This window comes from Triticum aestivum, chromosome 3A (assembly GCF_018294505.1).
Source record: "Triticum aestivum cultivar Chinese Spring chromosome 3A, IWGSC CS RefSeq v2.1, whole genome shotgun sequence".
Lineage (NCBI taxonomy): Eukaryota > Viridiplantae > Streptophyta > Magnoliopsida > Poales > Poaceae > Triticum > Triticum aestivum.
In genome coordinates, this window is record NC_057800.1 from 634,936,252 (window position 1) to 635,080,430 (window position 144,179).

Below are 144,179 nucleotides of genomic sequence, written 5' to 3' on the forward strand. Positions count from 1 at the left end.
CTTGTCCACCACATCATTCTCCTAATGATGTGATCTCGTTATCAATGACATCCAGTGTCCATAGTCAGGAAATCATGACTATCTGTTGATCAACGAGCTAGTCAACTAGAGGCTCACTAGGGACATGTTGATGTCTGTTATTCACACATGTATTACGATTTCCAGATAACACAATTATAGCATGAATAAAGACAATTATCATGAACAAGGAAATATAATAATAATGCTTTTATTATTGCCTCTAGGGCATATTTCCAACACATCACCCTAAAGCCAGAATCATTCAAAGGGTACCATCACCCACTCGACCAGAGACGTTCCACTCGGAAGAATCAATGTCACTCGACCGTCGCAGAATCCACTCGACGAGCAGAAGATCTAAAGTCACTCTGCATGAACAACGGTCGAGCATTTACCTATAGGCTTAATTATCATTTATAACACTTAATTACTAGTGTTACCAGTAACGCCCCGCCCTCTTAATGTACCTTAAACCCCTTGTAACGTGGGCTAGCTAGGGACCTGGCGCACTCTATATAAGCCAGCTCCCTCCACTGGCACAAGGGTTCGCATCTTTTGTAAACTCACACACACATACAATCCAGTCGGCCGCCTCAGGGCACTGAGGCGTAGGGTTGTTACTTCCTCCGAGAAGGGCCTGAACTCGTAAACTCGTGTGTACAACTCCTCCATAGCTAGGATCTTGCCTCCTCATACCTACCCCCATTCTACTGTCAGTCTTAGATCCACGATAGTAAGTGCACAAGGTGTGGTGGTCTGGTCATTTCGGTGAGTATTGTGATAACACAGTAGATCCAGTGTTCGGAGAGAGTTACGATGAAAGCTTCGATGAAAATGTTGGTCAGCAGCCGGTTGCCTCAACAGATGAGGAAAATGATGGTCAAGAGCCGGTTGCATCAGTTGAGGATTTTGACGAGGTTCAAATGATGATGGTCAACAGCCACATGATTTTGATGATGATCCAAAATATCCTCCAAATGATGATTCAAGTGAGGCTCTAAATGGTGATCCAAATGAGGCTCCAAATGGTGACCCAAGTGAGGCTCCAAATGGTGACCAATCTTCTGTTGTTGCAAGTTCTTCTAGGTATGTAAATCTTGCAAATACTACTGTACATTTATCACTTGACATGATCTCATTACCCTTTATGTTTTGCACAGCTCTGTGGTAGGTTTGAAGAAGACACGCAAGGTATCGACAACCAAGAGGAGAAGAGAAGAAGCAATGAGCACAAGGTGCACGAGGAGCAAAGTGATGGCAAGAAGCTCAAGGAACAAACAGAAGCCCCAACGCTATTTATGAAACATTATGAATAATGTTGTATTTCTGTTGAATGATGTTGGAACTATGTTAGAACTATGTTTGAATGATGTTGGACCTATGTTAGACCTTCAAATTTGACATGCTATATGGATGTTGTAATTCTTTCGAAACTTTAGTAAACTCACATTCATGAAAAATGTGCTAAAAAGAGCTTCAAAGGTAGGGTAAACGGCCTCATTTCTAAGGAAGAGTTTTTTTTGACCTTGTCTAAATGAGCCAAATAACTTTCCTACACATATATTGTATATACACAGACTATGTGCGCTGGTTTTTCCTTTTTTGATTTTTTTTAAAAAAAATTGCTCAATTGAATTCTGGTTAAACCTAACTTTGACCCAGATTTAAACAACTCTAAACCATCAAAATGAAAAACTAAGCCTGGATCCTTCTTAGTCACTCCAAAATGAAGCTGTGGTAAGGTTTTTGAAATTTTCATGAAAAATATGCTTAAAAAGAGGGGTCCAAAGGTACAGTAAACGGCCTTATTTCTAAGCAAGGTTTTTTTCCGACCTTGTCTAAATCAGCGAAATAACTTTCCTACACATCTATATCTATACCTACTAATAAATCAAGTTGCGTTTCTCCAATTTTTTCATCCGTTCATCACCGAAAAGATTTTTGTTCCATCCAAGGTGGTACTAAATTTTTGTGCATCTATCTATTAGAAAAGAAAAACAGTTTTTTCTCGAATTTTGTATGTGGTCCGCGCACATTGCGGCCCAACAAAGCAAGCCCATTGGTTTCCTGCCCGTGCATCCAAGAATCATTATTTACCACATGGGGCGACAAATAGTACATATTTTGCACATGGCGCCAAAGATTGGGCCGGCCCATTTTCGTTTTTCTCTATTCTCTTTCTATTTTTTTCCTTTTTGTATCCTTATTTTTTATTTTTTATTTCCAAGTTCAATTATATTTTTATTTGAATTCTCATTTTCAAGTTTATTTTCCAAATATAAAAATAAACATCATTATTTTTCGAATTTCATCATTTTTCAAAATCTCAAACAACTTTGGAAAACTTAAGCATTTTTCTAGAAATGCGCACATTTTTTTAGTTTTGAAAAAATGGAACGAGAAGATAAAATTTAAAGTTCAAACATATTTCAAAATGGGATTTTTTTTCTGAATTTCTGCTGATTTTATGAAAAATTAAACAAAAAATGGAATTCTGGAAAATTGAGGAATCAAATCTATGAAAAAATGATAAAATATAATAATTTCCAAGTTTAAAATTGGATGAACAAATTGGTTAATATAATCATGATGAACAAATTGGATGAAAAATTTAATAATGATGTTTATTTTGAAAAATGATGAAATTCGAAAAATAGTGGAATTTCCAAGTTTAAATTCCCAATTTATTTTAGAAAATGATGAAATTCGAAAAATAATCATGTTTATTGAAATGTTCACAAATTTTTATATCTATATCTATATTTACTACTAAAGTAAGGTGTGCTTCCTCAATTTTTTCATCCGTTCACCACTGAATTTTTTTTGTTCTATCCAAGGTGGTACTAAATTTTCCGAATTTTGTACGTGGTCCATGCACGCTGCGGCCCAGAAAAGCAAGCCCACTGGTTTCCTGCCCATGCATCTGAGAATTATCATTAACCGATGGGGCGAATAACTGTCAGAATTTCGCACATCGAGCTAATGGTTGGGCCGGACCGTTTTCATTTTTTCTATTCTAATTTTATTTCTGTTTTCCTTTTTTATACTTAATTTTGTCCATGTTTCGTAAATTTGATTTTTCAATTTTTTTCATAATTCTATTTTTGTTTAATTTTTCATAAAATCAGTAGAATTGTTTTAAAAAAATCCACTTAGAAATATGTTTTGACTTTAAATTTTTTCTTCTCGTTCCAATTTTTCTTCAAAATAAAAAAATGTTTACGTTTTTCAAAGTGTTTGAGATTTTCAAAATAATTTTATTGTAGGAAATAATACAAATTCGAAAAATATTCATGTTTATTCAAATGCTCGCAAATTTAAGGTATTGTTTTTGTTTAGAAAACACGTTTAAAAAATTGTTTTTAATGCTGAAAACATGTTTCCATTTTCAAAAATTGCTCATAAATTCTAGAAAAAAGTGTTTTCTTAAAAAGAGGTTCATGTTTTCAAAAAATGTTTGTGAATTTCAAAAAAAACATACCAAGTTTTGTTCATCTTTTTCCAAATTTAATGGAATTTGAAAACATGCTCGCATTTTTTAGAAAAAGAAACAAGATTTAAAAAATTGTTCACATTTCGAAGAATATTCAGAATTTCATAATTATTACTTTAGTTTTTGAAAGCTCAAAAAAGATCAGAAAAATGTTTCAAATGTTTCAAATGTTTCGCTACATTATGTTCTTAAACATTAGTGTTGGGCATTTTTTAGCAGGAGCTGTTTGTTTGAACGGCTAAGATATTGAGGTCATGAGTCTAATCCTTCAACCCAACGGTTGTTCTGGATTTTTATTCATGTCATACAAACACACGTCGTTTTGATAACTGCCAATGGCCTAACGCATACGCGAATTGTTGTGCATCCCACATGCCATTTGACAATAAAAGAGAATATGTTGGTTGGCTATAATTAAAAGAAATTATAGGCATATGCCAATAAAAGAGAATATGTTGGTTGGCTATAGTTAAAAGAAATTATTGGCACATGCCAATAAAAGAGGATATGCTGGTTTGGCTCTAATTAAACAAATGTAGGCAAGTAAGCGCTAAATTAATCAAAAAGAATAAACCCTGATAAAGCAAGGACTACCTGGTTATGTGCTGATTACGGCAATGAAATGGGGTTCACTGAATTAGTAATCCATCCGGTTACGCCATTGTAGGAGAGAGTGGTTGAAGCAACTATGCCCCGAAGATCACCGTGCAACCACAAAATGAGGAGGCAAGCATAATCTAGACATGGAGATGGACCCGGAGCAAAAAAAGGCACGAGTTGAGTGGTGGCCACCACACCAACCAACCCCACCACTATCAAAACCTCGCGGGCCAAAAATGACCCATGAGAACACCGCAACTCCTTCACTCTGTCGTCCCATCGCTGCGGAGACTGTTTTAATGGACACATCAATTTGCCTCTTCTGATGCTTCTCGCAAAAGAGAATCTCCCGTTGCAACGCACGGGCATATGTGCTAGTATATTCTATATATACAGACTATGTGCGCTGGTTTTTCTATTTTTTGATTTTTTTTTTAATTTCTTTTGCTCATTTGAATTCTGGTCAAACTTAACTTTGATCAAGATTTAAACAAGTCTAAAACATCAAAATAAAAAAATAAGCCTGGATCCTTCTTAGTCACTCCAAAATGAAGCTGTGGTGAATTTTTTGAAATTTTCATGTTCATTTCCCCAAAACATTTCTCTTCGCTTCATACAAGAGAGTTTGAGATATTTGAGATATCACATAAGACACATGAACTTTTTGTTTAAATGTATGTAAACATTGTTTATCAACTTAAATCGTTAGTATATGACATAAGAAGACTATGTGCGCATGTTTTTCATTTTTTTTGTTTTTTATTTAATTTATTATGCTCATTTGAAATCTGGTCAAACCTATCTTTGATTGCTCCAAATCCCTCCCAAACTTCGCTAACCCTAGCGCTGAACAAGGACCGTCCATCTAACCCTAGCGGCGATCAAAGACCGTCGATCTAACCCTTCTAGAAGGAATATGAGAGGAGGAGGGGGCCGATCCGCAAGATGCAATCTGATTGGCTGGACGATTTTTTTCTCAACAAGTACCGGGCGCGCTGGATGGACCGTTGGGCCGTCTCACTGTCCGGGCCTGAGAGCACAGTTAATTGCCCGTCTCAGCCTTTCCAGGCCTGCATGCATGGGAAGGGCGGCGACGTGGGAATGCATGCGCGGGAGGCGGACGTGCATGCATGCAAGCGAGGCGAGGGACGTGGCCATGCACGTATTGATTCAGAATTAGGCCATTGTTTCAGATTACGGCAGTGATTCAGATTAAGGCAGCGATTCAGATGCACGCGCCCGGTCAAAGAGCTTCCCTATGCAGTGATTCAGATGCACACATGCGCCCCATGCATCGTTTCCGTGCAAAAATTTAAGGGTCCAAAACTTAACGGATACACACACGCGTCCGGATTCACACACGCACCGTTCTCATCCCTTCTTTCTTCCTCTCCCACCCACAGGCCTATGAATGGGGCGCCTCTCTTCCTCTCCCACTCACCATCCAAAAGCCAGATCCATTCTCTCCAACTTCAAACACCCAAGCGACCGAGCCCTCCAAGCGACCAAGTGAAGATGTAGTACAACGGGCCGACCTTCCTTCGTCCGCGTGTCGTGCGGGAGCTGCGCTACCCACCGGGCGTGCTCGTGGAGAGGGAGCTCCGTGTGTGGGCGACTTCTAGGTGGAGGGGGGGTCCGTCGAGCTCACTTGCACCTTCCTCAGAGCCGGCTATGCCCACCTCCCATGGGGCTCGCCTAGGATGTACACCATCAATGAGGTTCGTGACCGCGCCGACATCCTCCTACTGCTCACGGTCACCTTCGCCAACCCATCTGACGCGCGCGAGCTCCTCAGCCAAGTGTTTTGGTGCGGCCGCGAGTCCATCTTCTTCACGGTGTACAACATCTTCACCAACTACAAGTGCATCTTCCCCACTGAGAACCAGATGCACTCTCTTCCCTACGACGAGGAGGAGTAAAGTTGAAGATGGTGTTGAAGGGGCGCGCAGTCAAGGTGGAAGAAAGGTCAAGATGAAGATGTTCAAGAAGGGGTGCAAGCTCGGAGTGAAGTTGTTCGTCAAGCTCGTCATGTTTTAGTTTTATCGTTTTTATTTGTTGCTTTTCTATGTCGTGTCGTGTCGTGTCCCTGAACTTGGTACCCATCTATGTAAGGGTACGGTGTGTTGCATCTTATCTGTCCAAATTATTATGTGTGTTCAAAAATGTTCGTGCCCAAACATATCATTTCTTTCCTAAACCAAGTCATGAACTAACATGCAAATTTATTCCCTTTAAATCCTAAACGAAGTGGCACTCTAACCAGAACCATGTGGCAGTGCAAACATACATTTCCAACCCTCCAAAAGTTCAGTGCAAAACAAAGGAAAACCACTCTGACGCATGTGCAAACATTTAGTACAAACATGCGTTTTTAAACCCTAAACCAAGTCACGGTCTCACTATGTATAGCTTCCTTCCCTAGCCATGTCAAAGCCTTTCCATTTGCCCTAGCGGTTACCAACGCGGCCCTAAACACCACAAACCCATGCGGTCCTGGGTTCGAGTCCCAGCCGCACCAATTTTTTGTGCATTTTCCACCCTTCATTTTTAGACAAATTATTTTTTCTCAATGTAATGCCCTTCAAAAATGTTCATTAATTTTGGCACCAGGTGTAAACCTCTATCAGAGCCGAGGCATATTTTCCATGATTTTTTGGTCTTTGATTTAAAACACGGTGTATTTAAATTGGAGTAATTAAATTGCTATTGAATATTTAACAGCTCCAAAAAAAATTCTAAACTTAATTGTTTGGCTCTGAAATAATTCAATTAGCTTTCACAAAAAGTTTCAGCATTAAATAAAATGATTTACTATCTAAATTAAATTAGAACAGAAAACATAAAAACACGCAAGAGATCTCATTTGCCCACCCCCGAATGGGCCTAATTGGATGCAGTTGGCCCATTAGTCTAGCCGACATTTGGCTCTCCGCTCTGAATTTGGCCCACAGATGAACCTTTTTTGACAGAAAGGCAGAGCAGAGAGCTGCATTTCATTGATCAAAGGATTCTGAACTTCTCATTTCTTCTCCCTTTTTTCAACATATTTAAACGTTGGTCATTTCTTCTCTTTTTTCAACATTTAAGCAACTTTGATCAAGATTTAAACAAGGTGAATTTCTCATACAATTTCAAGCTTACAAATTCCTCCATAATTCATGCATTTCCATACAATTTCAACATTACACCCAGTGCGGTTACCGTACCTAAAAATGTCCAAAAGTAATTGCAAATGGGTATTGGTATTTGTGCTTGATCTTCAAGCTTCCTAACCTTCTTCTTCAACATCCTAAGCTCAACAGCTAGCTCTCTGTTAGTGCGTGCTTCGCCCTCCATCTCTTCTTCCGGAGCTCCTGCTGCGGCCACTTCTGTTCGTGGCAGCATGCGCAACCATTCTTCATGCTCTTCTTGCAATTCATTTATCAGAGTCTTGGACAGAGCATCGACCCAAAGAAGGAAACATTTCACCTGCATGAACGCCAAACAGATCAACCCATTGCTCAAAGATCCCGACCACGAAAATAGTGCAATTGCCCCGATTCTTACTCCATTCTCGCTGCACACGTATAACTGACGATTCTGGTTCTTTGGTGTGTGAGAAACTCTCCGATCAACGCCCGCCCGGCACCGCGGACATACGAAGATAGACATCTCCACGCATGTCGGGCTCTACATCTGCGAGGTGGCGTGGGAGCTTGAAGAAGACATGGAGCTTGAAGCCAAAGGCGATCTCAACGCCGTCGCGCCCTCCACAGCTATCTTCCCACCGCCGCTCTCTCTGTCGCCGTGGTCACTGTCGTGCTCTCTGTCACCGTGGTCACCGCCGCTCTTTGTCACCCGCTTATATAGCACACCTGCAACGGCTCTCTGCTCAACGGCTCTTTGCTGGGTCCCACAAGCCACGCATGCAACGGTCTGATCTTCTAGCGTGTCTCTGCCGCCTGGTCCCACCTGTAAGGGTCGAGTCAAAAGGTTGACCTGACGGAGACGGCATTGTTCACGGAACGAGTAGCTGCGCATGGACTGGGGGTAAAACTGAGCACGTTTCGCATCTGAGGGCAAAACTGAGCACATGGACACCACTAAGGGCAAAAGGATAATTAACCCTTATTTCTTCCCTTTTCGGTGAACTGCGTGTATTTGTTGGGATTCGTTTTTCCTACTATACCCATGTAAATAAAATAGGAAACTTTATGATTGGAGCTCATAGATTATATTCTCAAGACACTAAAGAATTTGGAACCGACTTTTTTTGCTAGTGGTTATCAAGACTGCAAAGTATTGCTTGTTTGCCCACCATTGTCTAACTTTGTTGTTTGTGAGCACACTTTGCAGAATAAGATGCAAGCTAGAAGGCTCAAGAATTTCAAGAGCGTTTTGATTATAATGAATGTCCTAAAATGTTTGTGAGCTGTTTTGATGCAATGCACACTTTCTTGTTTTATATGTTGATGTAACCATGACTAATTTTTTATGGAATGAAAATTATACCCTTTGTCACTCACCTAAGAAACAAAGACTAAAACTTGATGGCAATTCAAAGGTTAAAGCCCTTGGCAATAGGGCATGTTTTATTCTTCACTGTTGTTTACCGGCAGAGCAAAGGACACCTACCCTTCTACTCCCTTCGTTCCAAAATTCTTGTCTTAGATTTGTCTAAATACGGATATATACATCCGTATTTAGAAAAATCTAAAACAAGAATTTTAGGACGGAGGGAGTACTATATAGTATAGGCAAAGCACTTGATGGACGCGACTAGGACTCTTATTTTATCAGACTCAATTAAGTTCCTGATTTTGCGCCAACCAAAACAAATCGTAAACAAAACAGGCCAGGGATTTTTTATCCAACCAATAAAGCTCGCCATGGTGGCTTTCCCAAAAAAAAACAGGGCAAGGATTTTACGTCTGGCCTTGGGTAACATTAAATAAAATACAAACTAAAAACCATTTAACCATTAAGTCCATATTGTTAATCGACCACAAGCAATCGTCATAACTCTATCCATTCATTGAATGGTGATTCAAATATGACAAAATTTAGGACATGTTCTGAAATCTGAACTGAACCTGACACTTAGTACAATCCATAACTAGGAATCCTTAAAGGGAGCAAATTTGGTAATAATATTTTTGAGAACAGGGAGGCATCATGCAGTTACACTGTCCAGAACATTCCATCGCCTCCACCTGATCTGCTGCCTGAAAGAGAAGAAAAATGAGCAAGATGGTTCAAGTCTTGGCTAAAAGGAACAGATCAACATAGGATGGTGCATCGCTTAGGTAAATAGGGAAGCAGTCATGCATCTAGAACACAAGATGCATGCAAATAAAATGTCTTACTCAAACAACATGAAGCTACTACATCAAATGGTGAACAAGAATGGTGGCAAGAAAGTAACGCTTCAACTTGGAAACATAGGTTTCAGGAACTGACCGTTTTTGTGGATTTTAGGAAGCAAGCTTGCCAATGAGCTCCTCTAAAAGATAGGGGCATGTTCTAATTATATCGTCGAAGACGTTAGTCGCCGTTATCTCCTTCAAATTAGAAGGTGTCTTGAGGAATTCAAGGCATACATCCTTCAATCCACCACAATTGTGCCTCTCGGCTAGAATGAAAATAGTCCTCACCGAGCTCACGTCTACGAGTTTGCATAACTTATCTTCACATAGTACCTTCAGCCTTTGGAGATTGTATCTATCTGCCGCTGCAATCAAGTGTTGCAGCCACAAGACTTCTTGGGCTTCTCTTTCCTCCACCATGTCCACCTCCATCTCGGGTAGCAAGTCGGTGTAAATAAAGCTAAGCAAGGCTCTAAACACTTTTGCTTCCATGTCTTCTATTTGTATGACACTAGCTATCATGTCTTCCTTTATGGGGCCAAAGAGCTTTGCCTTGAAGACCGAAGACCGGGCCACAAGCACGGACCGGTGTGCAACGAACGTCTCGCCGCCAACATTAAATGTCACGTCAGTGCCCTCCTTGGACATGAGGAGGTTGCTGAGACCTCTTCCAATGCAAAGGTGCTTAGATGAGGTGCTAAGTGCATTAAATATCTTAGCAACTCAACACCCCAATGCATAGGTGCTTAGCTTGTTGTTGCTAAGCACACATTATTTAATGAGTTAGCACCTAAAATCTTTCATGTATTGGTCAAATTGTTTCATTTAAATGGTTTGTCTAGGTTTTTGCGCTTAGCATTGGTTCTTTCTGAGGTCACCAAAGTACTCTCTCTCTTCCTTAAATGTAGTGCCATGTCATTTTTTCGCTTATGTGGCATGCTTAGCACCTGTCCACGGTGGAGCATTGGGAGGGGCCTGATAAGCTCTTGTATGGTAGGAGGCGGTACCACGGCAAGGTCGCATCGGATGGTGAAACAATCATCGTTTAGATGCTTTGATTTCTCAAGGGCATCTCTTTTCACGAAATTCTTGTGAACCCAGCATCGATTACCGCTAGAGAAGTTGCACGGCTCTTTTGCACGAATATACGCTGAATCCTGCTTCTCATGCTGATCGAGGAAACTAAATCCAACCTGCACCTTGAGATCCTCCGTAACATTTTTATTAACAATGGAAAGAATGAGCGATACAGAGTCCTCGGCGCAGCCCGACGGGGCGCCTTTCGGGCAGTAGAAGATGCGCCAACGATGTCCTCCTACCATGAAAGGGAGCGAGAGGATTACTGCGCCAGCAGCTGCAGTGGCTTTAGTGTGCGAGTAGCCATTGATCACAAGCAGGTGGGACCCGCTGGCCGCGTCGACGTTGATGGCGTGGCCGGTGGCCTGGCCCTGGCCGACTATAGACACGCCGGTAAATGACATGACAGATGATCTGGTATGGACTATGTGCCACGCACACTGGGCGATTGGAGTCGTATGGACTAGCCGCCTAATCTTTCAGTGAAACCGGTACTACCAGTACCAGATGCAACTGATTCAAGCGACGATCGGGCAACAAGAGCAACGATGCAAGCGGCAAACAACCAAAGATGACAGCAATTTCTTCGTACGCCAGCAGCAAGAGGAACTTACGGCAAGCAATCAGCGGACCGCACGAATAAATTCAGTGCTAAGTTTACCGGATGCGTGCGGATTCAGCTGGATGAGCGCCGTCGGCCTCGCGCGGCTACTAGAGTAGAGTCGATCGACTCGTCCAAGCCCAGCGCGTGGAAAACTGGAAACAGATCTATTCCACGAGTTCTCAACTAACGACGTGCAGAATGGCCGCCGCAACATCTTGGCGATTCTCCGTGTATATATAGTCAAAGAAATTGGTATGCCCTAATACATTTTTTTACAACCAAGGCAAAAGTTTTGCCTTCATCATTGATTAAAAAGACCCCGCAAAAAAAATTAAAAAGAAGATTTTTCTTCTTTCAAAAAGATTCAGAGCTATTATAAAACTTCATTAGAAGTATAAATCACCTCAAACTTAATAAAAAATACTTCAAGGTCTGTAGACCACCGAACGACCGCTATTGCTGCCAGACTGAGCTGTCGATGCGTCACTGTGGCTGCTCCCTTACCAAGTCGGTCTTCCGTCCACGAAACCGCCCCGGAAAAGTAGGATCGTTCCAGGCTATCAAGGGAGGCGAGAGGGTTCCCTTGTGCGCCGCCGGTGACGCCGCCGGTTCCCTCTCTCTTCGTTGGTCGCTCCCGCGGCGGGAGGGGGGGACCTCGGGTCTGTTCGCTAGGTGGGTGTGTGGTAGGGTTAGGGTTGAGGGAGACGCTGTCGAGGCCGTTGCGGTGGTGTCGCGTCGGAATAAGTTTCTCTGGGCTTCGTTCATGGTCAGGCAAGGCTTTTGCCTTCGTCTAGGAGCCAGCGGGGTTGGGGATCCCCGAATCTCGTCGAGGTCGCGGGCTATGGTAGTTGGAGGTCCATCGGCACTGGCCGTTTGGGTCCTCAGATGGGCGATGGATGCAGAGAGACGAAGACCTTCCTTCTTCCTTGTTGGTATGATTTGTTGCTGCTGTTCTTCTCCTTCCTTTATGCTGATGCTGGTGGGAGATCCTGCTTTGTCCGGGCAGATAGCCCGACCGCGGTGCTGGACCGGTCGGATGACTCGATTTCTCTTACTTTTCGAAGGGACACTTTTCGCGGTACTCAAAGCCAAAGATAGCGACGACTGTTGCAGGTGTGTTGGATTGATGTCCATCCCCTCTCAGCGCTGGTGTCAAGAAAGGAGGAAGCAGCATGACGACAATTGTACTGTGGTCGAAGATGATGACTTGTTTGCGACTCGTTGCAAATCTTTCTGTTGCAAGGGTCTTCTCTCAAGATTCACGGATGATGACACATGGCTCCGAAGATCTTCTTGTTTTATGGTTGTCTTAGGATACTCTAGGTGTTTATGGTCCTTTGTGTTTGCGTTTCACTATGCTTGTAAGGGTCAACTGCTTTGTACTGATTCGTGATATGAATGAAAAAATTCTCAAAAAAAGGTGCAGAATGGCCGCCGCAACATCTTGGCGATTCTCCGTGTATATAAAGTCAAAGAAATTGGTATGCCCTAATACATTTTTTTACAACCAAGGCAAAAGTTTTGCCTTCATCATTGATTAAAAAGACCCCGCAGAAAAATTAAAAAGAAGATTTTTCTTCTTTCAAAAAGATTCAGAACTATTATAAAACTTCATTAGAAGTATAAATCACCTCAAACTTAATAAAAAATACATCAAGGTCTCTAGACCACCGAACGACCGCTATTGCTGCCAGATTGAGTTGTCGATGCGCCACTGCGGTTGCTCCCTTACCGAGCTGGCATGACCTTGTCGATGAAAGCCGAATAGTCTTCGTATATGTGCCCCTAAGAATCAGCGCCCTGAAGCCGTAGCCGTCGTCGTTGAAGCTTGAATAGATCTGAAGCAACTAGCACTAAATCTCGTTGTCGCACGGGCACGATGAAAAACCCTAACATCGCCTCCCCAAGTAGTCGGCAAAAATCTACACTGAGCTCTGTCAACTACGTTCAGATGGACAACCGCGAGGAAGATAGGAGCCCGAAAGACAAACCGAAGAAGAAGCGCAGTCATCCGCCTGAGCATCACATCTATAAGGACTAAAAATCCTAACCTAAATTATTAGTTAGAGCAAAGGCACCAGGATTCCCCACCCCACCACCGGCCGACCGAGCGGCAGAAGAGGGAAGACGAATCCACGAGGTCGCGGGCATAGCCTGAAGGAGAGAGAGAGTCTGTTCTAGCCGCCTAGGAGAAAGGGAGAAAATGCTGAAAAAATGAAGATTTCTTGCCTAGTTAGTTGTGAAAAACTGAACAAGAAGAATACATCCAAGACCAAGCCTACTCTGTTCAACGACCCATCAAACTGAACAAAAACACACCAACCTTCTGAGCACAAACAAGCAGAAGATCCGCTCCACCAAAACTAGTCGGCCTTCCACCATTGCTGGAGAGAAGAAGTCGATGCTACTGGAGGAGCAGACCGAAACTCCCCCGCAAAGGTGAGAAAACAAGCATCCTCCAAGACCATGTGCCAAGTGCCTCACTTGACACTCTGGCGACCAACATCGATGGCAAACTCACCGCGCGCGTGACACAAGGCCAATGCCCTCAAAGTTGTAGAAGTCTCAAGGCCGCCACCCCAACATTTACCTTTCCGTTGCACCCTGTGCAATCCGCCGAAATGACGTTTTGGGGCCGTCACCCCGACGTACCACCACTCGCCTCTCTGAGTTGCAATTCCACACAACCCGGCCACCCGCAGGCCACAGCGCGAGTGTAGACCATGGTCGTCGCACCAACTTCGGCGTCACCACCCCGGCATAAATGGTGGATCTGTTTGAATCCAGTCTTCGTTCATCTTCATTTAGGTGTTTACAAGTTTGATTCTTTCAATCTACGACTTTTTTCATCGGCAATAGTTGTTGTTGTGGTGCGCTGGTCTTACGAGGCGTTAGCACAATGACTTTCTGACTGTCTACTACAACAAGGTTTGACCGGCTTCAGTCAAGGAGGGGCGATAACGGCGGCACACCTTCAGCTTGCTCCACTACTTGTAGTCGTCGCTAGGTGGTCCATAGACCTGGTTGTTCTTTGTACTGCCATTATTGAAGATGAATAGATTGAAAGTTTTTCACGCAAAATAAAAATGACCACGGGTAATCTTCCTAGAGCTTTGCCACACCTAAGTAAAAATTCTTACGTAACTAACATCCGTGATGAGCTGGCCTGATTTGATTTGAAGAAAAAAAAAGCCCAGGCCCACCCCATGAAATTCAAGCCGGGGCTGATTAGTTGAGGAAAGGAAATGTTCTTCTCAAAAAAAAGTTGAGGAAAGGAAATTATGTAGCTTTAAGTAACAAGGTTACGTACCCATTCATCGAATGGTGGTTCAAATTTGACAAAATTAAGGACATGTTCTGAAATCTGAACTAAAACAAACACTGGTACAAAGTCCGTAACTAGGAATCCTTCAAGGGAGCACGTTTGGTAATAATATCTTTGAGAACGGAGAGGCATCATGCCGTTACACTGTCCAGAACATCCCATCGCCTTCGCCTGATCTGCTGCTTGAAAGAGAGAGAAAAATGAACAAGATGGTTCAAGTCTTGGCTCAAAGGAACAGATCAACATAGGACGGTGCGTCGCTTAGGTAAATAGGGAAGCAGTCATCTAACACACGATGCATGCAAGTAAAATGCTTACTCAGACAACATGAGGCACTACATCGAATGTTGGCAAGAAAGTAAGGCTTCAACATAGAAACATAGATTTCAGGAACTAACCACTTTTGTCGATTTCACGAAGCAAACTTGGCAATGAGCTCCTTTAAAAGATAGGGACATGCTGTAACTATATTGTCGAAGACGTCAGTCGCCGTTATCTCTTTCAAATTAGGTGGTGTCTTGAGGAATTCAAGGCATACCTCCTTCAGCCCACCACAGTTGTGCCGCTCAGCTAGAATAAAAATAGTTTTGACCGAGCTCACGACTATGTGTTTGCATAACTTTTCTTTACATAGTACCTTCAGCCTTTGGAGATCGTATCTGTCTGCCACTGCAAGCAAGTGTTGCAGCCACAACAATTCTTGGGCTTCTCTTTCCTCCACGTTGTCGACCTCCATGTCGGGTAGCGAGTCGGTGTAAATAAAGCTAAGCAAGGCCCTAAACACTCTCGCCTCCATGTCTTCTATCTGTATGACGCTTGCTATGGTGCCTTCCATCATGGGGCCAAAGAGCTCCGCCTTGAAGTCGGAAGACCGGGCCGCGAGCACGCACCGGTGTGCGATGATCGTCTCGTCGCCGACGCTGAACATCACGTCAGTGCCCTCCTTGGACAAGAGGAGGTTCATGATATGCTGTTGTATGCTAGACGGCGGCACCGTGATGAAGCGATCAAACATGGAGGTGACGGCGAGGTCACATCGGATGGTGAAAGAGTTGCCCTTGAGATGACTTGATTTCTCGAGGTCGTCTCTTTTCCAAAAATACCGATGGGCCAATGTCGCATGGCAGCTGGAGAAATCGTGTGCCTCTTTTGCTCGAACACATGCGGGGCCTTGGTTTTCAAGCTCGTCGACGAAGCTAAAAGTGCATTGCGCCTTCACAGCCTCTGTGACATCTTTATCAACAAGGTGCAGATGGAGAGAGATGTATTGGTGGCTCTCCGAGGTGTCGCCGTTAGGGAAGTAGCGGATGCACCAGCGGCGGCCTCCTACCGTGAAAGGGAGAGACGCGATCGCCTTGCCAGTAGATGCATAGGCTTTCGTACGCGAGTAATCGGCGACCACAAGCAGGTGGTACCCGCTGCCCGTGGAGACGTCGACGGCGTGGCCGGCAGCGTCGCCAGTGTAGCGGGTGATAGACACGCCGGCAAACGACATGGCGTCGACGGCGTGGCCGGTGGCGTCACCGCCTTAGCGAGTCCTCGGAGTTGAAGAGCCGATTTGGTCCTCTGCAAAACTAGCCAGAGCTTTTCTCAATGGCTGATTCGCATCATGCCGTGTATTATATGGACGCAAAAACACAACAGCATAACGCACCCGGACTCTTAACTTGAAGCCGAGACGGACATGGAGACTAACCAGCAGCCCTCTCTCAACTAAGACACGGACGCAATTTGAAAGTACGAGTCACGGAGATTGGATATATATAGGAATACTTATGCCTAAACTGTTCAGTTGCCAAACTGTTGTAACCGAAATCAAATGGTGCTAGTGGCGCATCTTAAAAATTCCTCGTACACATTACCGCAGTTGATCTCTCTCTAGGGTAAAATACACCTTCTTGACAAAAACAAGTTCAGTTAGGAACTAACAACGGTAGAATGTTAGAATAAATCCGAGGCATACCGTTGATCATCCGAAGACCAAGCAATCACACTAGCACGACACCGAGATTTGTTAACGAGGTTCACCGATATGGCTACATCTCCGGAGCTTTACTACGGGCGCTCCTCCCCGTGACACCGTCACAATACCGCACACCGGCCACCTGGGCGCCGGCACACGCCGCCGGCTCCCCCTTGCGCGCCTGTGCTATTATGTTGGCATATGTTACATCGTGTGTCTACCCCTGCTATATATGAGAGGCCTAAGATACAACTGTCCTATGTAAACACAATACAACTCCTAGTCCAACTGTAACCTACCTTGTACACTATATTCGACACAACTCTAACAAACTCCACCTTGACGAATATTCTCCACCACTTTAAATTCGTCAATGCGTCAAATTTTCATGTACATTGGACCTGAGCTTATCCCATGAGTACCGCTGCTACTCCAAAGACTCCATATGACTCCACCTGCAACTTGTAGTCCCTTCTTTTCTTGACCACTGTCAGCACTCGAGCAAAATTAAGTTCCTTATTACTCTTGTTTGTGCTCCCAACTTCCAGAGTATCAGTCCAACGCCATCACATACTGATCACTGACCTGCGTGAAAGTGAACAACTCACATATTGGATGTCACACATAAAAGTTACCTGAACTCAACATCACCGCTCCTTTCTTGACCGCCTGTCTGAAACTTGAAGGAATTTCACCGTTGCTTGTAGTCATTCTGAGTCAAATTCGCAGTTGTCTCACCACATGTATGACCACCAGAGCCCTGGCCCGTCTCCATGTCCGTGCATACCGCACGCCTCGCCGCTATTACCGCGTTGAGTCTCCGCTGTCCCGGTCGAGTCTCAAGGTCCGCGAACCCACACCACTCAACCCCCACTGCAGAGTACCACCGATCATAACCGACCGATGACGAGTTTCACGCTTCCATCAGACCACTGGGCTCCAGTCCGAACTACGCGTCCCTCGCTTTTTCCCGCTGAATAGGCTTCGACTCTCTGAGCTCTTACGCCATAGCCCCTCAATCCAGCTCCACCTTCAACATGACTCCATGGTAGATGATCAGTCCACCCCTGCGCCTCATCGACTTCAAACTCCGTGTATACACCACCTTGAATCAACCCCGCGCCATAGTCTTGTCGAAGCCACACAAGCCCTCTGGGCCCGTGCCGCGTGTTTCCACGCCCAAAAGTCAGTCACCATCAGCATCACGCGCCTATGTCATCATCGCCGATCCCACCACCATCTTCTGTATCAACCGACTCACGTCGATCCGTCAGACTATCTAGTCCAACCAAGCCGAACTTCTCCGACTGCATGACACGCTCGAGGCTCCCAAATCGTCTTCCACGAATTTCCATCCATCACATAATAATTCCATCTTAGCTGGCTTGGCTTCCTGCAACGCCTTCAAGCATCCCTGTTGTGCCAACAAATCTTTCACCCTTATCTGCCATAACCCAAGGTTTTCAATTCCATGAACTTCTTCACCTCAAACCTAGTACCCATTGGCGCCATGATTCTTTGTATGACTGACTGTGAAAAATTATCCGAGCTATTAACGCGATGCCCAAGTACATGAACAGCCTCCGCGTACTAATAGCAATTCCAACCAAAACGCTTTTGATCTTCAACGTGTAGTAGCTCTAGCTCAACCTCCAATGCTATCTGTTGCTTTGCCTCAGCCTCCTGCTATTCCAATGGATGAATATCGCTTGACGGATTTTCCTTTCGCTCAAAATAATCTGCTGCCTTGCGTCGTATGTCACGTGAGGACTCGGTCCTCTTTTTATCCAAAACAAATCTCATGCATGTACCTTGTACACGGACCTGGCCTGATCGCTTTGCATACGGACACGTACACCTGAGCCCACCAGCTGCCGTTTAGCCCGTGAGTTGCCCGCCTGCTGCAGCCGTGCGGCTTCTCCACCTGGGCCGCAGCCCACGCACTTGCCTTGCACTTTCGCACCCAGCGCTCCGAACCGACGTGCTGTCTGCCAGTCGCGCGCGACACGCCGCCGTCGTCGATTGCATCTCCCCGAGTTCACGCCTGAATCACCAAGAACTCGTCTGATCACCGAATCGACCAAACAACTACAACTCGCCGCCGCCAAGACATCCAACCACGTTACTGCTTCTTCATCCTCTAGACCAACGATCCACAGCCTCCAAACGACCTAGCTCTGATACCACTTGTTAAAATAAATTCGAGGCATACCGTTGATCATTCGAGGACCAAGCAATCACACGAGCACGACATCGAGATTTGTTAACGAGGTTCACCGATATGGCTACATCCCCGGGGCCTTACTACGGACGCTCCTCCCCGTGACACCGTCACAATACCGCACACCGGCCACCCGGACGCCGGCACACGCCGCCGGCTCCCCCTTGCGCGCATGTGCTATTATGTTGGCATAGATTACATCGTGTGTCTATCCCCGCTATATATGAGAGGCCTAGGATACAAGTGTCCTATGTAAACACAATACAACTCCTAGTCCAACTATAACCTACCTTGTACACTATATTCGACACAACTCTAACAAACTCCACCTTGGCGAATATTCTCCACCACTTTGAATTCGTCAATGCGTCAAACTTCCATGTACATTGGACCTGAGCTTATCTCATGAGTACCGCTGCTACTCCAAAGACTCCATATGACTCCACCTGCAACTTGTAGTCCCTTCTTTTCTTGACCACTGTCAACACTCGAGCAAAATTAAGTTCCTTGTTACTCTTGTTTGTGCTCACTTCCAGAGTATCAGTCCAACGCCATCACATCCTGATCACTGACCTGCGTGAAAAGTGAACAACTCACATATTGAATGCCAACATAATAGCATAGGCGCGCAAGCGGGAGCCGGCGGCGTGTGCCGGCGCCCGGGTGGCCGGTGTGCGGTATTATGACGGTGTCACGGGGAGAAGCGTCCGTAGTAAGGCCCCGGGGATGTAGCCATATCGATGAACCTCGTTAACAAATCTCGGTGTCATGCTCGTGTGATTGCTTAGTCCTTGGATGATCAACGGTATGCCTCAAATTTATTCTAACATAGAAACCACTAATCATCGTTCAGCAAAAGTTTAGTGATGATATCTTCGACAACCGAAGGGCACCATCACGTAGCTTGACAGTCCAGGTCATCATCCATCGCCATGACTTTTTGCCACCAGAATCGGTGCCTGAAAAGAAAGAAAGAAAAGTTCATGTCGCAGAAATGATTAAGAAAATACACACTTAAGGCGAGATATGACAGTGCGTTGCTTCTCTGAATTGGAAAATAAAATCTTGGATTGATGGGCTGGGCACGATGTATCCAAATTATTTCTTGCCAAAGCAGACATAATGCAACCAATTAAAATGTTTTTCTGGCATAACATGAAGTCACACTAACTGACTGGTGACAAGAAAACAAAACTACAACCTAGAAACATAGATATCAAAACAGTATATTAAAAAATACAGAAAAAAACTAACCATTCTTATAGATTTTAGGAAGCAAACTCCTTTAGAAGAGAGGAACAGGTTCTAGTTATGCCCTCCAAGCCATCAGCCAGCGTTATCGCTTTCAAATTAGCAGGAGTCTTGATGAACTCAAAACAAACCTCCTTCAATCCAGAACAGTTGTGCTGCTCAGCCAGAGCAAGAATAGTCGTCACTGAGCCAACACCTATGTGTTCGCATAGCTCTTCTTCATATAGTGCTTTCAGCCTTTGGAGATCGTACCTTCCGCCGCTGCAAGCAAGTGCTGCAAAAACAATGCTTCTTGGGCTCTCCATTTCTCCCCCATGTCTATCTCCATATCAGGTAGCGTGTCGGTGTAAATAAATTCAAGCAAGGCGCTAAACATCTTTGCTTCCATGTCTTTTACTCCCTCTGTTTCTTTTTAGTTTGCATATAAGGTTTGGTCAAAGTCAAGCTTTGTATAGTTTGACTAACATTATATTAAAAAATATAAACATTGACAATATGAAATCAATATTATTAGATGCACCAAGAAATGTATTTTCATACTATATAGCTTTAATATTGTAGATGTTCATATTTTTTTATATAAATTTGGTTAAAATTTGTGTAGTTTAACTTTGACCAAATCTTATATACGAAGTAAAAAGAAACGGAGGGAGTACATCTATGACACTTGCTACTGGGCCCTCCTTCATGGGGCCAAACAGCTCTGCCCTGAAGACCGCAGACCGAGCTGCAAGCACGCATCGATGGGCCGCAAACTTCTCCAGACACCATGAACCTCACGTCTGTGCCCTCCTCGGACAGGAAAAGGTCACTGATATCTTGTTGTATGCCAGAAGGCGATACCTTGATGAAGAGATCCATGGTGGCGGCAATGGAGAGGTCACATCGGATGGCGAAACAGTCGTCCTTTAAGTGCTTTGATTTCTCAAGGTCATCTCTTTTGATGAAAATCTTGTAACCCCAAGATGGTTTACTGCTAGAGAAATTGTCGGCCTTTCCTGCACGAATAAATGCTGAACCTTGATACTGAAGCTCATCAATGAAACTAAATTCGTACTGCACCTTCAGAACCTCTGCAGCATTCTCATCAACACGGTGCAGAAAGAGAGATACTGAGTCGGCACTCTCTGAGCGGTCGCCATTAGGATAGAACCACATGCACCAACGATGGCCTCCTACCATGAAAGCGAGAGAGAGGATCTTCATACCGTTAGGTGTAGTGGCTTTGATACGCGAGTAGCCATTAACCACAAGCAGGTGGTACCCGCTGGCTGTGGCGACGTCAATGGAGTGGCCGATGGCAGCTTTGCCATCACTGATGAGAGATATGCCAGCAAATGATATTGCAGATAGGCCAATGAACACGAACTACCCCTCCGTCTAGGTGATTAAGTTATCTTTGGTTGTGCACCGTGACCAAGGAGAAGGGGAAAACGAGAGACCTTAATGTTTATTTACTACTCCCTCGTGTTTGGTAGTCTCAAGTCATTAAAAGCATGCACACCCCTCATCTTTTATTGGTTGATATGTCAAGAAATAAGAAACGAGGTAGAAGTTAATGCACCGTGCCTAAGTATTTTGGGATTATTTAATTTTCGTAATATGACTTATACACCTAGACAGAGGTAGTACAGAACCTATGCATGCGTTGGGTTTCAATGATTATCTACGCCAAGGAGATGGAATAAAACCTAAACACCGAAAATCAATTAGTACACCTCAGATTTCCACGCCGGGGAGATGAAGATAAATCAATATCCAGTAAGATTAGTCACAGTGGGAGTAACTTAACTAGTAACATCACACATTTCAATACAAGATTGCTTATGTGGCAGCTAATTAATGAGGAGAGAGGGGTTTGTGGTAACTTAGCTAGTTACTGTAACATCACACATTTCAAGACATAATGAGTCTATAGCCTAATAAATGAACTCCTTCATGATACCACTCATATGTTACTACTCACTATGAAGGTAGTAACATAGACTAGTAACATCGGTAAGTTACTACTCTATGTTACTCCCTACTGTGAGCAGTCTAAGGGGCCCAGCCACCGTCGAATGTGCCTGCTTGGTTCTCCTCAACAGTGCCGCCACCGCCGTTGTCATCAGCAAGAACCGAGGGGCGTCATCCGTCTCACAGTCTATCATCAGATTAAAGCGGGGGGAATGAGGCGGAGCGCGGTGCGTTGCCAGATGCAAGCAAGGAGGGTGGTGGAGCTGCGGCAAGGGAGGGAGGCGCAACGGCGGCGGTGGCGAATCGAGCGTGGTCGCGTCTCCGTGGTCGGACCTGTTTGCTTTTGGGGAACACGGGTTCGATCCTTAAAAATCGAGAGGGTTTCAGTTGGCCCTAATTTTTTGGAGTGCTTCCGTGCACCGTCCTAACAAAATTAGAACGATTTTTATGTCCATTCATCTAAAATAGAGATTAATTTACTCAATTATTGGGTAGTCAATTAAGGCATAAGCTGCGATTAAAATTGTGTGATGTCAAAATGCATCGGTGGAAAAGCTTTTCGTTAACAAAGGCAGATGTTTTCTCATAAGTCTTTCACTGGAGAGGTAGTAACTCTAACTGTCATTTATTTAGTTCGGCTAAAAAAACAGAGCCTAGGCATGTACAACCCCTGGATGGGTCACCATTTTTTTTTTTTGAAAGGATGTAGGAGAGCTAGGCATTCAATTAAGAGGAATGGCGGAAGACTGCTGTTTACAACCCCCCGTTGGGTCTCCGTTCTCCTCACCAGGTTTTCGCTCTTCTGCCATCTCCTCCCGTTGGTCGTTCATGCGTCTCTGCCCTCCATTCCCACATGTTAATGTCACGGACATGAAGAGCATTGGAGTGTTCTTCATGTCAAGACCTCCTTGAACATGTTGTATTATGGCTACCATCTGCTGCAGCTACCACCATCGTTAAGAGGACCATGATTCAATCCTCCTGTCCTTGTGGCTCAACCACATGAACTTATTTGCGCTATCCATCGTGACACAACATGTATGTGATGCGGGTATGAACTGCATGAATGTCTCAATCTCCTTGTCTCCCTAGAGCGACCCTACAATGCTCCTTGCGAACACCTTATCGAGCCCCCACACCCAAAACCCAGACTCGTCTACCACCCATAGCTAGCGAACTTGCACACTGGTGTAGACATCTTCTCGAGCGCAGAGCAACGGGTGAGCCGACTCCACGAACATCGTGGGTAACTAGTGTGTGGTGCGGTCGGAGGCTAGCACCACGTTGGCATGTCTACTGCTCCATGAGGCACCTCAAGTTGTTGTTCAACTCGGATATATGGGAGGTCAACTTTCATCGAGGTGCATGCCAAGAAAGTGTGAGTTAAGATCGCCAGCCTCTGATTAGAAAAAGTGAGGCCGAGAGACTACATAACCAACATAACACTAGTAGAAAACGGGCCTTTAGTCCCGGTTCACCCATCCTCTCACTACTCCAGCCTGAGCACGCTTAACTTTCGAGTTCTACCCCCCTCGTTTCCAAGTCTGCACTTGTTTTCCTGACAATAGTAAGATGTTAATCCTATTAACCCTTGGGAGTTGAACCTGAGCATGAAGTCACACGTTTCACTGTTTGAGTTTGAAACTATTATTCTAAAAACAATAATTATTTAGTAACACTAATATTTCTTGAATAAGTAGTTTGACCATAGTTTGACCAGATTTGACCAAAATCCAAAAATTGAAATAATAATTTAGTAACACTAATATTCTTTAATAATATTTAGTAACACTAATATTTCTTAAATAAGTAGTTTGACCAGATGTAAGCAAAATTCAAAAAAACTGAAATTTGAGCATAACTTTTTTTTCTTTTAGAATTTGAGGATTCTAAAAATTTGCAAAACAGCATGTGGCCATCAAACTCGGATGCGGATTTTCGTGCTCAACATTTTGATAATTATACATTTTTTTGACATCGTATGCAAAAGTTATAGCCGTTTTACTTTTTTATAACATTCTTTTGCAAAACATGTCCAAATTTAAATTTTTAAATTTTCCTAACTAGTAGATATAGTAATATAACTACATCTCGAAAGATTTTAATTTTTGAAGTTTTTACCATTTTTTTTGTTTTTCAAAAATGAAATGGCGATACGGGGGGGGGGGGGGGGGCAGAGTTTGAGACACGAACCCCTTTAGTCCCGGTTTGAGACACGAACCGGAATTAAAGGCCATCGCGCCCTTTAGTCTCGGTTCGTGTCTCAAACTGGGACTAAATGTCCCATTTAAACCGGGACTAATGCCTTCCCGATGCCCTAGCCACTCGAACCGGGACCAATGCTCACAGTAGTCCCGGTCCGTAATGAAACCGGGACTAATGTGTACATTGAGCTGTGACCAAAGCCATGTTTTCTACTAGTGTAAGAGATTGACATGTGTCTCCTGCAACGGATGGGCCACACCTAGCGATGTAACGAGTTAATGGTTGGGGGAGTTGAAAACATGCAATAACCTTGTAATTTTACATGGTTGAAGAATGGCATTCAATAACATGGTAACGAAGTTATTATAGTCTAATAATGTAAGTGACTATAATCTCACAATATGTGACATTAATCTGGCGTTACTAATGAAGAAAATATTGAAATACATCAACATGTGATATATTTTTGAAGATTTCGAAGCCAACTGTTGACAATCAGGTTAGCGATTCGAGAGATATAGTATTTTTTATATCATACTTGCATATTTTTGGTTTGTTGGTCACATGTATGCATTGCCACTCCTCCGCCATAGGAGGGCCGGTCGGTGAAGCCGTGCCGCGCCCCGGCATGGTGGTGGTAGGGCAGTTTTGTCTACCTCCCGTCGGAAACTACCCCACCCACCCCTAGATCCGATCTGGCGCACCACGGGCGGCTCCTCCTCCAACTGTTGCGTCCTTCCTTGCCGCTCCGGTGCGGAAGCGCGGCCACGGCCATGGGTGCTCCTCCCCCGCCTGCCTCTTGCCTCCCCCCATCGATGCAACTCTTCCTCTGTGAGCTATTGTTTGTAGGTGAGCATGAGGCCCTTGGGTGGAGGTGATCGGGCTAGTCAAGGCTGGTCCATGCCCCTGTGCAGGCTACTCTCCGTCTCCGATGACACCTACTTCGAGTTGTCGTGGTGACTTCTGCGGGTGTGTGGTCGTAGTGGTTTTTATTGGCAGGCGGTTGATGCTTTGTGGTGGATCCTTGTCAGCACCGTTCCAGTCCCGGCAGCCACGGACATGCGTTCTCCAGTGTCCATGGCTTTCCGACGTGGTTCGGCCCTGGCGCTCCGGTTGTTGCACCCCCTCCAGCTTCTTCAGCTCATCGGTGTTATGCCGGCTCCATCTCCGGTAGCTCGAAACTGCATTCCCTTTTGATTCCTGGCCTGCAGGTGGCATCGTCACCATCCCCCCTCTGCACTGGCTCTCTACCCCGCTACCTCTCCGACCCCATCCACCTACACGCCATGTCGGTTCCAAAGTTCAAATTTTTCGGCAACGGCAGGTGCAACCCCACTTACCCCCTCCTGAGGTGGTGACAAACTGATGGGCTGACTTCATCATCTTCGGATCCTGATCTGTCGGCTATGGGTTTGCTCGGACCTAGGCCAGGCGAAACCCTGGCTCGGCTTGCTGATGCTGGTAGCGACGACACTTGTTGGTGCCGTTTCCCTTCTTGGATGCGCTGCATGGCCCTACTCTGTGCCCCGCTTCGAGCTTCGGGGAAACCCTAGGTCTGCTTTCGGATCAGATGGCAGTGGCGTCACAACCTCACCCCCCTCCCCCTCTTGAAAGCTCTATCTTGCTCGCTCGCGGTGTCCTCAGTGGTCCAGCATGGCTATCTAGTTCTAGGCTTGGTGGGTTTAGTTGTGTCTTTCCCCTGTTCGGGTTGAGCATCCCTTGTATCTCTGCCCTGGGTTCAATGCTCATGTCTTCTTGCGTTCATGGCATGTGTTCTATTCTCTATTGTACTCATTCTTTTCTTCTATTAATGAAAGATATGCAAGCTTTGCCTATTCGCGAAAAAATGTGATTTAAAAAGTACGAACGCTTGGTTTGATCAAGTAGTTGAGTATTGGAAATTGTATGTGCTTGGTGTGAGGAATTGTCCGTATGGAATCCACTCTCTGTAGCGCTTAATCCCGTAAATTGTATCAAAGCACAAAACTGGTTTAAAAAACTACAAAGCACTTTGAATTTGAATAAGATCATGCTCTATTTTTTTATTTTATAAAATAGATTGTTTGGTTGTTGATCCATTAATTAAATAAATTAGGTTGTAAGATCGAATCAAGTTTTAGCTTATCCATTTCTTCTACTGCTGTTTTAGAACAGAGAGAGAGAGAGAATGAGAGGAGAAATGGAGTTGCTCCAAGAAAGACTACGTGGGGCATGTCCGCCACCTAGAGAGAGTGGATTCAGAAGTACTCCCACCATTGTCTTTCTTCTGCATCCAAGTTTATATGTTGTTTTCGCTGCCTGACGATCGCATCGCATGTGCCCGTGCAGAAACTCGATCGACACTCACATCCGAGTTCACGATCAGAAATCAGAACACGACGCACGTAGGCTAACTGAATCTAGTGCTCTGCTAGTGCAACCCAGCGGCTTGAAGCCGACACGACATGAACTGCTACAGTGCCACCAACACACGTACAAAAGAAACTTTAACATGCAAACTAACGCAGAAGGCCAGGGCATGGCAGTTAGGACACAAACAAGATTTCCAACAGCGTGATTTGGATTGACATAACAATACTGTAAATCAAGGGGCTTGGATAGGAATATTGAAACCGACGAGTACAAGCTGTTCATTTGCCAAACTGTTCTAACCGAAATCAAATGATACTACCGGTGCATCTTAAAATTCCACGCATTACTGGAGTTGGATCTCCCTAGGATTAACTTTAGATTCTTGAAGACAAGTTTCAGGTAAGAACTAACAAAAGTAGAAACCTTCACTTATCATCCTTCAGCGAAAGCTTGGCGGTGATATCCAGGACACCCATCTCCATGACTTTTGGCCACTTTTTTTTTAGAAAAGGAGGACAACCCCGGCCTCTGCATCTGGACGATGCATACGACCATTTTATTAATTATTGACACAAGACCGTACAGAGTCGTACAACAATAAGACTAAAGCCACCAAACTAAGCAACAACTGTTGCTATCCCTACCGAGTTGATGTAGGGGCGCTGAAAGTCTGGACCTAATATCAAACAGACCACGCAGCCAAACCTAAACATCTAAAGACCTGAGGTCCCACCCAGGACGTCTGCCGGGTATGGGCACCCACCAGTCCGGCGTGCTTCTCAACCAGGACCCCTGCCGGGTATGAGGCCGCCGCAGCCACCTTCCACGAATTCATCTTCAGAGTTGTACTGCTGCATTAACCTTGGCCGGTCCTGTTAGACTGTATTTACATATAGCTTCTGTATATGTCTTGTATATTGTATCGTACACCTTGGTGTACCCCTTATATATATGAGATAGCCACACCCTTAACGGGTGTCGTGCAGTTTTCCAAAACCCTAAGTCTTACATGGTATCAACCCTAACCGATCCTATGTCTTCCGCTGCTGCTGCCACCGCCGCCTCCGCCACCGCGATCGCGCCCAACTCCGTCGCCGCCGTCGCGCCGGCTTCTGTCACGGCGCCTGCGTCGCCGTTCCTCTCCTCGCGTCCCCTGGTTTCGGTCTACACCGGCCAATCTTCGATGGTAGGCGCCTCCTCGGATCAGCCACCGCCGTCGTCACCGGCCGCGCCTCCGCCGACCCTGGGGGATCCTTCGTACACCGGTCCGTGGATGGGATCGGCCACCTACGCCCCCCATGGGGCTGCTCCACTCCCGCTCGCAGGCCCTTACGGGGCGGTGCCCGTCCCCGCTGGATCGGCAGCCTACGGCCCCTACGGGGCCGCTACTTCATCAACGGGTCACTACGGGGCGCCGCCCTACGCGCCCGCCGCGGCTGCATCTCCTGCCGCTGTTGCAGCGGCGCACTACGCGCCCTACGCGCCTTCACCTGTCGCCGCGAACGCTGGGTCGGACAGGGCCTCGCCGCCGCCATTGCCCTACGGCGGCTACTATCCTCCGGCCATGGCTGCATCTGGTGGATCATCTCACATGACCTACTACACGGCGCCTCCTCCTGCTGATCATGCCGTGGCCAGCACGCCGTTCTACTTCGTGCATCTGATCCCAGTGAAGCTGACGACGGACAATTATCTGTCATGGCGTGCACAGGTGTTGCCACTTCTCCGCAGTCGCTATCTGGAGGGCTACGTCGACGGTTCCTTGCCGTGTCCTCCACCACATCACCCGGCATACCATGCGTGGGTGGCTCAGGATCAGGCCATACTTTCGGCGATCCAGTCGTCGCTCACCGAGGTGGTGTCCTCCTTGGTTCTCTTCACTGCCACATCCCAGGAGGCGTGGTCTGCCCTTCACACTAGCTTTGCATCTCAGCAGCAGGCTTGTGCTCACACTCTTCGTACGGAGCTGGGAGAGACCAAGCTTCTTGATCTCAGCATTACCGACTACTTTGGCAAGATGACGCGTCTCGCAGACACTCTAGCCTCCATTGGTCAACCGCTTCGCAAAGAGGACTTCACCACCTTCGTCATGAACAGTCTGGATGACGACTATGATAACCTTGCTGAGAACATCAATGGCCGTGATACTCCACTTGAACCCCGTGAGCTCTACGCCTGCCTCCTTGCCACGGAACAGCGCATCAAGTCCCGCCGTACCAATCCGAGTTTCATGGCTGCCAACGCTGCCACTCGTGGAAAAGGGAAGCCCTTCAAGTCAACTGCAGCGGGCAAAACAGCACCATTGACTTTGCAGGCTCCGCGGTCGCCTGCCGCAGCCCCTTTCCCCACGACCGGGGGTGGTCGTTCGTGTGCCTGCTGCCCTTCTTGTGGCGTTCAGCTCCCTTGTCAACTGTGCAACATCCCAGGTCATGTTGCTTCCCGCTGTCATCGCCGCTTCAACAGGACTTCCTCGGCGTCGGCAACAATGGCAAAGGCAACGAGAAACAAGCTGCCTTGGCCACTCATGAGCCTGCTCGTCAAGCAGGCCACACTACATCATATCCCATTGATCCAACATGGTATATGGACACGGGCGCTACGAATCATTTGATGGGTGAGATGGGCAAACTCTCTGTTCAGGAACCATACCGTGGTAATGATCAGGTTCACACCGCCAGTGGAGCAGGTATGCACATATCACATGTTGGTCAGGCCTCTCTTTTAACTCATAAACAGAAATCTCTCCATCTTCGTAATGTCCTTAGAGTTCCTTCTGCTACTCGTAGCCTATTGTCTGTTCCTCAGCTTACTCGTGATAACAATGTTTTCACTGAGTTTTATCCTTTTTATTTTTTTATCAAGGATCGGGCCACGAGGGACGTTCTGCTTAGAGGTCGCCTGCGCGATGGATTATATGCACTTGATCTGCCTTCTTCCCCTCGAGCACTCACTGGTGTCCGTGTGTCGCCTACTCATTGGCATGCACGGCTCGGCCATCCTGCCACTCCCATAGTTCGTAGTGTTCTTCATCGTCATAGTCTTCCCGTTGTGCCCAATAAAGATGTTGCCACAGTCTGTGATGCCTGTCAACAAGGCAAGAGTCATCAGCTTTCGTTTTCTGATTCGAGTCGTGTCGTCAAAACTCCACTTGAGCTTATTTATTCTGATGTATGGGGGCATGCCCAAACTTCTGTGAGCGGTCATAATTATTATGTCAGTTTTATTGATGCTTATAGTCGGTTCACTTGGCTTTATCTTATCAAACGTAAATCCGATGTGTTTGATGTGTTCCTGCAATTTCAAGCTCATGTTGAGCGTCTTCTTAAGCATAAGATTATTCATGTTCAGTCAGATTGGGGGGGTGAATATCACAACCTCAATTCCTTTTTTAATAAGCTTGGGATTTCGCATCGCGTGTCTTGTCCTCATACACATCAGCAGAATGGCACGGCTGAACGTAAGCATCGTCACATTGTCGAAACCGGTCTCACCTTACTTGCTCATGCATCAGCACCTTTTCATTTTTGGAGTGATGCTTTTTCTACTGCCTGTTTTCTCATAAATAGGCTTCCTACACGTCTCCTTGGGATGAAAACACCACTTGAACTATTGCTTAATGAGGTTCCAGATTATACTTTTGTCAAAGTTTTTGGTTGTGCATGCTGGCCTCATCTTTGTCCTTATAATAAGCACAAGCTCGAGTTTCGGTCCAAACTTTGTGTATTTCTTGGGTATAGCTCTCTTCACAAAGGGTACAAGTGTCTTCATATTCCATCCAACCGTGTCTACATCTCGCGTGATGTTGTGTTTGACGAGAGTGTATTCCCGTTCTCGTCTTTGTCCATAACTCCCACCCCTCCAGCCTCCTCCTTGCAATCCACCCCTCCACTGCCTGCTCAATTTGTTGATATTGCATATTCTCCTGCGTTGTTGCCTAATCATGCTGCAGGAACGGGTCGTGGAGTTCGCCTGGAGTTGCTGGAGGAGCCGGAGCCATCAACTGCACCCGACGTGGCGAATGGCCTTGTGCATGCGCCATGCATGCCTGGACTAGGCGCCTCAGCGTCGGCTCCGTCCGTGCCGGCCTCTTCTGAGGTTGGGTCGGTTCCGCCTGGGCCGGCCTTGCCCGGGCTGGTCTCCCCTGCACCGGCCTCCCCCGAGCCAGTGATTCCATCTGGGCCGGCCTCCTCCGAGCTGGTGCTCCCATCTGGGCCGGCCTCTCCTGAGCCGGTGAGCTCGCCTGGGCTGGGCTGCCGTGCCTCGGTTGGCCTTGAGCCGACTGACTCGCCCTTCCAGTCGCGTCTGTCACCAGGGTCGGCCTCGTCCTCGCCTGTCGCCGCTGCATCGTCACCGGCTGCGTCAGATACTTCTTCATCGCCGGGGCCGTTGCCACTGGTTGCACCACCTGCGGCCGTTCCTCTTCGACCACATACTCGCAGTCGGTCCGGTATTGTGTGTCCCAAGCAATGCAAAGATGGGACGGTCGCCTGGCTTGCGGCATGTATTGCTCATGTCAAGGAAGATCCTTCGGCTGAACCGCGTCACTTCCAGGTTGCTCTCGGGATTCCTCATTGGCGTCAAGCTATGGAGCAAGAGTATCAGGCATTGTTGACAAATGGTACTTGGCAGCTTGTTCCTCCGGTCTCTGGTGTCAATGTCATTGATTCCAAGTGGGTCTTCAAGGTTAAGAAGCATGCTGATGGTTCTATTGAACACTATAAGGCACGGTTAGTGGCGAAAGGGTTCAAGCAAAGGTATGGTCTTGACTATGAGGATACGTTCAGTCCGGTGATCAAACCAACAACTATTCGACTTCTGTTGTCCTTGGCTGTTACTCGGGGCTGGTTTCTTCGTCAGCTGGATGTTCAGAATGCCTTTCTTCATGGTGTTCTGGATGAGGAGGTTTACATGTGTCAGCCCCCTGGTTTTGTTGATCCTGCTCGTCCTCATCATCTGTGTCGCCTGGTCAAGGCGCTCTATGGGTTGAAGCAGGCTCCTCGTGCTTGGCATGCCAGATTGGGCTCTGTTCTTCGGTCACTTGGTTTTGTTCCCTCTACTGCTGACACCTCGCTCTTCCTTCTGCATCGACCTCAGGTGATGATGTATCTTCTGGTATATGTTGATGACATCATCCTCATTAGCTCCTCGGATGCTGCTGCTGACCGTCTGATATCTTCCTTAAGTGGAGATTTTGCGGTGAAGGATTTAGGAACGTTGCATTACTTCCTTGGGCTGGAAGTTTCACGTTCTTCTGCTGGCTTGACACTCACACAGCATAAGTATTCGATGGACCTGTTGCAACGGGCAGGTATGCTTAAATGCAAACATGTCATGACTCCTATGTCTGCTACTGATCGTCTGTCTGCGTTTGATGGAGATCCTCTCACCTCTGATGACGCCACTGAGTATCGTAGCGTTGTTGGTGGCCTGCAGTACTTAACTATCACTCGGCCAGATCTCTCATATGCAGTCAATCGTGTCTGCCAATTTCTTCATGCTCCTCGGACTTCTCATTGGACAGCGGTGAAGCGGATTCTTCGTTATGTTTGCTTTACTGCCTCATATGGTTTGCTCCTTCAGCCAGCACCGTCTCCTACGCTTTCTGCTTTTTCAGATGCTGACTGGGCTGGTAATCCAGATGACAGGCGATCCACGGGGGGACATGCTGTCTTCTTTGGTCCTAACTTGATCGCCCGGGCTGCTCGCAAACAAGCTACAGTGTCCAGGAGTAGCACTGAAGCAGAATATAAAGCTGTTGCAAATGCTACAGCTGAGATCATATGGGTACAGTCCTTATTGAGAGAGTTGGGAGTTCCTCAAACTCAGCCGCCTGTCCTTTGGTGTGATAACATTGGAGCTACATATCTCTCATCTAATCCAGTGTTTCATGCTCGGACAAAGCACATAGAAGTTGACTATCATTTTGTACGGGAACATGTTGCACAGAAGCTACTTCACATCAAGTTCATCTCCTCCAAAGATCAACTTGCTGACATTTTCACGAAGCCTCTTCCACAACCTCAGTTTGTAGGCTGCAGGCGCAATCTTAACATACTTTGTACTTCAGGGCATAGTTAAGATTGAGGGAGGGTGTTAGACTGTATTTACATATAGCTTCTGTATATGTCTTGTATATTGTATCGTACACCTTGGTGTACCCCTTATATATATGAGATAGCCACACCCTTAACGGGTGTCGTGCAGTTTCCCAAAACCCTAAGTCTTACAGGTCCAACTGCCGCCGACGCCACCATAACGCCAGGCAGTGTCACCCTCCTGCGCGAGTCCATCTCCGCTCATCAGGCGCCGAGTCTCCACTGCGCCGCGCCGCCGAGATCCGCCGTCATCAATGCAGCAGATGAAACACCGCTCCTCCTCTTGTCCCCTCCAACCAGCACTTGCTCCAAAACGATGCCCCCATGAGGGAGAACGATACCGATAGCACCATCATCGTCCGATCCGGTAGACCCGGATCTAGGGTTTCCCCCGGAACTTCCCGATCAGGTTGATGAGACCTGCAACGACGATGCCTCCAGAAGGAAACGACGTCTGAGACGCCGCCATCGTCCGCCAAGACCACAGTCTGGCGTGATTTTCATCGAAAACCACGTCTTCCCGACCTCGTGGCTGGCTGGAACCGAACGGAACCTCGCCACAAAGACGTATGTTGCCGTCGGTACTCCGGCGGAGATCCTGCATCTCCTCACCGGTCCCTCCACGCGCCGCCGGTCAGCGAAAGGCCTCCCCGCGACGCATCCAAACGAGGCGTTGGATCCGCAGTAGCCGTCGTCACCATCACGAGCAGGACAACCCACCTCGCCGGATGGGGCACTGCCACCGCCGCCGTCCATGCAGGGCCGCCGCTCCGCCGGCGATGGTGCTCGGGCCCCCGCCGCACAGCCCGGATACTCCATCCTAGCCGCCGCCGTTGGATCTCATGAGAAGGGCCGCCCCCGCCGCCTCAAATGGGATCCGCCGCCTCCCCCCGCCCAGGACCTTTGGCACCGGGCCCGCCGCCACCGCGACCCACGCCGGCGGCAGCGGCGACAGGAGGGGGTGGAGGGAGAGGTGCTGGCGGTGCTAGGGTTGGGGCCCCTGGCGTCGCCCGGGGGGAGGCGACGCGAGGGGTGCGAGGGATGTCCCTAACGTGTACAAACGTGTGTGCCGAGGTCGGCAAGGAGTTGGGGTTAGAGATGACAGCCACCGGCCGCAAGGGGCACCGGCGGTGGCTGGTCTTAAAAATGGGAGAGAATTTCACTTTCCGGCCTCTGCACCAACTAGGGATGCATACGGCCATTTTAGTATGAGTACCAAGATAAACATGGTCCTCAGAATTTTTTTAAATGAGTATCAAGATGTTTCTTGATGCGTGATTCCAACACACACCAAACTTGATCCTCAATAAACAAGTGACTTTTGGCCACCTGAGTTGCCGCCTGAAAGAAACAAAAGAAAGGTTTCATGTCACAACTTATATTAAGAAAAGAACAGTGCAACGGTACTTTAAGCTATATCTCCATATCGTATTGTTCAACAACGTGAGGCGTTCATTGCAACGGTACTTTAATCCAACCCCCTTAATATTCAGTTCAAAAGGACACTAGTTGACAATCATTGGGAAGAATGGCTACATCTAGTAAGTAGACTGATGGAGGTTCAGTTATCTCAACAGCCCGATAAACTACGCTGGAAGCTTACTAGGTCTGGAGAGTTTACAGTTAAATCAATGTATGTTGATGTTATCAATTCAAGCTCGATTCCTAGTTACAAATGTGTTTGGGTTGTCAAAATTCCTTTGAAAATCAAAGTGTTTATGTGGTTTGTCCATAAACAAGTTATATTAACCAAGGACAATTTGACAAAGCGTAATTGGACAGGACCTACTAGGTGTAGTTTCTATGATCGGGATGAAACTATCAAACACCTTTTTCTTGATTGCCCGTTAGACAAAGTTCTATGGCGGACAGTCCATATTGCATTTAATATTACTCCACTGAGTTCTGTCAACACGTTATTTGGAACGTGGCTTAACGGGATAGAGTCCGAAACAGCGAGACATATTCGCGTAGGAGTCTGTGCTTTATTGTGGGCAGTCTGGAACTGCGGAAATGATTTGGTTTTTAACAGAACAACAAATATTCATTTTTTGCAGGTTATTTTCCGAGCCACTGCGTTGATCCGTATGTGGTCGCTACTCACTCCGACGAAGGCCAGGGAGCGTTTGGTTACTGGATCTATCCACTGGGAGATGGTAGCACGGGATATCTTCAACCGGTTTGGGTGGCGGTCATGTAATAGGATAGACAATTAGTTTACCTATCTCTCTTATGCCAGCCGGTTGTGGCTTTTTATGGCTAGTTTGTCTTTTGGCCCTTTTAGCTCTTTGTGAGCTCTCTTTTATTTTCGTTTTGAGACTTTAAGACCTTGTTGAACCTTTTTATTTATTTAGTAAGTTGGCCGTATGCATCGTTCTGACGCAGAGGCCGGAAGTCTCCCTTTTTGAAAAAAAAAGAACAGTGCAACACATGACAGTGTGTTGCTTCTCTAAATTTGGGAACAAATGTTTTTGTGGCACAACATGAAGCCAAGGAGAATGCTGCAAAGAAAACAAAACTACAACCTAGAAACATGCATAACATATTTCAGAAATATACACAGAAAACTGACCGTTCTTTCAGATTTTAGGAAGCAAGCTTAGAAATGAGCTCCTTCAGAAGAGAAGGACAGGTTCTAGTTATGTCCTCCAAGCCGTCAGCCGCCGCTATCACCGTTATCTCCTTCAAATTGGCGGGAGTCTTGATGAATTCAAAGCAAACCTCCTTCAACCCGTGACAATTATGCTGCTCGGCTAGAGTAAGAATAGTCGTCACCGAGCTCACATCTATGTGTTCGCACAGCTTTTCTTCACATAGTCCATTGAGCCTTTGGAGATCATATTTATCCGCTGCTGCAAGCAAGTGTTGCAGCCACAATGCTTCCTGGGCTTCTCCTTGCTCATCACCCATGTCTATCTCCATCTCGGGAAGTGAGTCGGTGTAAATAAAGTCAAGCAAGGCCCTAAACACCTTTGCTTCCATGTCTTCTACATCTACGACACTTGCTACAGTGCCCTCCTTCATGGAGCCAAGCAGCTCCGCCTTGAAAACCACAGACCGAGCTGCAAGCACGCATCGATGGGCAGCGAACTTCTGACCGGACACCATGAATGTCACGTCCGTGCCCTCCTTGGAGAGGAAGAGGTCGCTGATATGCTGTTTTATGCTAGAAGGCAGCACCTTGATGAAGAGATCAACTGTCGTAGCAATGGCGACGTCGCATCGGATGGTGAAACAATCATCTCGTAGATGCTTTGATTTCTCAAGGGCGTCTCTTTTCATGAAATTCTTGTAACCCCAAGAGGGATGACAGTTGGAGAAATTGTCTGCCCTTTTTGCATGAATATATGTTGAATCTTGCTTCTCAAGCTCGTCGATGAAACTAAATCCGAACTGTACCTTTAGACCCTCCACGGCATTTTCATCAAGACGAAAATAAAGAGATACATAGTCCGCACACTCTGGGCGGTCCCCATTAGGATAGCAGCTGATGCGCCAACGATGGCCTCCTACCGTAAATGGGAGAGAGACGACCTTCGTGCCAATAGGTGTAGTGGCTTTGATGTGCGAGTAGCGGTTAACCACGAGCAGGTGGTACCCGCTGGCCGCGGAGACGTTGATGGCGTGGCCGACGGCCTCGCCGTCGCCGACGAGAGAGACGCCGGCAAATGACATGGCAGATGAGCAGAATATATATAACTGAAATATGAACTGGACTATGTGGGTGAACACGTCAGTACTGCCGCTCGAGTCTTCCTCGTGCGTCCAAGTCGTGGAAACTCGGCCGACGCTCGTACAAGTATTTCGTCAGAGTTCACGAACGAGACAGACGCACCCGGGACGAACAGGATTTGGTCCTCTGCCAAACTGTTTGCTTCTGTCAATGGTTGACTCACATCATGATTTCTGTGTATATATAGACGCCAACATATAACACCATAACACAATAGGATTCTAACTTGAAGCCGTGACGGGCATGAACTGCACTAACACACGCGTACACAAACAACTTTAACAAGGAAACTAGTAGTTCCCTAGTACTATTGACTAGCAGGCTCTCAATCAGGACACGGACAGGTTCTTTTTTTCTTTTTTTGATGGCACGCGGCGCTCCGGCAGCGGGCGGACACCAAAATTGACCTTGATCGTCCAGTTCAGAGTAACCGATCGGATTTGAAAGTGGCAAGTCAAGGAATGCTGAAACCGATGCAGTACAAGCTGTTGAGTTGCCGAACTGTTCTAACCGAATTCAAATTTTTTTTTTAGAAAAGGAGGATGACCCCCGGCCTCTGCATCTGGGAGATGCATGCGGCCATTTTATTGATTATTCTCGAGGACCTTACAAAGTAGTACAACAATATGTCTGAATCCGCCATCTTGGCAACCTATGCCGCTACTCCTATCCATATGATGAAGGGGTGCAAGCTGGGCCATATACCCAGTCCTCTCACCTAAGCCTAACATCTAAAGCTGGAAGCCCGACCGAGTCACATACCGGGTCTGGGGCACAATCCAGTCCGACGCACTCACATGTGTCGTCGCCACCATCTTCCACTTGTCCATCTTCAGAGCAGATTGAGGTACCAAGCTTGGCAGGTTCCTCCGCCATCGACGCCACCATAACGCCAAATGACGACCACCACCTATGCCAGTCCATCTCCAAGCCGAAGGAGCGCTACCACAAGATGAAGACCGGCGGTAGAATAGATGAAACATTGCACACATTGCCACCGCCAAACACCTCACACGCACCGCAAAGCGCCCACCGTGCTTCCGGGAACCCGAGGCGACGCCTTCAAGGAGCACGACAAGGGTACGACGCCGTCGCCCACAAGGAGAACTAGAGCTTTCGCCCAAAAGGAGAGCACAGTGAAAGATGGGAGAGGACCTCGACAAGGCCTCCAAGAAGGGAACCGACGCCCAGCAAAGGCGCCGCCATTGTCGTGGCCTCCGCCGACGGCCAAGGGTTTCCCCCGGTCCCGCCCCCATCCCATCCACTCGGCCAATGACCTGGCCAGAGGAGCGCACGCAGCCGAAGAAGGCGTTCGACTTCATCGAAGCAGGCACGCCGGGTGACGGGGCACCCCGACCCACTGTAGTAGACGTCCACCGAGACCTCGTCGCCCGCGCGGCCGAAGTCACGGACCACCAGCACCCACGGCCGTCGCCCGCAGAGGCAACACCATCCACACCACCCGAGGCCGCTGCCCCGACATCCACCCACCACACACATCCCGTTGAACCATGAAGAAAGACCCATACCGCCGCCACCAGGGAGCACCACACCGCGACCCAAGCCGGGAAGGACGAGGCAGGGCCACGCCGGCCAGATCCGGGCGGATCCGGCGAACCCCGTCTCACCAACCGCCGGATCAGAGGAGCGCCCCGATCCAGGGCCGAGCCGGCCTGATCTGATGGGCAGCGCCGAAGCCCCCGCACCGGATCGGGAGGGGGCGAACGCCGCAGAGAGACGGTAGGAAGCGGGCGGCGGCGTCTTCTGATGCGGGGAGGGGTGTCTCCAGAGGCCGAGGCGGGCGTGCGGGGAAGCCCCACCGCCGCCTACCGCCGCGCGGGCAAGCCCGACGACGACTGCCGACGGCGGCGGGGGAGGAGGAGGGGCGGCGGGGAACCGGCGGGCGACTAGAGTTGCGCCCCTGAGTCGCCCGAGAGCGGACGACGCGGGGGGAACGGGGATTACCCGGTGTCGCGGGATGATGCTCCCCTAACCAAAATCAAATGAGTTGATAGTAGTGGTGCATCCTGGAATTCCTTAGACATAACAGCAGTTGATCTTGGCCGCGTGCATCTTTCTGATGCAGAGGCCGAGGGATGACCTGTTGGGGAACGTTGCAGAAAACAAAAAATTTCCTACGGTTTCACCAAGATCCATCTATGAGTTCATCTAGCAACGAGTGATCGGATTGCATCTACATACCTTTGTAGATCACGAGCGGAAGCGTTCAAAGAACGGGGATGAGGAAGTCATACTCGAGTGATCCAAATCACCGGAGATCCTAGCGCCGAACGGACGGCACCTCCGCGTTCAACACATGTACGGTCAGCGTGACGTCTCCTCCTTCTTGATCCAGCAAGGGGGGAGGAGATGTTGATGAAGATCCAGCAGCACGACGGCGTGGTGGTGGATGCAGGAGTCACCGCAGCAAGGCTTCGCCGTTCTACTGCGAGAGGGAGAGGTGTAGCAGGGGAGAGGGAGGCGCCAAGAGTCAAGGGTGCGGCTGCCCCTCCCTCCCCCCCTTTATATAGGCTCCCCTAGGGGGGCGCCGGCCCTAGGAGATGGGATCTCCTAGGGGGGGGCAGCGGCCAAGGGGTGGAGTGCCCCCCAAGCCAGGTGGGGCGCCCCCCACCCTAGGGTTCCCAACCCTAGGCGCATGGGGTGGGCCAAAGGGGGCATACCAGACCACTATGGGCTGGTTCCCCTCCCCATTTCAGCCCATGGGGCCCTCCGGGATGGGTGACCCCACCCGGTGGACCCCCCGGGACCCTTCCGGTGGTCCCGGTACAATACCGGTGACCCCTGAAACTCTCCCGATGGCCGAAACTGCACTTCCTATATATAATTCTTCACCTCCGGACCATTCCGGAACTCCTCATGACGTCCGGGACCTCATCCGGGAGTCCGAACAACTTTGGGGTTACTGCATATTCATATCTCTACAACCCTAGCGTCATCGAACCTTAAGTGTGTAGACCCTACGGGTTCGGGAGACATGTAGACATGACCGAGACGGCTCTCCGGTCAATAACCAACAGCTGGATCTGGATACCCATGTTGGCTCCCACATGCTCCTCGAGAATCTCATCGGATGAACCACGATGTCGAGGATTCAAGCAACCCCGTATACAATTCCCTTTGTCAATCGGTACGTTACTTGCCCGAGATTCGATCGTCGGTATCCCAATACCTCGTTCAATCTCGTTACCGGCAAGTCACTTTACTCGTACCGTAATGCATGATCCCGTGACCAGACACTTGGTCACTTTGAGCTCATTATGATGATGCATTACCGAGTGGGCCTAGAGATGTTGGGGAACGTTGCAGAAAACAAAAAATTTCCTACGGTTTCACCAAGATCCATCTATGAGTTCATCTAGCAACGAGTGATCGGATGCATCTACATACCTTTGTAGATCGCGAGCTGAAGCGTTCAAAGAATGGGGATGAGGGAGTCGTACTCGACGTGATCCAAATCACCGGAGATCCTAGCACCGAACGGACGGCAACTCCGCGTTCAACACACGTACGGTCAGCGTGACGTCTCCTCCTTCTTGATCCAGCAAGGGGGAAGGAGAGGTTGATGAAGATCCAGCAGCACGACGGCGTGGTGGTGGACGCAGCAGTCACCGCAGCAGGGCTTCGCCGAGCTTCTACGAGAGGGAGAGGTGTAGCAGGAGAGAGGGAGGCGCCAAGGCTTAAGGGTGCGGCTGCCCCTCCCTCCCCTCCTTTATATAGGCCCCCTTGGGGGGGCGTCGGCCCTTGGAGATCAGATCTCCCAAGGGGGGTGGCGGCCAGGGGGGTTGGAGTACCCCCCAAGGCAAGTGGGGCGCCCCCCACCCTAGGGTTTCGAACCCTAGGCGCAGGGGGTGGGCCAAGGGGGGCGCACCAGCCCACTATGGGCTGGTTCCCCTCCCCACTTCAGCCCATGGGGCCCTCCGGGATGGGTGGCCCCACCCGTTGGACCCCCGAGACCCATCCGGTGGTCCCGGTACAATACCGGTGACCCCGAAACTCTCCCGATGGCCGAAACTGCACTTCCTATATATAATTCTTCACCTCTGGACCATTCCGGAACTCCTCATGACGTCCGGGATCTCATCCGGGACTCCGAACAACTTTTGGGTTACTGCATATTCATATCTCTACAACCCTAGCGTCACCGAACCTTAAGTGTGTAGACCCTACGGGTTCGGGAGACATGTAGACATGACCGAGACGGTTCTCCGGTCAATAACCAACAACGGGATCTGGATACCCATGTTGGCTCCCACATGCTCCTCGATGATCTCATCGGATGAACCACGATGTCGAGGATTCAGGCAATCCTGTATACAATTCCCTTTGTCAATTGGTACGTTACTTACCCGAGATTCGATCGTCGGTATCCCAATACCTCGTTCAATCTCGTTACCAACAAGTCACTTTACTCGTACCGTAATGCATGATCCCATGACCAGACACTTGGTCACTTTGAGCTCATTATGATGATGCATTACCGAGTGGGCCCAAAGATACCTCTCCGTCATACTGAGTGACAAATCCCAGTCTTGATCCGTGTCAACCCAACAGACACTTTCGGAGATACCCGTAGTATACCTTTATAGTCACCCAGTTACGTTGTGACGTTTGGTACACCCAAAGCACTCCTACGGTATCCGGGAGTTACACGATCTCATGGTCTAAGGAAAAGATACTTGACATTGGAAAAACTCTAGCAAACGAACTATACAATCTTGTGCTATGTTTAGGATTGGGTCTTGTCCATCACATCATTCTCCTAATGATGTGATCTCGTTATCAATGACATCCAATGTCCATAGCCAGGAAACCATGACTATCTGTTGATTAACGAGCTAGTCAACTAGAGGCTTACTAGGGACATGTTGGTGTCTATGTATTCACACATGTATTACGATTTCCGGATAACACAATTATAGCATGAATAAAAGACAATTATCATGAACAAGGAAATATAATAATAATCCTTTTATTATTGCCTCTAGGGCATATTTCCAACAAGAGATACCTCTCCGTCATACGGAGTGACAAATCCCAGTCTTGATCCGTGTCAACCCAACAGACACTTTCGGAGATACCCGTAGTATGCCTTTATAGTCACCCAGTTACGTTGTGATGTTTGGTACACCCAAAGCACTCCTACGGTATCCGGGAGTTACACGATCTCATGGTCTAAGAAAAGATACTTGACACTGGAAAAACTCTAGCAAACGAACTATACGATCTTGTGCTATGTTTAGGATTGGGTCTTGTCCATCACATCATTCTCCTAATGATGTGATCTCGTTATCAATGACATCCAATGTCCATAGTCAGGAAACCATGACTATCTATTGATCAACGAGCTAGTCAACTAGAGGCTTACTAGGAACATGTTTGTGTCTATGTATTCACACATGTATTACGATTTCCGGATAAAACAATTATAGCATGAATAAAAGACAGTTATCACGAACAAGGAAATATAATAATAATCCTTTTATTATTGCCTCTAGGGCATATTTCCAACAGTCTCCCACTTGCACTAGAGTCAATAATCTAGTTACATTGTGATGAATCGAACACCCATAGAGTTCTGGTGTTGATCATGTTTTGCCCTAGGGAGAGGTTTAGTCAACGGATCTGCGACATTCAGGTCCGTATGTACTTTACAAATATCTATGTCTCCATCTTGAACATTTTCATGAATGGAATTGAAGTGACGCTTGATGTGTCTGGTCTTCTTGTGAAACCTGGGCTCCTTGGCAAGTGCAATAGCTCCAGTGCTGTCACAGAAGAGTTTGATCGGCCCCGACGCATTGGGTATGACTCCTAGGTCGGTGATGAACTCCTTCACCCAAATTGCTTCATGCGCTGCCTCCGAGGCCGCCATGTACTCCGCTTCACATGTAGATCCCGCCACGACGATCTGCTTGCAGCTGCACCAGCTTACTGCTCCACCATTCAACATATACACGTATCCGGTTTGTGACTTAGAGTCATCCAGATCTGTGTCGAAGCTAGCATCGACGTAACCCTTTACGACAAGCTCTTCGTCACCTCCATAAACGAGAAACATGTTCTTAGTCCTTTTCAGGTACTTTAGGATATTCTTGACTGCTGTCCAGTGTTCCTTGCCGGGATTACTTTGGTACCTACCTACCAAACTTACGGCAAGGGTTACATCAGGTCTGGTACACAGCATGGCATACATAATAGACCCTATGGCTGAGGCATAGGGGATGACACTCATCTCTTCTATATCTTCTGCCGTGGTCGGACATTGAGCTAAGCTCAATTTCACACCTTGCAACACAGGCAAGAACCCCTTCTTAGACTGATCCATATTGAACTTCTTCAATATCTTATCAAGGTATGTGCTTTGTGAAAGACCTATGAGGCGTCTTGATCTATCTCTATAGATCTTGATGCCTAATATATAAGCAGCTTCTCCAAGGTCCTTCATTGAAAAACTCTTATTCAAGTAGGCCTTAATGTTGTCCAAAAGTTCTATATCATTTCCCATCAAAAGTATGTCATCTACATATAATACGAGAAATGCTACAGAGCTCCCACTCACTTTCTTGTAAACGCGGGCTTCTCCATAAGTCTGCATAAACCCAAACGCTTTGATCATCTCATCAAAGCGAATGTTCCAACTCTGAGATGCTTGCACCAGCCCATAAATCGAGCGTTGGAGCTTGCACACCTTGTCAGCATTCTTAGGATCGACAAAACCTTTCGGCTGCATCATATACAATTCTTCCTTAAGGAAACCATTAAGGAATGCCGTTTTGACGTCCATTTGCCATATCTCATAATCATAGAATGCGGCAATTGCTAACATGATTCGGACGGACTTCAGCTTCGCTACGGGTGAGAAAGTCTCATCGTAGTCAACCCCTTGAACTTGTCGATAATCCTTAGCGACAAGCCGAGCTTTATAGATGGTCACATTTCCATCCGCGTCTGTCTTCTTCTTAAAGATCCATTTATTTTCTATGGCTCGCCGCTCAACGGGCAAGTCAGTCAAAGTCCATACTTCGTTTTCATACATGGATCCTATCTCGGATTTCATGGCTTCCAGCCATTTGTCGGAATCCGGGCCCGCCATCACTTCATAGTTTGAAGGTTCACCGTTGTCTAACAACATGATTTCTAAGACAGGGTTGCCGTACCACTCTGGTGCGGAACGTGTCCTTGTGGACCTACGAAGTTCAGTAGAAACTTGATCTAAAGTTTCATGATCATCATCGTTAACTTCCTCTCTAGTCGGTGCAGGCACCTCAGGAACATTTTCTTGAGTTGTGCCATTTTCCAGTTCAAGAGGTAATACTTCATCAAGTTCTACTTTCCTCCCACTTACTTCTTTCGAGAGAAACTCCTTCTCTAGAAAGGATCCATTCTTGGCAACAAAGATCTTGCCTTCGGATCTGAGGTAGAAGGTATACCCAATAGTTTCTTTAGGGTATCCTATGAATACGCATTTTTCCGACTTGGGTTCGAGCTTTTCAGGTTGAAGTTTCTTGACATAAGCATCGCATCCCCAAACTTTTAGAAACGACAGCTTAGGTTTCTTCCCAAACCATAATTCATACAGTGTCGTCTCAACGGATTTCGACGGAGCCCTATTTAAAGTGAATGCGGCAGTCTCTAAAGCATAGCCCAAAATGATAGCGGTAAATCGGTAAGAGACATTATAGATCGCACCATATCTAATAGAGTGCGATTACGACGTTCGGACACACCATTACGCTGAGGTGTTCCAGGCGGCGTCAGTTGTGAAACTATTCCACATTTTCTTAAGTGTGTGCCAAACTCGTGACTCAAGTATTCTCCTCCACGATCTGATCGCAAGAACTTGATTTTCCTGTCACGTTGATTCTCAACCTAACTCTGAAATTCCTTGAACTTTTCAAAGGTCTCAGACTTGTGTTTCATTAAATAGACATACCCATATCTACTCAAGTCATTAGTGAGGGTGAGAACATAACGATAGCCACCGCGAGCCTCAACACTCATTGGACCGCACACATCAGTATGTATGATTTCCAATAAGTTGGTTGCTCGCTCCATTGTTCCTGAGAATGGAGTCTTGGTCATTTTACCCATGAGGCATGGTTCACATGTGTCAAATGATTCGTAATGAAGAGACTCTAAAAGTCCATCTGCATGGAGCTTCTTCATGCGTTTGACACCTATGTGACCAAGGTGGCAGTGCCACAAGTATGTGGGACTATCATTATCAACCTTATATCTTTTGGTATTCACACTATGAATATGTGTAGCATTACGCTCGAGATTCATTAAGAATAAACCATTCACCATCGGAGCATGACCATAAAACATATCTCTCATATAAATAGAACAACCATTATTCTCGGATTTAAATGAGTAGCCATCTCGAATTAAACGAGATCCTGATACAATGTTCATGCTCAAAGCTGGCACTAAATAACAATTATTGAGGTTTAAAACTAATCCCGTAGGTAAATGTAGAGGTAGCGTGCCGACGGCGATCACATCGACCTTGGAACCATTCCCGATGCGCATCGTCACCTCGTCCTTTACCAGTCTCTGCTTATTCCGCAGCTCCTGCTTTGAGTTACAAATGTGAGCAACCGCACCGGTATCAAATACCCAGGAGCTACTACGAGTACTGGTAAGGTACACATTAATTACATGTATATCACATATACCTTTCGTGATGCCGGCCTTCTTGTCCGCTAAGTATTTGGGGCAGTTCCGCTTCCAGTGACCACTTCCCTTGCAATAAAAACACTCAGTCTCGGGCTTGTGTCCATTCTTTGGCTTCTTCCCGGCAGCTTGCTTACCGGGCGCGGCAACTCCCTTGCCGTCCTTCTTGAAGTTCCTCTTACCCTTGCCCTTCTTGAACTTAGTGGTTTTATTCAGCATCAACACTTGATGTTCCTTTTTGACTTCTACCTCTGCTGATTTCAGCATTGCAAATACTTCAGGAATGGTCTTTTCCATCCCCTGCATATTGAAGTTCATCACAAAGCTCTTGTAACTCGGTGGAAGCGACTGAAGGATTCTGTCAATGACCGCGTCATCCGGGAGATTAACTCCCAGCTGAGTCAAGCGCTTATGTAACCCAGACATAGTGAGTATGTGCTCACTGACAGAACTGTTTTCCTCCATCTTATAGCTCAAGAACTTGTAGGAGACTTCATATCTCTCGACCCGGGCATGAGCTTGAAAAACCATTTTCAGCTCTTCGAACATCTCATATGCTCCGTGTCTCTCAAAACGCTTTTGGAGCCCCGGCTCTAAGCTGTAAAGCATGCCGCACTGAACGAGGGAGTAATCATCGGTACGTGTCTGCCAAGCGTTCATAACGTCTTGTTCTGCAGGGAGAGCAGGTGCTTCACCTAGCGGTGCTTGTAGGACATAATCTTTCTTGGCAGCTATGAGGATGATCCTCAGGTTCCGGACCTAGTCCGTATAGTTGTTGCCATCGTCTTTCAGCTTGGTTTTCTCTAGGAACGCGTTGAAGTTGAGGACAACGTTGGCCATTTGATCTACAATACATGTTGTAAAGATTTTAGACTAAGTTCATGATAATTAAGTTCATCTAATCAAATTATTCAATGAACTCCCACTTAGATAGACATCCCTCCAGTCATCTAAGTATAACATGATCTGAGTTAACTAGGCCGTGTCCGATCATCACGTGAGACGGACTAGTCAACATCGGTGAACATCTTCATGTTGATCGTATCTTCTATACGACTCATGCTCGACCTTTCGGTCTTCTGTGTTCCGAGGCCATGTCTGTACATGCTAGGCTCGTCAAGTCAACCTAAGTGTTTGCATGTGTAAATCTGTCTTACACCCGTTGTATGTGAACATTGGAATCTATCACACCCGATCATCACGTGGTGCTTCGAAACAACGAACTGTCGCAATGGTGCACAGTTAGGGGGAACACTTTCTTGAAATTATTATGAGGGATCATCTTATTTACTACCGTCGTTCTAAGTAAACAAGATGCAAAAACATGATAAACATCACATGCAATCAAATAATAATAGTGACATGATATGGCCAATATCACATAGCTCCGTTGATCTCCATCTTGGGGCTCCATGATCATCTTGTCACCGGCATGACACCATGATCTCCATTATCGTTTCTCCATGAAGTTGCTCGCCAACTGTTACTTCTACTACTATGGCTAACATGTTTAGCAATAAAGTAAAGTAATTTACATGGCGTTTCTCAATGACACGCAGGTCATACAAAAAATAAAGACAACTCCTATGGCTCCTTTCGGTTGTCATACTCATCGACATGCAAGTCGTATTCCTATTACAATAGCATGAACATCTCATACATCACATATATATCATTCATCATTCATCACAACTTTGGCCATATCACATCACAAAACACTTGCTGCAAAAACAAGTTAGACGTCCTCTAATTGTTGTTGCAAGTTTTACATGGCTGCAATAGGGTTCTAGCAAGAACGTTTTCTTACCTACGTGAAAGCCACAACGTGATTTGTCAACTTCTATTTACCCTTCATAAGGACCCTTTTCATCGAATCCGCTCCAACTAAAGTGGGAGAGACAGACACCCGCCAGCCACCTTATGCAACTGGTGCATGTCAGTCGGTGGAACCGGTCTCACGTAAGCGTACGTGTAAGGTTGGTCCGGGCCGCTTCATCCCACAATACCGTTGAAGCAAAATAAGACTAGTAGCGGCAAGAAAGTTGACAACATCTACGCCCACAACAAATTGTGTTCTACTCGTGCAAAAAGAACTACGCATAGACCTAGCTCATGATGCCACTGTTGGGGAACGTTGCAGAAAACAAAAATTTTCCTACGGTTTCACCAAGATCCATCTATGAGTTCATCTAGCAACGAGTGATCGGATTGCATCTACATACCTTTGTAGATCACGCGCGGAAGCGTTCAAATAATGGGGATGAGGAAGTCGTACTCGACGTGATCCAAATCACCGGAGATCCTAGCGCCGAACGGACGGCACCTCCGCGTTCAACACATGTACGGTCAGCGTGACGTCTCCTCCTTCTTGATCCAGCAAGGGGGAAGGAGAGGTTGATGAAGATCCAGCATCACGACGGCGTGGTGGTGGATGCAGGAGTCACCGCAGTAGGGCTTCGCCGTTCTACTGCGAGAGGGAGAGGTGTAGCAGGGGAGAGGGAGGCGCCAAGAGTCAAGGGTGCGGCTGCCCCTCCCTCCCCCCTTTATATAGGCTCCCCTAGGGGGGCGCCGGCCCTAGGAGATGGGATCTCCTAGGGGGGCGCCGGCCAAGGGGTGGAGTGCCCCCCAAGCCAGGTGGGGCGCCCCCCCACCCTAGGGTTCCCAACCCTAGGCGCATGGGGTGGGCCAAAGGGGGCGCACCAGCCCACTATGGGCTGGTTCCCCTCCCCACTTCAGCCCATGGGGCCTTCCGGGATGAGTGGCCCCACCCGGTGGACCCCCGGGACCCTTCCGGTGGTCTCGGTACAATACCGGTGACCCCCGAAACTCTCCCGATGGCCGAAACTGCACTTCCTATATATAGTTCTTCACCTCCGGACCATTCTGGAACTCCTCGTGACGTCCGGGATCTCATCCGGGACTCCGAACAACTTTCGGGTTACTGCATATTCATATCTCTACAACCCTAGCATCACCGAACCTTAAGTGTGTAGACCCTATGGGTTCGGGAGACATGTAGACATGACCGAGACGGCTCTCCAGTCAATAACCAACAGCGGGATCTGGATACCCATGTTGGCTCCCACATGCTCCTCGATGATCTCATCGGATGAACCACGATGTCGAGGATTCAAGCAACCCCGTATACAATTCCCTTTGTCAATCGGTACGTTACTTACCCGAGATTCGATCGTCGGTATCCCAATACCTCGTTCAATCTCGTTACCGGCAAGTCACTTTACTCGTACCGTAATGCATGATCCCGTGACCAGACACTTGGTCACTTTGAGATCATTATGATGATGCATTACCGAGTGGGCCCAGAGATACCTCTCCGTCATACGGAGTGACAAATCCCAGTCTTGATCCGTGTCAACCCAACAGACACTTTCGGAGATACCCGTAGTATGCCTTTATAGTCACCCAGTTACGTTGTGACGTTTGGTACACCCAAAGCACTCCTACGGTATCCGGAAGTTACACGATCTCATGGTCTAAGGAAAAGATACTTGACATTGGAAAAACTCTAGCAAACGAACTATACGATCTTGTGCTATGTTTAGGATTGGGTCTTGCCCATCACATCATTCTCCTAATGATGTGATCTCGTTATCAATGACATCCAATGTCCATAGTCAGGAAACCATGACTATCTATTGATCAACGAGCTAGTCAACTAGAGGCTTACTAGGGACATGTTGGTGTCTATGTATTCACACATGTATTACGATTTCCGGATAACACAATTATAGCATGAATAAAAGACAATTATCATGAACAAGGAAATATAATAATAATCCTTTTATTATTGCCTCTAGGGCATATTTCCAACATGACCTCCTTTCAAAAAAACAGTAGTTGATCTCCCTCTAGACCAAAATACACCTTCTTGAGCACATGTTATAGACAGGAACAAAGGAACAAACCCTAAACATCCTTTAGCGAAAGTTTGGTGCTGTTATCTTTGATAACTCGAGGGCATCATCATGAAGCTAGACTGTCTAGGTCTCCCGTCAACATGACTGTATGCGAACTGAGTTCGCGCCTGAAGGAAAGAAAAGAAGATTCATGTCACAATTGATTAAGAAAAGGCACATTACAACGCAAGACACTGCATTGTTTCTTTGAATTGGGAAACAAAAATCTCTGAATGATGTGCACGATAAATCCAGTTCTTTTTCTTTTTGGCCAAAGCGCACATGATGCATCCAGTTAAATTGTTCTTTCAGCCACAACATGAAGTCACACTGAATGGTGCCAAGGAAACAAAAGTGCAACATGTTGTTCTTTGAAGCGCACGAGAAGCTTGGCGCAGAAGTTAAACATACTCTAAGACAGTGATGAATTAAATCTTGAGTGGATGTCAAAACAGTAATTTTTTAAAATACAGTAAAAACTTACCGTTTTTATAGATTTTAGGAAGCGAACTTAGCAATGAGCTCCTTTAGAAGAGATGGGCAGGTTCTAGTTATTTCCTCCAAGCCGTCAGCAGTCGTTATCTCCTTCAAATTAGCCGGAGTCTTTATGAACTCAAAACAAACCTCCTTCAATCCACAACAGCTGTGCTGCTCAGCTAGAGTGAGAATAGTCGTCACCGAGCTCACGTTTATGTGAGTGCACAACTTTTCTTCACAAAGTGCTTTCAGCCTTTGGAGAGCATATCTATCGGCCGCTGCAAGCAAGTGTTGCAACCACAGGTGCTTCTTGGGCTTCTCCTTCATCCTCCGACATGTCTATCTCCATGTCAGGCAGTGAATCGGTGTAAATAAAGTTAAGCAAGGCACCAAACACTTTTGCCTCCACATCTTCTACATCTATGACGCTTCCTATTTTGCGCTCCTTCATGTATCCAAACAGCTCCACCTTGAAGACTGTAGATCGAGCTGCAAGCATGCATCGATGGGCAGCAAACTTCTCACCACACACCATGAATGTCACGTCTGTGCCCTTCTTGGACAGGAGGAGGTCGCTAATATGCTGTTTTATACTAGAAGGCGGTACCTTGATGAAGAGATCAACTGTCGTGGCAATGGCGACGTCACATCGGATGGTTAAACAATCATCCTTTAGATGCTTTGATTTCTCAAGGACGTCTCTTTTCATGAAATTCTTGTAAACCCAACATCTCTTACAGCTTGAGAAGATAGCTGCCTTGCTTGCACGTATATATGCTGAATCTTGCTTCTCATGGTCGTCGACAAAACTAAAAATGGACTGCATGTTTAAAGCCTCTGCAACATCTTCGTCAAGAAGACGTAGAAAGAGAGATATTGAGTCGGCGCTCCCTGAGCGGCCGCCATTAGGATAGTAGCTGATGCGCCAACGATGACTTCCTATCATGAAAGGGAGAGAGACGATCTTCGTGCCATTGGATACAGTGGCTTTGGTGTGCGAGTAGCGGTTAACCACAAGCAGGTGGTACCCACTGGCAGTGGGGATGTCGATGGCGTGGCCGACGGCCTTGCCGTCGCCGACGAGAGACACGCCGGCAAATGACATGGCAGATGGGCAGAACTTGGCAGAAATCTGATATGGAGTATGTGCGGAGGAGTGAATTGGCGTAGGAGATTAGCAATGGCATTCCAACCAGTCGCTATATATGGAAGAAATGGAGCGTAAAGAGGGTGAATTAGAAAGGAGTACCCCCTCGTCTTCCTGGTGCGTGCAAGTTATGGCAGCGTGATTTCAGAGCACGTTCACACGGCTGCATTAATGCAGTTGGGAAACGGAGCTGCAGCAGTTTGGTCTCCGTCTCTTCGAGAGCCGGAACTGGAGCAGTCAATCGCCTCCACTTCCCAGGGAGATGAATGTTGGAATTTTGCTAGTAGGCCTTTGGCCCAAAGCCGAACTAAAATTCTGAAATTCTCTTGGCCCATTCATGCACACATATGAGTGGAGTGAGTGAGGCTAAAGTTTAGTCCCACCCCGGAAGTTGAGAAAGAGTTGCACCTCTTTATAAGGTGAGCTCTTCTACCACTTGTATGAGCATGAGAAGAGGAGACCTACACGCGCGCTCCTCCTCCTCGCTCGCCGCGGCGCGGCGCGGCGCGGCGCGGCGCGGCGCGGCGCGGGTTGCGAGATTGAGCATGGGAAAATTAATGAGTCATTAATTAATAATTAACGGAAGCGTTAATTACTGAACCGTTTCCGATTCTTTTGGATCGTGACGACTCGGACGTGGGGTTTACTCCCATGACCTACCTGGCCCGCACTATATAGTCAGGCAGACGTCTGCCCTAGCCGCTGCCGCTTTGTATGGTTTCTCACCACCGTTCCAGATCATTGCGCCGCCAAGAAAGTCTTCTCCATCCCTCCTTCCGGCGTGCACCGCGAGAAGGGACAGCAGGCCTTCGGAACCCCACCTCTCGTGATCCTGTACGGAAGAGGGGCGATCAGGTTTTTGGGGAGCGCACTCGCGCGACTGCTTGCAGCGATGACTTCGCGAACGATGACTTCTTCCTCGACCTCGGCAACCTCGTCCTCGACGACATGGGCGACAACGTAAACACCGGAGGTGCTGCACCCGCTGCACCGTATGTGATTCTATCCTTCCTGTTCGAGATCGTGGTAGAATTCATGCTTCTAGTATGTGCCCTAGATGTGATATGTTCATCTGCTATGCTAGTTCGCATGATTAGTTTAATCTCTGCTGCTGTGGCCATGATTTATCTTCTGTTTATTCGGATTAAATCTCGTAGTAATTTGCTCATATTTCCAACAATCCAAAAACCTGATTATAGGCAATTTACTCCGAGTGGTTTTGCTGCGCATCTGAAGCCGCCTGCCTTTAAGGGGGCGCAATATAAAAGGTGGCGCACGAGAGCAGTCTACTGGTTTCAAACCATGTGCTGCTATGATGCCACCAAGGGCAAGCCTGAGGGCGATCTTAATCCAGCACAGCTGGAAGCTTTTGAGAAGATCGATACCCTCTTTAAAGGCGCTCTTCTGAGTGTTCTTGATGACTCCATTGTTGATTCGTATATGTCGTTTGACAACGGCAAGGACATGTGGGCTGCGCTCGAGGCCAAGTTTGGAGCCTCGGACGCCGGCAGCGAGTTGTACGTCATGGAGCAATTCTATGACTACAAGATGACTGATGAGCGCCCTGTTGTACAGCAAGCTCATGAGATACAGTCGCTCGCAAAAGAACTTGAGTACTTCAAGTGTGTGTTGCCGGACAAATTTGTTGCCGGAGGCATCATTGCCAAGCTTTCACCTTCGTGGAACAGTTTTGCTACTTCCCTGAAACACAAGAGACATGAGTTTTCCGTTGCGGATCTCATTGGTACTCTTGATGTTGAAGAGAAGGCAAGAGCAAAGGACACACGTGCTCGAGTTGCTGAGGGAGGTTCTAGTGCCCACATGGTACAGAAAGAACTCCCAGCCCAACAAGTTCAAAAACAATAAGAACAAAAACTCAGGGCAAAGGCAAGTTTGATACAAAGAACAAGCCATCACATTCTATCAACTTCAAGAAGAATTCTCATAAGAAGGGGAAGGGACTTTGCCATGTCTGCGGTGATCCTAATCACTGGGCTCCGAAGTGTCCTAACCGCTTTGAGGAGCGCGAACATGAGAAGAGCGGCAAGTCCGCTAATGTTGTCATCGGTGATACTGATATGAAGGAATCAGGGTACGGTATTTTTCCTACCATCCTTTCAGTATTTCAATCCCCTGATTGGTTAATTGACACCGGTGCCAATGTACATGTTTGTGCTGACGCCTCCATGTTTTCTTCTTACCAGGCAACAGGGACTTCACCCGTGCTGATGGGGAACGGGTCACATGCCATCGTTCAAGGTGTTGGTACGGTCGATCTGAAGTTTACTTCGGGGAAGACTGTGCGTCTGAAGAACGTTCATCATGTGCCATCCATCAATAAAAATCTCGTTAGCGGTTCCCGTTTATGTCGAGATGGTTTTAAGTTGGTTTTTGAATCCAATAAAGTTGTAATTTCTAAGTGTGGACAATTTGTTGGAAAAGGCTATGAGTGCGGAGGCTTGTTCCGCCTATCTTTGTCAGATATTTGCACTAAAGTTATTAATAATGTTTGCCACAATAATGAGTCTGATATTTGGCATTCACGACTCTGTCATATTAACTTTGGTTCATGACGCGGTTAGCCAATATGAATTTAATTCTGAAAATCTCTACTGTCAAAGGCTCCAAGTGCCAAGTATGTGTGCAAGTTAAGCAACCTCGCAAGTCCCATAAGACTGCAGAGGCAAGAGACTTGGCGCCACTTGAGTTTATACATTCTGATCTTTGTGAGATGAATGGCGTGTTGACAAAAGGTGGAAAGAGATACTTCATGACGTTGATTGATGACTCCACTAGATATTGTTATGTGTATCTTCTGAAATCAAAAGATGAGGCTTTGACTTTCTTTAAAAACTATAAAGCTGAGGCAGAGAACCAACTTGATCGAAAAATTAAAAGGCTTAGGTCCGATCGTGGTGGAGAGTACTTTTCCAATGAATTTGATTTGTTTTGTGCGGAACATGGTATAATCCATGAGAGGATGCCTCCCTACTCACCCCAGTCAAATGGGGTAGCCAAAAGAAAGAACCAAACTCTAACTGATATGGTTAACACCATGTTAGACACTTCGGGTCTATCCAAGGAATGGTGGGGGGAGGTGCTAATGACTGCGTGTCATGTCCTAAACCGAGTTCCCACAAAGCATAAGACCATGACTCCATTTGAGGAATGGGAAAGGAAAAGGTTGAAACTCTCTTACCTACGTACTTGGGGTTGTTTGGCGAAAGTCAATATACCAATTCCCAAGAAGCGCAAGTTTGGACCAAAAACCGTGGACTGTGTTCTTCTGGGCTATGCTTTTCATAGCATCGGCTATAGATTTTTGATAATAAAATCTGAGGTATCCGACATGCATGTTGGTATGATTATGGAATCAAATGATGCAACTTTCTTTGAGGATATATTTCCTATGAAGGATATGTCGAGTTCATCAAATCAGGAGATACCTACTCCATCTAGTGAGGAATTCACTGTAATTCCTGAACCCACCATTGCGATGGAACACGTTGAGAATCCTATTGAGGGTAACAATGGAACTCCTATGAGGAGTAAGAGACAGAGGACTGCAAAGTCTTTTGGTGATGATTTCATTGTGTACCTCGTGGATGACACACCCAGGACTATTTCAGAAGCCTATGCATCTCCTGATGCTGACTACTGGAAGGAAGTTGTACGTAGCGAGATGGATTCCATCTTAGCTAACGGTACCTGGGAGATCACTGACCGTCCTTATGGGTGCAAACCTGTAGGATGTAAGTGGGTGTTCAAGAAGAAGCTTAGACCTGATGGTACGATTGAAAAGTACAAGGCACGGCTTGTGGCCAAGGGTTATACCCAGAAAGAAGGTGAAGACTTCTTTGATACTTACTCACCCGTGGCTAGACTGACCACAGTTCGGGTGCTACTATCACTGGCTGCCTCACATGGTCTTCTCGTTCATCAAATGGACGTTAAGATGGCTTTCCTGAATGGAGAGTTGAAGGAGGAAATTTACATGGATCAGCCAGATGGTTTTGTAGTACGTGGTCAAGAAGGAAAGGTGTGTAAGTTATTAAAGTCTTTATATGGCCTTAAACAAGCTCCTAAGGAGTGGCATGAGAAGTTCGAAAGAACATTAACTGCTGCCGGCTTTGTAGTAAACGATGGTGACAAGTGCGTGTACTATCGCTATGGTGGGGGCGAAGGAATTATTCTTTGTCTGTATGTCGACGACATATTGATCTTTGGAACCAAACTTGATTTAATCAAGGAGGTTAAGGATTTCTTATCTCGCTGTTTTGAGATGAAGGATCTAGGAGTAGCTGATGTTATCTTAAACATCAAGCTGTTGAGAGATGAGAATGGTGGGATCACACTGCTTCAGTCTCATTATGTGGAAAAGGTCTTGAGTCATTTTGGGTATAGCGACTGCACGCCTTCTCCAACTCCATATGATGCTAGTGTGTTGTTTCGAAAGAATCGACGGATTGCTAGAGATCAACTGAGGTATTCTCAGATTATTGGCTCGCTTATGTATTTGGCGAGTGCCACGAGGCCTGACATCTCTTTTGTTGTGAGCAAGCTGAGTCGGTTTGTGTCAAAACTGTGAGATGATCATTGGCATGCGCTTGAGAGAGTTATGCGGTATTTGAAAGGCACCGTGAGCTATGGGATTCACTACACCGGGTATCCAAGGGTACTGGAGGGTTATAGTGACTCAAACTGGATATCTGATGCTGATGAGATTAAGGCCACAAGTGGTTATGTTTTTACACTTGGTGGTGGTGCTGTTTCCTGGAAGTCTTGCAAGCAGACCATCTTAACGAGGTCAACTATGGAAGCAGAACTCACAACATTAGACACTGCCACTGTTGAAGTAGAGTGGCTTTGTGAACTCTTGATGGACTTACCTATGGTTGAAAAACCGATACCCCCTATCCTGATGAACTGTGATAATCAAACTGTGATCGTCAAGATAAACAGTTCTAAGGACAATATGAAGTCCTCAAGGCATGTGAAGAGGAGACTAAAATCTGTCAGAAAATTGAGGAACTCCGGAGTTATTACGTTGGATTATATCCAAACGTCGAAAAACTTGGCAGATCCCTTCACAAAGGGTCTATCAGGTAATGTGATAGATAATGCATCGATGGAGATGGGTTTGAGACCCACCGCATGAGTTGTCCATAGTGGTAAACCACTCTATGTGATCGGAGATCTCGTGAAGTAGAAGTGGGAGACAAGCTGTTGGTCAGCTGGGAGGAGAGTATCCCTATATTAATTATCCCACTCCGTGAAGATGCAATACTCTCCTGATCTGCATGGCATGTTGATACTTATCTTAATGTGTTCCAAGTGGCTTATTCGGGTAAGCAGAGATGTTGTCCTGCAGAACATCTTCTGAGGAACACACCTATATGAATTTGACTGTTAACGTCGCATTCTGTGAGAATTGGGTGTTCTCTAATAAATTCATGAAAGGCCCTGGAGTATGACGTATACGCTCCACCCGCGGGGAAGCCTTGCGGCAGCCCAGTATCGGTCAAGAATTTGTGTGAAACTAGTTTCACAGAAAACTTGTAGTTCAAGGCATAGTCCACTATTCAAGTTGTGATCTAGTGTAGTATAAATTCCTAAGTGGAAGTTCAACTTCACAGTCTCCACTAAGCACCGATATATAAAACAATGTTTTGAAACTAAATGATGAGATGTGCCAATGAGACTTTGTGGGGGATTGTTGGAATTTTGCTAGTAGGCCTTTGGCCCAAAGCCCAACTAAAATTCTGAAATTCTCTTGGCCCATTCATGCACACATGTGAGTGGAATGAGTGAGGCTAAAGTTTAGTCCCACCCTCGAAGTTGAGAGAGAGTTGCACCTCTTTATAAGGTGAGCTCTTCTACCACTTGTATGAGCATGAGAAGAGGAGACCTACACGCGCGCTCCTCCTCCTCGCTCGCCTTGCGACGCATCGCCTCGCCGCGCCGCGCCGCGGGTTGCGGGATTGAGCCGAGCCGAGGACAGAGCTATGCACGTTGTCTATATTTTTTCTGCATGGGAAAATTAATGAGTCATTAATTAATAATTAACGGACGCGTCCGATTCTTTTGGATCGTGACGACTCGGACGTGGGGTTTACTCCCACGACCTACCCGGCCCGCACTATATAGTCAGGCAGACGTCTACCCTAGCCGCCGCCGCTTCGTATGGTTTCTCACCACCGTTCTAGATCATTGCGCCGCCAAGAAAGTCTTCTCCATCCCTCCTTCCAGCGTGCACCGCGAGAAGGGACAGCAGGCCTTCGGAACCCCGCCTCTCGTGATCCTGTACGGGAGAGGGGCGATCAGGTTTTTGGGGAGCGCACTCGCGCGACTGCTGGCAACGACGACTTCGCGAACGATGACTTCTTCCCCGACCTCGGCAACCTCGTCCTCGACGACATGGGCGACAATATCAACGCCGGCGGTGCTGCACCCGCTGCACCGTATGTGATTCTATCCTTCCTGTTCGAGATCGTGGTAGAATTCATGCTTCTAGTATGTGCCCTAGATGTGATATGTTCATCTGCTATGCTAGTTTGCATGATTACTTTAATCTCTGTTGTTGTGGTCATGATTTATCTTCTGTTTATTCGGATTAAATCTCGTAGTAATTTGCTCATATTTGCAACAATGAACAGATGGCCTAGCTCATTGCAGATGACATTGACATGGAAAATCATGGTAACGATATGCTGATCCACGCCGCATGAACATCAGCTGAACTAAAACCAAGAAAGTTTCATCCAAACACGGCAGTATGAAGCAACTGGCACTCCAAATTTTCCTCTCCGAAATGGCGCCGGACACACAATGTTGGATCTTCTAGGAGACAAATGGCTGGATGAAGCGAACACGCCAATTGGAGCTTCTACCGCAAGATGGTCGTATTTTATTTGTGGCGAAGCAAAACTGATCAACACTTCACCAGCGTTGACGAAAACAAAATAAATCCTGCATCGCCTCCACCTATATCGTGGCACCACAGCAAACATTTCCAGCAAAATAGTAGTCTACCATCTTGCCTACGGATTCACCTGATGCAGCAGATATACGCTAAAAGCATAGCCATAGGTCTACCATCTTGCGTACGGATTCACCAAGCCTGATTGATCCGCTGCCTTCATTATTCACTCAACATGGCAATTACATGACACACTGATCCACTAGGATCATTACAACAGGAAAACAACAGATTCACAACAGCCTCGCAAGACCTGTACAGATCTTTGCAACCATACACACATAAAGTTCCACTAGATGGTCTCAGACAAGAGCAGAGAACATAGTTTGCCCTTATTGGAACATCTACTAGTGCTTTGTGCAACATGTACTCCTCTACGCCTTATTATAACTAGGAAAAAGTCCAAAACAAACCTTGAATTTATAGGCAAAAAGCTAAATTAAACCCTGAACCCTCAATTCCTGAAATCAGCACACCGAACTCTATAATTCCGGTCTATTTTAAACCTTGAGAGGACTCGGCCGGTGTTTGCTGAATTGGGCCGGCCCAGTAGTGCAGTCGCTCGCGCGCGCACTAGTTTTTTTCTTTTACGTTTCTTTTCTTTTTACACATGTCTAATTTTTCTCATTACCCAGTGTACATTTTGAACGCATACATTAAGTATTTTTTGAATTTTTTTTTGATATTTTCAAATACATTATGGACATTTTGAAATTAAATGTTTTCAAAACTTTTCTGAATACATGGTAATATTTTTCGAAATACATGTTTTACATTTTCTTAATGACAATACACATTTTACAAAACTACACGAACACTCTTTTACATGGTTCAACATTTTTAAATTCGCATACACTTTCTTTCTATTACATGTCATGTATATTCTGTTAAGGTTATGACATATTTTTGTACAACACGCAGACATTTTCGGTACATTGTACATACATATTTTTGAAAATGCCACAAACACATTTTCTGAAACTCGTGAACATTCTTAAAATGTTACATTTTTTTAATGTACGAAACCATTTTATTTGAATCACATGAATATTTTATACATTGTATAAACATTTGTTTGAATTGGCCCGTACATTTTTTTAGAATTTGTTGTATTTTCTAGATGTCACAAACTCAGAAAATATTTATGTATCAAAAAGTGTTCGCACTTTAAAATTTTGTTCAGGTTTCAGAAATTTTTTGTGTTTCGACCATGCTAGGTTGCATGTTCGACTCCACGGCATGTTTTTTTTTTGTTTTGGAATTGTTACGTCGCGCGTTTAGAAAAAGAAAGAATGAATTTTTATGTCTTGTGTGAAGAGAAAAAAAACTCGCATCATGTCTGGTGGGCCGGCCCAATCGATTCCGCAGCCGACAATCGAAAACATTTTTTTAGAACATTATTTACGAAATAGTTTATGAAATTCGAAAAACATATTTTAAAACTGTGACACAATATGAAAATCTGAAGAAAAAACATAGCATCTGAAAAACTGTTGGTATTATGAACATTTTTGACAAATGTGTTTTTCTTTTTGAAATCAAACACAGTTTTTAAAAATGTGAATCGAATTTTAAAATGGCAAATAAAAATTAAAAACACAAAATGAATTGAATTTGTGCCAAAAATAGAAAGCATGAACATTTTTTAACTTCTGAACAATTTTAAAAATGTGTGAACAGTTTTGGAACTTCACGAATTCTTGTTGTGTTGTAGTGGGCCGGCCCAAATTCTTGTGTGTGAGAGTAGCTGGTTATCCCGGCCAGGATTGTACTATTCCCAGTTTGCCAAACAGGTCTAGGGTCCAAAATAGACCGGGATTGCAAGTTTAGAGTGCCAATTTTCGGGATTCAAAGTTCGGGGTTGGATGTAGCTTTCGTCTATAACTTCAAGGTTTATTGTGGACTTTTTCCTTATAACTAAGAAGAGGGGCAAAGTTGTTTCAGATGTGGCTGCAACACCACATGCATGCTGCTGCTTCATGATGCCACAAACGTTCCGCTAACGTTCCGCTGCTTCTGTTCACCAAAGATAAGCTCATCAGATTACGACCTAGACATACATTTAACAGGATCTACCGGTGGATGAGAAAGAAATGGTTGCAGCAGATGTTGTGGTGAGCCTTATCCAGATTTCATAAACAAAAATCAAATAAGAAAAATAAGCTCCGTAATTCAAAATCATGCGAGGAAAGAGTTTTCTGAAGGCATCCATGTGTGGGCACTCATATCATACATAAATATTTCTACAAGCAAATATATAGTTTATTGTTTTTTAAGGACCTGAATATCCAGTGAACCTCAGGTTTTTAGGCATGGAAAATCAAACGTTTTTCATGGAAAATTATGTTCGCCGAGGATGGCAGGTTTAGTTGGCGAGCATGGCAAATCCGCCTCATTTCATTTTTTGCCATGAAATTTCCGTGCTTGCAAACTAAATTTGACATCATCACACCAATATAAATTGCCATGAAAAATGTTCGATTTGCCATGCCAAAAAATCTGACGTCAGATTTTTAGCATTTCCCTTTTTTAATTCTTGGTTACCAAGTTGCCAAACTCGAATCATGTTTGTAAAGTGAAATTTTATATAGAACACAAAGATACACTCCTTTGAGTTCTGACTTTACAAAAGGGTGCAAACTACTAATACTCTATTAGAATATTTGAATCTACCAACATCTCAGGAAAACTTCACACCCATAGATGATAGCATTATCTAAAATGAAAGTAGGACATCTTTCAGAAAAGTAATGTTGATAAAGGAAAAGGTAATCAGAAATCACTAACCTTCAACTGGCAAATTATCCCTTACGGGTTGATTATTTAGCCAAAGGAAGCTCTGCACTTGCGAGACCAACATAAGCAATTCTTAGACCTCCGACACCCAGAATTATTTCCCAGCTGAACATTACCTTGGCTCTGACCATAATCATATGTAAGCTCTGTCATTGGAGGAATGTAGAATGCGATGTGTGGATATCCCTCATCACCATGATCATATAGAACTGGTTGCGAGAAAACATTAGGTGAGCAGCTGTGGTTCATAAAGCGAGCTATGTTGCCAGTCCGTTTTGCACTAATAACTATTGGCAGCTGCTTAGATGGTTCTTTTAAGTCGGAAGGACTAGATTCGCCCAGTAATTCTGGTGCATAGTTCCATCTTACGTTCTGCTCCGAGGGAGGGGTCTCAAAGATGTAATCGTCTTCTGCATCAACAGCATTCTTGTCAATAATTTCACCTGCATATTCACATATAAGGGTGTGTTTGGAAGCCAAAGTATTTTTGTGGTTTTTTAGGAATACTTTGGTTTCTGGAAAAACTTTGGTATTCAATACTTTGAGTCATTTGGATGAAAAAAATACTGCAGTTCAACAAACCGTGGTATCTCTAAAACTGTGGTATTTTTGTTGTATATAAAAAAGAGGCCCTGACCTCTTTTTTTAAAACCGAGAAAGCGCTTGCTGCTTGATCTCTTTTGTGTCCAACTTCTGGCCATCAACGCCTGTGATGCATAAATCGGTAGCTAGCCCATCGATACGTTCGGCTAGAGGCGGACGTACACGTACACACTGCAAACGTCGACCTTCAGTGCATGTGTTAACTACCTCGGTCTTTGACTGATTACAAGAGATAACTCTACTACAGATCTTAACATCTAGGAGGACATGCTCGTGCAAGGTTGAATGCATACGGTGGCTATTAGTACCAGCCACCGGTGGAAAAAGGGCCTTTGGTCGCGGTTCGCAACTGCCATTAGTCGCGGTTGCGCAACCGCGACCAAATAGGCGCGACTAAAGCCCCCCCCCCCCCTTTAGTCGCGGTTGCTTAAGAACCGCGACTAAAGGCCCGTCCACGTGGGCGCCAGGCGGCCGTCGGGGCGGAGGACCTTTAGTCGCGGTTCTTCTGGCCAACCGCGACTAAAGGCCGCCGCAGGTTTAGGGTTTTAGCCCCCCCCCCCCCCAAACCTGTTTTCTGTTTAATTTGTATTGTTTTATTTCTTTTGTGCTTTATTTTAATTTTGAAGGAGTTTCACATATTCTACGGTACTACATACATGCATATGAATGTACAATTTCAAACAAATTTGAAATTAGAACCAAAAAGAATTCAAGAGGAATATACAATATATATTCAATATCATCGGATGACCATATACAATTTTGAACAAGTTTCCATACATAATTTAATGCATATAAAGTTCTACGTCCTCGTAATGGTGTTCTCCTTTAGGATGGAGGACTTCCCTCCTGAACCATTCAGCTAGTTCCTCTTGAAGTGGTCGGAAGCGAGCTTCTGGACTAAGCATCATCCGGAGGTTATTCCTCTGAGCATTGGTATCACTCGGAACCCGCTCAGAGGTGTATCTCCGGATCATCTCACAGACATAGTATGCACATAGATTGGTCCCCGCTGGCTGAATATCCTCACCATTCTTAGCCTTTGACCTTTTGAATTCTAGCTCTTTTTTGAATTCACCGACCTTTGTATCTACGAACCGTCTCCAAACCCTACGAGGCAAAGAAAATTAATGAACAAGAGAGTTATTAGTTACTTGATATTAGGAAATGAACGAAATAGGTCGATCGATATAGAGCGCAAATGAATGAAAATAATTACTTCTGCAGCATTCTTCTCATGCCGCCCCAAAGCTTTGGATCCTTATTCAGAGAGTCGTGGACGAGACATTCTGAGGTGTCAACTTTAATTACTAGCAGAATCCAGTGGAACCTGCGGACACGATACATGCACAGTACGTCATGCATAACTCATCGATTAGCCGGCCACATACCATGCATGGAGTAAACAAAAGAGGATGTGCTGAAGACAGAAACACTCACCCAAAATGGTAAGGAAATAGAATATCACTTTTGAGTTCCTGCTTTGTAAGAAACTGCCACAGGTCTGCCTCCATGTCGGCGGGGTGATGCTCCAACACATATCCATTAACGATGTGTGGGTCAATGAACCCAACATCATGGATGTTCCTTACTCTGCATTCCTTAATCTTCATTCTGCATGTATAATAGCGGACACAACAATATAGTTAGGACATATATATAGTGCAGGCAATATGAACGAGATGGGGTAGAAATAAATCACTTACAGAACGTAGCAACTGATGATAGATTTGTCGAGCTCGCGCAGATTGAAAAGCTGGAACAATTCACTCAGATGAATTTGTACATAGTAATGTTTGAAGTGATGCTCATATCTAACTTCCGCATAAATATATTCTTTGGCGTTTTTATTTTTTATGTAACCCTTGTACCATTTCAGCAGACCTTTCATTTGTGGAGGTAGATCCTCTTCCTGCGCAGGCTCGACGAGAGGCCCATTCTTCACATATGTAATTACTACCTCCTTCACTGGCGCCTCATCAAGGCCTAACAGTTCACGAAGAGTAATACCTAAGTTGGCCGCTTGTTCTCTGGCACTCGTTACAGTCAATCCATGTGCTGCCGCAGCTGCTATGATATCGGGGTCATCCGGACCGGCGGCTTTCACTATAAGCGGGGCAATCGATTGTTTACTTTGTTCCCCGAGCTGGGCAACTCGTTTCCCGCTTTTTTTACTTTCTAATTCCGTTTTCTCGGCCTCCTCCAAGGCTTTGTTCTCCTGGTTCTCCGCCCGCTCTTTCTTCTCCTTCAACATGAGTGCCTGCCTACGAAGTTCACGTGCATAGTCGTCAGGCAGATTCTTCGCGGCTTGGGACGGTGTGCTCAAAAATGACTTAGCCCACTTCTTTTGCTCATCAGAAAATACTGGCTTGGGCTCGGGCTCTCTTTTCTTCTTGCAGTCCGCCTTCCATTTCTCATGATCAGCAGCCGCGGCCGCGGCAGTTTCCTCGGCACTACGTTCCCAAGGCCTTGTGGGGAGAGGCTTCAGTGATGGCTCCGGTACCTTTGTGGTCTTAGGTACATAAGGGTCCGGGTTAATAATCCAGGACTGCTTCTGCTTCTTTGCCGGAGGTGGATTGGGGGGCGGCGTCTGATCACCCGCCGGACGAGGACTGGGGGGCGGCGTCTGATCACCCGCCGGACGTTGTGGACTGGGGGGCGTCGGCTGACGTGACGGAGGTGTAGGTGAACCGCCACCACCGTAGGGGGGTGGACTTGTTGTCCTTGGCGCCTCGCCTGGAAACTTGATAAACTTCTTTTGCCATAGAATGAAATGGCGCTTGACATCTCCAAGTCTTTTCTCCCCTTCAGGTGTAGCAATGTCAATCTCCAGGTCCTCAAACCCTTGGACTATGTCCTCCACCGTGACACGAGCATAGCCATCTTGAATGGGGTTGTTGTGGTGGAGTGCTCCAGGTAAACATGGTAAAGCACTGCCGATGGCTACCTTCATGGACATGTTCCCGATAGGATAATACAGATGACATTCTTTCATCTCCTTTATATCGTCCACGGGGTAGCGAGGAGGCTCCGGTGCAGTAATTTCGACCACCAGAGGCTCCGGTGCAGTAATTTCGATCGTCGGTGCATCTGCACCAGCCGGTGGGGCCTCCGTGGAAGCCACACTGCTTCTCCGCTGCTGGCTTCTGAGATCCGCTGGATGATCTTCATGCTGCGCCCGAGCTGCATCTCTTTCGGCTACTAGTACACTCACGGTTTTCTTCATCACATCCATTTCCGATGCCAACCGCGCCACAACATCTGCTTCCCGATCCATCTTTCTCTTCCGGCTTCTGTAACCGTACGGGTCATCGTTCTGGGGGAACCCTATTTTCCACGGAATGTGCCCCATGCCTCGTACACGTCCTCCGTGTTCAGGATTCCCGAGGGCTTTTGTCAGCGCGTCGTTCTCTCTGTTGAACTTGATCTTCCCCTCTTGAGCATCCCTCATTGCGTCAATAAGGGCTTGGGTGGGTTTAATTATTTTGCCCCGGTAAACACACTCCCCTGTCTCCGGGTTCAGCGTTCCCCCATGCCCGTACCACCAGCTTTTGGCCCTTGGGTCCCATCCCTCCGTACCTGGACGGATTCCTCGCGCCCTCAGCTCGTTCTCCATCTTCTCCCACCTAGGCTCCCAAAGGCGATACCCTCCTGGCCCCATAATATGATTGTACTCCTTCTTAGCCGCATTTTCCTTATTTTTTTCGATATTTGAATGAACTGCTCCGATTTCTTTTGCTTCACAAATTCTGGCCAATCATGTTTCAGTTTCTCATATTGTCCTTTGAAATCCGGAGTCTTGTTCTGCTTGACAAAGTCATGGGCTAGATTTTGCTTGAATTTCCGGAATGCGTCGGCCATCTTATGAAGAGCGAACTGTTTGACTAGCCTCCTCCTCTCCTTGTTTTCCTCAATCTTGTTACCCTCCTCATCGAATTTGTTGTATTCCGGAGGTAGAACGAAATGTTCCATAAGCTTCTTGAAGCAATCTTTTTTTGTTCTCTTATCGACAAAAGTGAAACCAGCAATTCGTGCCTTCTTTGGCTTATTCCACTCCTGGACGGTGATCGAGACGTTGTCTCTAACAACGGCTCCGCATTGGTTGACAAACTTGGTGGCGTTCTTGCGGGGCTCCAGCGGCCTGCCGGTTGCACTGTCGACAACCTCGATGGTGCATGTTTCTCCTTGTTTCATCGTCTTGGTTGCGCCACGCTTTGACGACGTACTCGATTGTTTCGACGATCCGGCCGAGGGCTAAAATAAGAAAGAGAGTCGCGCGCGTTAGTACACACATATTTATTCAAATCAGTTAGTTTGTATCACCAGAGGCTCAATGTATATATATACCTCGGCGCCGGAGGTGGTTGCTACTTCCATTTGAAGATCGTCGTTTATCGACGTTTGTTCGGCATCATCTTGCTGACGGCGCCCTTCATCTTCACCGTCAAGGTTCAGATAAGAAGAGATATCATCTTCTTCTTGTCCGGTCGGCACATATAGAATATCGCCGTTTATGATGCCGAACATATGTGCTTCACCGTCCGGATCATAGTTGTCCATAATCGGGTCAGCTCTATCGTCCGCCATTATGTCAGTCCTGAAAACATGTAGTAAAAACAAATTAATTAAGTGAAGAAGGGGGGCGGTGGCGGTGGCGGTGGCGAAAGGGCGGTGGCAAAAGGAGGGGGCGAGGAAGGGGTGGGAGAGGGTGTCGCGGTAGAGCGCGAGACGGGGCGGCAGACGACGGCGTCACGGAGAGGGAGGCGAGGACAACACACATGTATAACCCTCGCCGCCCCCTCTCGATCCCAAAAAAAACACCGCGCGCATCGCCGCCCCCCTCGCCGCCCCCTCTCCGTATATGCGCGGGGTCGTGTACATTTTTTTAAAGCGGGATCGTTGTACATTGACGCGCGGGGTCGTTGTATATATTGATTATCAAGTTTTACTTTTTTTGTTGTTAATTATCAAGTTTTATATACGTTTTTTTTGTTAATTATCAAATTTTACGGTTTTTTTGTTAATTATCAAGTTTTAAGTTATTTTACCGTTTTTGTTAAACTAATTAACTAGTTAAAATTAAAAAGAACAAAAAAAAGAAAAAAAAAGAAAAAATTCCGGTGGCCCGCGGCGCCCCTCTCTCTCTCCACGATCTCGCTCTCTGTCTGAGACCGGTGGCCCGTGCGCGCGCGGCAGTACCGAGGCCGGCCGGCGGCGTTGAGGGCGGGCGAGCGAGGCGGCGCGCGCGCGGTGGGCGAGGGAGGCCGGTGACGGCCGGCGGCGCCGTTTCGTGTGGGCGAGAGGGGGCGGCGCGCGTGGGCCGGGGCGGGGCGCGGTGTGCAAACATACGGCGGGCGGCGTCGAGGGCGAGGGCGACGGTGGGCGGCGTCGAGGGCGACGGCGGGCGGCGTCGAGGGCGAGGGCGACGGCGGGCGGCGTCGAGGGCGAGGGCGACGGCGGCAGGCCTTCGGCGCGGTGTTGAATCGGAGAAGACGAGAAAGGGTTCGGGCCCTTGTATTTATAGCCCCCCCCCTTTAGTCGCGGTTGGGGAGGCGACCCGCGACTAAAGGGTAACCTTTAGTCGCGGATGGCCAGACCAACCGCGACTAAAGGGTTTTTTGGCGGGTTTTTGCGTTCCCGCGCGCAACGACCTTTAGTCGCGGTTGGCCAGGCCAACCGCGACTAAAGGTATTTTTCAAAATACTTTTTCTTTTTCAAAATCTTAAAAAACAAATAATATATCAAAAAATTCAGAAAAATAAAACTAATTCAATTCAATATGTTAAAAACACAAATATTATATCAAAAAATTCAGAAAAATAAAACTAATTCAATTCAAAATTCTAAAAATACAAATAATATATCAAAAAATTAAGAAAAATAAAACTAATTCAATTCAAAATGTTAAAAATACAAATAATATATCAAAAAATTCAGAAATATAAAACTAATTCAATTCAATATGTTAAAAACACAAATATTATATCAAAAAATTCAGAAAAATAAAACTAATTCAATTCAAAATGTTAAAAATACAAATAATATATCAAAAAATTCAGAAAAATAAAACTAATTCAATTCAATATGTTAAAAACACAAATATTATATCAAAATATTCAGAAAAATAAAACTAATTCAATTCAAAATTCTAAAAATACAAATAATATATCAAAAAATTAAGAAAAATAAAACTAATTCAATTCAAAATGTTAAAAATACAAATAATATATCAAAAAATTCAGAAAAATAAAACTAATTCAATTCAAAATTTTATACGCCTAGGCAGGAGTACGACAGCGACGACAGCAGCGACGACGACGGCGGCAACTTAGAAGGCGACGACTACCAGTACAACGGCGGCGGCTATGAAGACTACGAGTATGCATATTATACGCCTAGGCAGGAGTATGACTAAATCACTCCAAATTTCATGTATCGTCAGTGGTATCTCGAATCATTCGAAAATGGACACCAAACACATCATGGGTAATATAATTCACATGATCCATTCAACAAAGTTTGGTACAATAAATTATTACACATCATTTCTTCCCTTGTGTCCCTGCTTGCTTACGATTGTGCCGTATCCATGGAGCATCCTCATCATTTAACTTAATGCTTGGGTCGGTGTTCACTTTGAAGGGCGGAATTTCAGCAAACATATTATAATCTTCTGACATGTCTGTCTTGTCCTCCACTCCCACGATGTTTTTTTCCCTGAAAGAACAATGTGGCGCTTTAGATCATCGCATGATGTACTGATCGTTTTCTTATCTTTCCGTTTCCTCGGTTTGCTACTCATGTCCTTCACATAGAAAACATGAGCGACATCTTTCGCTAGGACAAATGGTTCGTCAAGGTAACCAAGATTGTTGAAATCCACCATTGTCATTCCGTATTGTTGGTCCACCTTTACCCCACCTCCTGTTAGCTTGAACCATTTGCACCGGAACAAAGGGACCTTAAAGGAGGGTCCATAGTCAAGTTCCCATATCTCCTCTATGTAACCATAATATGTGACCTTTTGCCCATTCTCGGTTGATGCATCAAAGCGGACACCACTATTTTGGTTGGTGCTCTTTTTATCTTGGGCGATCGTGTAAAATGTATTCCCATTTATCTCGTACCCTTGGAAAGTCGTTATAGTCGAAGATGGTGTCTTGGCCAACATGTACAGCTGATCTACAACATCATTGTCATTCATTAAATGTTTTCTCAACCAACTGCCGAAAGTCTCCATGTGGGCCTTCCTAATCCAGGATTCAGGCTTCCCCGGGTTGTCCGAGCGTAAAATATTCTTGTGTTTCTCAAAGTACGGAGCCACCAAGCTGGAATTGGTCAGTACAGTGTGGTGTGCTTCAGTCAGAGAATGGCCGTCCATACATATCGTTGATTTCCTTCCGATCGTGCCTTTTCCACTTAGTCTCCCCTCGTGCCGCGATCGAGGAAGACCAATCGGCTTAAGGTCAGGAACAAAGTCAACACAAAACTCAATTACCTCCTCATTTCCATAGCCCTTGGCGATGCTTCCTTCTGGCCTAGCACGGTTACGAACATATTTCTTTAATACTCCCATGAACCTCTCGAAGGGGAACATATTGTGTAGAAATACAGGACCGAGAATGAAAATCTCTTCGACTAGGTGAACCAAGAGGTGCGTCATAATATTGAAGAAGGATGGCGGGAACACCAACTCGAAACTGACAAGACATTGGATCACATCGTTCTGTAACCGTGGTAGAACTTCTGGATTGATTACCTTCTGAGAGATTGCATTGAGGAATGCACATAGCTTCACAATGGCTACTCGAACATTTTCCGGCAGGAGCCCCCTCAAAGCAATCGCAAGCAATTGCGTCATAATCACGTGGCAGTCGTGAGACTTCAGGTTTTGGAACTTTTTCTCCGCCATGTTTATTATTCCCTTTATATTGGACGAGAATCCAGACGGGACCTTCATACTGCTCAGGCATTCAAAAAAGATGACCTTCTCTTCTTTGGTCAGAGCGTAGCTGGCACGACCTTGAAACCATTCCGGATGCCGGTCATCAGGGTCTTTCAAACGTTGCTGGTCCTGTCGTGCTTCCTTTGTATCATTTGTCTTCCCATACACGCCCAAGAAGCTTAGGAGGTTCACGCACATATTCTTCGTAACGTGCATCACGTCGATTGCAGAGCGGACTTCTAGGACTTTCCAATATTCTAGCTCCCAGAATATAGATTTCTTCTTCCACATGGCTGCGTGCCCGTCAGCTCCCTTCGGAACTGATTGTCCGCCAGGACCCTTTCCAAAGATGACTTTCAAATCCTTGACCATATCAAATACCTCAGCACCAGTGCGTTCCGCAGGCTTCGGCCGGTGATCTGCCTTGCCGTTGTAATGCTTGCCTTTCTTTCTTACTGGATGAATTTTCGGAAGAAATCGACGATGCCCAAGGTACACGTTCTTCTTACAATTTGGCAAATGTACACTTTCAGTCTCATGTAAGCAGTGCGTGCATGCATTGTATCCCTTATTTGACAGTCCCGAAAGGTTACTAAGAGCAGGCCAATCGTTGATGGTTACGAAAAGCAACGCTCGTAGGTTAAATTCCTCTTTTTTGTGCTCATCCCACACACGGACACCAGGTCTGCCCCACAGCTGTAAAAGTTCATCAACTAATGGCCTTAGGTACACATCGATGTCGTTGCCGGGTTGCTTCGGACCTTGGATGAGCACTGGCATCATAATGAACTTCCGCTTCATGCACAACCAAGGAGGAAGGTTGTAGATGCATAGAGTCACGGGCCAGGTGCTATGGCTGGAGCTCTGCTCGCCAAAAGGATTCATGCCATCTGTACTTAGACCAAATCTTATGTTCCTTGCGTCAGCTGCAAAATCTTTGAACTCTCTATCGATCTTTCTCCATTGCGTTCCATCTGCGGTGTGTCTCAACTCCCCGTCCGACTTACGGTCCTCTTTGTGCCATCGCAACAACTTGGCATGCTCTTTGTTCCTGAACAGACATTTCAACCGTGGTATTATAGGAGCATACCACATCACCTTGGCGGGAACCCTCTTCCTGGGTTTCTCGCCCTCAACATCGTCACCAGGGTCATCGCCTCTGATCTTATAACGCAATGCAGTGCATACCGGGCATTCATTCAAATTCTCGTATTCACTGCGGTAGAGGATGCAGTCGTTGATGCATGCATGTATCTTCAGAACATCTAAACCTAGAGGGCAGACAACCTTCTTTGCTTCGTACGTACTGGCGGGCAACTCGTTATTCTTTGGAAACATATTCTTCAACATTTTCAGCAAGTTTTCAAATGCCGAGTCAGCTACACCTGCCTGTGCCTTCCATTTCAGCAAATCCAGTGTGCAGCCCAGCTTTTTCAGACCATCATCGCATCCAGGGTACAACGAATTTCTGTGATCCTCTAACATGCGATCCAAATTCTCCCTCTCCTTTTCAGTTTCGCAGCGTCTCCGTGCATCAGCAATGGTCCGACCAAGATCATCAACGGTCTCATCACGTGCCTCTTCTTCACCTTCACCTTCCCCTTCACCTTCCCCTTCACCTTCAGCATCCTCCATGAAAGTATCACCGAAATGAGCAAGATAGCTTTCATCGATGAAATCATCCCCTTCTTCATCTTCTTCCATTATAACCCCTCTTTCTCCATGCTTGGTCCAACAATTATAGCTTGGCATGAAACCGTGCCGAAGCAGGTGCAGGTGAACTTCTCTTGAGGAAGAGTAACCCTTCTGATTCTTACATTCAACACATGGACAGATAACAAAACCCTTCTGCTTGTTCGCATTAGCCACTACGAGGAAATCTTTCAAACCCGTAGTGAACTCGCGGGAGAGTCGGTTACCGTACATCCATTGCCGATTCATCTGCATTATTATAATATAAAATATATAATTAACCATCATGCATTTGTTAAACTAACTAGCTATAAACAATAGAAATTAAACAATGAACAACACACATGCATATTTTATCAATGACACACATGCATGAAAGGTTCAAGTTGCTAACCGCGATCGAGGAGGAAAAAATAAATGAGGAACCTCAAGTGTGGCTCCAACACTTCATATCATGTTTGTTTCACCCTCTTGGGGCATTTCATCAAACACCTTGTGTGCATAAGAGGAACCAAAAGCAAACCTACACCCCCTTGTGAAGCTTGTGAAGAGAAGTGACACCAAATGGCTAAGTGAGCGTGCTGAACTGGTATATATAGGGGAGGAGCTTTAGTCGCGGTTGGCCTGGCCAACCGCGACTAAAGGCCTTTGGGCACCTTTAGTCGCGGTTGGCCTGGCCAACCGCGACTAAAGCCCCTCACGTGCACCAGCTGGCCACCGAGCGCCCTGGGCCCAGGCCTTTGGTCGCGGTTCGTCTGCCGAACCGCGACTAAAGACTTCATTAGTCGCGGTTCCTACAGTTTCGCGACTAATGGGGCTGGACGGAAGCCTCTTTTTCTACCAGTGAGCTGATCCCTGGGTGTAGCTGAATATGCATGCAACAATGTAACAGTCGATGCAAACCAAAGAAAACGGAGAAAAAATGCCACTTGCCAAACACCTCGGCAGTTTTATCAAAACTGAGAAAAACTATGGTTTTTAGAAACTGAAGTATTTATTGCCCATGTATTGAAATACTTAGGTTTTGGAATACCATGGTTTTGAAAAAACGTTGTTGCCAAACTAGGCCTAAATGTGCCTGCTCGGATAGGATCCCAACTACGGAGGCCCCAACCTCGATCTCCCGTCTTAAACACTTCAAAGTGGATTTGGATACCTTTTTGTACAACCCGGTTCCGGCAATCATGTACACAAGTGCATGAATCATTGCACTCATATAACATAGGCATCCGACTAACAAGTGTGCCTGAAGCACTGTAAGGAATGTCACCAGCATTTTGTATGCGTACAAGAACAGTCGTTATCACCAGGTAGGCACACGCTTATGCATTTGCAGCCTTGCATCTTTCTCATTGAGCTCAGGGAATTCACGTAGTTAAGTTTAGTTGTATAGATGAAGTGGCTAGGGCCTTTCTCGTCATCGACCTCATTTACAAGGCAGACAGGTTTACTTTCCACACCGTATGATATGTCGTTCAATATAACACGATCTCTAGAGGATGGATTTTCCCTCCATTTTTCAGTCTTCTTCCAAACTGCAATGCCATCAGGTTGTCCAGGTTCTCTCAGCAACTTGTGTTTAAACACATTGAACCCAGATTTCCCTTTCTCCACCCAGGCTTCTCTGATCTTGTAAAGGCCATCATATATGTATATCTTACCAGTTGAACAAGTCAAATCTCTCACAGTGCAAACAACTCTAATGGGATTACCTCTATACAAACTCCTCTCCAGTGCAAGATTACCTCTCTCAAGCTTTTGGTCATCCTTACCAGACATGCCATGTCCAGTGTAAACCAGAACATCTGGATCGTCTTCGGTATTTTCATACACACCAGCTGCAACGACGCTAATGGCCACAGGGTCCTCCTCCTTACCAAACTTAGCAGATATGTAATCTATCCCTACCATGCTCTGACTATTTAACCCTACCAGGCACATCTCGATTCTGAAGTAGAACATGTCACCAACCTCAACACCTGGAACCTCTCCAATCTTCTTACTCTTATTGACGCGAAGTTCAGCGTTCATCATGATACTCCCAGCCTTCAAGTTATGCTGCTGCTTCGCTACTTGCTTCGCCTCATCCAGCAGCATGAGCCGTCGCCGCAGTGCATCAAACATAAAAAGTACATTATCTGCATATTCCCTGGGATCATCTGAAGACAAAGATGGCAGGTGCGGCAGGCTTGTGTCAATTTTCCTGGGCCGTCCATGTTTTGATGTGTCCCCACTGTCAACATCTTCAGAATAACTTGAAGGAGTCACTGAACTATCAGACACACGCTTCGGCCGCCCTCTCTTCCTCTTACCACCCTCCAATAAGGTGACTGCAGGCGGAGTCTGCATAAGGGGCTCACTCTCTTTTGAATGAACTGGAGGAGTTATAGTATCTGAACCATCCTGCACAAGCTTCGGCCGCCCCCTTTTCTTTGTAACAGATTCATGTACGCTAGATGCAGGAGGTGTCTGAAAAATAGGTTTGCCGTCTATTATAGGCACTGAAGGAGTTGGTACAACAGAAACATCTGGCACACGTCTGGATCGTCCCCTCTTCTTCTTACCAGATTCCTGTGTGACGGCTGAAGGGGGTGTTTGGAGAACAATATTATTACCTTCTGGAGGAGCTGAAGGAACCAAATGAGGAGCCGTAGGAACCAAATGAACTGGAGGAGCCGTAGGAACAGTAGTATCTTGCACACGCCTGGGCCTCCCTCTCTTCTTACCAGATTCCTGTGTACTGGCCGCTGGAGGAGTTTGCAACACCGGGGAGACCATTGTGTTGTTTGAAGTACCATTAGCATTAGCAGCTCCATTCATATGAACCATATATGCAGGGACGGATTCAAGGGGGGACGAGGGGGGGCGAGACCCCCCCTAACGATCGTGCCGCACCTTAATAGCGATCAGTTGGTCGCTAATTTTGTTGGCTACGCAAGTGTACGTGGCTTGCTTCGCCCCCCCTGTGTGATTTGTGCTTCCCATAGCCAGCGAGGGCCCATGTAATGGTGATCAGTTGATTGCAGCCTAAAGGCCCAAATCCCAGAAAAATAAAAAGGAAACATAGCCCATCATGAAAGCGAAGGGGCCAGGCTACGAAGCAGTACCCACTAATCCCTTCGATTCCAACCTAAAAGAACTGCTCCAGAGATCGCGCCGGCCGTCGGCCGCCTGCTAGATCTTCTGTCTAATCTATCCATCCAGAAGGGAAGGCGACATGAAAGTGTCATTGTGTCGATCCAGCAGCTCATTCTGTCCGGCCGGCCTCATGGATGGATGAGCTACCTAACGAGGAAACAAGGTTTAGTTTTTATTTCCAGCATTAGATTTGGTTGTGTCTTTCAAACCATAAAAGGAGCGATTCTAGAATTAGAGATATTAACAGCTTGCTCACATGATTTGACCCTGAATTCCCAATATCGCGGCCGCTTGTGGCGATCAGCCACATGGATCGTTGTATCTTTTCTCCACCCAAACTTGATTGCGGCCGCTCATCTCAGTTGACAGCATTAGATCGTTTCTCTAGGTATAACCATAGTATTAATCAGACTGGTATTAATATATACTTTTTGACATCAACGTATTATTGATCTGGCCTGATACGGTGATCCCTAATGCATTAGTTAGTAGCAATTCTGAAGTTGCAGTAACATGTGTTCTCGGTGATAGATATAGATCTAATTTAATATACTTATCTTTTATCTCTGTTTAGCTGTACTTCTCTACACAAAAAATAAATAGAAAGAAAATAACATATTGCTACTTTCAAGCCATCTGCTTCTTGTTCAAACTCTTTGTACTGAAAATCCAAATTCAACTTGCTAATCTTATGATCATATAGGTAATCATAGAGCTAATTTACATTGACAGTTGCAAAACATGTGCTATTTTTATACATTAATTAATACTTGTGCAACTGTTGCAAAGTATACATTTGACATTTTACGTGAGACTTGATATACATATTATTATGTGTGTGACAATTATCTCTTTTTGGGGTAAAATAAGACGGTTATCTCTTTTTGGGGTAAAAAAAGACAGTTATCTCTTTCGCCCCCCCTATGTTCAAATCCTGGCTCCGTCCCTGCATATATGGTTGCACCGGGTTGGGATCTGCAGGAGCGGACAGTGGTCGAATAGCCGTGCCATTTTCGCCAGGACAGAGCAGGCGCCGGGCAGATTCGCCATGCCGAAATGCGGCAGACGGCCAGCGATCTCGACACATCATGATCGACTGGCTGGCTGGCTCTGTGCTTGCATGATGCACAGTTGCACAGCAACGTAGTAGTAGCCCGTGAAAAACAATGTGAGAAAATAAAGAAGAGAATGGAACACCGATCATGTGCCGGTCGTCCAATCTCCGGTCTTGACGACAGACACAACACATAGACGTTGGAACTTGGGACGAGACCACCCCACGTCGCTGAGGATCCAATCAGAATCAGGTCTTGTTTAGTGGAGCTCACATACATGGTCACGTCACAGTTTCCAGGTCCTCCAACGGCGGGGTACCCTTCTGACCTGGGCCGGTTAAGGTAGTCCTGCTGCTCAATCAGTCCATGATGACAAATCACTAATCTATTTTAGTGCCCACTGCTTAATCTGCATGCAAGCTGGGGGCTATTCTTTGGCCAAGGCAACACTGACAAGAATGATGAGAGTGGGATAGAGTAATGGAACGGCGCTGTCAGGTACAATCAGGCCGGTTGCCTCGTCGCTCCCAGCCTTGCACAAGCTGTACATTATTAACGCACATACACGGCCTAATAACTCCCTCCAAACACACTGGCTTTTGTCTCCCGAAATCGTCGTTGGTGTCACAATCAGCCGTCCTAACGTCCTGATTCCAGCATTGTTTTTTATGTCCTAATAACATCAATAATTGTCCCTGTAACCTCTTTAGGGGGTCGACCGCTAGCTAATCACCCTCACCAATCGCTCTTTGGAATCATGGGGTGCTGGATTAGCGTAGTACGTACCACGAACCGGGCCATCTGGGTTGCAACTTGCAAGGGGGAGTACGTACGTACTCTACTGGGCGCCAATGGGGTTACATGTGTGTGTGCAGGAAAGAGGAAACCCCCGCAAAATGATGGTGGATTAGCGCCCTAATCAGTCGGGCGTCGCTTTTGGTGGTAGTACATCACTTGGCCATGAATTGATGAAGGGATGTAGATAACCATTTTCGGGGTGGTGCATGCATGAGTTAGTGGGACGCATGCTTGCACAATAGTGGTGTTTGGGATATGATGATTGTGTGTCAAGCTGTCAGCCAACCGGCTGATGATGGATCCATAAAGCAGTAGGGTGCATACATGGTGCCCCTCGACTTCAATCACACGTCGGAGAGCAGTTCCCGTTTTTCGGTTGGATTTGGATGGGTGGGTTGTCAACATGCCAAGATTCCTCTGCTCTTGTTAGTGTTGGGGCTTTATTTGGGAGCAGGGGGTTGACAGGTGATGCCCAAACACCCCTGTCTGAACCTCGTTCTTCAGGCATGCGGTGCAGTTTTGTGGAATTTGACAGAGAAGAGAGCCCCATCAGTAGTGATGCACAAAAAAAAGGTAGACGGTGTACTGTAAAAAAAATACTACGGAGTAGATGGTTAAAAATATAAGTACTAGTACAGGATCTAGTAGCACTTTTATTCTCCTGATCCATGAAGAACTAGCACGTGAAACTCAGCGAAACACTCGGGCCATCCTCCTCCGACGCCTAGATGCTTTGGATCACTGGCATTTAGCGGTGTCTTCGCATTGGATACTCATCCCGGTAGAAAACAACGTTCTCTTTTTTCAAAAGGAAGAAAGTACCACCACATAGGATCCATGCCCGTTCGAGCCACGCATCGACATGTCAGTACGCGAGTTCCTCTACATCACGCACGCGTGGCCGGTGTCTGTATCTGAAATTTCCATTTCACTTGCAGTTGCAGAACTAGCTGCCAATCGGCCCGATGGGCGCCTGGTCGGCCGCACGGGCTCAGCAACGTGCACGCTAGAGCCTGCAGCCGTGCGCAACGCGTGCTGCCGGTTTGGCCATTGGATGCTTGCTGCAAGGCGTACTACACAAGTGTGGTTATAGTAACATCGGGAGAAGCGTTTACGGAATGTGGGGTTTTGAATTATAAACCTGCACGAGGAATGAACATACCGAGGGTGGTTTTGGGGTTCCCGGAAGAAGATGGTCAATGGAGCCTTGACACCAACGACTCACGAGGCGAATAGACTGCAGCAACCGTATTAAAATGCAATGGTTTCCATGTCGGGCTTGCGCGTATCCTCGCAAGCACCGGCTGGGTTTCGGTGGAATTGATATCGATGCTTCCCACATTTCGTGTGGCGAAGTCCGGTGAGACGGACGGGATGGGATCTACCCGTCGTACCCGATGGCGATGGACTTGCGCTTGCCGACACGTCCCAAGCCACGTCCGTGTCCTTTGTCTTCGCCCGGATCACCACGTCGAGCAGTGCGCCGCGGAAGTCTGCGTGCACGGCGACTAACTCCTGATGACGACGCCTTCGTGTTAAAATATCGTCTCGTCGGGACAAATCTTCGAGAGGAGGGAGGATCTTGGGAAGAATCCAAGCAGTTTTTACAAGAAAACGCTAAGCATGAGATAGGAAAGCACGGCCGTGCTTTTCTTACTGGAAGCCACATTGTCGTCGCGTGCCGTGGGTGGACAGGCGACGGAACACGGAGTTCGTGAGAGTGACCCTGCAATGCTGGCCAAGGCTGCTTCATAACTTCGCTTAGTTTCCGTGGGTGCTTCCATAATCCAAAGTCACGATATGCACCCAGCAAAAGGCCGCCGCCGGTTTGCGTGTGAATGCCTTTTCTGTTTTTTTTTTACGATCATTAGGGTCTTCCCGCCCACGGATTCCCATCTGTTTGCGGTTGTTTCCTCAGTGTTGAGTATATTGTGTACGTGTACATTTATGTGTAGGCCCATCTCCTGTTTCCTTTGTATAGTTAAGGTTGTGGCCCACCTTTATACTTATATATACGTGCCTGGTGTACCGATCAATACATCGAGATTGCACATCCCATAACTTGTCCTTCTACATGGTATCAGACGCAGCACGATCCTAAACCCTAAAAGTCACCGCCGCCGCCGCTACTCCCCGCCGCCGCCACCAGCCGCCGCCGCCGCCGCCACCCTCCTCCTGGTCGCCGTCGCCGCCGCCTTTCTCCACCACCTCCCGCCGCCGCCGCCGCCTCTTCCCGAGGCCGCCGCCGCCGCTTACTCCCGCTTCCGCCTACGCCCTCCCTCTCCCGCGCCGCACCCTCCCTTCCCACCCGCGCCGCACCCGCACCACCCCACCCCCTGCAACCTGTGCCGCCGCACCTCGTCTCCCTTCGCCTGCGCCGAGTCCCAAACCCTAACCCGCGCCATGAGCTCCTCCTCGTCCACCGTCTCCAACCCGTTCGCTGGTCCCTATGTCACTCTCGTCCGCGACCTCAACATCCATGAGCGTGCTCCGGTCAAGCTTGATCACACCACCGCGTCCTACTCCGCCTCGAAGCGGTATTTTTCGCTTGTGTTCCGTGAGTACCTCCTGCACGGCCACGTGGACGGCACCGTGGATTCGGCGCTCATGATCAACGACGAGGAGTGGATGATCCTCGACGCCACCATCATCCGCTGGTTCTACCTCACCATCTCCAACGATCTCTTCCACACCGTGGTGGACGACGAGGACGACGCCCATGCGGTCTGGACCAAGCTCAACGGCCTCTTCACCGACAACCGGCTGCAGCGCAAGGTCCTGCTCTACGGTGAGTTTTACGGGTGCCAGCAACTTTGTCGGCGTTCTGGGAACGGGGGTCCCCAGACTTGCCTGCCTGCGGCCCGCGGCGTGGCTCAAAGGGGGACCCAGCACGGCCCATCTTCACCAACAAAAACTCAAGACCCTCGCGAGGGGCCAAGCCTCGCGGGGCAGACGACACGGAGCTTCCTCAGGCACGGCCTCGTCGGGCTGGCTCACGAGGAGGCGGAGAGATCAAGGCGGGGTACCTCACGAGGTGCCCGTGACGCAAGCCATGACGACTCAGGGCGCCAGGCGGGTGCCAGCCCGCGCAGCGTCCTCCTTTCCTCTTTGGTGCAAAGGGGGCAAGCGCAGCCGCGGAGTACCGAGGCATCAGGCAAAGGTTGCCATTTCGGTGCAACGAGACCAAGACCAGGAGGACTACGAGACGGAGGTCACCGTGGAGCCCAAGACGGCGTCATCACCAGAGCTTTGCGCAGGCGAAGACTACTTTTGTCAGGATAGTTGATACTTGCTGCCCCCCTTCAAATTAGCCCGCCATTGTTGGCTCCCTTCCCGCTTAATATTTGGGGAGAGGACCAGGGCCACTATAAATAGAACCGGCCACCCACGTAGCAAGGGGTTCGGCTCAGTCTCCTCCAAGGGCTCGACAAGTAGAGAGGTGGTAAGCAGAGAGAGGGAGAGAGATAGAGAAAGGTGGCTGAATTCCTCCCAGCAGTTCATCGCCCCAGCCAAGAACAGACCCTCGCGAGGCTGTTCTTCCTTGTACTGTTCATCATCATCAGCCCGAGAGGCAATCCACCACACCACACACTGGAGTAGGGTATTACACCACAACGGTGGCCCGAACCAGTATAAACCATGTGTCCCTTATGTTGTTCTTTTCATAGCTTTGATCCTAGCGTGGCGGGGGGGGGAGGGTGCAGGAAGGTAGGAGGCGAAATCTCCACGCGCACCCCAGTGTTTGAACCTCAAGGGTCTGCCGGAACCTGAAATCCGACAAACTTGACTCATCCATCGATGATTTTTGCATGCGCCTCAAGAAGCTCGTCGATGAGCTCCGTGATCTCGGGGAAAAAATCGGCGACGAGCTCCTCATCAGCACCCTCTCTGGCGGCCTCAACGAGGTTTCGGGAACGCCGCCTCCAACCTCACCCTCATCCTGGAGCCTACCTTCGCTAAGGTGGTCGCGTACCTCAAGTTGGAGGAGCGCCGGATGCGGGTGGCGCGGACTCGCGCGACCCACACCGCCCTCATCACCGGCACCCGCGGGGGTCCAGCCCCGCCACCGCCTCGCCCGACGCCGCCACAGCCGGCGGCGCCCGCCTTCCCGCCAGGCTTCCTGCCCGCCCCGGCCGCCCCCTTCCCGCCGCCCCAGCCGGTGGCCAATGGGGGGGGTTGTCGCGGTGGCCGTCGTGGTGGCCGCAAGCAGGGGGCGCAGGCGCTCAGGGAGGAGCACCCCGCCCACCGCAGCATGCTTCACAGCCGGCCCCGTGGTACACCGGCCAGAACCCATGGACCGGCGTTGTGCACGCCTACTCCATGCCGGTACCTCGGGCCCCTGCCCCGGGACTTCTCGGCGCCCGGCCACAGCCACACCAGGCGTTCTATGCTGCGTCGCAGCCCTACGCGGCGCCCTACGGCCAGCAGCCGCCGCCAGGTGGGCAGCCGCTGCTGCCCCTGACGGCCGCGCCGCCTCTCCCGCCGGCATAGTGGGACCCGGCCCTCCTGGCGGCTCTCCATAACACCCCTTCACCGTCCAGCTACACCGGCAGCGGCGACTGGTACATGGACAGCGGCGCCACCGCTCACATGGCGGCGTACCCTGGTAACCTCCACACCGCTCACATGTCCACACTTCCAAGCGAATCACCGTCGGTGACGGATCTTCTCTTCCTATCACCCATATTGGTCATGCCTATTTTCCGTCTAACTCCACTCCAATATCCATGTCTAATATTCTAGTTTCTCCTGAACTTATTAAAAAACATGTTTCCGTTCGTTCTCTTACACGTGAAAATCCGGTTACCGTTGAATTTGACGAATATGGTTTTTCTGTTAAGGACGCTCGCACGCGGATGGTGCTCCACCGATGTAACATCCTAATCCTGCCACCCTTCGCCACATACTTCGGAGTTTTTCTTTCACGTGTAATAAGAACGAGGATCACTCGTGTCATGCATGTTGCCTCGGCAAACATGCTCGTCTTCCGTTTAGGGCTTCTTCTTTTGTTGCTTCGTACCCGTTTGAGTTAATGCATAGTGATGTTTGGACCTCTCCTCTTGCCAGTAATACGGAATTTCTTTATTATCTTGTCATACTTGATGACTTTTCGCATTATGTGTGGACCTTCCTGTTGCGCCGCAAGTCGGATGTTATATCCACTCTCGCCGCTTTCTACTCCTATGTTCTGACGCAGTTTGGTCGTCCCATTCTCGCGTTGCAGACAGACAATGGGAAGGAGTTTGACAACCTCGCTGTTCGTAATCTTCTCACCACACATGACATGATTTTTCGTGTCACTTACCCGTACACCTCGCAGCAGAACGGTCGCGCTGAGCGCATCCTTCGCACTCTCAATGACTGCGTTAGGACTCTTCTCTTTCATGCCAATGTGCCTCCGCGCTTTTGGCCTGACGCTCTCGCCACCGCTTCTCTCCTCATCAACATCCGCCCATGTCGTACTCGCAGGAACTTTACACCTCATCATCTTCTCTTCGGTGCACCCCCCTCTTATGATGGGCTTCGCATCTTTGGCTGCCTTTGCTACCCTAGCATCGCCGCTACTGCGCCTCATAAGCTTGCACCCGGCTCCGTCGCCTGCATCTTTCTCGGCTACCCACCTAACACTAAGGGCTACCGCTGCTATGATCCCGTCTCCCATCGTGTTTTCACCTCCCGACACGTTTACTTTGATGAGATGGTGTTTCCGTTTCAGTAGTAGGTACCTCTTGTCACCTCGTCACCGCCGGACACCGGCGGCTCTTCGATGACTACATCAGGCGGACGATCTCGTTCGGCCCATGGACCGCCTCCAGGCTTTGGTGGTCCTTGCGCCCTCACGCCGGCGCCGGCCCCCTCGGCCTCCTCGGCCGACTCTGCCGGCGCAGCTGGCGCCCCTTCTTCACCCGCCGCCCCCGACTCGGGCGCCGCGGGTCGGGCGCTGCTGGCTCGGCCGCTCCTTCAGCCGCCTTGACGCCGGCCTCCTCGCCGGCTCCGACGCTGGCCATCTCGCCGGCCCTGACACCGGCCTCCTCGCCGGCTCCGACGCCGGCAGCCTCGCCGGCCCTGATGCCGGCCTCCTCGCCGGCTCTGACGCCAGCCGGCTCGTCGTCCGCCTCGCCAGCTGCCTCGCCGGTGATGGCGCCGGCTGGCCCAGTTACACGGGCTCGTACCGGCGTTCATCGTCCGAGCCTCCGGTACTCGAGCGACGAGTATGTCCTTGCAGCCTCCACCGCGGAGCCGTCGCCTCTTCCCGTGTCCGCTCGCGCCGCCCTTCGTAATCCTCACTGGCTTGTGATGATGCAGGAAGAGTTCGATGCTCTTCTACGGAACCGCACCTGGACACTGGTTCCCCGGCCTCCTCGCGCCAACATCATCACCGGCAAGTGGGTCTTTCGCCATAAGACCCGCTCGGATGGTACTCTCGAGCGCTACAAGGCTTGCTGGGTGGTCCGTGGTTTCCGCCAGCATGCTGGAGTGGACTTCACTGAGACGTTTGCCCCGGTTGTAAAACCGGGCACGATCTGCACCGTTCTCCAGCTTGCCGTGTCCCGCGGCTGGCCCGTTCACTAGATGGATGTCTCCAACGCCTTTCTCCACCGCCATCTGGAGGAGCAGGTGTATTGTGAGCAACCCACCGGTTTCGTCGACGCCTCACTTCCTGGCCATGTGTGTCTGCTGTCCCGCTCTCTTTACGGGCTCAAGCAGGCACCCCGTGCCTGGTACCAGCAGATCGCCGGGTTTCTTCAGACACTGGGCTTCAGCGTTACTCACTCGGACGCCTCACTGTTTGTCTATTGCCACGGTGACATGACTGCATATTTGCTTCTTTACATCGATGACATCATCCTGATGGCCTCCTCCGCATCTCTTCTTCAGCAGATTACTCTCCGGCTGCGTGACGAGTTTGCCATTAAGGACTTGGGTGCTCTACATTGTTTCCTTGGCATTGAGGTCGTTCGACGCCCGGATGGTTTCTTTCTTCATCAGCAGAAGTATGCACATGAGCTTCTTGAGCATGCTGGCATGCTCAACTGTCACCATGTTGCTACTCCTGTTGACACGAAGGCCAAGGTCTCTGCTCTTGAGGGCTCGCCTGCGTCGGATGCTCCTTTCTACCGGTCTATCGTCGGCGCTCTTCAGTATTTGACTCTCACCAGACTGGATATTCAGTATGCTGTTCAGCAGATGTGTCTCCACATGCACGCCCCTCGTGACTCCCATTGGACTCTCGTGAAGCGGATCCTTCGTTACATACGCGGCACGATGACCCTCGGATTGACACTCACGGCGTCTACTTCTCTAGAGATGGTGGCCTACTCCAATGGAGACTGGGCTGGCTGCCCTGATACTCGTCGGTCCACCTCCGGCTACTGCGTCTACCTCGGTCCTTCACTCGTCTCGTGGTCGTCCAAGCGACAACCCACGGTTTCGCGCTCCGGCGCGGAGGCTGAGTACCGAGCTGTGGCCAACGCTGTTGCCGAGTGCACCTGGCTATGACAGTTACTTTAGGAGCTGCATCACGACGTCTCCCAGGCTACGGTTGTCTACTGCGACAATGTTTCTGCGGTGTACCTCTCCGCCAACCCCGTTCATCATCGCCGGACCAAACACATTGAGCTGGACATTCACTTTGAGCGTGAGCAGGTGGCTCTTGGACGTATTCGGGTTCTCCATGTGCCGACTGCACAACAGTTCGCCGATGTGATGACGAAGGGACTGCCGACTTCTACCTTCGAGGAGTTCCGTTCCAGTCTTTGCGTCACTGGCGCCGCTTCGACTGCGGGGGGGGGGGGGGTCAGTATATTGTGTACGTGTATATTTGTGTGTAGGGCCCACCTCCTGTTTCCTTTGTATAGTTGAGGTTGTGGCCCACCTCTGTACTTATATATACGTGCCTGGTGCACCGATCAATACATTGAGATTGCACAGCCCATAACTTGTCCTTCTACACTCAGATTTTCTTTTAAAACAAGACAAAAGTGTTGTCATTTTCGTTTTTTTGCGGGTGGTGTTGTCATTTTCGTTGATTGAGAAGATGAGTGTTTCTTGGTTAATCAATGAAAACCCGGTAAAAATCGGCACAACCTCTGATCAAGCACAAAATATACACACACAAACCAAAGTGAAGAACTATTGAGGTTGCATGTTGGCGTCATCGTCATCAATTCTCCTCGCCCAACCGACTCTGGCTTCATCACCGATGACCACCGATAAAGCCTTACTATTTAACCAAAAAACTACCACTTTAAGGGTATGCGTCCCATAGAACTACCACTTTTTTAAAATGACTGAAAACTACAGATTTTTTTATTTTTTGAATAAACTACCAAGTCGAGTTGATGACGATTCAACCATTTTAAGTGAATTTCTGATAGGAGTGGCCCACATGTCAGGCGGATGGCAGCCTTAACGACTAACGACGCTCACCTCACGACTCTTAGTGCTCGCGCTTGGTTGCACCTGGTCAGACCAGGTCAAACTTAGCCGACCGGCTCGCCTTTTCCCCATCTCCCACTATCCCCGAGCTCTCCTCCTTAGCCCTAGCCGGCAGCGGTCATGGCGGTGGTGGATCCAAACTCCGACGGTGCATCGTTTGGTAGCATACCTCCCGACATGGTTGACAGTGGCGTCAACGACTTCTCCGAGGTGGATAACTCACTAGGCAACACGAGCTACACGACGCATCACCCTTGCCAGCCCAAATCTCAGTTGTCCCAGAAGCTAGTGAGGTCAGCGCCGGTACCACTACTGTCGATGACAAGAAGTACACCTCGAGGCCGATGCAAGCTTCCTCGTCCAGCGGGAGCCGACAGGTATGATAGCTAATCTGTCCTTGTTTATCTAAAATTGTAGTTTTTGTTAATTAGCAGGAAATTTAGTCTAGTGTTTGCACACTTAGATTCAGTTTTACAACATGTATGATAACACTAGAAATTACAAATTGTTAGAAACTTTAACATTGTGGTATAAGAACCTAAAAATTGTCATATGTCAGAAATTGAATATTGTGTGGGTCATTTAATTAGAATTCCTTCAATTTGTGCAGTATTGATGAATCGAAGTGCGCAAGGTTCCATTTCCAAGACAAAGATTTTGTGGTTAGAAATATGTACCAGTCAGATATATCATTTTTTACTATGGTTTCTCTTATTGGGAGTGAGCCCTGTGGAGCTGATGATTATATGTACTATGTTACTGGTGAGGGGAAAGGAATAGAAGGTCTAGAGCAAATATGTTCTAAAGATGATGTGCAGCAGATGTTGATCCACTCTCATAGTGAATTTTTTTAACATAAGAGTCACGAGAGCAGATGAACATTGCACTAACACACAATAAAGTTGCACTAAGGTGATGGATACGAGCATAGACAGAAAGTAGGAGCTTAAGAAAAGCATTATTTAGAGAGAAGTTGACCTTAACCATTTTGAAGGTGACACTGATGTGTCGATTTATTTCTGATGATGTGCACTCAGATTAAGATGGCAACAATGTGGAATTACAGGCATACTCTTCCTCTGAAGATGAAGCTGCAAAACAAGATACACCAGTGCTCCAAAAACTCAAGCCAGTAAGAAATGTTGGTCTAACCAGTAGATCCTATCATGAGGTTGAGAAAAATTAAAAACCAGATTGCTTTCTTGAGGCAAATGAAAATTGTTTTCCTGGTGATTATGGCATCAGTGATGAAGAAGATGAGCCTGAAGGAGCCTATAAACTACCAAGTGGTAGGAAGAGAAGGAATAAGAAGTTGAAGGAAAGTGCATGGTTTGATAACAAAGTTCCAGATCCACAAGAACAGTTTTCGAAGAGACAATTCTTCACCAATGTTTATGAGTTCAAAGATGCACTTAGAGATGTTCACATTAGGACTTTGAGGAATTTTCAGTATCACATAAAATGCCCTAGATAGGATTATTGTTTGTTGCTCAGGAAGGGTCCAGGGATGTGAATTTTATATTAATTACTCTAAGTTAGGTCATGAAAAAAAATGTATCAAGAAGTGTGATATGGTGCACACTTGTGGAGCATGTGCAGAGACCACAAAGGTGACTACAAAGTGGTTGTCCAGATCACTACATGCAGCATTGAGAGAAGAAATTAAATTGTCTGGCTTAAGCTTCTCCATTTGAAGGTCAATCTTTGTCTACTCTTCAAGTTGCTTCTTCTTCTCCTTTAGGTCATAGATTGTCTGGCTTGTGTAATCCATGTCATGAGATTTCTTTCCATTCTGATAGTCAAACAACTTGGGTACATCATCCATTAGCTAGTTGTACTGATTGCCTAGAGAATCAAGCTCCTTCTTTAGTTTTCTCACATCTTCCTTATGAGCATCATTGTTCTGGGCTCTACCAAGGTTTTGCTGATGATGCCACTAGTACGTGTCGGTGCTATACAAACAATTTTTAACTCCTTTCCACGACGGCATTTGGAACCGTCGCCTAGTGAGTGACGACGATAGGGGGTCCTTCCCACATGACCTAGAAACCGTCGGGGATATGCCCTCCTAGCACACACGCTCGGCAAAATGAGTTTGTGTGCGACCGGCGAGCGCACAAATATGGAAATACATACAGTAGAACTAAAAAATACAATTATACATGCGAAATTGTTTCCAATCGCAAGTACATCCCACACAGTCAGTCCCCGCTAAACATTTTCGTTCATATGTACATCCCACACAGTCGCTCCAAGGAAAATGTTTCCATTCACAGGTACATCACACATAATTTTCCCCGTTAAATCGTTTGTGATAGTGTTGCAATTGCACATGATATTAACACTTTTATCGTTTCGTTATTGAGGCATCACACACGGTGCGTAGAATAAACTATTTGGCAAAGATTGTGCGTCACACACAGTTTTTATGTGGTAAACATTGCGCAAGGTGTCCTAACGCAAATAGTTTTCAAGAGAAAGTCGTGTGTGATTGTTCATTGATCCAACACGGTTTATTCCTAGAAACTATGTGCGTTGCCTGAGGTCTTCGCCCATGGTATTTTCTGAATAACCGTTTGCAATAGCAAAACCCAATTAACAGGCTAATTCGCCATTAGCAACCTAATTATCCTATTATTAATAATCCATTTATTAATCTAATTGACATTCATATTAATCACATAATATATTTAATTTCCATATTAAGGAAGCAGGATTTCATAATTGAAATACATCTGAGTACAGCATGATATAGCTTCAACACTCAGCTACCCCATTACACAACTGCACCAACACCAAGTTTCACATGCAACATGTATAACCTTTCGGAATTAGCATCATAGACGGTATATAGACAGATGCATCTCATCTGGAAAACTGCTGAAGCGGAAGGCGAATATTGAGTCTTCATTCATGTTGAAGGTCTATACAACTTTAGGCTAGTGCCTGTGGATGATTGACCGTCCGTCTTTCATCCTCTTTAGGAACACTTCAATATTGAACCGTGGGTGTTGTATGAAAACTTTCCTCACCTCCTGACCATAGAGGTGGTTTGAGAGGTAATCATCAGTGAACTGCTTAGGAAAGGCCTGAAAACAAGGATGTGCATAAATATCTTCTCTATATTGGAAATGGGGCAAAGGAATAAAAAAGGCAAGGTATAATAGTTAGTACCATCTTGTAGTGAACTGATGTCTTCTTCGTTGTGCAGATAAAGATATTTTTTTGTCGCTAATTCTTTATCCTAACGATCTTTCTGAGTTTCTTGACTTGATTGATATTCATGGACAACTCATTTCCCCATATGCAAAAAGGGTCGAACAGTGGGTTATGAAAAAGGTTTTCCCTTTATCTTTGAAGGGAAAAGCATTGGCATGGTATAGGCTATGCGATGATATTGGATCATGGAATTGGAATCGTTTGAAATTCGAGTTCCACCAAAAAAATTATCCTATGCATCTAGTTCATCGTGATCGGAATTATATATATAATTTTTGGCCTCGTGAAGGAGAAAGAATCGCTCTAGCTTGGGGGAGGCTTAAGTCAATGTTATATTCATGCCCCAATCATGAGCTCTCAAGAGAAATTATTATCCAGAATTTTTATGCTCGACTTTCTCGTAATGATCGAACCATGCTTGATACTTCTTACGCTGGTTCCTTTATGAAGAAGACTATTGAATTCCGGTGGGATCTTGTGGAAATAATTAAACGCAACTCTGAAGATTGGGAACTCAACAAAGGTAAAGAGTCAGGTATTAAACTTGAGTATGATTGTGTTAAATCTTTTATGAATACCGATGCTTTTCAAAAGTTTAGCACTAAATATGGACTTGACTCTGAGATAGTAGCCTCCTTTTGTGAATCTTTTGCTACTCATGTTGAACTCCCTAAGGAGAAGTGGTTTAAATATCACCCACTTATTAAAGAAGAAACTAAAGAACCGGTACCAGTTAAAGAAGAAACTATACTTTATAATGTTGATCCAGTTGTTCCTTCTGCTTATATTGAGAAACCACCTTTCCCTGTTAGGATAAAGGAACATGCTAAAGTTTCAACTGTGGTTAACAAAAGCTACATTAGAACACCTAAACTTGATGAACAAATTAAAGTTGAACCTAGTATTGCTATGGTTAAAGATCTCTTGGAAGAAGATATGGATGAGCATGTTATTTACTTCTGTGAAGAAGCTGCTAGAATTGCCAAACCTGATAAGAAAGATAAACATAGACCCATTGTTGGCATGCATGTCATCTCAGTTAAAATAGGAGATCACTGTTATCATGGTTTATGTGACATGGGTGCTAGTGTGAGTGCTATTCCTTACACCTTATATAAAGAAGTTATGAAAGACATGGCACCTGCAAAGTTAGAAGAAATAGATGTTATTAAACTGGCTAACAGAGACACCATATCACCATTTGGGATTGTGAGAGATGTTGAAGTCTTGCGTGGGAAAATAAAATACCATACTGATTTTCTTGTTCTTGGTTCCCCACAAGATGACTTTTGTCCCATTATTTTTGGTAGACCTTTCTTGAATACAGTTAATGCTAAGATAGATTGTAAGAAACAAACTGTTGGTGTTAGCTTTGGTGATGAGTCTCATGAGTTTAATTTTTCCAAGTTTAGTAGAAATCTTCATGAAAACGAATTGCCTAGTAAGGATGAATTAATTGGTCTTGCTTCTATTGTTGTACCACCTAATGATCCTTTAGAACAATATTTGCTAGACCATGAAAATGATTTTCATATGCATGAAAGAAATGAAATAGATAAAAGAATTCTTTGAACAACATCCTCTGCTTAAACACAATTTGCCTATTGAAACTCTAGGAGGTCCCCCTCCACCCAAAGGTGATCCTGTGTTTGAATTAAAACAATTGCCAGACACTTTGAAATATGCTTATCTTGATGAAAAGAAGATATATCCTGTTATTATTAGTGCTAACCTTTCAGAACATGAAGAAGAAAGATTATTGAAAGTTCTAAGGAAGCACCGAGCTGCTATTGGATATACTCTTGATGATTTAAATGGCATTAGTCCCACTCTATGTCAGCACAAAATTAATATGGAACCTGATGCTAAACCCGTTGTTGATCACCAACGTCGGTTAAAACCGAAGATGGAAGAAGTGGTAAGAACGGAAATATTAAAACTTCTGGAAGCAGGTATAATCTATCCCATAGCTGATAGTTGGGTAAGATATGTTCATTGTGTTCCTAAGAAAGGAGGTATAACTATTGTTCCTAATGATAAGAATGAACTTATACGACAAAGAATTGTCACAGGCTATAGAATGGTAATTGATTTTAGAAAATTAAACAAGACAACTAGAAAAGATCATTACCCTTTGCCTTTTATTGATCAAATGCTTGAAATTATCTAAGCACACACAATTTTGCTTCCTTGATGGATATTCTAGCTTTTCACAAATACCTGTTTCTCAACCTGATCAAGAAAAGACCACTTTTACTTGTCCCTTTGGAACTTATGCTTATAGACGTATGCCTTTTGGTTTATGTAATGCACCTGCTACCTTTCAAAGATGTATGAGTGCTATATTCTCTGACTTTTGTGAAAATATTGTTGAGGTTTTCATGGATGACTTTTCTGTTTATGGCAAGTCTTTTGATGATTTCTTAAGCAATCTTGATCGAGTTTTGCAGAGATGCGAACAAACAAATCTTGTCTTGAATTGGGAGAAGTGCTACTTTATGGTTAATGAAGGCATTGTCTTGGGTCATAAAATTTCTGAAAGAGGTATTGAAGTGGAAAAAGCTAAGGTTGATGCAATTGAGAAAATGCCATGTCCTAAAGATATAAAAGGTATTCGTAGTTTCTTAGGTCATGCTGGTTTCTATAGGAGATTTATCAAAGACTTTTCTAAAATTTCTAGGCTCTTACTAATCTCTTGCAGAAGGATATTCCTTTTGTTTTTGATGGTGATTGTTTAGAAGCCTTTGAAACACTTAAGAAAGCTTTAATTTCTGCACCTATTGTTCAACCACCTGATTGGAACTTGCCTTTTGAAATTATATGCCACTACTGCAGGATAGTCCAAACGCGACACTACGATCAGAGACCCTTCGAGAAACTGTGTGCGATGCAATGATTGCAAACGGTGGTGTAGGAAAACCATCAAAAAAGGTGCAAAACGTTTGCGATGACAGATGCATCAAACACGGTTCAGAATTTAGTTGCGTGTGCGATGCAGGGCATACGGTTCAGCTCAATGAACTGTTTGTGATGAGGAGGCACAAAAGAAACGGGCAGCCAGATGAAGGCGTGTGCGATATACATCATACGGTTCACTAGGATGAACTGTGTGTGATTGGGCAACACAATGAAAACGGTTCAACTGAACAAGATGTGTGTGATACGCGGCAAACAGGTCCATAATCTGAAATATGTGTGAACACCAATAATAACACAGACGATTGCTGCTAATAAGCCATGTGAATTGCTCTGTCTATAGTAGAATAACATGTATATATATATATAACTGAAATAAACATCCAATTACATAAGTGACTATACAGATCATTCGCACACACCTCAATAAACAATTGCATGCATTCTAAAGTAGGAGAAACGATCGTCTAGTCATCTACCTCTTGTGACGCTCCCGCCACTGCTATGTGGCTCGATCCCTCATTTGGGTCAGGAAGAAGAAAATCCTTATGTCAACGATCCGCCTGGACATCTCGTAGCTTGTGTACGCGTCCATGGCCGCGTACTTGACATGTTGTTCATCCAATCTCTTATGCCACACACTATGCCAGGCGTTCTTGTCCTTATTGCTCTCTTGCTTCATCTTTGCATAGTAGGGGTCGATGATGGCCGAGGCGAGGTCAACTAGGGGGTTCGGTTTACTTTTGTCGGTGCCCCACACCTTGTAGTGGTGCTAGATGTTGACAAGATTCAGGCATTTCAAGTCTAAAACCTTGAGCGCTTTTAGATCGTTGGTGGTGTCCACCATAGCGAAACTGTAGTCGGAGCTCTTGATAAACCTAGAGAAACGCTCACAAGGCCTTGTGGCAAGGTGGAAGTGGTAGACGAGGACGTCATGTCGCACACACAACTAGGCGACGACAACCTTCCGATCGTGCCCGGCACGACCGATGGTGTACTCGAGGTCGAAGCCGACCACTCGGTACTTGTCCTCGGCAAGGAACTACTCCATAGTTTGGATGGAGCTCTCCACCGAGACCAGATCGTTCGTGTACACCACCAAGAGGGCCTTCCCCCTTACGTGGGTGTCCACTACGTGATGCATGGTGAACTGCCTGCCATTGTCGTCGTCGGCCGCTGGGAGCGCCATTGGAACTGTTGGATGTCCTCTCTTTATGTGTCCTCATGGGTGTGCTTATTGTGACGTGTGAGATGAAAGATGAAGGTAAATGGCCGCAGGAATAAAATGGGACCGGGCGGCGTGGATTCTCGGCGCATCCGCATGGCAGTTTTTGCAGCGGGTAACTGCATCGTCGCGCCACGCCCGGTGCAACCGCTTGCACACGAACATGCGTGATCGTGCGCCGGCCCAAAACACTGGCAGCGCACGTGGAGGGACGAGGGCAGAGCACCCGGAGGGACGCGAGCAGAGCGCACCGCGGCCGCCTGAACCGCAAGCAACCACACGGATGGAGCAGTTGAACACGCAACAAATGGTCGCCTACAAGCCGGTCGACAGTTGCGTCGTTGCGTAGAGAGCGGCCGTGTGGTACCACCTCCGTCTAGTCTATAGTCTCCTTTATATTCCGTGCCATACTTTGCCCTCAAATTTTACCAACAAAATGTTAATGCATGTTTTAAAAATTATATAATTGGAAATTATGTCCAAATACAAATCCAACTATATAATCTTTGGCGACATGCATTCGTATTTTATTAGTTAAATCATACTTATAAACCAGGACGATGGTATAGTAGGTAATTAAATCGCAAACATTTTTTATTAACCATATGTGTACGTGGCCTTTTGTCCTCCTCTCACACGTCTTGTCACCCCGTTGCCGCAGACGGCTTACAGCGCAAGCTTGCGCAACGCGCGGGGGCGTTCTTTTTGACAAACGGTGGCGCCAATGAATCGTCGGTGAGCCCGTTCCCGCGCAAGCTTCCTGCCCGACTCGATGAAATCCCCCAAAATCCCAATGCTTACCGGCTAGCTATAAAAACCCTCACGGTCGACGAGTCCCCTGTCGCATTTTCCCCTCCATCCCTATAGCTTATCTCGTCTACTTCTCCCACATTTGCCAATGGCACCGGTCCGTCGTCGTCGCTCAGCCACTCCGCTGTCATCAGAGAACAGCTCCAGCTGGGAGGCTACACCAAGGCGGCAACGCAGTCCTGATACGTCTCCAACGTATCTATAATTTTTTATTGCTCCATGCTATATTATCTACTGTTTTGGACATTATTGGGCTTTATTATCCACTTTTATATTATTTTTGGGACTAACCTATTAACCGGAGGCCCAACCCAGAATTACTATTTTTTGCCTGTTTTAGGGTTTCGAAGAAAAGGAATATCAAACGGAGTCCAAACGGAATGAAACCTTCGGGAACATGATTTTCTCACCGAATACAACACAGGAGACTTGGACCCTACGTCAAGCCAATTAACAGGAGGCCACGAGGTAGGGGGGCACGCCTTCCCCCCAGGCGTGCCCTCCACCCTCGTGGGCCCCCTGTTGCTCCACCGACGTACTTCTTCCTCCTATATATACCCATGTACCCCCAAACGATTAGATACGGAGCCAAAAACCTAATTCCACCGCCGCAACTTTCTATATCCACGAGATCCCATCTTGGGGCCTGTTCCGGAGCTCCGCCGGAGGGGGCATCGATCACGGAGGGCTTCTACATCATCATCCAAGCCCCTCCCATGAAGTGTGAGTAGTTTACTTCAGACCTACGGGTCCATAGTTAGTAGCTAGATGGCTTCTTCTCTCTTTTTGGATCTCAATACAATGTTCTCCCCCTCTCTCGTGGAGATCTATTCGATGTAATCTTCTTTTTGCGATGTGTTTGTTGAGACCGATGAATTGTGGGTTTATGATCCAGTCTATCTATGAATAATATTTGAATCTTCTCTGAATTCTTTTATGTATGATTGGTTATCTTTGCAAGTATCTTCAAATTATCAGTTTGGTTTGGCCTACTAGATTGGTTTTTCTTGCCATGGGAGAAGTGCTTAGCTTTGGGTTCGATCTTGCGGTGTCCTTTCCCGGTGAGAGAAGGGGCAGCAAGGCACATATTGTATTGTTGCCATCGAGGATAACAAGATGGGGTTTTTATCATATTGCATGAAACTATCCCTCTACATCATATCATCTTGCTTAAGGCGTTACTCTGTTTTTAACTTAATACTCTAGATGCATGCTGGATAACGGTCGATGAGTGGTGTAATAGTAGTAGATGCACGCAGGAGTCGGTCTACTTGTCTCGGACGTGATGCCTATATACATGATCATACCTAGAGATTCTCATAACTATGCTCAATTTTGTCAATTGCTCAACAGTAATTTGTTCACCCACCGTAGAATACTTATGTTCTTGAGAGAAGCCACTAGTGAAACCTATGTCCCCCGGGTCTCTTTCTCATCATATCAATCTCCATCACTTTATTATTGCTTTGCTTTTACTTTGCCTTTTACTTTTCACTTTGCATTTCTATACCAAAAATACCAAAAATATTATTTATCATCTCTATCAGATCTCACTTTCGTAAGTGACCATGAAGGGATTGACAACCCCTAAGCGCGTTGGTTGCGTTGAGCTATTGTTTTTGTGTAGGTACGAGGGACTCACGCGTAGCCTCCTACTGGATTGATACCTTGGTTCTCAAAAACTGAGGGAAATACTTACGCTACTTTGCTGCATCATCCTCTCCTCATCGGGGAAATCCAACGCAGTGCTCAAGAGGTAGCAAGTCCCCGGCGTAGTGTAGTGCGCATGGCGTCCCTGTTGGGTGTGCGCGGAACACCCACCACACGCTCCGCCGTCGGTGCCCGTCGGCAGCTGTTGCCGGCCACCGTTGCCACCACACCCCCGTCGAAAGCCAGGGCCGTCGCCCGCTCCGCCGCTGCGGCCCGAAGGCGGGAGATGGCCGTTGTGGCCGCCACCCCACTGCCGGCCACTGTGGCCCTCACCCGCTTCGCCACCGTGGCCCGAAGGCGGGAGGTGGTGGTCGTGGCCGCCACCCCGTTGTCGGCCGCCGTGGCCGCCAGCCCACCATCGACCGCCGGGGTCATCACCCGCTCCGCCACCGCCGCCCGAAGGCGGGAGGCGGAGGTGGATGCTAGCACGTGCGACAACGACCTTGCGTGCTACACCGAGTTCTTGTGGGAGGAGGAGGAGCGCCTCGTCGAGCATGCAAAGAGCCTTACCGCCGGAGTCGCAGCGGCACATGCCGCCTCAGAGGCGAGGAATCATGCGATCTACGGGGAGTACCACCACTTTGAGAGGGGTCGTCTATAGCGGCAGAGGGCGTTCGAGGCGAGCGCCGCTGAAGCTGCATTAGCGGCAGGCACCGCATTGCGGTTCCCAGCTCGTCGGTAGGCTCCTCCTCCTCCGCCTCTTACTGAGCGTGCTCGATAGAGGAGAGGCAGCCGGAAGTAGTACAAAGCCCCTCCGCAGTAGTAGTAGTAGTAGTATTTAGGGGCTATTTTGTTCAGTTCATTTGACTATATATGTGGTGAAACTATACAACGTACTTAAAATTAGCTAGTATATATAGTTGAACTAGCTATTTCAGTACGTGGTTGGCAACAATTGGGAAAAAGTTTGGTCAGTTCAGCTTTCGAGTTGAACTTTTTGTATAAATTAAGAACAACTGCTTAATCTATGAATGAAATCTATGCTTAATTACTGAATTTTAGTTGCAAAAATTAGATACTGCTAGTGATTTTTAGCTTCATATTTTGACAAATCGCAATGTTACAAGGATTGACAAATCTTACCAAATTGTTTGTACGTGGTTCCACACGGTTCATCCAAAACAACTGTTTGCGTTGAACGAATGCACAAATCCTGCGCTGCTCTCACTTTGCATACGGGTGTTCTATCTAAAACGTTTGCGATCAAGAGCTGCAGAAATCCTGCTCGGCACATTTTCTCTTGGCTTCCTGGGGAAGCTGTCGGTTTGCATACGGGTGTTCTAACTAAAACATTGCGATGAGTGTTTTATATTTAAAAAGCGAATTAAACTGCGGCTTGGGCGCCATTAATGAAGAGGATGCGTGCAAGGCGGGCGGCCATGGAAGTCAAATGGCTCGCTTCCCAGTGAGCCTGTGCAGCATACAGCTCACACGCTTCCCAGTGAGCCTGCGCACTCAAAGACAGCTTGCACGCCTCTCAGTCAGACTGCGCACCGGACGGCGCTCACTCGCCTCCCGTTCTGTCCGCACGGCACCTCCTACAGCCATTAAACCCAAGACACGTGGCATCATGTGAATGGATTTACTAGAACTTAAAAACCAGGCATCTCAATGTTTTGCCGTAATCAACGGTGCACTGGTGTTTGAAATTCATTCCTATTTCTTGCATGGGACCTAAGCATGCACCCAAGGACACATATTTGATTTTTCAACCAATTTATATGCACTGGAGCATGTGCATGTAGCTCAAATTTGAATTATGCACATAAATACATTGAAAACTCAGTTAATGCACAAAAATGTCCAAACGAACCCTGAAAAATAAAAAAATCACACAACACTCCTGTTGTTCTATGTTGACACGAGAAAAAAATTGAAAGCAATAAGAGGCAATTGATATCGTTTCGTCCACAAAGGTGGGACGTTCCCTACCGAAAACCATCATGTTTGTTGTGAGAAGCTCCGGTTTGTGAGAAGCATATACCCAAACCTGCCCCAAATGGGACAAAATTTGTACCATGGCATGTTGATGCCGCTCCATGATAGCATGCCAAGTTTCATGAATTTCAGACAAGTTTTGGATTTACTAGAATTTAAAAACCATGCATCTCAATGTTTTGTCGGCAATCAACGGTGCCCCGGTGTTTCAAATTCATTCCCATTTCTTGCATGGGACCTAATGCACAAAAGGACACATATATTTTTTCAACCAATTTATATGCACTGGAGCATGTGCATGTAGTTCAAATTTGAATTATGCACATAAATGCATTGAAAACTCAGTTGATGCATAAAAATGTCCAAACAAACCCCCAAAAATCACAAAAAGTCACACAACACTCCTGTTGTTCTATGTTGACACAAGAAAAAATTGAAAGCAATAAGAGGTGATGGATATTGTTTCGTCCACAAAGGTGGGACGTTCCCTACCGAAAACCATCATGCTTGTTGTGAGAAGCTCCATTTTGTGAGAAGCATATACCCAAACCTGCCCCAAATGGGACAAAATTTGTACCACAACATGTTTATGCCGCTCCATGATAGCATGCCAAGTTTCATGAATTTCAGACGAGTTTTGGATTTACTAGAATTTAAAAACCATGCATCTCAATGTTTTGTCGGCAATCAACGGTGCCCGGGTTTGAAATCCATTCCCATTTCTTGCATGGGACCTAAGCATGCACCCAAGGACACATATTTGATATTTCAACCAATTTATATGCACTGGAGCATGTGCATGTAGTTCAAATTTGAATTATGCACATAAATGTATTGAAAACTCAGTCAATGCATAAAAATGTCCAAACGAACCCCGAAAAATCACAAAAAATCACACAACACTCCTGTTGTTCTATGTTGACACGAGAAAAAAAATTGAAAGCAATAAGAGGCAATGGATATCGTTTCGTCCACAAAGGTGGGACGTTCCCTACCGAAAACCACCATGCTTGTTGTGAGAAGCTCCGGACTGTGAGAAGCATATACCCAAACCTGCCCCAAATGGGACAAAATTTGTACCACGGATTGTTGATGCCGCTCCATGATAGCATGCCATGTTTCATGAATTTCAGACGAGTTTTGGATTTACTAGAATTTAAAAACCGGGCATCTCAATGTTTTGCCGGCAATCAATGGTGCTCCGGTGTTTCAAATTCATTCCCATTTCTTGCATGGGACCTAAGCATGCACCCAAGGACACAGATTTGATTTTTCAACCAATTTATATGCACTAGAGCATGTGCATGTAGTTCAAATTTGAATTATGCACATAAAATGCATTGAAAACTCAGTTAATGCATAAAAATGTCCAAACGAATCCCGAAAAATCAAAAAAATCACACAACACTCATGTTGTTCTATGTTGACACAAGAAAAAAATTTGAAAGCAATAAGAGGCAATGGATATTGTTTCATCCACAAAGGTGGGACGTTCCCTACTCAAAACCATCATACTGGTTGTGAGAATCTCCGGTTTGTGAGAAGCATATACCCAAACCTGCCCCAAATGGGACAAAATTTGTACCACGGCATGTTGATGCCGCTCCATGATAGCATGCCAAGTTTCATGAATTTCAGACTAGTTTTGGATTTACTAGAATTTAAAAATCGGGTATCTCAATGTTTTGCCGGCAATCAACGATGCCCCTGTGTTTCAAATTCATTCCCATTACTTGCATGGGACCTAAGCATGCTCCCAAGGACATAAATTTGATTTTCAACCAATTTATATGCACTAGAGCATGTGCATGTAGTTCAAATTCGAATTATGCACATAAAATGAATTGAAAACTCAGTTAATGCATAAAAATATCCAAACGAACCCTGAAAAATCACACAACACTCCTGTTGTTCTATGTTGACATGAGAAAAAAATTGAAAGCAATAGGAGGCAATGGATATCGTTTCATCCCCAAAGGTGGACCGTTCCCTACCGAAAACCATCATGGTTGTTGTGAGAATCTCCGGTTTGTGAGAAGCATATACCCAAAACTGCCCCAAATGGGACAAATTTGTACCGCGGCATGTTGATGCCACTCCATGATAGCATGCCAAGTTTCATGAATTTCATCCGAGTTTTGGATTTACTAGAATTTAAAAACCAGGCATCTCAATGTTTTGCCGGCAATCAACGGTGCCCTGGTGTTTGAAATTCATTCCTATTTATTGCATGGGACCTAAGCAAGCACCCAAGGACACATATTTGACTTTTCAACCAATTTATAAGCACTGGAGCATGTGCATGTAGTTAAAATTTGAATTGTTCACCTGAAATGGCTAGAAAACCAATTTAATGTATAAAATATTCAAACAAACGCTGAATAATTCCAATTCTTTTACGATACACATATAGTTGCATGTTCACTCCAGATAAAAGGTCTAGCAATTCAAACACCGTCCATTGCCGCTGTGACCCCATTATGTAATTCAAATCAAGATGAAAAATCAAGTAGATCACACATAGTTTATTATCAGCAACTGTGTGAGATGTAGTACAAAATATCTTGGAGCACCGTCAGTGTATAGTACGCCTATGGCTTACGCGAGAAGGTGTGTCGGCTACATTCCACAACCGGCGTCTCAAGCAAATTAGCTCGCTCCCCAAATATCATTTCACTGTTCAATCATCGCCAGTGAAAGATGGGCACATGGACCCGTGTCATGAGGGCAACTTCGGTGGCCCACTCCGGCAAGAGCACGGTCGTAGCCGCCATGCGCGTGCTAACAAGGTGCATGAGCGTGGCCGCTATTTGCGACCGGGAGGCAAAGGCAACCCAAACGGCCGTTGTTGCTTCTTAGGTGGCGGCAGCAATATCTGCCTCGGGGATAGCAACTGGCGAGAGCGGCACAACAACTGTCCGTTCCGCAGCGGCGGCCTTAGCCCCGATGGAGGCCGTCCACAACCATGTCGAGGCCGCCCACGCCCAGCTCCTGGCGGTCACCACACAAATCGACCGAAGCTTCTCCGACAACGGTCGGCAACCCATGGCCGAAGAGCTGGCAATCGCCAAGAGCGTTCGAGCATCCGTCCGTTCCTCCGCCGCATACCTTGCGACGACGGAGCCCGTCCAAGCCTAGATCGCGTCCGCCCACGCCCAACTCATGGCAGCCTTTTCCAAAGAGATGGCAGACGCGGGTGGCGAGATGCTTGCCGAGTATGGTGTGATGGATGCCATGGAGCCCCTTCCCCAGGAGACCGTCGGGCGCGAGCTGGACATGGAGGCGGCGGGGGAGATCGGCAAGCACTAGCTATAGTAGTACTCTATGTTTTGTTTAATTAAGAGCGTCGGTCTTTAATTTGTTAGAGTAATGTTTTGGTCAGCTAGCTCTGTTTAATTGCTGAACTTGCTCAATTAAGAAGTGTGGGTGTGCTGTAGTCTCCTTTGTGTACCCAAATTATGCAATGACGTGGATGACCACTGTAACCATGGAAATTCGAACCCAAACTTTTGATGTTAAAACTCATCACACACGGGTTAAGCTATCTGAATCATTTGTGATGTCCACATATCGTACACAGTTCTGAATAAGGGACCGTGTCTGATGACACTTTGCGCGCCAGCTTTTTAGCTAAAGCGATTCCAAATTTTTGGCTTCCACGGAAATATCTACCTCCCCGCCCCTCCCCCTTACCAAAAGCCACATTTCCCGTATTTCCGCCTTCCTTTCCAAGTTGAAACCTTCACTCCTTGCTTGCAGCGCCGCCGCCTCCTCGCCGGCGACCCTCCTTCACGCTGCTCAGCCTCCTCTATCCAGGCAGGTAATCCACACCCGACCCCCATCCTCCTCCTATTTCCACATTGCACATGCCCCGACCGCCGGCACGAGCATGACACCTTCCACCCAAATCACCGACCCCTCCAACAAATAAGTGCCGGCCTAAGCCATGGTGCACGCAGTATAGCTAGGACCTCAATGAGCATTTGGCAGCGGAGAAGAAAATCGCGGCCGCACACGCGGATGAGGTCGTGATGGCTGCCATTCATGTCGACCCCCAGATCTTGGAGGAGCACCTTGCCAATTGCTAGCTATGCCGGTTAAGCATGCTCGGTTTACCCGTTGCGTGTGCTGCTCCTGCCTTTCCTTCATAAAATCTAGTGAATTATGCTATCTAATTTCACCATGCAATCTGTTGCTCTAGTGTATATGTTCTATATGTCGTGCAGTGTGGTGCTCACTTATTAACTGTTTTGTTAATTATTTGTCGTCTTCAGTTAACTATTTGGTTCAATTCTGCAAATGTGATGTTTAATTCTTCAGGCTGCAATTTTGTATTGTCTTCCACTTGAGAAATAAATCAAATTTATCTTTACAAAATTGTGGGTGCATTCTGTTATTGTATACCATGTGAGGAATAAATTGAATTTGGTTGTAGTAAATACATGAGAAACAAATACAATCGCTACAATTGGCTATAGTTAACTGTTTGGTTAACTCCCTGATCTTCTATTAGGAGTATGTTATATTGTGCAATGTGGTGCTAAGTTAATGTTTGGTTCATTTGTTATGGTGTTTAGTTAACTGCTTGGTTCAATGTTATATTGTGCAATGTGGTAATCAGTTAATGTTTGGTTCATTTGTTGTGGTGTTTAGTTAAGTGCTTGGTTCAATTCTGCAATGCGATGTCCAATTGTCGTGGGTAGAATTTTGTATTGTTTTGCATGTGAGGAATAAATCGAATTTGGCTGCACTTAATACATGAGAAACATATACAAGTGCTATATTTCCTAGTTCTTAATCATGCTTGGTTTGGGTGAATGGGTTTTCCATGTGGCTTCAATTAATCCGATGAATCTGCAATGTGCTTGTTTTTCATCAACATATTTTACTGATAGCATGCGAACCCTTACTTAACCTGATGACTAACTACCTTATATGTGTTGCAGGGAAACAATGGGAAGCACTGAGGTTTACAATCGAGGTTAGCACGTGCATGGTCCGTTGTCTAATAGCACATTATTGTGCAATTGCAGGAACCGTTATAATATTTTGGTTTTTAACAATTTGGTCTTGGACATGTAGGTCCTGCTGTCAGAGGTTTTGACCCACTGTTCGATCCTTTTTGCATATGGGGAAATGAGTTGTCCATGAATATCAATCAAATCAAGAAACTCAGAAAGATTGTTAGGATAAAGAAATTTGCGACAAAAAACAACAAGATGTTTGTTTGCACAATGAAGAAGACATCAGTTCACTACAAGATGGTACTAACTATTATACCTTGCCTTTTTTATTCCTTTGCCCCATTCCCAATATAGAGAAGATATTTATGCACATCCTTGTTTTCAGGCCTTTCCAAAGCAGTTCACTGATGATTACCTCTAAAACCACCTCTTTGGTCAGGAGGCGAGGAAGGTTTTCATACAACACCCACGGTTCAATATTGAAGTGTTCCTAAAGGGGATGAAGGACGGACGGTCAATCATCCACAGGCACTGGCCTAAAGTTGTATAGACCTTCAACATGAATGAAGACTCAATATTCGCCTTCCGCTTCAGCAGTTTTCCAGATGAGATGCATCTGTCTATATACCTCTATGATGCTAATTTCAAAAGGTTATACATGTTGCATGTGAAACTTGGTGTTGGTGCAGTTGTGTAATGGTGTAGCTGAGTGTTGAAGCTATATCATGCTGCACTCACATGTATTTCAATCACTGTTCAAGATATCTTCCGATATGCCGATAAATCGGCCGATTTATCGCTTACCGCTGTCAGACCGATAAGATAAATTGGCCGATAAATTAGCCGATATGGCGATAAATCGGCCGATATGCCGATAAACTGGCCGATTTACCCCTTATCATGGGTCGACCGATAAGTTCCTGATAAGCGATATCCCCAACATTGATTTCAATTATGAAATCCTGCTTCCTTAATATGGAAATTAAATATATTATGTGCTTAATATGAATGTCAATTAGATTAATAAATGGATTATTAATAATAGGATAATTAGGCTGCTAATGGTGAATTAGCCTGCTAGTTGGGTTTTGCTATTGCAAACGGTTATTCAGAAAATACCGTGGGCGATGACCTCAGGCAACGCACATAGTTTCCAGGAATAAACCACATTGGATCAATGAACAATCACACACGACTTTTGTTTGAAAACTGTTTGCGTTAGGCCACCTTGCGCAAACATTTACCACATAAAAACTGTGTGTCATGGACAACCTTTGCCACACAGTTTCTTCTATGGACCGTGTGTGCTACATTCAATAATGCAAACGATTTAACGGGAAAAATTGTGTGTGATGAACCTGTGAATGGAAACATTTTCCTTAGAGCGACTGTGTGGGATGTGCATACGAACGGAAACGTTTACCGGGGACTGACTATGTGGGATGTACTTGCGACCGGAAACAATTTCGCTGTATAATTTTTTTAGCTCTACTGTACATATTCCCGTATTTGAGTGCTCGCCGGTCGCACACGACCTCATTTTGCCCAACATGTGTGCCAGGAGGGCATATCCCCGACGGTTTCTGGGTCGTGTGGGAAGGACCCCCCTATCGCCCACACTCACTTGGCGACGGTTCCAAATGCCGTCATGGAAAGGGGTAAAAAACTGTTTGTTTAGGACCGACGCGCACCAGTGTGTGATGCTAGTGATTATGTTGTTGGTGCTGTTCTAGGACAAAGAGTTGATAAGAAACTTAATGTTATTCATTATGCTAGTAAAACTCTAGACAGTGCTCAGAGAAATTATGCTACTATTGAAAAAGAATTCTTAACGGTTGTGTTTGCTTGTGATAAATTTAGACCTTATATTGTTTATTCCAAAGTAACTGTTCACACAGACCATGCTGCTATTAAATATCTTATGGAATAGAAAGATGCTAAACCTAGACTTATTCGATGGGTTCTCTTGTTACAAGAATTTGATTTACATATCATTGATAGAAAAGGAGCTGAGAACCCAGTTGCCAATAATTTATCTAGGCTTGAAAATGTGCTTGATGACCCACTACCTATTGATGATAGTTTTTCTGATGATCAGTTAGCTGCAATAAATGTTTCTCATGGTACTCCTTGGTATGTTGATTATGCTAATTACATTGTTGCTAAATACTCCCTCCATTCCTTTATCTAAGGTGTATTATTTTCAGCATGTTAACCAAGTCACATGATTATGGACTATTTAGGACGAAATTACCCTTGTCTAATTCGTAGATTAGCGGCAAGTAAATCACTTAGGCTAGGAAAGAAAGAGATACACGCAATCGAGAGAGAGAGATAATTTCCTTTTCTTTCTCTATAAGGAGAGATACATGCAATCGGGGGAAAGATACTTTCCTTTTTCTAGAGGTCCAAGATCGGAATTTCAAGGAATTAGAACAAATGCACCTTACATTGTGAAATTTTATCAAAAAACAAATACACCTTATATAAAGGAACAGAGGGAGTATTTACCACCTAGCTTTACATACCAACAAAAGAAAAAAAATTCTTCTATGATTTAAGACATTACTTTTGGGATGACCCACATCTTTATAAAGAAGGAGTAGATGGTATTATTAGACGTTATGTACCTGAGCATGAACAGGGACAAATCCTACGAAAATGTCACTTTGAGGCTTATGGAGGGCATCATGCTGGAGATAGAACTGCTCACAAGGTATTGCAATCTGGATTTTATTGGCCTACTCTCTTCAAAGATGCCCATAAGTTCGTCTTATCTTGTCATGAATGTCAAAGGATAGGTAATATCGGTAAGCATCAAGAAATTCCTGTGAATTTTTCACTTGCTGTTGAACCATTTGATGTTTGGGGATTTGATTACATGGGACCTTTTCCTTCCTCTAATGGGTATACACATATTTTGGTTGTTGTTGATTATGTTACTAAATGGGTAGAAGCTATTCCAACTAGTAGTGCTAATCACGACACCTCTATTAAAATGCTTAAGGAAGTTGTTTTCCCAAGGTTTGGAGTCCCTAGATATTTAATGACTGATGGTGGTTCACACTTTATTCATGGTACTTTTCATAAAATGCTTGCCAAGTATGATGTTAACCATAGAATTGCATCACCTTATCATCCTAAGTCTAGGGGTCAAGTTGAACTTAGCAATAGAGAAATAAAATTAATTTTGCAAAAGACTGTCAATAGGTCCAGGAAGAATTGGTCTAAGAAATTAGATGATGCACTTTGGGCTTATAGAATAGCATATAAAAATCGAATGGGTATGTCTCCTTATAAAATGGTTTATGGAAAATCTTGCCATTTGCCTCTTGAGTTAGAACATAAAGCATATTAAGCAATCAAAGAACTCAATTATGATTTCAAACTTGCTAGTGAAAAGAGGTTATTTGATATTAGCTCATTACATGAATGGAGAACCCAAGCTTATGAAAATGCAAAATTATTTAAAGAAAAATTAAAAAGATGGCATGACAAAAGAATTCAAAAGCACGAGTTTAAAGTTGGAGAATATGTTCTTTTGTACAACTCTCGTTTCAGATTCTTTGCAAGAAAACTCCTCTCAAAATGGGAAGGCCCATACGTCATCAAGGAGGTTTACCGGTCTGGAGCCATCAAAATAAATAATTTCGAAGGTACTAACCCGAAGGTTGTCAATGGGCAATGAATAAAACATTATATCTCAGGTACGCCTATTAATATTTAAAATAATATTATCCAAACTATGACACCGGAAGAACACATAAAAGAGTCCTTCTGGAACGCTCCAGAATCGTGAAAATAAGGAGGTACGTGATATGGTAAGTAAACGGACTCCGAAAAATCCGCAAAAATATTTTTTATCAGTTTTGGAATATTTTAGAATTTTGGGAATAAAGAAACTTCCAGGAAGCATCCCCTGGTGGGCACAAGACATCAGGGCGTGCCAGGCAAGTGCCCAGGTGGGTTGTGCCCACCTGGGACACCTTCCGTACTCCGTTTTTCTACCATATACTTCTCCTCCAAGATAAAAAAAATCTTTATATACTCCCCGAACCTGTTGATCACCATATCATGGAGAAATCCCGTATTCTCTTTTCTTGTTGTTTTCTGCGTAGACCTGAAAATATGTCATCTCAAGACTCCGACGGTGAGAGCTATGTCTCTCATCTCATTGCTGACCCAAAGTCCTATGGGGACCTATCTCCTTATGGTCGAACTATGGATGACGAGGAGGATGCTCACTTGATGAGGATCGATGATTCAAGCTCGGAGGAGGAGGAGGATGTTACTCTACCTCAACCTGGGGATATGCACATAAAGTTCAAGAAGTCCAGTCTCCCTAAGAGAGATAATCGTTCTAATAATTGATCTGTTCCTTCTCGTTTTTGGCAGAAAAGTAAAGGAGATCTATGTGACAAGATCTTGAAGTTGGAGTTGGAAGTCGATGATTTAAAGGAGGAAATTGCTCTCCTCAACTACAATATGAAAAAGTTAAAGGCGCAATTGTCCTCACCACCACCACCATCACCTTCTTCACCACCAAAGGAAAATTGAGTATTGGGTATGGGCACTCCCCTTGGCTTCCGCCAAGCTTTGGGGAGGTGCCCCGGTATCGTATCATCCCACTATCTTTTTGCTTTTACTTATTTTAGTTTGACCCTTTTGCTTTAGGTGAATAAAAGTTTAGTTTGATCCTTTCTTCTTTGAGAGTTTGCTTAGTGATCTATCCTTGTAATCATGTGCAAGTTATATAGTAAAGCTAAGTATGAGTTTTTGCTTTCTTTACTTTCGTGTTGCAAATAAAAGAAAAGAACTAAGAAAGGAAACAAATAAAAGAAAGGAAGTAAATAAAGAAAATATTATATACTAATCCTATGGTAGGTGATGGCACCACATAAGGAAAAGTATAAGTAGAAAATTTTATTAGAGATTGACAAACATAGCATTAGTCAATGATGCAACTCATGAAAGAATTAATAAGGGAAGAGAAGATTCACATATAAATATGCTATCCTAGAAATCTTTTGTGATTGTGAGCCCTCATCAAAATATTATATGCCAAAATTGTTGACGTTGGACAAGGAAGACAACTTAATGATTTATGTTTGTTCATATTCACACAGAAGTCATATTGCCATAGATCCTTTAACATGTGGTGCTTGCCCCCTATCTTTGCTAGCCAAAAATTCTGCACTAACTAGAGATACTACTTGTGCATCCAAAAACCCTTAAACCCAAATCTATTTTCAAGTGTCCACCATACCTACCTAGGGATTGGGCAAGATCCCTCAAGTAAGTTGTCATCGGTGCAAAAAGGCAATAAAAATTTCTTCTAAAAGTGTGAGATCATTTAGTGTAAGAGAAAATTGAGCATTGCACGAACTTGTGATGGTGAAGAATAAAAGTGACAGACTGCATAATAAAGGTAACTATCACAAGGGGCAATGTAACGTGATGTTCTTTTGCACTAAGGGATTGAGCATACAAACAAATAAGCGCATGGCAACCTTTGCTTCCCTCTACGAAGGGCCTATCTTTCTACTTTTATGCAAGAGTCAAAGTTTTTCCCTCTATTCCTTTTATTTTTCTCCTTTGGCAAGCATCATGTGGTGAGGAAACATCTAGGAACATATGTCCAGTTGAATATGGGTGGCATGAGTTAATATTGTTGACATCACCCTTGAGGTGACTATGTTGGGAGGCGAAGCCATAAGCCCCCATCTTTCCATGTGTCCGTTTGAAACGTTTTGATCATGGGTACGAGGTGAGTGTTAGCAATCATAGAAGACTATATGATGCTCGAGCATGTGGACTTGCCTAAAGGCTCCGACACGTGACCCTTCCCGAAAAGATGATGAATTGTAGTTGCAAAGTTGACTGAGAACATAGTTTGTTGGTTTCTAATAGGATTTTTGCTTTATACTTCGATTGTGTGATGAACTATTACTTATTCATGAGAAGTATATGATGAAAGTTCTATGATAAAAGTCATGTGTTTAATTTTGTTGCTATTATAATAATCAACATGATGCTTCTATGTCCATATTTTGTTTTTATTGACACCTCCCTCTCAAAGCATGTGGACATGTTTTTCGATTTCGGTTTTCGCTTGAGGACAAGCGAGGTCTAAGCTTGGGGGAGTTGATACGTCCATTTTGCATCATGTTTTCTTACTGTTATTTATGATGTTTTATCCGTAATAATGCTTTTTGGAATAATTCTAATGACTTCTCTCTCACAATTTGCAAGGTACACACCAATGGGGAGAATTTTGGCAGCTGGAAATTTGGACCGGGAAAAGCTACGTTAGGCTACCTATTCTGCACAACTCCAAACAAGCTGAAACTTCACTGGGATTTTTATGGAATATATAAGAATTATTGGAGCAAATAGCTACCAGAGGGGGGCCACCAGGTGGGGCCCTGGCGCGCCCAGGTGGGTTGTGGCCACCTCGGCCCACCTCCGGTGCCCATCTTCTGGTATATAAGTGATACGTCTCCAACGTATCTATAATTTTTTATTCTTCCATGCTATATTATATTCTGTTTTCGACATTATTGGGCTTTATTATACACTTTTATATTATTTTTGGGACTAACCTACTAACCGGAGGCCCAGCCTAGAATTGTCGTTTTTTGCCTATTTCGGAGTTTCACAGAAAAAGAATATCAAACGGAGTCCAAATGGAATGAAACCTTCGGGAACGTGATTTTTGGAACGAACGTGATCTAGAGGACTTGGACCCTACGTCAAGAAAGCAACCAGGAAGGCACGAGGTAGGGGCGTGCCTACCCCCCAGGCACGCCCTCCACCCTCGTGGGGCCCACGTTGCTCCACCGACGTACTCCTTCCTCCTATATATACCTACGTACCCCCAAACTACCATATACGGAGCCAAAAACCTAATTCCACCGCCGCAACCTTCTGTACCTGTGAGATCCCATCTTGGGGCCTTTTCCGGAGCTCCACCGGAGGGGGCATCGATCACGGAGGGCTTCTACATCAACACCATAGCCTCTCCGATGATGTGTGAGTAGTTTACTTCGGACCTTCGGGTCCATAGTTATTAGCTAGATGGCTTCTTCTCTCTTTTTGGATCTCAATACAATGTTCCCCCTCTCTTGTGGAGATCTATTCGATGTAATCTTCTTTTGCGGTGTGTTTGTCGAGACTGATGAATTGTGGGTTTATGATCAAGTTTATCTATGAACAATATTTGAATCTTCTCTGAATTCTTTTATGTATGATTGGTTATCTTTGCAAGTCTCTTCGAATTATCAGTTTAGTTTGACCTACTAGGTTGATCTTTCTTGCAATGGGAGAAGTGCTTAGCTCTGGGTTCAATCTTGCGGTGTCCTTTCCCAATGACAGTAGGGGCAGCAAGGCACGTATTGTACTGTTGCCATCGAGGATAACAAGATGGGGTTTATATCATATTGCATGAGTTTATCCCTATACATCATGTCATCTTACTTAAAGCGTTACTCTGTTCTTTTGAACATAATACTCTAGATGCATGCTGGATAGTGGTCGATGTGTGGAGTAATAGTAGTAGATGCAGGCAGGAGTCGGTCTACTTGTCTCGGACGTGATGCCTATATACATGATCATACCTAGATATTCTCATAACTATGGTCAATTCTGTCAATTTCTCAACAGTAATTTGTTTACCCACCGTAATACTTATGCTCTCGAGAGAAGCCACTAGTGAAACCTATGGCCCCGGGGTCTATTTCCTATCATATTAATCTTCTGTCAACAAGCTATTTCTTTTGCTGTTTTTATTTTGCTTTATTTACTTTGCATAAAATATTATCTTATCATATCTATCAGATCTCACTTTCGTAAGTGACTATGAAGAGATTGACAACCCCTTCATTGCGTTGGTTGCGAGGATTTTATTTGTTCGTGTAGGTGCGAGGGACTCGTGTGTGGCCTCCTACTGGATTGATACCTTGGTTCTCAAAAACTGAGGGAAATACTTATGGTACTTTGCTGCATCACCCTTTCCTCTTCAAGGGTAAACCAACGCAGTGCTCAAGAGGTAGCAAGAAGGATTTCTGGTGTCGTTGCCGGGGAGTCTACGCAAAAGTCAACATACCAAGTACCCATCACAAACCCTTATCTCCCCATTACATTATTTGCCATTTGCCTCTCGTTTTCCTCTACCCCACTTCACCCTTGCCGTTTTATTTGTCCTCTCTCTCTCTCTCCATCCTCCTTCTCTTTCCCTATTTGCCTCTTTTTGCCCGCTTCTTGTTTGCTTGTGTGTTGGATTGCTTGCTTGTCGTTATGGCTAGTCCCCTATCTTCTTCGTTGTCTCCCGAAAATGAAGTTCTTAATTTTAAGCAAAGGGAAGGAGAAAATCTAAAAGACGCTTGGTATAGAATTTGCAATGCTCAAGATAGATCTACCAGGAAGCAATCTACTTCCGTTCTTCTCCGCAATTTTTATGTAGGTGCTACTCCTTGGCACAGATATATCCTTGATACCATTACCGGAGGGAATTTCTTGGGTAGCCATACTTTTGATTCTTATAATGCTATGATATATTTGTTTGGCTCACCCCCTCTTTTGGTTAATGGAACTATGTTAACTTTGGAGCATGTAATGCAAAGACTTGAAATTATTGAAAATAAAGTTGCTACCGTGGAGTTAATTGAAAATTTGGATAAAAAGATCCACAACCAAATTACTCAATATGGATCTAAAGTAGGAGTCACTTTGAAAAATGTTAAGGAGAAGGTACCCATAGTTAATGAAAGAATAAATCAGGATTCCACTAGAATCGATAAACTTGAGGGTATCATTACCAACTTGGGAACCGCTTTTTCTTCCATAAAGAATACTCCAAGTCCTCCAACTAAAATTTCCAAGCTTATGTATGTTCCTAAAAATAAGGGTGAATCCTCTAGCAAGGAAACTGCGGATCTCAAATCTATAAGTATTCATCCCGATCTTTTTGCTATCATTAAGGAAGCATTTGCTACAAATGATATTTTCGATTTTGTGCCTAGAAGTTTGATAATTAATAAAAAGGAAGAAACTACTAAAGCTTATAGATGTCTCATTAAAGAATTGCCGACTAAAGATGGCAATACCTAGATCTATCTTCGCTTTTATGCCTAGCTAGGGGTGTTAAACGATAGCGCTTGTTGGGAGGCAACCCAATTTTATTTTTATTCCTTGATTTTTGCTCCTGTTTAGTAATAAAAAAATTAAATATCCTCTTTTTTGGTTGTGTTTTTGTGTTTAATTAGTGTTTGTGCCAAGTAGAACCGTTGGGAAGACTTGGGGAAAGTCTTTTTGATCTTGCTGTACAAAACAGAAACTTTAGCGCTCACGAGAATTGCTGCCATTTTTATTTGGAAAGTACTATTTAGTTAATTATTTTTTCAGATGATTAATAGATAAATTTCTCACGTCCATAAATTTATTTTAGAATTTTTGGGGTTCCAGAACTAGCGTTTGCTACAGATTACTACAGACTGTTCTGTTTTTGACAGATTCTGTTTTTCGTGTGTTGTTTGCTTATTTTGATGAATCTATGGCTAGTAAAATAATTTATAAACCATAGAGAAGTTGGAATACAGTAGGTTTAACACCAATATAAATAAATAATGAGTTCATTACAGTACCTTGAAGTGGTGTTTTGTTTTCTTTCGCTAACGGAGCTCACGAGATTTTCTACTTTAAGTTTTGTGTTGTGAAGTTTTCAAGTTTTGGGTAAAAGATTTGATGGATTATGGAACAAGGAGTGGCAAGAGCCTAAGCTTGGGGATGACCATGGAACCCCAAGATAATCTAAGGACACCTAAAAGCCAAAGCTTGGGGATGCCCTGGAAGGCATCCCCTCTTTCGTCTACTTCCATCGGTAACTTTACTTGGAGCTATATTTTTATTCACCACATGATATGTGTTTTGCTTGGAGCGTCTTGTATTATTTGAGTATTTATTTGTTATTTTACCACAATCATCCTTTCTATACACACCTGTTGAGAGAGACTCACATGATTTGAAAATTATTAGAATACTCTATGTGCTTCACTTATATCTTTCGAGCTATATAGTTTTTGCTCTAGTGCTTCACTTATATCTTTTAGAGCACGGTGGTGGATTTGTTTTATAGAAACAATTGTTCTCTCATGATTCACTTAGATTATTTTGAGAGTCCTACAAAACAGCATGGTAATTTGCTTTAATCATGATAGGCATTCAAGATTAGTAAAAAAAATTCTTATGAAGTGTGCTGAATACTATGAGAAGTTTGATACTTGATAATTGTTTTGAGATATGGAGATGGTGATATTAGAGTCATGTTAGTTGAGTAGTTTTGAATTTGAGAAATACTTGTGTTAAAGTATGTGATTCCCGTAGCATGCACGTATGGTGAACCGTTATGTGATGAAGTCGGAGCATGATTTATTTATTGATTGTCTTCCTTATGAGTGGCCGTCGGGGACGAGCGATGGTTTTTTTTCCTACCAATCTATCCCCCTAGGAGCATGCGCGTAATACTTTGCTTCGATAACTTGTAGATTTTCGCAATAAGTATATGAGTTCTTTATGACTAATGTTGAGTCCATGGATTATACACACTTTCTTCCTTCCACCATTGCTAGCCTCTCTAATACCACACACTTTTCGCCGGTATCATTAACCCATCAAATACCTTCCTCAAAACAGCCACCATACCTACCTATCATGGCATTTCCATAGCCATTCCGAGATATGTTGCCATGCAACTTTCCACCGTTCCGTTTACTATGACACGCTCCATCATTGTCATATTGCTTTGCATGATCATGTAGTTGACATTGTATTTTTGGCAAAGCCACCGTTCATAATTCTTCCATACATGTCACTCTTGATTCATTGCATATCCCGGTACACCGCCGGAGGCATTCACATAGAGTCATATTTTGTTCTAAGTATTGAGTTGTAATTGTTGAGTTGTAAGTAAATAAAAGTGTGATGATCATCATTTTTAGAGCATTGTCCCAAGTGAGGAAAGGATGATGGAGACTATGATTCCCCCACAAGTCGGGATGAGACTCCAGACTAAATAAAAAAAGAGGCCATAAAAAAGAGAAAAGGCCCAAATAAAAAAATGAGAGAAAAAGAGAGAAGGGACAATGCTACTATCCTTTTACCACACTTGTGCTTCAAAGTAGCACCATGATCTTCATGATAGAGAGTCTCCTATGATATCACTTTCATATACTAGTGGGAATTTTTCATTATAGAACTTGGCTTGTATATTCCAATGATGGGCTTCCTCAAAATGCCCTAGGTCTTCATGAGCAAGCGAGTTGGATGCACACCCACTTAGTTCCTTTTGTTGAGCTTTCATATACTCATAGCTCTCTAGTGCATCCGTTGCATGGCAATCCCTACTCACTCACATTGATATCTATTAATGGGCATCTCCGTAGCCCATTGATACCCCTAGTTGATGTGAGACTATCTTCTCCCTTTTTTGTCTTCTCCACAACCACCATTCTATTCCACATATAGTGCTATGTCCATGGCTCACGCTCATGTGTTGCGTGAAGATTGAAAAAGTTTGAGAACACCAAAAGTATGAAACAATTGCTTGGCTTGTCATCAGGGTTGTGCATGATTTAAATACTTTGTGTGGTGAAGATAGAGCATAGCCAGACTATATGATTTTGTAGGGATAACTTTCTTTGGCCATGTTATTTCGAGAAGACATAATTGCTTAGTTAGTATGCTTGAAGTATTATTATTTCTATGTCAATATTAAACTTTTGTCTTGAATCTTTCAGATCTGAATATTCATACCACAATTAAGAGAATTACATTGGAATTATACCAAGTAGCATTCCACATAAAAAATTATGTTTTTATCATTTACCTACTCGAGGACGAGCAGGAATTAAGCTTGGGGATGCTTGATACGTCTCCAACGTATCTATAATTTTTGATTGTTCCATGCTATATTATATTCTGTTTTCGACATTATTGGGCTTTATTATACACTTTTATATTCTTTTTGGGACTAACCTACTAACCAGAGGCCCAACCTAGAATTGCTGTTGTTTTGCCTATTTCAGAGTTTCGCAGAAAAAGAATATCAAACGGAGTCCAAACGGAATGAAACCTTCGGGAACGTGATTTTCGAAACGAACGTGATCCAGAGGACTTGGACCCTACGTCAAGAAAGCAACCAGGAAGGCACGAGGTAGGGGCGCGCCTACCCCCCCCCCCCCCAGGCGCACCCTCCACCCTCGTGGGGTCCATGTTGCTCCACCGACATACTCCTTCCTCCTATATATACCTACGTACCCCCAAACTACTAGATACAGAGCCAAAAACCTAATTCCACCGCTGCAACCTTCTATACCCGTGAGATCCCATCTTGGGGCCTTTTCTGGAGTTCCGCCGGATGGGGCATCGACCACGGAGGGCTTCTACATCAACACCATAGCCTCTCCGATGATGTGTGAGTAGTTTACTTCAGACCTTCGGGTCCATAGTTATTAGCTAGATGGCTTCTTCTCTCTTTTTGGATCTCAATACAATGTTCCCCCTCTCTTGTGGAGATCTATTCGATGTAATCTTCTTTTGCGGTGTGTTTGTCGAGACCGATGAATTGTGGGTTTATGATCAAGTTTATCTATTAACAATATTTGAATATTCTCTGGATTCTTTTATGTATGATTGGTTATCTTTGCAGGTCTCTTCGAATTATCAGTTTGGTTTGGCCTACTAGATTGATCTTTCTTGCAAAGGGAGAAGTGCTTAGCTTTGGGTTCAATCTTGCGGTGTCCTTTCCCAATGACAGTAGGGGCAGCAAGGCACGTATTCTATTGTTGCCATCGAGGATAACAAGATGGGGTTTATATCATATTGCATGAGTTTATCCCTATACATCATGTCATCTTACTTAAAGCGTTACTCTGTTCTTTTGAACATAATACTCTAGATGCATGCTGGATAGTGGTCGATGTGTGGAGTAATAGTAATAGATGCAGGCAGGAGTCGGTCTACTTGTCTCGGACGTGATGCCTATATACATGATCATACCTAGATATTCTCATAACTATGGTCAATTCTGTCAATTGCTCAACAGTAATTTGTTTACCCACCGTAATACTTATGCTCTCGAGAGAAGCCACTAGTGAAACCTATGCCCCCCGGGTCTATTTCCTATCATATTAATCTTCCGTCAACAAGCTATTTCTTTTGCTGTTTTTATTTTGCTTTATTTACTTTGCATCTTTATAATAAAAATACCAAAAATATTATCTTATCATATCTATCAGATCTCACTTTCATAAGTGACTGTGAAGGGATTGACAACCCCTTTATTGCGTTGGTTGAGAGGATTTTTTTTGTTTGTGTAGGTGCGAGGGACTCGTGCGTGGCCTCCTACTGGATTGATACATTGGTTCTCAAAGACTGAGGGAAATACTTACGCTACTTTGCTGCATCACCCTTTCCTCTTCAAGGGAAAACCAACGCAGTGCTCAAGAGGTAGCAATAAGTCATTTTGACCTAGAAAAATAAGGGGAGGACTTTCGGGACGAAGCGTCGCTGCCTCAGGGCAGAACTTGGGCAGGAGCACTTTTGCCCTCCGGCGGAGCGATTCCGCCGGGGGAACTTCCCTCCCGGAGGGGGAAATCATCGTCATCATCATCACCAACAACTCTCCCATCTTGGGGAGGGCAATCTCCATCAACATCTTCAACAGCACCATCTCCTCTCAAACCCTAGTTCATATCTTGTGTTCAATCTTGTTACCGGAACTATAGATTGGTACTTGTGGGTGGCTAGTAGTGTTGATTACATCTTGTAGTTGATTACTATATGGTTTATTTGGTGGAAGATTATATGTTCAGATCCAATATGCTATTTAACACTCCTATGATCATGAGCATGTTTATCATTTGTGAGTAGTTACCTTTATTCTTGAGGTCACGGGAGAAATCATATTGCAAGTAATCATGTGAATTTGATATGTGTTCGATGTTTTGATAGTATGTATGTTGTCATTCCCTTAGTGGTGTCATGTGAACGTCGACCACATGACACTTTACCATATTTGGGCCTAAGGGAATGCATTGTGGAGTAGCAAATAGATGATGGGTTGCGAGAGTGACAGAAGCTTAAACCCCAGTTTATGCGCTATTCCGTAAGGGACCGATTGGATCCAAAAGTTTAATGCTATGGTTAGAATTTATTCTTAATACTTTTCTCGTAGTTGCGGATGCTTGCGGGAGGGTTAATCATAAGTAGGAGGTTTGTTCAAGTAGGAACAACACCTATGCACCGGTCCACCCACATATCAAATTATCAAAGTAGCAAACACGAATCGAACCAACATGACAAAAGTGACTAGATGAAATTCCCGTGTACCCTCAAGAACGCTTTGCTTATTATAAGAGACCGTTTTAGTCTGTCCTTTGCCTCAAAAGGATTGGGATACCTTGCTGCACTTTTGTTACTACTATCATTACTTGCTCGTTACAAATTATCCTGCTATCAAACTACCCTGCTACTTACAATTTCAGCACTTGTAGACATCACCTTACTGGAAACTACTTGTCATTTCCTTATGCTCCTCGTTGGGTTCGACACTCTTACTTATCGAAAAGAGCTACTATTGATCCCCTATACTTGTGGGTCATCATAACCTCTATTGTAAACCTCGGTGTTTCCCATTGTTTCCCTGCAACACATATAAGGTAGTTAGTCATCAGGTTAAGTAAGGGTTCACATGCTATCAGTAAAATATGTTGATGAAAAATAAGCACATTGCATATTCATAAGATTAATTCAAGCCACATGGAAAACCCATTTATCCAAACCAAGCATGATAAAAACTAGGAAATATAGCACTTGCATATGTTTCTCATGTATTAAGTGCAGCCAAAATCGATTTATTCCTCACATGCGCAACAATACAAAATTCTACCCACGACAATTGGACATCGCATTGTAGAACTGAACTAAGCAGTTAACTAAACACCACAACAAATGAACCAAACATTAATTGAGCACCACATTTCACAATATAACATACTCCTAATAGAAGATCAGACAGTTAACCAAACCAAGCATGCTTAACAACTTGGAAATATAGCAATTGTACTTGTTTCTCATGTATTTACTACAACCAAATTCAATTTATTCCTCACATGGTATACAATAACAGAATGCACCCACAACTATTGAACATCGCATTGCAGAATTGAACTAAGCAGTTAACTAAACACCACAACACAAATGAACCAAATGTTAACTGAGCACCACATTGCACAATGTATTACCAAACCAAGCATGTTTGACAACTTTGAAATATAGCAATTGTATTCGTTTCTCATGTATTTTGTAAAGATAAATTCGATTTATTTCTCACCTGGAAGACAATACAAAATTGCAGCCTGAAGAATTGAACATCACATTTATAGAATTAAACCAAAAAAATTACTAAAGATGACAACTAATTAACAAAACAATTAATAAGTGAGTGATGTCGACTACACAACCTTCTTCATGTAGACGTTGTTGGGCCTCCAAGTGCAGAGGTTTGTAGGACAGTAGCAAATTTCCCTCAAGTGGATGACCTAAAGTTTATCAATCCGTAGGAGGCGTAGGATGAAGATGGTCTCTCTCAAGCAACCCTGCAACCAAATAACAAAGAGTCTCTTGTGTCCCCAACACACACAATACAACGGTAAATTGTATAGGTGCACTAGTTCGGCGAAGAGATGGTGAAACAAGTGGTATATGGATAATAGATAAAGGTATTTGTAATCTAAAATTATAAAACAGCAAGGTAGCAAGTGATAAAAGTGAGCGTAAATGGTATTGCAATGCGTTGAAACGAGGCCTAGGGTTCATACTTTCGCTAGTGCAAGTTCCCTCAACAATACTAACATAATTGGATCATAAAACTATCCCTCAACATGCAACAAAGAGTCACTCCAAAGTCTCAAATAGCGGAGAACGAGCGAAGCGATTATGGTAGGTTACAAAACCACCTCAAAGTTATTCTTTCCAATCAATCCATTGGGCTATTCCTATAAGTGTCACAAACAGCCCTAGAGTTCATACTAGAATAACACCTTAAGACACAAATTAACCAAAGCCCTAATGTCACCTAGATACTCCAATGTCACCTCGAGTATCCGTGGGTATGATTATACGATATGCATCACACAATCTCAGATTCATCTATTCAACCAACACAAAGGACCTCAAAGAGTGCCCCAAAGTTCTACCGGAGAATCATGACGAAAACATGTGCCAACCCCTATGCATAGGTTCATGGGCGGAACCCGCAAGTTGATCACCAAAACATACATCAAGTGAACCATGTGATATCCCATTGTCACCACAGATATCCACGGCAAGACATACATCAAGTGTTCTCAAATCTTTAAAGACTCAATCCGATAAGCTAACTTCAAAGGGGAAACTCAATTCATTACAAGAGAGTAGAGGGGGGAAGAAACATCATAGGATCCAAATATAATAGCAAAGCTCGCGATACATCAAGGTCGTATCATCTCAGGAACACGAGAGAGAGAGAGAGAGAGATCAAACACATAGCTACTGGTACATACCCTCAGCCCCGAGGGAGAACTACTCCCTCCTCATCATGGAGAGCACCGAGATGATGAAGATGGCCACCGGAGAAGGATTGCCCCCTCCGGCAGGGTGCCAGAACGGGTCTAGATTGGTTTTCGGTGGCTACGGAGGCTTCTGGCAGCGGAACTCCCGATCTATTGTGTGTTCTGGAAGTTTTAGGGTACGACGATATATATGGATGCAGGAAGTACGGCGGAGGAGCCACGGGGGCCCCATGAGGCAGGGGGCGCGCCCTAGGGGGGCGCCCCCACCCTCGTGAGCACCTCCCGTATCTCCTGACGTGGAGTCCAAGTCTATCCGGTGGCTTTCATTCCAAAAATAACTTCTCCAGTTGATTTCGTTCCGTTTCAACTCCGTTTGATATTCCTTTTCTTTGAAACACTGAAATAGGCATAAAACAACAAATCTGGGCTGGGCCTCCGGTTAATAGGTTAGTCCCAAAAATAATATAAAAGTGGAAAATAAAGCCCAATATTGCATAAAACAGTAGATAATATAGCATGGAGCAATCAAAAATTATAGATACGTTGGAGACGTATCAAGCATCCCCAAGCTTAATTCCTGCTCGTCCTCGAGTAGGTAAATGATAAAAAGATAATTTTTGATGTGGAATACTAGTTGGCATGATTTCATTGTAATTCTTCTTACTTGTGATACGAATATTCAGATCCGAAAGATTCAAGACAAAAGTTCATATTCACATAAAAATAATAATACTTCAAGCATACTAATAAAGCAATTATGTCTACTCAAAATATCATGGCCAAAGAAAGCTATCCCTACAAAATCATATAGTCTGGCTATGCTCTATCTTCACCACACAAAATATTTAAATCATGCACAACCCCGATGACAAGCCAAGCAATTGTTTCATACTTTTAATGTTCTCAAACTTTTTCAATCTTCACGCAATACATGAGTGTGAGCCATGGACATAGCACTATAGGTGGAATAGAATGGTGGTTGTGGAGAAGACAAAAGGGGAGAAGATAGTCTCACATCAACTAGGCGTATCAACGGGCTATGGAGATGCCCATCAATAGATATCAATGTGAGTGAGTAGGGATTGCCATGCAACGGATGCACTAGAGCTATAAGTGTATGAAAGCTAAAAGAAACTAAGTGGGTGTGCATCCAAATCGCTTGCTCACGAAGACCTAGGGCATTTTGAGGAAGCCCATCATTGGAATATACAATCCAAGTTCTATAATGAAATATTCCCACTATTATATGAAAGTGACAACATAGGAGACTCTCTATCATGAAGATCAAGGTGCTACTTTGAAGCACAAGTGTGGTAAAAGGATAGTAGCATTGTCCCTTCTCTCTTTTTCACTCATTTTTATTTTTTTATTTGGTCCTTTTCTCTTTTTTATGACCTCTTTTCTTTCTTTTTTTTATTTGGGCTTCTTTGGCCTCTTTTATTTATTTTTCGTCCGGAGTCTCATCCCGACTTGTGGGCGAATCATAGTCTCCATCATCCTTTCCTTACTGGGACAATGCTCTAATAATGATAAGCATCACACTTTTATTTTCTTACAACTCAAGATTTACAACTCGATACTTAAGACAAGATATGACTCTATATGAATGCCTCCGGCGGTGTACCGGGATGTGCAATGATGCATGAGTGACATGTATGAAAGAATTATGAATGGTGGCTTTGCCACAAATACAATGTCAACTACATGATCATGCTAGCAATATGACAATGATGAATGTGTCATAATAAACTGGATGGTGGAAAGTTGCATGGCAATATATCTCAGAATGGCTATGGAAATGCCATAATAGGTAGGTATGGTGGCTGTTTTGAGGAAGGTATATGGTGGGTTTATGGTACCGACGAAAGTTGCGCAGTACTAGAGAGGCTAGAAATGGTGGAAGGGTGAGAGTGCGTATAATCCGTGGACTCAACATTAGTCATAAAGAACTCACATACTTATTGCAAAAATCTATTAGTTATCGAAACAAAGTACTACGCGCATGCTCCCAGGGGGATAGATTGGTAGGAAAAAACCATCGCTCGTCCCCGACCGCCACTCATAAGGAAGGCAATCAATAAATAAATCATGCTCCGACTTCATCACATAACGGTTCACCATACGTGCATTCTACGGGAATCACAAACTTCAACCCAAGTATTTCTCAAATTCACAACTACTCAACCAGCATGACTCTAATATTTCCATCCTCATATCTCAAAACAATCATCAAGTATCAAACTTCTCATAGTACTCAACACACTCATAAGAGAATTTTATTATTCTTGAATACCTAGCATATTACCATGCTATTTAAGACTCTCAAAATAATCTAAGTGAAGCATGAGAGTTCATCTATTTCTATAAAATAAAACCACCACCGTGCTCTAAAAGGATATAAGTGAAGCACTAGAGCAGATGACAAACTACTCCAAAAGATATAAGTGAAGATCAATGAGTAGTCGAATAATTATAGGTGGAATAGAATGGTGGTTGTGGAGAAGACAAAAAGGGAGAAGATAGTCTCACATCAACTAGGCATATCAATGGGCTATGGAGATGCCCATCAATAGATAACAATGTGAGTGAGTAGGGATTGCCATGCAACGGATGCACTAGAGCTATAAATGTATGAAAGCTCAAAAAGAAACTAAGTGGGTGTGCATCCAACTTGCTTGCTCATGAAGACCTAGGGCATTTTGAGGAAGCCCATCATTGGAATATACAAGGCAAGTTCTATAATGAAAGATTCCCACGAGTATATGAAAGTGACAACATAGGAGACTCTCTATCATGAAGATCATGGTGCTACTTTGAAGCACAAGTGTGGAAAAAGGATAGTAGCATTGCCCCTTATATATATATATATATTTTTTTTTTATTTGGCCTTTCTCTTTTTTTATTTGGCCTTTTTTTATTTGGCCTTTCTACCCTTTTTTTTATTTGGGACAATGCTCTATTAATGATGATCATCACACTTTTATTTACTTACAACTCAAGAATTACAACTCGATACTTAGAACAAGATATGACTCTATATGAATTCCTCCGGCGGTGTACCGGGATGTGAAATGATGCATGAGTGACATGTATGAAAGAATTATGAACAGTGGCTTTGCCACAAATACTATGTCTACTACATGATCATGCTAAGCAATATGACAATGATGAATGTGTCATGATGAACGGAATGGTGGAAAGTTGCATGGCAATATATCTCAGAATGGCTATGGAAATGCCATAATAGGTAGGTATGGTGGCTGTTTTGAGGAAGGTATATGGTGGGTTTATGGTACCAGCGAAAGGTGCGCGGTATTAGAGAGGCTAGCAAGGGTGGAAGGGTGAGAGTGCGTATAATCCATGGACTCAACATTAGTCATAAAGAACCCACATACTTATTGCAAAAATCTATTAGTTATCAAAACAAAGTACTACGTGCATGCTCCTAGGGGGATAGATTGGTAGGAAAAGACCATCGCTCGTCCCCGACCGCCACTCATAAGGAAGACAATCAATAAACACGTCATGCTCCGACTTTGTTACATAGCGGTTCACCATACGTGCATGCTATGGGAATCACAAACTTCAACACAAGTATCTCTCAAATTCATAACCACTCAACTAGCATGACTCTAATATCACCATCCTCATATCTCAAAACAATTATCAAGCATCAAACTTCTCTTAGTATTCAACACACTCAGAAGAGAATTTTATTATTCTTGAATACCTAGCATATTAGGATTTTAAGCAAATTACCATGCTATCAAGACTCTCAAAATAATCTAAGTGAAGCATGAGAGATCAATAGTTTCTACAAAACAAATCCACCACTGTGCTCTAAAAGATAGAAGTGAAGTACTAGAGCAAATGACAGACTACTCCGAAAGATATAAGTGAAGATCAATGAGTAGTCGAATAATTATGCAACTATGTGAAGACTCTCTAACATGTAATAATTTCAGATCTTGGTAATTTATTCAAACAGCAAGCAAAGCAAAATAAAATGACATTCTAAGAATAGCAAACATCATGTGAAGAAGCAAAAACTTAGGATCAACCGGTACTAACCGATAATTGTTGAAGAAGAAAGGTGGGATGCCAACCGCGGCATCCCCAAGATAAGATGCTTGAGAATTCTTGAAATATTATCTTGGGGTGCCTTGGGCATCCCCAAGCTTGAGCTTTTGTGTCTCCTTAATTCCTCTCATATCACGGTCTCCCTAAATCTCAAAAGCTTCATCCACACAAAACTCAACAAGGACTCGTGAGATAAGTTAGTATAAACCATTGCAAAAACCTTATCATACTCTACTGTAGAAAATCACTAAAATTATTATTAAACATTGCATACTAAATGCCTCTACATATTTAATAGTCCTATCCTCAAATAGAATCATTAAGGAAGCAAACAATGCAAACATAACAGCAATCTGCCTAAACAGGATAGTGTGTAAAGAATGCTGCAACATCCATACTTCCCTAGCTCCAAAAATTATGAAATAAAATTCCCACTGTAGTAAATTTATCAGAGCTTAATATTCAAAAGGTTTCAACATTTTATCACATTCTGACTTTTCTAGGGAATTATTGCAACAGCGGTAAACTTTCTGTTTTCAAACAGCAACATGTATACTTGTAACATAGACATAGTAAAGGCTATCGATGCCACTTTTATTGAAATAAAAGATGCAAAACATTATTCTAAATAACAGAAAGAAAATCCTAACAAAATAAATTGACGCCCCAAGCAAAACACATATCATGTGGCGAATAAAAATATAGCTCCAAGTAAAGTTACCAATGAACGAAGACGAAAGAGGGGATGCCTTCTGGGGCATCCCCAAGCTTAGGCTTTTGGTTGTCCTTCAATATTAACTTGGGGTGCCTTGGGCATCCCCAAGCTTAGACTCTTGCCACTCCTTATTCCATAGTCCATCGAATCTTTACCCAAAACTTGAAAACTTCACAACACAAAACTTAACAGAAAAATCGTAAGCTCCGTTAGTATAAGCACTTCAAGGTACTGTAATGAACTCATTATTTATTTATATTGGTGTTAAACTTACTGTATTCCAACTTCTCTATGGTTTATAAACTATTTTACTAGCCATAGATTCATCAAAATAAGTAAACAACAAATGAAAAACAGAATCTGTCAAAAACAGAACAGTCTGTAGTAATCTGGATCAAACGTATACTAATGGAACTCATAAAATTCTCAAATAAATTGCTGGACCTGAGGAATTTATCTATTAATCATCTTAAAAAACAATTAACTAAATAGCACTCTCCAAATAAAAATGGCAGCAATTCTCGTGAGCGTTAAGTTTCTGTTTTTTTTACAGCATGATCAACAAGACTTTCCCAAAGTCTTCCCAAAGGTTCTACTTGGCACAAACACTAATTAAAACATAAAACCACATCTAAACAGAGGCTAGATGAATTATTTATTATTAAACAGGAACAAAAAGCAAGGAACTAAAATAAAATTGGGTTGCCTCCCAACAAGCGCTATCGTTTAATGCCCCTAGCTAGGCATGATGATTTCGATGATGCTCACATAAAAGATAAGAATTGAAACATAAAGAGAGCATCATGAAGAATATGACTAGCACATTTAAGTCTAACCCTCTTCCTATTAATAGGGATTTTATGAGCAAACAACTTATGGGAACAATAAAGAGAGCATAGGAAGGTAAAACAAGCATAACTTCAAAACTTTAAGCACATAGAGAGGAAACTTGATATTATTGCAATTCCTACAAGCATATGTTCATCCCTCATAATAATTTTCAGTAGCATCGTGAATGAATTCAACAATATAACTATCACATAAAGCATTCTTTTCATGATCTATAAGCATAGAAAATTTACTACTCTCCACATAAGCAAAATTCTTCTCTTGAATAGTAGTGGGAGCAAACTCAACAAAGTAACTATCATGGGATTGAAAATTGAAATAAAGATGACAAGTTTCATTGTTATCATTATTCTTTAAAGCATACATGACATCACAATAATCATCATAGATAGGAGGCATACTTTCATCATAATAAATTTGCTCATCAAAACTTGGGGGACAAAAAATATCGTCTTCATCAAACATAGCTTCCCCAAGCTTGCGGCTTTGCATATCATTAGCATCATGGATATTCAAGGAATTCATACTAACAACACTGCAATCATGCTCATCATTCAAATATTTAGTGCCAAACATTTTATAGATTTCTTCTTCTAGCACTTGAGCACAATTATCCTTTCCATCATACTCACGAAAGATATTGAAAAGGTGAAGCGTATGAGACAAACTCAATTCCATTTTTTATAGTTTTCTTTTGTAAACTAAACTAGTGATAAAAAAAGAAACTAAAAGACTCGATTGCAAGATCTAAAGATATACCTTCAAGCACTCACCTCTCCGGCAACGGCGCTAGAAAAGAGCTTGATGTCTACTACACAACCTTCTTCTTGTAGACATTGTTGGGCCTCCAAGTGCAGAGGTTTGTAGGACAGTAGCAAATTTCCCTCAAGTGGATGACCTAAGGTTTATCAATCCGAAGGAGGCGTAGGATGATGATGGTCTCTCTCAAGCAACCCTGCAACCAAATAACAAATAGTCTCTTGTGTCCCCAACACACCCAATACAACGGTAAATTGTATAGGTGCACTAGTTCGGCGAAGAGATGGTGAAACAAGTGGTATATGGATAGTAGATAAAGGTATTTGTAATATGAAATTATAAAAACAGCAAGGTAGCAAGTGATAAAAGTGAGCGTAAATGGTATTGCAATGCGTTGAAACAAGGCCTAGGGTTCATACTTTCACTAGTGCAAGTTGCCTCAACAATACTAACATAATTGGATCATAAAACTATCCCTCAACATGCAACAAAGAGTCACTCCGAAGTCACTAATAGCGGAGAACGAACGAAGAGATTATGGTAGGGTAGGAAACCACCTCAAAGTTATTCTTTCCAATCAATCCGTTGGGCTATTCCTATAAGTGTCACAAACAGCCCTAGAGTTCGTACTAGAATAACACCTTCAAACACAAATCAACCAAAACCCTAATGTCACCTAGATACTCCAATGTCACCTCGAGTATCCGTGGGTATGATTATACGATATGCATCACACAATCTCAGATTCATCTATTCAACCAACACAAAGGACCTCAAAGAGTGCCCCAAAGTTCTACCAGAAAATCACGACGAAAACGTGTGCCAACCCCTATGCATAGGTTCATGGGCGGAACCCGCAAGTTGATCACCAAAACATACATCAAGTGAATCACGTGATATCCCATTGTCACCACAGATATCCACGGCAAGACATACATCAAGTGTTCTCAAATCTATAAAGACTCAATCCGATAAGATAACTTCAAAGGGGAAACTCAATTCATTACAAGAGAGTAGAGGGGGGAAGAAACATCATAGGATCCAAATATAATAGCAAAGCTCGCGATACATCAAGATCGTATTATCTCAAGAACACGAGAGAGAGATCAAACACATAGCTACTGGTACATACCCTCAGCCCTGAGGGAGAACTACTCCCTCCTCGTCATGGAGAGCACCGGGATGATGAAGATGGCCACCGGAGAAGGATTGCCCCCTCCGGCAGGGTGCCGGAACGGGTCTAGATTGGTTTTCGATGGCTACGGAGGCTTCTGGCGGCGGAACTCCCGATCTATTATGTGTTCTGGAAGTTTTAGGGTACGACGATATATATGGGTCCAGGAAGTACGTTGGAGGAGCCACGGGGCCCCCACGAGGTAGGGGGGCGCGCCCTAGGGGGGACACCCCCCCTCCCTCATGAGAACCTCCCATATCTCCTGACGTGGAGTCCAAGTCTATCCGTTGGCTTTCGTTCCAAAAATAACTTCTCCAGTTGATTTCATTCCGTTTCGAATCCATTTAATATTCCTTTTCTTCGAAACATTGAAATAGGCATAAAACAGCAAATCTGGGCTGGGCCTCCGGTTAATAGATTAGTCCCAAAAATAATATAAAAGTGGAAAATAAAGCCCAATATTGCATAAAACAGTAGATAATATAGCATGGAGCAATCAAAAATTATAGATACGTTGGAGACGTATCAGTGAGCACCACACTTCACGACATATAGAACATATACACTAGAGCAACAGATTGCATGGTAAAATTAGATAGCACAATTCACTAGAATTTGTGAAGGAAAGGCAGGAGCAACACATGCAATGGGTAAACCGAGCATGCTTAACCGGCGTAGCTAGCAAATGGCAAGGTGCTCCTCCAAAATCTAGGGGTCGACACGAATGGCAGCCATCGCAAACTCATCCGCGCATGCGGCCGTGATTTGCTTCCCCGCTGCCAAATGCTCCTTGAGATCCTAGCTATACTGCATGCACCATGGCTTAGGGCGGCACTTTATTTGGTGGAGGGGTCGGTGATTTGGGTGGAAGGTGTCGCGCCGACGGTCGGGGCATGTAGGATGTGGAAGGAGGAGGAGGATGGGGGTCGGGTGTGGATTACCTGCCTGGATAGACGAGGCCGAGCGGCGTGAAGGAGGGTCACCGACGAGGAGGCGGCACTGCAAGCAAGGAGTGAAGGTTTCAACTTAGAAAGGTAGGCGGAAACAGGGGAAATGTGTCTTTTGGTAAGCGGGAGGGGGCGGGGAGGTAGTTATTTCCGCGGAAACCGAAAATTTGGAATCGCTTCAGCGAAGAAACTGGCGCGTAAAGTGTCACCAGATACGGTCTCTTATTCAGAACTGTGTACGATATGTGAACATCACAAACGATTCAGATAGCTTTACCTGTGTGTGATGAGTTTGAATGTCAAAAATTTTGGTTCGAATTTCCCTGTTTACAGTGGTCATCCACGTCATTGCATAATTTGGGTACACAAAGGAGACTACAACACACCCACACTTCTTAATCGAGCAACTTCAGCAATTAAACAAAGCTATCTGACCTAAAAATTATTCTAACAAATTAATGACCGGCGCTCTTAATTAAACAAAACAAAGAGTACTACTACGGCTGGTGCTTGTCGATCTCCGCCGCCGCCTCCATGTCCAGCTCGCGCCCGAGGTCTCCTGGGGAAGGGGATCCATGGCTTCCATCACACCATACTCGGCAAGCATCTCACCATCCGCGTCCGCCGTCTCTTTGGAAAAGGCCGCCACGAGCTGGGCGTGGGCGGCCGTGATCTGGGCTTGGACAGTCTCCGTCGTCGCAAGGTATGCGGCAGAGGAACGGACGGCTGCTCGAACGCTCTCAGCGGTTGCCAACTCTTCGGCCGCGGGTTTCCGACCATCACTACAAAAAAAAGACACATCCGTGACATTCTGGGTCGAACGAATTTTTTTGTGTCATACATATGACACTTCTATGACGATAATTGTGACAAAACCCGGTATCATCATAGATGTGGTGGGCTCCTACTTCTATGACAAAAAATCATGACAGAAAATGGGCTTTTCATCCTGGGCGGGCCGGAGACGTAGCTGCATGACATTCTTTGGGCCGTCCATGACAGAAAAAACCGTGGTAGAAGCGAGGGGCAGGAAAATTTTGGGGAGTTCCCGGTTACGATGGGAGGTCGGGGGCCGAGCGATGCGCGTTTCTCTCGTACACGTACGCGCGTGTGCGCGAGGCGTTAGCTCTAACTGAACCCGAGCAAGGCGTTGGGCTCTAACTGAACCCAAGCGATTGCACTGCAGGCTACGCGTTACTGAACCCGATCGTTCGATCGATAGCTGTTAAATGAACCCGATCAAGCGATTCCTTCGCTACAGCTGCTAACTGAAGCCGATCGATGCTGCCTCTGGATGAACAGTGAGCGTTGCGGGGGGGGTGGATGAACAGTTCCCGGTGGGGGTGGATGAATAGGACCCCGTGGTGTTGCCTCTATATGAACAGGACCCCGAACGATCGAGCCGGTTGGGGCTGGATGAACAGGACCCCATGGAGGGCTGGATGAACAGTAAACCATGGAGGGTAGGATGAACAGTAGCCCGTGGAGGGGTGGTTGAACAGGAGCCCGTGGAGAGGGCTGGTTGAACAGTAGCCGGTGGAGTAGCGCGCGGTGGAGGCTGGATGAACAGGAGCCCATGGATGAACAGTCGCAGGTGGAGGCTGGAGGAGGTCGGCGGTGGATGAACAGTAGCTCGTGGAGACTGGAGGGGGTCGACGGTGGAGATGAACAGTATCTCGTGGAGTCCCGTTTTGCAGTACGCCACACCCCTCTCGATGAACAAGACCCCTGTTTCGACCGTAGCGCTCCAACACAAGTCCGTTTCGTCCGTTTTGCGGTACGCCACACCCCTCCCGATCAACAGGACCCCCGTTTTGACCGTAGGAGGTCCGTTTCCTCCCCTTTGCGGTACGCCAGACCCCTCCCGACGAACAGGATCCCATTTTGAACGTGGCCGGTCGAACACAAGGCCGTTTGCTCCATTCTGCGGTACGTCAGGCCTCATTTCCATCGCCTGTTCCGTCCAAGCCCTCCCGATGAACACGACGCATTCTGTTGCCTCCCCATGAACACGACGCATTCTGTTGCCTCCCCATGAACACGACGACGACGCTGTTTCTCCGTTCCGACCCAGCCATGTACATGAGCCCTGGCCGTACGTATGCGCGAGTAGGCGTTCGAGACCCCGCCCGTATGTACACATACGTGGCCGTATTTTCTTTCTTGCACCCTGGCCGTTGTATGTACGTGTAAATGCTACGTGCGTGCCTCTACTACGACACGTGCGCGCCTCTACTACGACACGTGTGTGACTCTACATCGACCAGTATGTACTTACACGTTTGCGACCAAAATGACAACGCTACGTATGCTTCGACCAGGTGGGTCCCGACTGTCACGCACTTCCTTGCCTGCGAAGATGTAGCTGGTGGGTCCCAGCAGTCAGGGGTGAATCATTTTTTTTGCCCGGACGCATTTCCTTGCGTGCGAAGATGTAGCTGGTGGGTCCCAGCAGTCAGGGGGAAATGTTTTTTTTGCGAAATATGGTGGCCCGCTGTCAGGTGGAGGAATAATTATTTTGCACGTAATAAGGAGGCACTTCCTTACTGCGGCCGTGGACCCAGCTGGCAGCTTCTCCACGTACAGTTCTGCTCTCTACTACACAACCTTCTTCTTGTAGACGTTGTTGGGCCTCCAAGTGCAGAGGTTTGTAGGACAGTAGCAAATTTCCCTCAAGTGGATGACCTAAGGTTTATCAATCCGTACAAGGCGTAGGATGAAGATGGTCTCTCTCAAGCAACCCTGCAACCAAATAACAAAGAGTCTCTTGTGTCCCCAACACCCCCAATACAATGGTAAATTGTATAGGTGCACTAGTTCGGTGAAGAGATGGTGATACAAGTGGTATATGGATAGTAGATAATAGTATTTGTAATATGAAATAATAAAAACAGCAAGGTAGCAAGTGATAAAAGTGAGCATAAACGGTATTGCAATGTGTTGAAACAAGGCCTAGGGTTCATACTTTCGCTAGTGTAAGTTCCCTCAACAATGATAACATAATTGGATCACATAACTATCCCTCAACATGCAACAAAGAGTCAGTCCAAAGTCACTAATAGCGGAGAACGAACGAAGAGATTATGGTAGGGTACGAAACCACCTCAAAGTTATTCTTTCCAATCAATCCGTTGGGCTATTCCTATAAGTGTCACAAACAGCCCTAGAGTTCATACTAGAATAACACCTTAAGACACAAATCAACCAAAACCCTAATGTCACCTAGATACTCCATTGTCACCTCAAGTATCCGTGGGCATGATTATACGATATGCATCACACAATCTCAATTCATCTATTCAACCAACACATAGAACCTCAAAGAGTGCCCCAGAGTTTCTACTGGAGAATCACGACGAAAACATGTGCCAACCCCTATGCATAGGTTCCCAATGTCACGAAACCCGCAAGTTGGTCACCAAGACATACATCAAGTGGCACACGGTATCCCATTGTCACCACAGATATCCACGGCAAGACATACATCAAGTGTTCTCAAGTCTTTAAAGACTCAATCCGATAAGATAACTTCAAAGGGGAAACTCAATTCATTACAAGAGAGAAGAGGGGGAGGAGAAACATAAGATCCAACTATAATAGCAAAGCTCGCGATACATCAAGATCGTGCAAAATCAAGAACATGAGAGAGAGAGAGATAAAACACATAGCTACTGGTACATACCCTCAGCCCCGAGGGAGAACTACTCCCTCCTCGTCATGGAGAGCACCGGGATGATGAAGATGGCAACCGGTGAGGGTTCTCCCCTCCGGCGGGGTGCCAGGGCAGGGTCCCGATTGACTTCTGGTGGATACGGAGGCTTCTGGCGGTGGAACTCCCGACCTATTGTGCGTTCTGGAAGTTTTAGTGTACGTGGAGTTATATAGGCGGAAGAAGTACGCCAGGGGAGCTACGAGGGCCCCACGAGACAGGGGGCGCCCCCCACCCTCGTGAGCACCTCGTTCTTTCCTTGATGTGGGGTCCAAGTCCATCAGGTGTGTTTCCTTCCAAAAACAACTTCTCCAGTTGATTTCGTTCCGTTTCGACTCCGTCTGATATTCCTTTTCCTCAAAACACTGAAATAGGCATAAAACAGCAAATCTGGGCTGGGCCTCCGGTTAATAGGTTAGTCCCAAAAATAATATAAAAGTGGATAATAAAGCCCAATATTGCCTAAAACAGTAGATAATATAGCATGGAGCAATCAAAAATTATAGATACGTTGGAGACGTATCAAGCATCCCCAAGCTTAATTCCTGCTCGTCCTCGAGTAAGTAAATGATAAAAAGATAATTTTTGATGTGGAATGCTAGTTGGCATAATTTCAATGTAATTCTTCCTACTTGTGATATGAATATTCAGATCCGAAAGATTCAAGACAAAAGTTCATTTTGACATAAAAATAATAATACTTCAAGCATACTAACTAAGCAATTATGTCTTCTCAAAATAACATCGCCAAAGAAAGCTATCCCTACAAAATCATATAGTCTGGCTATGCTCCATCTTCACCACACAAAATATTTAAATCATGCACAACCCCGATGACAAGCCAAGCAATTGTTTCATACTTTTGATGTTCTCAAACTTTTTCAATCTTCACGCAATACATGAGCGTGAGCCATGGACATAGCACTATAGGTGGAATAGAATGGTGGTTGTGGAGAAGACAAAAAGGGAGAAGATAGTCTCACATCAACTAGGCATATCAATGGGCTATGGAGATGCCCATCAATAGATAACAATGTGAGTGAGTAGGGATTGCCATGCAACGGATGCACTAGAGCTATAAATGTATGAAAGCTCAAAAAGAAACTAAGTGGGTGTGCATCCAACTTGCTTGCTCATGAAGACCTAGGGCATTTTGAGGAAGCCCATCATTGGAATATACAAGGCAAGTTCTATAATGAAAGATTCCCACGAGTATATGAAAGTGACAACATAGGAGACTCTCTATCATGAAGATCATGGTGCTACTTTGAAGCACAAGTGTGGAAAAAGGATAGTAGCATTGCCCCTTATATATATATATTTTATTTGGCCTTTCTCTTTTTTTATTTGGCCTTTTTTTATTTGGCCTTTCTACCCTTTTTTTATTTGGGACAATGCTCTATTAATGATGATCATCACACTTTTATTTACTTACAACTCAAGAATTACAACTCGATACTTAGAACAAGATATGACTCTATATGAATTCCTCCGGCGGTGTACCGGGATGTGAAATGATGCATGAGTGACATGTATGAAAGAATTATGAACAGTGGCTTTGCCACAAATACTATGTCTACTACATGATCATGCTAAGCAATATGACAATGATGAATGTGTCATGATGAACGGAATGGTGGAAAGTTGCATGGCAATATATCTCGGAATGGCTATGGAAATGCCATAATAGGTAGGTATGGTGGCTGTTTTGAGGAAGGTATATGGTGGGTTTATGGTACCAGCGAAAGGTGCGCGGTATTAGAGAGGCTAGCAAGGGTGGAAGGGTGAGAGTGCGTATAATCCATGGACTCAACATTAGTCATAAAGAACCCACATACTTATTGCAAAAATCTATTAGTTATCGAAACAAAGTACTACGCGCATGCTCCTAGGGGGATAGATTGGTAGGAAAAGACCATCGCTCGTCCCCGACCGCCACTCATAAGGCAGACAATCAATAAACACCTCATGCTCCGACTTTGTTACATAGCGGTTCACCATACATGCATGCTATGGGAATCACAAACTTCAACACAAGTATCTCTCAAATTCATAACCACTCAACTAGCATGACTCTAATATCACCATCCTCATATCTCAAAACAATTATCAAGCATCAAACTTCTCTTAGTATTCAACACACTCAGAAGAGAATTTTATTATTCTTGAATACCTAGCATATTAGGATTTTAAGCAAATTACCATGCTATCAAGACTCTCAAAATAATCTAAGTGAAGCATGAGAGATCAATAGTTTCTATAAAACAAATCCACCACCGTGCTCTAAAAGATAGAAGTGAAGTACTAGAGCAAATGACAGACTACTCCGAAAGATATAAGTGAAGATCAATGAGTAGTCGAATAATTATGCAACTATGTGAAGACTCTCTAACATTTAATGATTTCAGATCTTGGTATTATATTCAAACAGCAAGCAAAGCAAAATAAAATGACTTTCTAAGAATGCCAAACATCATGTGAAGAAGCAAAAACTTAGGATCAACCGATACTAACCGATAGTTGTTGAAGAAGAAAGGTGGGATGCCAACCGGGGCATCCCCAAGCTTAGATGCTTGAGACTTCTTGAAATGTTATCTTGGGGTGCCTTGGGCATCCCCAAGATTTATCTTTTTTGTCTCCTTAATTCTTCTCATATCACGGTCTCCCTAAATCTCAAAAGCTTCATCCACACAAAACTCAACAAGGACTCGTGAGATAGGTCAGTATAAACCATTGCAAAAACCTTATCATACTCTACTGTAGAAAATCACTAAAATTATTGTTCAACATTGCATACTAAATGCCTCTTCATATTTAATATTCCTATCCTCAAATAGAATCATTAAAGAAGCAAACATATGCAAGCAATGCAAACATAACAGCAATCTGCCTAAACAGGATAGTCTGTAAAGAATGCTGCAACATCCACACTTCCCTAGCTCCAAAAATTATGAAAGAAAATTCCCACTGCAGTAAATTTATCAGAGCTTAATATGCAAAAGGTTTCAACATTTTATCACATTCTGACTTTTCTAGGGAATTATTTCAACAGCGGTAAACTTTCTGTTTTCAAACAGCAACATGTGGACTTCTAAAATAGGCATAGTAAAGGCTATCAATGCCACTTTTATGGAAATAAATATGCAAACCATTGTTCTAAATAACATAAAGCAAATCCTAACAAAATAAATTGACTCTCTAAGCAAAACACATATCATGTGGCGAATAAAAATATAGCTCCAAGTAAAGTTACCGATGAACGAAGACGAAGGAGGGGATGACTTCCGGGGAGTCCCCAAGCTTAGGATCTTGGTTGTCCTTGAATATTACCTTGGGGTGCCTTGGGCATCCCCAAAATTAGGCTCTTGCCACTCCTTATTACATAGTCCATCGAATCCTTACCCAAAACTTGAAAACTTCACAACACAAAACTTAACAGAAAACTCGTAAGCTCCGTTAGTATAAGAAAATAAATCACCACTTCAAGGTACTGTAATGAGCTCATTATTTATTTATATTGGTGTTAAACCTACTGTATTCCAAATTCTCTATGGTTTATAAACTATTTTACTAGCCATAGATTCATCAAAATAACTAAACAACACATGAAAAACAGAATCTGTCAAAAACAGAACAGTCTGTAGTAATCTGGATCAAACGTATACTTATGGAACACATAAAATTCTCAAATAAATTGCTGGACCTGAAGCATTTATATATTAATCATCTGCAAAAATAATTAACTAAATATCACTCTCCAAATAAAAATGGAAGCAATTCTTGTGAGCGCTAAAGTTTCTGTTTTTCACAGCATGATTAACAAGACTTTCCCAAAGTCTTCCCAAAGGTTCTACTTGGCACAAACACTAATTAAAAGCATCAAACCACATCTAAGCAGAGGCTAGATGATTAATTTATTACTAAACAGGAGTAAAAGGAAAGGAACAAAAATAAAATTGGGTTGCCTCCCAAGAAGCGCTATCGTTTAACGCCCCTAGCTAGGCATGATGATTTGAACGATGCTCACATAAAAGATAAGAATTGTAACATAAAGAGAGCATCATGAAGAATATGACTAGCACATTTAAGTCTAATGCTCTTCCAATGCATAGGGATTTTGTGAGCAAACAACTTGTGGGAACAAGAATTAACTTGCATAGGAAGGTAAAACAAGCATAACTTCAAAACTTTAAGCACATAGAGAGGAAACTTGATATTATTGCAATTCCTACAAGCATATGTTCCTCCCTCATAATAATTTTCAGTAGCATCATGAATGAATTCAACAATATAACCAGCACCTAAAGCATTCTTTTCATGATCTACAAGCATAGAAAATTTACTACTCTCCACACAAGCAAAATTCTTCTCATGAATAATAGTGGGAGAAAACTCAACAAAATAACTATCATGTGATTGAAAATTGAAATCAAGATGACAAGTTTCATTGTTATCATTATTCTTTAAGGCATACGTGTCATCACAATAATCATCATAGATAGGAGGCATGCTTTCATCATAATAAATTTTCTCATCAAAACTTGGGGGACAAAAAATAGCATCTTCATCAAACATAGCTTCCCCAAGCTTGTGGCTTTGCATATCATTAGCATCATAGATATTCAAGGAATTCATACTAACAACATTGCAATCATGCTCATCATTCAAATATTTAGTGCCAAACATTTTATAGATTTCTTCTTCTAGCACTTGAGCACAATTATCCTTTCCATCATACTCACGAAAGATATTAAAAAGGTGAAGCGTATGAGACAAACTCAATTCCATTTTTTTTGTTAATTTTCTTTTATAAACTAAACTAGTGATAAAAACAAGAAACTAAAAGACTCGATTGCAAGATCTAAAGATATACCTTCAAGCACTCACCTCCCCGGCAACGGCGCTAGAAAAGATCTTGATGTCTACTACACAACCTTCTTCCTGTAGACGTTGTTGGGCCTCCAAGTGCAGAGGTTTGTAGGTCAGTAGCAAATTTACCTCAAGTGGATGACCTAAGGTTTATCAATCCGTAGGAGGCGTAGGATGAAGATGGTCTCTCTCAAGCAACCCTGCAACCAAATAACAAAGAGTCTCTTGTGTCCCCAACACACCCAATACAATGGTAAATTGTATAGGTGCACTAGTTCGGCGAAGAGATGGTGATACAAGTGGTATATGGATAGTACATAATAGTATTTGTAATCTGAAGTAATAAAAACAGCAAGGTAGCAAGTGATAAAAGTGAGCGTAAACGGTATTGCAATGTGTTGAAACAAGGCCTAGGGTTCATACTTTCGCTAGTGTAAGTTCCCTCAACAATGATAACATAATTGGATCACATAACTATCCCTCAACATGCAACAAAGAGTCACTCCAAAGTCACTAATAGCGGAGAACGAACAAAGAGATTATGGTAGGGTACGAAACCACCTCAAAGTTATTCTTTCCAATCAATCCGTTGGGCTATTCCTATAAGTGTCACAAACAGCCCTAGAGTTCGTACTAGAATAACACCTTAAGACACAAATCAACCAAAACCCTAATGTCACCTAGATACTCCATTGTCACCTCAAGTATCCATGGGCATGATCATACGATGTGCATCACACAATCTCAATTCATCTATTAAACCAACACATAGAACCTCAAAGAGTGCCCCAAAGTTTCTACTGGAGAATCACGACGAAAACGTGTGCCAACCCCTATGCATAGGTTCTCAATGTCACGAAACCCGCAAGTTGGTCACCAAGACATACATCAAGTGGCACATGGTATCCCATTGTCACCACAGATATCCACGGCAAGACATACATCAAGTGTTCTCAAGTCTTTAAAGACGCAATCCAATAAGATAACTTCAAAGGGGAAACTCAATTCATTACAAGAGAGAAGAGGGGGAGGAGAAACATAAGATCCAACTATAATTGCAAAGCTCGCGATACATCAAGATCGTGCCAAATCAAGAACACGAGAGAGAGAGAGAGATAAAACACATAGCTACTGGTACATACCCTCAGCCCCGAGGGAAAACTACTCCCTCCTCATCATGGAGAGCACCGGGATGATGAAGATGGCCACCGGTGAGGGTTCCTGAAAGTGCGTTATATCGACTAGAGGGGGGGGGGTGAATAGGCGATTTTTATGGAAGTCTTCAAAACGTGGAAGTTTCGAAGACAAACGATAGAAATAAACCTATTACCATGCAGCGGAAGGTAGACTACACTAGGCAAACCATAGTCAAGTATTCAATGAAGTGAAAGCACAATGACTAATAGCAGCTAGGTAGTAAGGACCAGGTAGGAAGATATTATGAAGCCAAACAGAACACGCAGTCACTCAGTGAAGACAAAAGATAGTGCAATCATACAATGACTTCACAAGGACCAACAGTAAGTAAAGGGAAGGGAAGGATGAAACCAGTGACTCGTTGAAGACAATGATTTGTTGGACCAGTTCCAGTTGCTGTGACAACTGTACGTCTGGTTAGGGCGGCTAGGTATTTAAACCTGAGGACACACAGTCCCGGACACCCAGTCCTGAACACGCAGCTCAGGACACCCAGTCCTCACCGTATTCCCCTTGAGCTAAGGTCACACAGACCTCGCCCAATCACTCTGGTAAGTCTTCAAGGTAGACTCCCAAACCTTCACAGACTTCGTTCACCGGCGATCCACAATGTCTCTTGGATGCTCAGAACGCGACGCCTAACCGGCTGGAGGATTCACAGTCCTCAAGTGTAATAAGTCTTCAGATCACACAGACAAGAAGACTTAAGTGATGCCTAACACTCTTTGGCTCTGGGTGGTTAGGGCTTTATCCTCGCAAGGAATTCTCTCTCAAAGGCTTCGAGGTGGGTTGCTCTCAAACGACAAAAGCCGTACTCTAACTCTGAGCAGCCAACCGTTTATGGTTGTAGGGGGTGGGCTATTTATAGCCACTAGGCAACCCGACCTGATTTGTCCGAAATGACCCTGGGTCACTAAGGAACTGACACGTGTTCCAACGGTCAGATTTCAAACTCACACGACAACTTTACTTGGGCTACAAGCAAAGCTGACTTGTCCGACTCTGGACAAGATTCGCTCTCATAGTCTTCACTCGAAGACATAGGTTTTGGTTAAGCATCACTTCAGTCATTCTGACTGGTTCTCTTGGACCCCACTTAACAGTACGGTGGTTCCTATGACTCAACAAAGAAGAAAAAGAACTACGAAAGATCTAAGTCTTCCAGCTCCATAGGCTTCATGCGATGTCTTCTCTTGTCATAGTCTTCAATGAGAATATCTTCATAAACCACCTTTGACATCAATGTCTTCATACATTTTTAGGGGTCATCTCTGGTAGGAAAACCGAATCAATGAGGGACTTCTACCTGTGTTATCCTGCAATTCTCACAAACACATTAGTCCCTCAACTAGGTTTGTCGTCAATACTCCAAAACCAACTAGGGGTGGCACTAGATGCACTTACAATCTCCCCCTTTTTGGTGATTGATGACAAACTAGTTGAAGTTTTCAACGGGGAATATAATATGTGAAATTGTAAGAGGATGGGGAATTGTCTTCATAAGCTGTGAGGGCTCCCCCTGAAGATGTGCATATAAGTAATTTGCTTTTGGAATGCAAATGCACATGGCAGGTTGTGCTTGTGGAGATCCTCTTCAACTTATGATGACAATCCACTATGCATGTGAAGGTATGTGAAGATAATGACATGCATAATGGAAAATGGACGTCTGCAAAATGATCTAAGTGCGGAGTTTATCGTCGCACATGCGGAATTTATCATCGCATCACAAAGTGGCAAATAAGTAGCAGACGACCATCGAGTTTAAGTGTTACAACTCAAAGAACCAAATGTATCAAAACGAGAGTTGTAAACACGAAGCAAAACATAAAGCACCTGTCCATATGGACCCGCTTGAAGACTATCAAACTCATATGCTTCTCCCCCTTTTGTCAGTAAGGACCAAAAAGGTTTGAAGACATAGAGCATCTACTCATTCCCATGAAGAGTAGGTGAAGCAGCAGGGTCGTCGGTGGTGTTTGGCGGTGCAGAAGAACTGGGAGCAGTGTCGAAGCGTGCTGAAGAAGGTGGCGGTGAAGTAGCATCGTCTTCATCCTCGATCACTCTTGCATTCACAGTTGCAGCAGAGGAAGAGAACTCAGAGTCTTCAAGAGATGGAGTTCGTCGCATCACTGCCCTTCGAGGAGGGGTGGAGTCAAACTTGAAGCGTTCAGAGAAGCCATCCTATTGAAGATCATCTTCAGAGCACATAAGCGTCAGCCCTTTCCAAGTGCGTCGAGAGGTTTCATGTGCAACAAAGGCATTCTTGGTGGCAAGATTGCGAATGCGGTTAACATCCACCAAGAGGCTTTGCATTTGGCACTTCAGCCAGTCATGATGCCTATCCTATTTCTGATGAAGAGCCACCAGAAGCTCTCGGTCGTTGAGAACACGAGTGCGCTTCTTGGGTCGTTGGGCAATTATGCTATCGGTGGCTTCAGTAAGAGCAGGATGTGGTGCACGTGTAGTTCCGGCCAAAGGATACACACGAGTGACTGCTTCAACTCCTTCAATGTTTTGAGAAAAACTTTGATGCTCCGCATTCTGAAGACTTAGAGGTTCCTTGGCAGGCTCAGGATAAATGGCTTCAACGGACATATCCACATCAGGCAGAAAGATCCGATGATTGCGAGCAGATGGCTGATATGAGATAGCGGAGTGGAGTTTGATCAGCCGCATTATCCATGGAGCGTAGAACTTCAAGCCAAAAAGATCAGAGCCTGATGCAGCAAGTTGGCGGATGAAGAAGTCCTGTGCATTGAAGCATTTGCCATGAAGAATATAGAAGACCAAAGTCTTCATTGCACCTTCCAGCTTGGCATGTGGAGAATGTCCTTTGATGGGCCAGAGAGTTCGCCTTATGATGTGATAAATAGTCCGTGGCAGATACTCAAGGTCTTCAACGAAGAACTCCTTGGGATATGCAGCATCTTGGGGCAATGGCTTCATCATACTGAGCATCTGACTCATGTTTGGTTCAGGCTTTCTGAAAGATGCTCTCCACAGCTTCACTGTGAAGCTGACAGCCATGTTCGTAGAGATCGCCAGGAGTGGGGAGACCAGTGAGCTCAATGATATCAAAGGCTTTGGCTTCGTGATGAACATTTCCTGTCATCCACTCCAGGACCCAAGTCTTCGGATCTCTGTTGTACCCACGGATGTGAAGTGTGGCATAGAATTGGAGCAGCAACTCTTCATTCCAGTGCTCTTGGTCGGTGACAAACGGCAGCAATCCAACCTCTTTGAAGCAATCCAGAGCTTCTTCCAGACAGGGCAGACCAGCTATTGCTTCAATGTCAAGACGCTTATGTGGGAAGATGCGACCTTGATTGTATAGAATGCAGGAGTAATAGCTTCGCTGCGGATAGCTCCAGAACCGATCAGAAGATATTCTTTCCCTTGAGTAGGGGTTCCTGGAGCTATTGAAGAAAGTGTTGTCTGCTTTGAAGCCATTGACATTGAAGGATCCAGGTGCTGATGCAGGACCTGGAAACCTGGGCAATCTGGGATTGGCTTCTGTACCTGAGGCCTGTGCTCAACATGGTAGTCAAACTGAGGACCAGCAGCAGGCGCAGGAATAGAAGCAGTAGCATCATTGGCTTCACTGACTTCTGGTGCTTGGGTTGGTGAAGGCTCCACATTGGCTTCAGCCATGACAGCGTCAGTGGCGTCGGTGGCAGCCTCAAAATTCTCAACCTCCACTTGATGAGCTGGAGGGTCGGTCACAGTCACGTTCTCCTCGAGAACAGCTTCTTGGTGAGACGGGGGTGTAGCAGCGCTTGGGGTTTCTTCTTCATCGGCTGATGCAGCCGGAATGTCTTCAGCAGCTTTAGCTTCAGACTCAGAGACTGGAGGCCTTGGTCCTTTGCGAAGCCTGCGTAACGCTGGCGACGCCTGTGGAGTTGGAGTTGGCTGGGCCTCAAAGTCTTCTTCCTCTTGTGCTTGTGGGTGATCAGCCCATGATGCATCCTGAGCAATTGGCGTCAGAGGACGACCAATGCTGATGAGCTTCGCTGTGCGTTAGCACAGGCGATGATACCTGTTGGTGCTCGAGCTGAGGAAGAACTGCATCATCTTCAACATGGTCATGGTGACCAATGTCTTCAGCAGCGATGGGATCAGCTGCTGGAAAGTCTTCAGCTTCATGAGCCTCTGTGAAAGCAGGCTCATGGACAGTCAGTTGGCGCTCTTGAGGTTCAGCGTCAGGGCGAACCATGGAGATGGGTTCAACAATCAAGGGCTCTATGGGAGCAGCCCGTTCCTTCTTGGTCTTCCGCTTCTTCTTGGAGGGGGCAGTAGCAGAGGCTTCAGGATGTTTCCTCTTCCTTGGCTTCAGCCTCAGCAGTCCTCGTCTTCTTCAGCTCTGAAGCGGTTGACCGGCCTTTGGCTTCGAGCCAGTCATGCTAGTTGGGAAGACAATGGGATCTGCTTCCTGCCTTGGTGCGTTGGGTTCGGCCATAGTGGGCTTCTTCTTCTGCTTAGCAGCCATCCTAGGGTCAATGCCCGGACGCCCAAGGGCCTTGCGCTTCTCAGCCTCATTGTAGGCCTTGCACACACTTGTCAGCCAGGCTCTTCATGCGCTCACGAGAACCCTGAGCTTCTGCACGCTTTCTTGAGAAAGGCTTCTTTGAGCTCGTGCAGCATGAATCTTGAAGTTTTTGACCTCTTGCATGCTGAGCTTGGCCATATGCTTCTTGAACTGAGCTTTCTCAAAGTCAACCTTTTGCTTCAGTTCAACAATGTGCTGGGCGATAGCTAATTCTGAAGCAATGGCACCATGGAAGGCGACACTGAGGCCAATTGGTAGTTGCAGATCTTCGAAGCTGATGTTGGGCGTGTCAAACCACTCATCAATGAAGTTGTGGATGATTGTCACGTCAAAGAGAGGCATATCATTGAAGATTTCTGCTTCTTCTTTGCTCTTGATGAGTTTCTCAAGAGCGTCATCTGCAAGATCTTCATCACTGGACAGATCAATGGCATCGTTTCGCAGAATGGCAGCAGCTGTCAGTTCTTGGCCGATGTGTGGCAGAGGCCTCTTGACCTTCTGGGGCTTGGAGATGCGTGACAAATCTTCAGACTGCACACTATCTTCAGGAGGTGCAGTGGCCAGTGGCTTCGCCCGTGAGATTTTTGGTGTAGAGGCACGCTTTGAAGCTTTTGGCTGCTTCAGCTTCTTTGGCTTCGGCGCTGCAGGCGCTTCATCTGATTCAGCGTCATCTGCAGGCTCATTCACGGCTGTCCCTTGAACCACGATATGAGTGATGAGACCTTCCAAGTTGTAGAAGGGCCCAAGAAGATTGGGTTCAGCTTCGCGAGTTCCATCGGCACGGGGAGCAGAGGGACCAGGGTTGAAGTCTAATCCCAAAGACTTCTTGTTCTGCTTCGCTGAGTTCTTGGCAAACTGGAAGTTGCGCTTGAACAGATTGTCGTCACGACACCATAGTAGTGACGATGGGTGTGCATCTGCAGGCTGTGGCCCACGGACCATGCAGGGATAGAAGCCTTGTTCAATGGCTTCTTCTCTGGACCTGGGTTGAAGATTCTTGTATAGGATGTCTCCCCACGGTCGCTTGATGGCATTTTTCTCAGCATATTCTTGGGTCACAAACCGGTATTTGAACCATTGTTCTGCCCAATATCTTCGAATCCATTGGATTCGGGTCTTGCGCTGATTGTAATCCTCTTCAGGATCTGTCTTGTAAAGCTCTGAGAGGTCATCAGGCAAATCTCTTGATGTTCCCCCACGACGCTGTCTGCCTCCCTTCCTTGCAGATTTCTCTGAAGCCATGAACTTTAAACTGAAAGGCTTCAATACGTTCAAAGGCTTCAAAGGCTTTCGCTTGCTGGACAAACAGGAACTGGCTTCGGGAGAATTTATATGATGCTGTAAGAATTCTGCAAATGAATGCAGACTATGAGAACCAAGGGATTCTCCCACGGACATGTACCTGTGACAGCATTAAGGTGCGAGGGAAGGGGAAGAGGTCATATGCATTCTCAGAAGATTTTGAAGATAAATCAGTTTAGAAGACATTGACCTCATCGTGCGAAGACATTCACTCATAGATAAGGAGTTGGTTCCAGATTTGTACGAATCCATGGATCAGTACAAGTGAGGAATCTAACTACTTTGTGAAGCATAAGTGAATATACTAGGCATATTATGAGATGCAGTATGAAAGAGATCCAACTTGTGTGAATAGAAACTGCTTGTGGTAGAAAGTGACGAAAGCTATAGGATCAAAGGGGCCGTAAAAAGGAAGTTTTATTTACCACACGAAGAACTGCTAGACGGAGTGGAAGAGGAGGCCGAGCAGTTCGATCGTCCGTGCCCTAACTTGGCGACGGAGGACACCTACGGCGACGGCGGAGAAGACGATGTCCGCGGTCGGCGTGAAGACGGCGTCGGAGAGGTTGCGGCAGCGAAGCGCTTCGTCGCCGGCGTCGTCGAGAGCTAGCGGTGGCGCTAGGGTTCGTGCGAGAGTGGAAGAAGAGATAATGACTGCGGTGAGGCGTGTATTTATAGGGACAGGGGCGGCTCAGTGTTATTACACAGGTACCCCTGGCGATTCACATCTGAGGAACACGTGGCCATCATGCAGCATGTCGGAGGTTGTTCCACGTCCCACGCATGCCTGGATTGTCGGGTGGTCGTTCCCACTTCTCCGGGTTTCAGGTGAAGGAATGAGCATTGAAAACGGACTTAATGTTTGTCTCTGTATCTTCTGCTGACAAGGACGCAGAGAAGACATTCGACAGTTTCAATAGAATGCATATGATTTGGAGAGATAGAGTTTGAGATAGAAAGCATAGAGAGGTTAGGGTCCGATCACATTCACTTAGTTCAAAAGATTCAACAAGAAGACATAGCTATAAGTGAATGCTGTAGAGGACAGAACACTAGTATATATATATATATCAACATAGTGAAGATAATCATGAAGACATGTTGAGATTGAAGCCAAACCAAATGTGAAGACATAGCAAATGTAACGCCATGAGTGAAACACTTCAAACAGAACCTTTGGTGGTGGCGTTACCCACCGTATAGGAAGTATTAGACCCAGACACGGCGCACAATTATCGTGGCGCTCCGAAGTCAAATTCCACATTAATGTATTCACACTTAGAATGTATGTCTTCATTGATTGAAGATATACTTTACTTCGTGTGTTGCACATCTAAGTCATCAATATGCATAAGTGTTAGGATGTGTGCCTGATCACAGGACATTTGAGGATTCCAAGATATTTAGCTCACACCGTAACTTGCAAAATCTCTTCTCATCCAAGGGCTTGGTGAAGATATCTGCCAATTGCTCTTCAGTGTTGACGTGTATGATATCAATATCTTCCTTCACAACATGATCTCTGAGAAAGTGATGACGAATTTCAATGTGCTTTGTCTTCGAGTGCTGAACTGGGTTGTTGGCAATCTTGATGGCGCTTTCATTGTCGTAGTAGAGTGGCACTTGCTTCAGATGAATGCCATAGTCCTTGAGTGTTTGCTTCATCCACAGAAGCTGAGCACAACAAGATCCAGCAGCAATGTATTCAGATTCAGCAGTGGAGAGAGATACACAGTTCTGCTTCTTTGAAGACCAACATACAAGCGATCGTCCTAGAAAATGACATGTGCCTGATGTAGACTTGCGATCCACCTTGTCACCAGCATAGTCAGCATCCGAGAATCCAACCAGATCAAACTCTGAGCCCTTTGGATACCATAATCCTAGAGTTGGGGTGTGAGCCAAATATCGAAGAATTCGCTTCACAGCTAGGTGACGCGACTCCTTTGGTGCCGCTTGGAATCGAGCACACATGCAAACACTAAGCATAATATCTGGCCTAGATGCACATAGATAAAGTAAAGAACCAATCATGGAGCGGTATACCTTTTGATCGAACTCTTTACCATTGTTGTCGGGACCCAGATGATGTTTGGCTGGCATTGGCGTCGTGAAGCCTTTGCAGTCTTGCATACCGAACTTCTTCAGGCAATCTTTGAGATACTTCTCTTGAGATATGAAGATGTCGTTGCGTTGCTGTCATATTTGAAGACCGAGGAAGAACTTCAGCTCTCCCATCATGGACATCTGATATTGCTCTTGCATCATATATCCAAACTCTTCACTGTACTTCTGATTGGTGCAGCCGAAGATAATGTCATCCACATATATTTGGCACACAAACAGTTCACCATCATATGTCTTCGTGAAGAGAGTGGGGTCGAGGGAACCAGGTATGAAGCCTTTGCTCTTCAGGAAGTATTTGAGTGTGTCATACCAAGCCCGAGGGGCTTGTTTGAGGCCATACAGTGCCTTGTTGAGCTTGTATACCATGTCAGGATGTTTTGGATCTTCAAAGCCAGGCGGTTGTGCAACATACACTTCTTCTTCAATCTTGCCATTGAGAAAGGCGCTCTTCACATCCATTTGATATAGAAGTATGTTATGATGATTTGCATAGGCCAGCAGTATGCGTATGGCTTCAAGTCGAGCCACAGGAGCAAATGTTTCATCGAAGTCAATGCCTTCCACTTGAGTATATCCTTGAGCAACGAGA

General features: G+C 45.1%; 1 protein-coding gene and 3 pseudogenes across 1 annotated transcript; all 4 read right to left on the bottom strand.

The window, feature by feature from the left end:
• Positions 1-9,567: 9,567 nt before the first annotated feature.
• LOC123058854 (BTB/POZ and MATH domain-containing protein 1-like) lies at positions 9,568-10,940 on the bottom strand. Its single transcript, XM_044481532.1, has 2 exons — positions 10,435-10,940; positions 9,568-10,117 (listed from the first exon to the last, which is right to left on the bottom strand). The coding sequence occupies exons 1-2, from the start codon at positions 10,938-10,940 to the stop codon at positions 9,568-9,570; spliced, it is 1,056 nt and encodes a 351-aa protein (XP_044337467.1).
• Positions 10,941-14,409: 3,469 nt separating this feature from the next.
• Positions 14,410-25,288, bottom strand: LOC123057058 (uncharacterized; annotated as a pseudogene).
• A 9,703-nt stretch (positions 25,289-34,991) lies between these two features.
• On the bottom strand, positions 34,992-50,437 carry LOC123058856 (BTB/POZ and MATH domain-containing protein 1-like; annotated as a pseudogene).
• A 9,690-nt stretch (positions 50,438-60,127) lies between these two features.
• On the bottom strand, positions 60,128-74,722 carry LOC123057059 (histone-lysine N-methyltransferase, H3 lysine-9 specific SUVH1-like; annotated as a pseudogene).
• Between the last annotated feature and the right edge of the window lie 69,457 nt (positions 74,723-144,179).

What these genes read in the sequence shown, in the direction of transcription:
- LOC123058854 (XM_044481532.1), bottom strand. Translation starts at nt 10,940, where the DNA reads ATGTCATTTACCGGCGTGTCTATAGTCGGCCAGGGCCAGGCCACCGGC. An exon ending in ACCATACAAGAGCTTATCAG is followed by an intron (nt 10,118 to 10,434) that starts GCCCCTCCCAAT and finishes AAGAGGTCTCAG; the next exon opens with CAACCTCCTCATGTCCAAGG.